This window comes from Zingiber officinale, chromosome 2A (assembly GCF_018446385.1).
Source record: "Zingiber officinale cultivar Zhangliang chromosome 2A, Zo_v1.1, whole genome shotgun sequence".
In the NCBI taxonomy this organism is placed as follows: Eukaryota; Viridiplantae; Streptophyta; class Magnoliopsida; order Zingiberales; family Zingiberaceae; genus Zingiber; species Zingiber officinale.
The window spans coordinates 87,368,459-87,512,637 of record NC_055988.1 but is presented as its reverse complement, the minus strand read 5'-3'; the positions used below and the strand labels follow the sequence as shown (position 1 = coordinate 87,512,637).

At 38.7% G+C, this 144,179-nt stretch overlaps 5 protein-coding genes across 16 annotated transcripts in view; 3 read left to right on the top strand and 2 right to left on the bottom strand.

The window, feature by feature from the left end:
- Positions 1 to 39,953: 39,953 nt before the first annotated feature.
- Positions 39,954 to 80,823, top strand: LOC122041450 (protein SHOOT GRAVITROPISM 6-like). 8 transcript variants are annotated; one of them, XM_042601134.1, is made up of 52 exons: positions 39,954 to 40,344; positions 40,423 to 40,691; positions 40,778 to 40,868; positions 40,956 to 41,010; positions 41,099 to 41,230; positions 42,239 to 42,310; positions 44,251 to 44,341; positions 44,451 to 44,546; positions 44,655 to 44,733; positions 44,808 to 44,871; positions 45,089 to 45,192; positions 45,291 to 45,396; positions 46,270 to 46,356; positions 47,534 to 47,611; positions 48,997 to 49,064; positions 49,325 to 49,424; positions 49,530 to 49,700; positions 49,794 to 49,883; positions 50,032 to 50,097; positions 50,274 to 50,372; positions 50,446 to 50,520; positions 51,420 to 51,479; positions 53,216 to 53,305; positions 53,567 to 53,688; positions 53,908 to 54,037; positions 54,114 to 54,193; positions 54,677 to 54,809; positions 55,049 to 55,130; positions 59,097 to 59,242; positions 59,347 to 59,427; positions 59,521 to 59,621; positions 62,508 to 62,746; positions 62,814 to 62,923; positions 63,041 to 63,169; positions 63,251 to 63,325; positions 63,407 to 63,540; positions 63,616 to 63,688; positions 63,776 to 63,907; positions 64,574 to 64,674; positions 64,773 to 64,895; positions 64,982 to 65,042; positions 65,120 to 65,215; positions 67,053 to 67,153; positions 68,427 to 68,532; positions 77,491 to 77,604; positions 77,699 to 77,773; positions 78,715 to 78,813; positions 79,725 to 79,796; positions 79,881 to 79,966; positions 80,043 to 80,136; positions 80,208 to 80,315; positions 80,391 to 80,823. In XM_042601134.1, exons 2-52 carry the CDS (start codon positions 40,658 to 40,660, stop codon positions 80,556 to 80,558), a joined length of 5,079 nt encoding a protein of 1,692 aa, XP_042457068.1. In that variant the 5' UTR covers positions 39,954 to 40,344; positions 40,423 to 40,657; the 3' UTR covers positions 80,559 to 80,823. The 8 variants fall into 8 exon arrangements, 6 of the variants coding, with proteins under 6 accessions (XP_042457068.1, XP_042457067.1, XP_042457069.1 ...); XM_042601133.1 differs by having other exon boundaries at positions 64,496 to 64,674; XM_042601135.1 differs by having other exon boundaries at positions 63,776 to 63,911; positions 64,584 to 64,674.
- Positions 80,824 to 81,297: 474 nt separating this feature from the next.
- Positions 81,298 to 83,641, bottom strand: LOC122041449 (ubiquitin-conjugating enzyme E2 4-like). Of its 2 annotated transcripts, none has more exons than XM_042601131.1 (6): positions 83,462 to 83,641; positions 83,269 to 83,348; positions 82,579 to 82,693; positions 82,391 to 82,443; positions 82,165 to 82,293; positions 81,298 to 81,557 (listed from the first exon to the last, which is right to left on the bottom strand). In XM_042601131.1, the coding sequence occupies exons 1-6, from the start codon at positions 83,503 to 83,505 to the stop codon at positions 81,421 to 81,423; spliced, it is 558 nt and encodes a 185-aa protein (XP_042457065.1). In that variant the 5' UTR covers positions 83,506 to 83,641; the 3' UTR covers positions 81,298 to 81,420. The 2 variants fall into 2 exon arrangements, with proteins under 2 accessions (XP_042457065.1, XP_042457066.1); XM_042601132.1 differs by having other exon boundaries at positions 83,451 to 83,604.
- A 1,547-nt stretch (positions 83,642 to 85,188) lies between these two features.
- LOC122041448 lies at positions 85,189 to 95,968 on the bottom strand. The gene is made up of 14 exons (XM_042601130.1): positions 95,563 to 95,968; positions 94,294 to 94,352; positions 93,022 to 93,130; positions 92,602 to 92,711; positions 90,957 to 91,025; positions 90,126 to 90,836; positions 88,925 to 89,439; positions 88,774 to 88,838; positions 87,996 to 88,075; positions 86,796 to 86,900; positions 86,146 to 86,285; positions 85,930 to 86,058; positions 85,707 to 85,859; positions 85,189 to 85,547 (listed from the first exon to the last, which is right to left on the bottom strand). The coding sequence occupies exons 1-14, from the start codon at positions 95,717 to 95,719 to the stop codon at positions 85,400 to 85,402; spliced, it is 2,550 nt and encodes an 849-aa protein (XP_042457064.1). The 5' UTR covers positions 95,720 to 95,968; the 3' UTR covers positions 85,189 to 85,399.
- Positions 95,969 to 108,357: 12,389 nt separating this feature from the next.
- Positions 108,358 to 112,713, top strand: LOC122041446 (tRNA N(3)-methylcytidine methyltransferase METTL6-like). Of its 2 annotated transcripts, none has more exons than XM_042601129.1 (8): positions 108,358 to 108,629; positions 108,925 to 109,034; positions 110,199 to 110,371; positions 110,457 to 110,548; positions 111,019 to 111,121; positions 111,227 to 111,369; positions 111,561 to 111,685; positions 112,298 to 112,713. In XM_042601129.1, exons 1-7 carry the CDS (start codon positions 108,432 to 108,434, stop codon positions 111,657 to 111,659), a joined length of 918 nt encoding a protein of 305 aa, XP_042457063.1. In that variant the 5' UTR covers positions 108,358 to 108,431; the 3' UTR covers positions 111,660 to 111,685; positions 112,298 to 112,713. The 2 variants fall into 2 exon arrangements, with proteins under 2 accessions (XP_042457063.1, XP_042457062.1); XM_042601128.1 differs by having other exon boundaries at positions 108,359 to 108,629; positions 110,160 to 110,371.
- Positions 112,714 to 142,302: 29,589 nt separating this feature from the next.
- LOC122041445 (SNF1-related protein kinase regulatory subunit beta-3-like) overlaps positions 142,303 to 144,179 on the top strand; it is a 2,578-nt gene continuing 701 nt past the window's right edge. Inside the window, exons 1-3 of one of the 3 annotated variants that reach the window (XM_042601125.1) lie at positions 142,303 to 142,480; positions 143,802 to 143,845; positions 143,920 to 144,179. The exon at positions 143,920 to 144,179 is cut by the window's right edge and continues 701 nt beyond it. In XM_042601125.1, coding sequence (XP_042457059.1) covers positions 143,819 to 143,845; positions 143,920 to 144,179 — 287 coding nt within the window. In that variant the 5' untranslated portion in view covers positions 142,303 to 142,480; positions 143,802 to 143,818. Of the gene's footprint in view, positions 142,481 to 143,765; positions 143,846 to 143,919 lie in introns of all 3 variants that reach the window. The other 2 variants (XM_042601126.1, XM_042601124.1) reach the window with 2 other exon arrangements.

The window sequence follows — 144,179 nt, the reverse complement described above, 5'->3', positions numbered from 1 at the left end:
GCGTCTGCTACCCTATTCGCTTTTCCTGGGTGGTAGAGGATATCTATGTCGTAGTCTTTGACCAGTTCTAGCCATCTGCGCTGTCGCATATTCAGATCCTTCTGAGTGAAGAAGTACTTCAGACTCTGATGATCTATATACACTCTGCACTGAGCTCCATACAAGTAATGTCTCCAAATCTTGAGAGCGAACACCACTGCTGCAAGCTCAAGGTCATGAGTAGGATAGTTCTTCTCATAATCCTTGTGTTGAGCCATAGGCAATCACCTTGCCATCTTGCATCAACACCGCTCCTAGTCCCAACTTCGAGGCATCACTATATATGTCAAAGCTATCTGCTCTCGTAGAGTTAGAATAGGTGCATCGGTCAATCTCCTTTTCAATAAACTGCCCTCCGTCCACCGAAATTTTCTTCTTTCCGTAAGAGCTGCTGGGGAGGCTATCCGGAGAAGTCCTCTACGAATTTCTGTAGTAACCTGCTAATCCCGAAAGCTTCTGATCTCACTGGCGTTCTTGGGTCTTTTCCAGTTGCTCACAGATTCTATCTTACTGGGGTCTACCATGATACCATCCTTTGAGATGATGTGACCCAGGAAGGACACCTGATCTAACCAAAATTCACATTTTGTGAACTTGGCGTACAACTGGTTCTGCTGAAGGGTCTGCAGTACTATTTTCAGGTGCTCTGCGTGTTCTTCCTGAGTTCCTGAGTAGATAAGAATGTCATCGATGAATACAATAATAAATTTATCTAGGTAATCCCTGAATACCCTGTTCATGAGGTCCATGAAAGTAGCTGGAGCATTTGTCACGCCAAAGGGCATGACTACGAACTCATAATGTCCGTATCTAGTCCTGAATGCTGTCTTGGGTATGTCCCCTTCTTTAACCTTCACCTGATGATAACCTGATCTGAGGTCTATTTTAGATAACACTGCTGCTCCCTTTAGCTGATTAAACAGGTCATCTATTCTGTGAAGAGGATACCTGTTCATGATTGTGACTTGGTTCAGTGCCCGGTAGTCTATACACAGGCGCATGCTCCCGTCTTTCTTCTTCACGAACAATACAGGTGCTCCCCATGGTGAGTGACTAGGACGTATGAAGCCCTGTAATTGCTCATGAAGTTCCTTCAGTTCTGCTGGAGCCATGCGGTAAGGTGCTTTGGAGATAGGATTTGTACCGGGAATGAGCTCTATCTCAAATTCGATCTCCCTGTCTGGTGCTAGGCCTGGTAACTCTTCAGGGAAGACTGCTGGGTAGTCACATACGACTCAGACCTCTGCTAGCTGTTGGTCCTTGTCCTGACTGGTACTGACTACGTGTGCTAAGAACCCCGTACATCCTGAATCCATCAACCTCTGTGCCTTCATAGCTGAGAGAAACTTCTTGGCCTTTCTCCTGGGTTTTCCGACGAATTCGAACTGTGCTTCTGCTTCGGGTTGGAATATGACTTTCTGTTTACGACACTAGATGGAAGCACCGTATCTGATCAAGAAGTCCATTTCAAAAATGACATCGTAGTCAGTCATATTTAGCACGATCAGATCACAGAAGAGTTCTCTGTTTGCTATAATGACTGGCACTGCTCTGAGCCAGTGCATGGATGCCATAATTTCTCCTGAAGGCAGTGACTGAGTACCTCTGGAGGTATTGCTAACTTCTCGGCAAATGCCCTGGATATATATGAATGGGTTGCCCCAGTATCGAATAAGACAGTTGCTATTTGCTGGAAAATATTAATCTGACCTGTAACAACTGTCGAGGCATTTGCTACGTCCTCTCTGGTGAGTGAGTAAATCCTCGCATTGGTCATAGCTGGAGGGGCTTCTAATCTACCCTGGCTGATGTGTGGACCATCTAAAGCGGCCTGCATCTGATGTAACTGAGCTGGCTAGCCTCCGTACTGAATCGACTGTAGCTAAGGAAGACTGGTCTTGTTTGGGCACTGCTTAGCCATGTGCCCTTCTTGTCCACATTCAAAGCATCCTCGTGTGCCCTTACGACAAACTCCAGGATGGAATTTCCCACAAGTATCACACTTTGGATAACTGGGCTGCTTGCTGGCTGGTCCTCCTTTTGGGTAACTCCCTGGTTTGCGCTTGTTGCTGGAGTTCCCTTTCCAGTTAAAGCCATGGGAGTTGTGGCCCTGCTGTTTCTGAGTGCCTGAGCCTCCTTGACCTTTAGCTTCTGAGAGGACTTGCTTCTGCTGCCTGATGCTATTCTGATAATGCTCAGTGATTAGAGCACTGCTCACTAACTCTTCGGTGGTTTGTGGCCTATGAACGCCACCAGCCACGTTCATCGCTATTTCCGGCCTCAGCATCTTGAGCATCAACCGGATTCGTTCCCTTTCTGTGCTGACTAATTCTGGGCATAGACGAGCCAACCTGTTGAATTTCTTCACGGCTTCCTCAACTGATAGGTTGCCTTGGCAAAACTCTGTGAACTCGTCGTAGTGGCGGTTCGTGACCCGCATGTGAAAGAATTCCTCAAAGAACTCCTTCTCGAAGTCAGCCCACAACATCTGGTTCACTGGGCGCTTCGCTCTGATTCTCTCCCACCACATGCGTGCATCCCCTGTCAGGCAGAAGGAGGCACACTTCACCTTCTCGTGTTCTGGCCAGTCCAGAAGCTCCATCGTGCTTTCCAGTGTTTTGAACCAGGCTTGTGCATCCCATGGTTCACTAGTGCCTGGGAAGTTCTCTGGCTTGACTCTCTACCACTGGATCAGATAGGCTTCTCTCTTTGCCCCTGCTGGTGCCGTAGGCTGGACTGGTGGAACCTCTAAGACTACTGGTGTTGCCAAGTTTGGCTCCGGGGTGACAGTGGGAGTATTCTGCTGACTAGCCTTTAAGGTGGCTATTTCCTGTTGTTGTTCAGCTAGCTGCTGCTGTAACTGAGCCACTAGTGCTGTAAGGTCTGGGGGAGGCACTGAACTGCCTGCCTCATGCTGGGGCTCAGTGGCTGCTGCCCTTCTAGCTGGGCGTCCTCGTGCCATTTCTAAAGACATGAAGGACATACATGACTAGCACAAGCATAATAGAGTAACTATTGTTATCATGTTAACTACTATCATAAACAAGCATGCTTCAGTTATATCTAAACATGAAAACAAGAAACCTAAAGAAAGTGAGAGATGTTCTTACTTGGAAGCTACATGTACAATGCTGATGTGTGTGTAGGAAGTATGGAAACTGCTCTGATACCACTCTGTAACGACCCGCCTTCTACTACTAAGCTGTAAGGTCGATCGCTACATTATGCTGTGCTAAATTACTATTGCGGAAATCTGGATTGATTAAAAGTTTACTAAACTGATTACTGTAAAATCTGAACTTAATACTCTAGGTGTACCTAGGAGTTGTACACATGCTAGGGAAGATAATCTATGCCTCTCGGATGTCCTGCTAGCTGTAATCAGGCATTTCAATCGATCCATGAATCGATTGGGCTGTCGGATCGATCCAGTGATTGATCCAGCTTAATACTGGCACGGAGAAAGCTCTGGATCAGTCGGCTGACCGATCCACAACCCATCTCGCTTCTGTATGCGGCTGGATCGGTCTACCGACCGATCCAGGAGTACACTGATCGGTCGGTAGACCGATCCAGTGGCTCACTGATCGGTCGGCTGACCGATCAGTGAGCTTCTGCACTCACTGTTCGCATCTGGATCGGTCGGCTGACCGATCCATAAACTTTCTGTTCGTGATCGGCTGACCGATCCAGAGGCACAACCCAACTCCGATCGATCGTAGATCGATCCGGGTTTCGATTTCGAATGAACCTCGATTTCAGCACTAGTTCGTGCCAAAATCTCATATGAGAGTTCTAAAAGTAATTGAAATAAGTTCTAACATCTATTAACTAGCATTCCAACATAATTACTAACAACTTAAACAAATCTTCCATGGTTTAAACATTCTAAGGTCTGAAAGTGCATAAAGGTACTTGAGAAAAGAAACTAAGTTCTCAATTTGCTAAACTCCCTAAGGATCTTCATTCCAGGTTCCTGCCACACACACCATCACTGCATTGACCTCCAACTTCTTCTGCTAGTCCATCTTTCCTTTACCCTTATCTGCAGTATAAGGAAAAATAGTATCTGTAAGCTTTAAGCTTAGTAAGAAACCATCTACCTCACTAAAACATGCAACGATGCAAACATGTTTTTAAAGAATGCTATTTGAAAACATGCACTGAATTTGTTAAAGCATGGCATACTGGAGTTACATGGCATAAACACTGAAACATGGCATGCAGAATAAAATCTAAGCATGGAGCTATCTCATGAGAGAAAATAAGCTGAAACTATAACTGAAACTGAGCTAAAACTGAGCTAGTGCTGATCTTAAATTATAATCACATAACTAGATTATGAGTTTGAAAGCTATTATCGTAATAAGTGAAAATACATAATCATGTTGCTAGTGGGTCCGGCAACTGTACTTTGCTGTGCGCACATCCCTAACTAGACCCGGGTTTGCAAGTCCCGAATTTAGTAGGGTTACTAGGTTGTCTGAACCTAGGGACGACTGTGGGAGCCCAACCCAATGGATATCTAATCCAGTACAGTGCCACTGAAAATAAAATACTGAATATAGTTACTAGTTGCTTATTTTGCTGTTTCTAGGTTATCTGAACCTAGAGCTAGGTTATCTGAACCTAGAGGCGACTGTGGGAGCCCACCCATTGGACCGTAATCCCATGTAAGCTGAAACTAGACTAATATACTGATTTAAATGCTACTAATGCATTTAACTGAGCTGTTAAAAATATCTGAGGTGGTATTTAGCTACACTAATCATTTTGTCGAACACTTGGTGTGCCCCAACTCTCCCCTCTAATAGGGAGACCACCTCTAGGCACCCGACAATGTCTAGAGCCTCCAACTGAAGGAGAATAACGTGTCTGGCCCATCTAGAGGTGCTCAACTAGATCCCTAGTCTGCGAGGAGGGTTTAAACACACCCTGGGCGCCGAAAAATCTGCATATAGCTAAACTAAAGGCATGCAATCAAACGAAAGCTACTTATACTTCAGGTGAGGGGTTTCTTACCTCCTGTTCGTAATTTCTTACGATTATAATCGCTAGGTTTCACGGAGGAGAGATCTCTTCAACGATCTTCTCGCGTCTATGCGTTCCTCTCGCGGAGGGGAGCGTCCTCGTGCCTTTGATGTTGCCGGGAGGTGCTCCTAGGGCCCTTGGCTTGGTGCGCCGAGAGAAGGAGGAGGAAAGGAGAGGGGCGACGTGAGGTTAGGGTAAGGAGAAGAAGTTCACGGTGGAAACCAAAAATATCACCCTCACTTAATTATTTTCTATTTATATTAAGTGATAATTCCGGCCTAACTCTAATATAAATTTAATTGCCTCCCTTTCCTTTCAGCACGGGCCTGCTGGGTTCAACTGGTTACTAGTATTATCCGTAAACCATAGGTCTCGGGTTCAATCCCCGCTTAGGCCGTTTTCGTTTTCTATTTATTTTTGCTACTTCTGCTGCCCTAAAAATTCCGGAGAAATATCTAAAAATTTCAGAATAATTATAGAATATTTCTAATATAGTTTTGAAAATTTTCGGGCGTTACAGGGGTGCCCCTTCACAACTACACCAGATGCAAACTGCTATAGAAGGGACTTCAATCAGCCAGGGGAGATTGGAAGCCCCACCAGCAATGACGAATGCCAGGGTTTTTGCGATCACTAGTGAAGATGCGACAAATGCCTCTATCGTCGTTACAGGTCAGCTGCCTATTTTTAATCAGCATGCTTTAGTATTATTTGATACTGGGGCGACACACTCGTTCGTCTCAACCCCATTTACAAAGAAATTGGACATACCACCTCAAACCCTAAATGGTACATTCTTAACAACCCTACCATCCGGGGAAGTTATGCCGTCGGAGCAAATGCTGCGGGTCGTACCTATCCGAATCGCAGACAGAGAACTCTACTGCAATCTGATAGTACTTGATATGCAGGATTTTAACATTATACTGGGCATGGACTTCTTGAGCAAGTACGGCGCCTCAATCGAGTGTCGTAATAAGAAGGTAGTATTCCGATCCGAAGCTGAACCGATGTTTGAATATATTGGGGAATCTGGGAAAGAAACTGAAAGATTCTTATCAGCGATAAAGGCACGAAGAATGGTAGACGAAGGTTGTAATGGATTTCTAGCGCAAGTGGTTGACACAAGACAAACTGGAAGTCAGAAACTAGAAGATGTCAGAGTGGTGTGCAACTATCCGGAAGTGTTTCCTGATGAACTACCGGGATTAGCACCCGACAGAGAAATAGAATTTACGATTGAGTTAGTCCTGGGTACTAAACCAATTTCCAAAGCACCTTACCGAATGGCGCCGACGGAGTTGAAAGAACTTCAAGAACAGCTACGAGAATTACTCGACAAAGGATTTATTCGTCCTAGTCACTCTCCATGGGGAGCTCCGGTACTATTTGTGAAAAAGAAGGATGGGTCTATACGAATGTGTATAGATTACCGAGCACTGAACAATGCGACAATCAAGAACAGATACCCCCTTCCGCGGATCGATGATCTATTTGACCAATTGAAGGGAGCAACTGTCTTCTCAAAGATTGATTTAAGGTCCGGCTATCATCAAGTGAAAGTGAAACAAGAGGATACACCAAAGACAGCCTTTCGAACAAGATATAGGCATTATGAGTTTGTAGTTATGCCCTTTGGAGTGACAAATGCTCCGGCTGTTTTCATGGATTTGATGAATCGGGTCTTTTCGGTGTATCTCGATAAATTTGTGATTGTCTTCATTGACGATATTCTCATCTATTCGAGAACCCAAGAAGAGCATGTCAAACACCTGAATACGGTATTACAGATCCTTCGAGAAAAGCGACTATATGCAAAATTCTCCAAATGTGAGTTCTGGCTTGATCGAATATCATTCTTGGGTCATATTATCTCCAAGGACGGAGTAATGGTGGATCCGAATAAGATTGAAGCAGTAAGCAACTGGAATAGGCCAAAGAACGCCAGTGAAGTCAGAAGTTTTCTTGGACTGGCAGGCTACTACAGGAAGTTTGTAGAGGACTTCTCCAAGATAGCAGCCCCGATGACCGTTCTCACCAAGAAGAATAAAAAGTATGAATGGACGGACGACTGCGAGAAAAGTTTTACGGAACTGAAACGGAGGCTGACCAGTGCTCCGATTCTTACTCTTCCGGAAAGCAACAAGGACTTTGATATGTATAGCGATGCTTCCTTCTTAGGACTCGGAGCTGTACTCATGCAAGATGGCAAAGTCATTGCCTATGCCTCTAGACAACTCAAAGAACATGAAAGGAACTACCCCGTTCATGATTTAGAGTTAGCAGCGGTGGTCTTCGCTCTAAAGACGTGGAGGCATTACCTATATGGGGCTCAGTGCAGGATTTATACAGACCACCAGAGTCTGAAATATTTCTTCACGCAGAAAGACCTAAATATGAGACAACGCAGATAGCTCGAGCTAGTCAAGGACTATGATTGCAAAATCTTTTATCACCCTGGTAAAGCAAACAAGGTAGCCGATGCACTCAGCAGGAAGTCCGGCACTACCTGACGAAGCTATTTTAAGTTCGAGGACGAACTTTCTATGAGGTATGGGGTACTGTAACACCCACAAAATTATGAGATAAGTATATGGGTGTTATTTGCTTTAGAGCCTAAAAATTTGAAGAATCAAAAAGAAAAAAAAATAAGAGAAATAAAAGACGAGGTGAAGGTTTGAACCTTGAACCTCTCACAAAGGATAGAAATAAAATTATGTATGATAACCACTAGGATAATGAATAATATGTGAATGGGAAATGATGGGAATTATAGTTAAAATTAAAGCTAAAATTTAGTGAAGGAACAAAGGGAAAATCAAGTGGCTTCTTTCTCTTGTTTACCTCTTGGTTAAGGAAAAAGAGTAGCAAAAGACAAGTTGTCCTTCTCCCTTTCCTTCTCTATTTTCGTGGGGTTTAAGAGGATAATAAAGAGAAGAATTTAGGGAAGGGAATGAGGGCATATTCTCATTAAGAAAATACATGCATGAGATAAGGAGGAAGGGAAGCAAAGTTCATTTTGGTAACTTCCACCTACTTAGCATAAAAAAGAAAGGAACTAAAGGTTTTCATTTTTTTTTCCTTCTCCCTCACCCTTGCCGAGACTCTAAGCCTCCTCCCTCATCTCCACAAGCCAAGTTTAGGTTTCTCCCTAAGAGAAAACTAAACTACAAGAAGGAGCCTTCAAGGTGTACCCTTCCAAGCAAGAGAAAATCAAAAGGAGTGCTAGAAGAAGAAGCCCCCTATTTCCTCTTCACCAAGGGTACCATTTCTTTAAAGATTAACAAGTGATTACTAGGTAAGCTTCCCCTCACCTGTGGTACAATAGTTTGTATGGTTTTTCATGGAGTTAGATCGCTTAAAAACCTAGGACTTTCCTTAAGAAAATTCGGCCAAAAGAAGAAGAAGAGTTTAAGAAAGTTGTAATTAGATATGCTTACTATCTTTCTTGTGATATGTATTTTATGTAAAAAGTTAATCTAAGGTTTCCATGCTAGAATAAATGATGAAAACTTAAATCCATAAGCTTTAAACTCTCGGCCAAGCATGAACAAGAAGACTAGGTAAGTTTAAGACGCAAACTAAGCATGTTTCCTTATTCTTGAGTTATGTACCCTATGATAATGATGTTGTTAACTTTTTCTCCTACTTGTATATTGTTGAAACTCCATTTTTCATGCCCATGAGTATTCGGCTATGTAAGAAGTAAAGGCTTAAGAGAGTTTTAAATCTAGGGCTAAGCATGCTAAGATTGTTCCTAAGACAAGGTATGAAGTTTTATGCCATGATTGTATGTTAGTTATAAATCTTATTTCATGCTTATAAAGGTTCGGTTATGATGAGATTTGAAGTCTAGGAAAGTTTAAACCAAGGCTAGGAAGCTCATGACTTTCTTGATAAAATAATATGGAACTAGTGGATGTTTTTATGGTTGCTTGTTACATAGAATTTTGAGTACATGTAACTTTCGGCCATTACAAGTTTAAAAGCCTAGAGAAAACTTAGAACCCAACTTATATATGCTTATGATGTCTTGTGATATATGCTATGAAATGTAGTTGTGGTTCCATGCTCTTATGCCACTAGAAATGTAGTTCATGCTTGTTAGGGTTCGGCCAATACTAGTGCAAAGGCCTAGAGAAATTCTGAAACCAACTTACATTTGTTCATGATGTTTTTGTGATAAGTACCATGAAATGTAGTTGTGATTCCTATGCTCTTATGTCACTAAAAATCTAGTTCCATGATTTATATGTTTCGGCCATTACAAGTTTAAAAGCCTAGAGAAAACTTAGAACCCAACTTATATATGTTGGTGCAATATCCTTTAGGTCAAGGTTGACTGAGTTGACCAAGCTTGGGTCTTGGTCATAGTTTCGATGTTTGACAATACATGTAGACACATGGACAATGCAGGTGCAGTTGTTCATGTGGGGAGATTCTGATCAGGGATTGATCAGTGTGATTGAAGGAGAGTCAAGTAGGTCAAGAGTGACCGGATACCTGACTAAGAAGTCCTAACTAGTATGTTAGGCAGCAGAAGTGAAAGTCCTGGTGAGTGAAGCCAGGCAGAAGGAAAGCCCTAGTGAGTGAAGCTAGGCAGGTGAAAGTCCTGGTGAGTAAAGCCAGGTGAAAGTCCTAGTGAGTGAAGCTAGGCAGATTGGAAATCCTGGTGAGTGAAGCCAGGTGAAAGTCCTAGTGAGTGAAGCTAGGAAGATTGGAAATCCTGGTGAAGCGTGAAAGTCCTAGTGAGTGAAGCTAGCGGAAGGAAATCAGTGGAGTGAAGGGTGAAAGTCCCGTGAGTGAAGCCGGGCAGGAAAATCCAGATGGATCAAGGATGATCGGACATCTGGAAGTCCAAGTAGGACAAGAGAGTGACCGGATACTTGGCACGACGAGTAAAGTCCAAGTGGGTCAAAGGATTGACCGACACTTGGTGGGAAGTCCTAGCAGTCAAAGGAGTGACCGATGCTAGGCATGATGTATCAACAGTCAAGGTTGACCGGATGTTGGTTTGAGAGGCTTGGGACTTGGTTTTGGGCAAAACCACCGGATCGATCGATGGATCGATCCAGCCTTCCAGCGAGAGCCTCCGGATCGATTCGTGGATCGATCCAGATGTCCAAATCGATCGATCGATTGGGACTACCTGGCGCGATAAGCGCCGGATCGATCCGTGGATCGATCTAGGTGTTTTCAGAGCAGAGCACTCCGGATCGATCCGTGGATCGATCCAAAGCCTCCCGATCGATTGGGAATATTCGAATCGATCGCGTTGAGGCGTATTTGAGCCGCAGGCGACGTTGGCTGCGGCATCTCTTCACCGATTCACTCCATATCTCTCGCCAACTTCTCCACAGCGCTCTTGAAGCTATCAGTTCTTGAAGGATCTTGGAAGGTTTCAAGTCAAGAGGCGGATCAAAGTCAAGAAGAGAAGCTAGGGTTAGGGTTTGTACTCATTGTAAGCTTGTAAGCTTGTATTTCTTGTATCCTTTCCTTCTCTTGTATCGAGTCTTGTAGGGCTTCTCCGCCCTTGGTAGTTACCATAAAGGAGAGTTTTATTAGTGGAGGGTACGTGCGTAGGTGTGGATCCTTGGACTAGTCACCTCTTGTGAGGTGGATACCAAGTAAACCAACCTTGTTAGCGTTGTGTGATTTGTTTCTTTGTATTTCCGCTGCACATCTTTGAAGGAACAAGCAACGCAGAGCACCGAGCGAACGCGACGAGATATTCACCCCCCCCCCCTCTAGCTACTTTTGGTCCTAACAAGTGGTATCAGAGCGAGGCCGCTTTTCACCGGAATCATCGCCGGAAGGGTCAAGCATAACAAGAAGAGCTAGAGGGTGAAGAAGTTGAAGCAAAATTCTTCAAGTTCAAGATTTTATCAAGCTCAACTTCAAGATGCAATTCCAAGATGGACTTGGATTTGACACAAGGGTGGCTCCACCATATTCATCTACAAGCTTCGATTCTTGGAAATCAAGAATCGAAAATTTTTTTATGATGGAGATAGAGCAATGGTTTGCTCTCATGGAAGGTTTTGAAGCTCCCATAAATTCCAAGGGCAAAGTACTCAAAAGGAGCAAGTGGAGCAAAGACCAAATCCAAAGATGTGAGGCCAATGACAAAGTGACCAAGCTTTTGGTCAATTTATTGCCAAGCAACATCTTGGAACAAATTGGAGAGTTTGATGATGCCAAGGAGCTTTGGAGCAAATTGGCAAGAATTCATGAGATCCCCTCCACTGTACCAAATCAAGGAGAATCCAAAGAGGGCGACTCATTGGATCAAGACCAAGAGGAGGACTCCGAGGTTGAGAGATGCTCAACCTCTGAAGAAGAAGAAATCCAAGAAGCTTCATCCTCAAGGGAATGCAACGAAGGGAACAAGGAGGGAGCATACTCCTTGTTTCATATTCAAGATGACGAAGCCTCCACCTCTAGGATTGAGGGGGAGCAATTCTTGGTGACACCGGATCAAGAAGAAGGAGAAGCTTCTACATCCGGGCCAAGAGAAGAAGGGGAGGAAGAAGCTTCTACCTCCACAAGTCAAGAAAAATCAAATGGAGGGGAATCAAGGTTCGATCAAGAGGAAGCTTCTACCTCCGGATCCAAAGGAAAAGATGCCACCCCTACAAGCAAAGGTATAAATATTTCAATTAAAAATAAAAATCATATTATATGCTTTGAGTGTAGGGAACATGGGCACTACAAGAGCAAGTGCCCTAAATTGGCCAAGAAGAAGGGCCAAGTGGCACAAAAGGGCAAGGCGAAGCCCAAGGAGATCATCCCCAACACAAAGAAGAGCAAGGAGCATATTATATGCTTCTCTTGCAATCAAAAAGGGCATTACCGAAGTCAATACCCCAAGGAGAAGAAGGTGGTCAAGGCTCAAGGAGGCACCAGTCAAGGGGGAGCCTCCAAGGTAAAGAAGAAGGTATCTTTTATTGAGCCTACCCCCTTACATTATGGTGAAAAGCATGATAGTTCTAACTTTTATCATTTTAATGCAATTTACCATAAGAATAGAAAGCATGAGGCCTTTAAGGAAAAACATGTGGCCCTACATGCCAAAACTACCCAACCTAAGGTTAGGAAGGTAGATAGACACTTGGGCGGGAACACTAAGGAAAATAGACACATGCCCAAGATCAAAAATGCTCATGGACCAAAACCTAAGGATTTAATGATAGAAAATCAAGTCTTGAGGTCAAGACTTGACAAACTAGAAAAGACCCTAAAAAGGATGGAGAATATCCTTAAAGGGCAAAATGAGCAATACCTAGGGCTAGGAGCACAAAGGTCATCCAATTGTTATAGAGGTTTGGGATACAAACCCAAAGCTAAAAAGGATGTGCCTAGTTATCATAGGGTTCCATATAGCTATGGAATAAACCCTAAGTCTAGAGGTCAAGTCAAAGATACAAGGGAAGATATCCCTAGAAGTATCTTTGCAACCAAAGTGACTAAGACTTCTAAGAAGTCTAAGAAAGTCACTAACAAGGTCACAAGGGAGGCTATCCCTAGAGTTGACCTAGAAAATGTGACCAAGGCTTCTAAGAAGCCCAACAAGGTCACTAGGAAGGTATCTAGGGAAGTTATCCCTAGTGAGTACCTAGAGCATCCAAGGAGCACCAATAGGTGTTGGGTTCCTAGGAGCATCTTCTCTACCCCATAGATGGGTTAGAGAGTGTCAACTCCGATTAGAAGGGTAGTTAACCCAACTTTGAGGAAATTGACACTCAAGGAGCATTTTTAAGGTTTTAGTTAACCTTTGAAAATGAAATGGACCTATTGATTACTCCTTGAAAGAGTAAAATGTGTCTAATGGTGAAAATTTGATTTTATCTTAAAATGGCACAAATTGGGAAAACCTTGAGAAATACCAAGTTGGGATTTTGGTATTCTCTTGGAAATTTAAGGCAATCCGGGCCTTGATTTATGTAATCACTCTTGAGGAAAAATGGAATATGCCAACATTTGAGGACATGTTTATTTTCAATTGGCATACATTAAATCAAGGAAATTAGAAATGCCAATTTAGGCTTTGGCATTCTCTTGAAGCACTTTAGGGCAATCTAGGTTAAGTTGTAAGTTTAGCTAAGACTTTAAGGATACTTAGATAGTTAATCTAGGTATATTTTATTTATGTTAAATCTTGCCATGATTGTTTGCCCATCATATGCCATGACATCATGTCTAGTTTTGCATTCATGTTTTATTATGAAAAATCCAAAAATACCATGTCATGACATTCATACATCATGTAGTTATAGAATATTTTTCTTTTGAAAATTATTTTATTTTGATGTATGCCATAACATAATCATGCGTTAAATTTAATTCCTTGTAATTAAGGACAAATGGCATTTAACAACACTTATTGACAAGTGACATCCTAGGTGGATGTCTAATATTTCTAAAATGCCTAGATAGATATGCATGATCCCTAGATTAGGGCAAAAATCAAAATCTACATCTCACAAAGACTATAAGATGACTTGTATGTGTTTTGTCCACAATAGATACAAGTGAGATGTTAGGATGATGAACAAAACTCAACATGTTGATTTAGTGCATTCTTTTGAGTTTTAGGTTCATCAAAACACATAGTTATGTGTTTTCCCATCATTGGGAAAGCTAATGTACAAGTCATGTGCATTAAGCCCAAGGAATGTGATGGGATATTGGTTTTGAAAATTATTTTAAAAAACTTTTGGAAAACCTTGGTGAAGGCTATCTGTTGATAGTAATCACCATTGAATAGTTAGACACAAACTTGAAGAAAAACGCTAAAGTTTTAGCAAGTTTTCAAGCTTGTGTCGATCTTTGAAGATATGATATATTTTCATAGAAAACTATTTTTCCATGATAAAGTATGCCCTAAATAATGTCTACACGAAATTTCATGATTTTTAGATTTTTGTAGAATTTTCTAGGGGTTTCTGAAGTTGGCTGAATTTGAAATTCAGCCAACTTCAGAGCTCCAATCGATCCATGGATCGATTGGAGTGCCTGAATCGATCCGTGGATCAATCCAGAAGGCAATTCTCGCAAGCAGAAGCTCACTGGATCGATCAGTCGATCGATCTACACATCCTGAATCAATCAGTGGATCGATTCAAATAGGTTGAATCGATTGGAACCCAACTCCAATCGATCCAGGACACTGATTTTGGCTGGAAAGGTCTGATTTCAGCACTCTAAACCTATTTTAGTCAATGTAACCATTCCTAACCCCTCAAAATACATTTGTATACATAAAAAGGGTGTTTTCATGTTGAAAACAAGGATGGATTGGTTAACGAAGACTAAGTAGAAGTTTAGGTTGAGGTTGTTTCAAATATTGAACATTTAAACCTCAAAACTTCTAAAATTTGGGTTTCCTAAAGGTTTAGGAATTCCAAGTCATTGTTGGTGCAATGATAGAAGTTACCACCATGTCTTTAGGGGGAGGGACTCTTTAAAGACATGAAAAATTATTTTTCATGAACTTTGGAAGGTGGTTAACCTTCTGTTAAGAACATGCTCAAGGTTGAGCGTTTGAACTTTAATGGGGAGTGGATATCCTCATTGTTCAAGTGGGTTCTAGTGGATAATGCTCAAGGATGGGCATTTGCCTACATTGGGGGAGAATGTAAGGTTAAGGATAATGAAGGGTATGGGACCTTCATTATCGTGTTGACCACAACGAGTGAAGTTGTGAACAACGATGAGCAACTCTTCAGGGGGAGAGTTTTCAACAATGGGGCATTTGTTGAAGTGTGCCTAAAATTGAGGCATGGGTTGATGTGTGCCAATAGGGGGAGAATGTGTGGTTTAAGCTAGGCTTTCATTACCTATGGGGGAGCTCATAGGGGGAGAATGAAGGGAACCAACATTTCATTACCTATGGGGGAGCTCATAGGGGGAGAATGAAGGGAACCAACATTCATACTTTTGGCATGAATGGAGTTAAGGCTATGGGACTAGCTTAACTCAGAATGGTCCTAACTTAAAGGTATTGTCAAACATCAAAAAGGGGGAGATTGTTGGTGCAATATCCTTTAGGTCAAGGTTGACTGAGTTGACCAAGCTTGGGTCTTGGTCATAGTTTCGATGTTTGACAATACATGTAGACACATGGACAATGCAGGTGCAGTTGTTCATGTGGGGAGATTCTGATCAGGGATTGATCAGTGTGATTGAAGGAGAGTCAAGTAGGTCAAGAGGACCTGACACTGACAGGAAGTCCTAATCGGTATGTTAGGCAGGTGAAAGTCCCGTGAGTGAAGCCGAGAAGGAAAGCCCTAGTGAGTGAAGCTAGGCGGTGAAAGTCCCGTGAGTGAAGCCGTGAAAGTCCTAGTGAGTGAAGCTAGGCGGATTGGAAATCCTGGTGAAGCCGGTGGAAAGTCCTAGTGAAGCTAGGCAGATGGCCCGGTGAGTGAAGCCGGTGAAAGTCCTAGTGAGTGAAGCTAGCAGAAGGAAATCAGTGAGCCAGGGGTGAAAGTCCCGTGAGTGAAGCTAGGCAGGGAAAATCCAGATGGATCAAGGATGATCGAACATCCGTGGAAGTCCAAGTAGGACAAGAGAGTGACCGGATACTTGGCACGACGAGTAAAGTCCAAGTGGGTCAAAGGATTGACCGACACTTGGTGAAGTCCTAGCAGGTCAAAGGAGTGACCGGATGCTGGGCATGATGTATCAACAGTCAAGGTTGACCGGATGTTGGTTTGAGAGGCTTGGGACTTGGTTTTGGGCAAAAAATCGTTGGATCGATCGATGGATCGATCCGGGCCTTTCCTAGCGAACAAAGAGCCTCCGGATCGATTCGTGGATCGATCCAGATGTCCAAATCGATCGGATGGATCGATTGGGACGCCACCGCTTGGCGCTGATAGCGCCGGATCGATCCGTGATCGATCCGGCATTTCCAGAGCGAGCGCCCGGATCGATCCGTGGATCGATCCAAAGCCTCCCGATCGATTGGGAATATTCGAATCGATCGGGATCCGACCGTCGTCGTTTATAGCTGCAGGCATGCGTTGGTCGAGCATCTCTTCACCGATTCACTCCAGATCTCTCGCCAGCTTCTCCACAGCACTTGCAAAGCTCAGATCGCCAGTTCTTGAAGGATCTTGGAAGGTTTCCAAGTCAAGAGGCGGATTAAAGTCAAGAAGAGAAGCTAGAGTTAGGGTTTGTACTCATTGTAAGCTTGTAAGCTTGTATTTCTTGTATCCTTTCCCTCTCTTCGTGTACTGAGTCTTGTAGGGCTTCTCCGCCTTTGGTAGTTACCATAAAGGAGAGTTTTATTAGTGGAGGGTCCGTGCGTAGGTGTGGATCCTTGGACTAGTCACCTCTTGTGAGGTGGATACCAAGTAAACCAACCTTTTTAGCGTTGTGTGATTTGTTTCTTTGTATTTCCGCTGCACATCTTTGAAGGAACAAGCAACGCCGAGCACCGAGCGAACGCGACGAGCTATTCACCCCCCCCCCCCTCTAGCTACTTTTGGTACTAACAATATATGCTTATGATGTCTTGTGATATATGCTATGAAATGTAGTTGTGGTTACCATGCTCTTATGCCACTAAAAACCTAATTCCATGAGTTATAGGTATCGGCCACCTTGAGTTAAGGGGTCTAGGAAGTTTGGAATTTAAAACAAATATGCTTATGTTGTTTTTCATGAAAATGTATAAGATATTGGCTTAAGGTTCAATACTTCCATGCTACTTGTAACCTAGAAGGAGACATGTTAGGGTTCGGCCATGATAAGTTTGGGAGCTTAAGGAACTTAGAACCCAAACTAAATATGCTTAAGTGGTTCCTTATGAAATATGATATGATATGAGCTTAGGGTTTACATGTTTGCATGTTATTTAGAACTTGTTTGCTCTACATGAAAGGTTTCGGCCATGAAGAATTTGAAACCTAGGAGGGCTTAAAAATTTAGGTTAACATGCTTATGACCTTTATTATGCTAGTATGTGAAGATATCATGAGATTTTTATATTTGTATGTTGTCTAAATATCATGCCTCTATTCATGACTTTTGGTCATATGGGTTTAGTGACATAGATGTACCTCACATGTTATGAATGAATCAAGAGATGTTATTTAATGATTCCATGAATGGTTATGTCTTTTAGGATAAGTGATATGCTCTCTTATGTATGCTTATGATCCATGTATGTGCTATGTGCTCAATCATGCATGATTTAGGATATGATAAAAATGATATGTTCATTATGCAAGCTTATGATTCATGCATGTGCTGTGTGCCCAAATATGCATGCTTATGATATGCTAAGTGATATGTTCATGATGTATGCTATGATTCATGCATGTGCTGTGTGCCCAAAAAAATGCATGTTTTATGATATGTCAAGAAACATGATATGCATGTAAGAATAAGAACTACGATATGTATGACATGCTACTTTACTTTATGTATGGCTTGTACCAAGGGTGGGCTCCATAAGAGCCCCGGGGTCGATGGACTAAGAAACGGGCCTCGTTAGGGATGGGCTCCTAAGTGCCCCTAGGTCAATGGACTAAGAAACGGGCCTAGTATGTATGCCTTGTAGGGTTCAAGACTTGCTACCTTGGACCTACATAGGACGCGCGCATTTATGTATGTGGTACGAGCCGGGGCCCCAATCATGTTGAGATTATGTTTAAGTATGTATTGTATAAGTTTTCAAAAGACATGTTGCATATGTTGCATGTGTTGGGATTGCAAGGTTGCAAACATAGTCTCATATTGAAAACACATGGAAAAGATCATGGGTTTATAAGAAAAAGATATCTCCATTGGCTTGAGGCCTTTTGGGGAGAGCTCAAGGGCAAAACCATGAGGGCTTAGGCCCAAAGTGGACAATATCATGTCATTGTGGAGATATCTAAATTCTTTTCGATCCTACAATTGGTATCAGAGCCCGGACTGCCAGAAGGTTTAACCGCCGACTGTGCACAAGAGCTATGGTCTGATTGAACCATGTGAGTACAATATTGACCTCGAACAAAGAAAGTGGGGGCTCCTATGTTCGGATCAAGAGGACCAGACACCAGGCAGGAAGTCCTAGTAGGTCGGGTGGACCGAGGGGCAGGAAGTCCTAGTTGCGGCTAGGCAAGGAAGTCCTAGTAGGTCGGGTAGACCGAGGGGCAGGAAGTCCTAGTAGGTCGAGTAGACCGAGGGGCAGGAAGACTTGGTGGGTCGAGGATCGGACGTGGGTAGAGCCCAAGAGCAAAACCATGAGGGCTTAGGCCCAAAGTGGACAATATCATGTCATTGTGGAGATATCTAAATTCTTTTCAATCCTACAGCATGATATATGTTTAGGAATTTACCATGCTTATACTTTATGATTATGCCATGATACTTTATGTTATGTTATGATATGCCATGATATGCTCTTGACATGATACATTTGTCTTTATGCCTTATGACTTGTGTTTTTAATATGCTTTACGGTTTTTGTGAGTAGGAAAGGAACTTACTGAGCCATGAGTGCTCACAGCTTACTTTCTTGTACCACAGATAAAGGCAAGAAATGGATGGACTAGGGGAGCAGCAAGAGGGGCTAGAAGGATGTGTGCGGTAGTGGACTGGCTAAAAGAAATGACCTGCTTTTATTTAATAAGAAATTTACCATGCTGATGTTTTTACCTTATGACTCCATGACCTTAAGTATGTGTTTGGGTATTTAAGACTCAAAAATATGATAGGTATGCTTTGTGGTTCTTTTATATCTATGGTGAATTTTTAAGTAAGAAAATATTTTTTTTAATTCTCTAAGTAAGACTTCCGCTGTGTTAAGTATGTATGTGTCGCAAGTAACCACCGTCGCCTTAGCAGGAGGGGCGGGGCGTTACAATCCGACTGTAATGTCTCAGCAAGAACCGCTACATCTCCATGAGACATTGGGTGTAGTGTTAAATATGCAAGAGTTCTCACACCATTGGTTGGATAAGAACAAATATGATAGAAAAACTAATAATCTAATATTTGGAACATGGAATATAGGAACTCTTACTAGTAAATCAATTGAGGTAGTAGATATGATGATTATGAGAATAATTAGTATTTTGTGTGTACAAGAGACAAAATAGACAGACGAGAAGGCAAAGATGATAGAGAACTCGGATTTTATGTTATGGTACACTTGAAAGAGTAAAATAGGAAATGAAGTGGGTATTATTGTATATAGTTTGTTAAAGAATGAAGTTCTATGAGTAGTTAGAAAAGGGGATAGAATTATATCTTTTAAGATAATAGTGGCGAAAGAAACTATGAACATAATTAGCGTATATGCGCCACAGGTAGGATTAGATGAAACTATCAAATCAAGGTTTTGGGAGTGTTGGGATCTTAGATGGCTAGAGGGGGGGTGAATAGCCTCTTAGAAACAAAATTTCTACACAGAGATTTGTTAGCACAGCGGAAATAATCAAAACTAACACTTATGCAAAGAAGAAAACACACCACCACTAACACAATGATGTACGAGGTTCGGGGATAACTTGCCCCTACTCCTCGGCGTGTCCGTAAGGTGGACGATCCCTTGATCTTTCGGTAGATCAACCCCCGGACAGATTCCGGCTAAGTATTTCTCCTTCTCGGTGGAGAAACCTCCCACAAAGTCTCAAGACAGATTTAGAATGAAGCACAAGACTTAGACTTACAGAATTTTGTGGCTACAATGAATGCACAATCAACTTACAGCCACAATGAATGCAGAGAGTGAAGACGAAGTAGATTCACAGCCAAGAGCTTCACAAAACACCCTTGCTTGAACGTCAACCGAGAGTTTGCTACCAAAGAAAGAATTCTCCTTAAACCTCTCTTCTACCTCCTTCTTATTTCTCTGCTCTCTTGCTGTCTTCAGCCAGAGCCAAACCACTGCATCGAATCACGTCAACCAGTAACGTATCACTGTCGCCGATCCAGGCGTCGCCAATCACGCTTCTTCCTCATCTGATTATCTGAGCTCACACCAATACCATCCTTGGTCTTCACTGGTGTCTCTGAGCTCGAACCAATAAGGAAGAGTCAAACTGATTGCAGCCAGTGAGCCAACTGAACAAGCCAGTGAACGTTGAAGCTTCTTTTGCACAATTTGCAGCGATAACCAGTGGAAAAACCATTTTGTTTTATTCCTTTGATAGTCATTGATTTGAATTCAAGCATCACCATGGTACCTGCAACCTGTTACTCAAAAAGCTCACAAGCAGATGTTAGATCAGACGCATCAGAAACGAATCAGAAATCAGCAGAAACTGACAGTGTGTGCAGACAGTGTGGTGGATCGGTCAGCAGACCGATCCACATCTTTGGATTTATGTCTGATCGGTCGTGAGGACCGATCAGGGTATGGCCTGATCGGTCTGTAGACCGATCAGGGCTTAATGGGTGTGGTTCCTCGCACTCCTGAGATCGTCACCTGATCGGTCTCAAGACCGATCAGGATATGACCTGATCGGTCCTACAGACCGATCAGGGTTTATATGGATCATTCCACGGACCGATCCACTGCCTTTTTCCTTCTCGCGACATCATCTCCTGATCGATCTACAGACCGATCAGATTACACTCAGTAGGCTACTGAGTGTTTCCTGATCGGTCCACAGACCGATCAGATTACACTCAGTGTGCTACTGAGTGTTTCCTGATCGGTCACCAGACCGATCAGCAAACATAGTTTCACCAGATCGGTCTGTGCACCGATCAGGCAATCAAAATCCCACTGGATCGGTCTGTTGACCGATCCAACGCCCATGTGATATTAGGATTGGTCTTGAGAACGAGCTACCGAGCCCTCTCTGACCTAGTCCGGAGAACGAGCTACCGAGCCCTCTCCGACTTCGTCCGGTCCAGAGAACGAGCTACCGAGCCCTCTCTGACCACTCCGTGCCAAGTCTCCATACTTGGACTTTTCACCAGATGTCTGGTCAACCTTGACCCATCTGGATTTCCCTTGCCTGGCTTCACTCACCAGGACTTTCCCTCCAACGGATCAACCTCGATCAGTAGTCAGTCTGAGTTTGATTAATATCTGATACAAACTTAAATCAGTGTCAACATCAAAACAACAGTCAGGTCAGACTGTATCAACAATCTCCCCCTTTTTGTTGTTTGACAACACGATTTAAGTTTAGATCAGAATTGTTCAAATTTTCATAATTTTAAGGGAATCAAATCAAGATCCTCCCCCTAAGACGGATACTACACTGTATGAGAGTCTTCAAATTTTCATTCATCTAAACTTAGTTATCTTCTCCCCCTTTGTCAAACACCGAAAAGGTGCGAATAAGGTAAGATAACTTAAAGAACTCCCCCTTAACCCTTACTGTCTGTTTCTTAAAGGACTTAGAATTCCCTCTAAGTGTATTATAAGACAGTAATAAGGAAATAAAGGACAAACAAGACATGCAAGTGAACAGCATATTAATAACCGATAGAAAATGAAGCATAATAAAGAGCAAGCAAATATAAAACTGAGTAGCATAAATACAGGAGTAGCATCAGAAGTGCAAACATCCAGGTCAGTCATAAAGACTAACAAATAACATCCAAAATACAGACAATCAACAAACAAACTGTATCAATCAACATCCTCACACTGAGGAATATCACCATCATCGGCAGGAGGGGTGAAATCCTGAGGCGGCACGCTGGAGGATGGATAGCCTGGGTAAGACTGCGGAGGCGGGTAGCGTGCCATCCATCCGAGTAGCAACTGCTGTGTCACCACCTGATGACTGCGCATATCATCGAAGCGCTGGTCAATGTGCCTACGCAGGTCATCGTAGCGCTGGTCTATACGAATACGTAGGCCATCCATCTCAGCAGATATCATCTCCTCGTGCTGATCAAAGCGGCTCTCCAGCTCGGCGATCTGCCAGCGCAGATCAGGATCGGCCTCTCCATCGTCAGCAGCAAGAGGAGCAGCCTGTCGTCGAGGTAACTCACCTAGTGCCCTCCCATCCTTCCACCTAACCGCCCCAGCCTGTCCTAAGATTCCAGACTTGGAAAATGCACATTTCCCAAGTCGACAATCCTGCCTAACCATCTTTACTATCCTCCCCTTAGAGACGTCAATACCCAGGGTCTCAAGCCAGTCAGTAATCACATGCCCAAAAGGCATATAGATGGTGTAACCGCTTGGCTCGCTATGGGATATGATAGAAGTATAGACACTCGACATGATATCAAAGTCAAGACGCCTACGCAACCCATAAAGCATCAGACAATGATACGGTCGAATCTCTGCCAATGGTTTAGAGGTAATAGGTAGAAGACAGTTTGTGACAATTTTGAAAAGAATGTAATCAGGAGCAGAAAGGCCAAGGGCTGCAAATGTAGGAAAATCGACATCTAACTCATCTAATCCATCCGGTCTCGGATGTCCAAAGAAGTACTCATAAATCGAGTCAGATGAGACATCAAGAGGATGAGGCACGGGTTCAGGCAAAGCAGGATAGAATGAGAACACCGTCCCCGAACACATACGACAGCCTAAATAACCAAAGAAAGCAATTAAGCTGAAATCAACGTTTTGCTTAGCCACTCTTGATCTATAACTACCATCAATAGTCTGATGAAGGTTGTTATAGAATTCAGAAACTAAGTCAAGGTTGATATCCCTCTCTAAATATACCAAGGAATCAAGTTTATAGTAGGCTATGGTCTCCATAATCGCTGGACAAAATTCATTCATGTAGTTTTTATCGACTGATCTACATGGGAGCAACTTGAAGGTTCTTTCCTTAAAGGATTTTTCAAACTGTTGGTTGGGGAATCTCCCCGAACTGGACGGTTGAGGTCGAGAGGGAGCAGGAGCTTTGGATTTATCTTTGGACTTGGAAGTACCCTCACCTACTGGTTTCTTTCTAATGGGACACAATGGGAAAAAGAAGAGCACAGGAGCCACCCGAAACACAAAGCCACAGATATGTGAGAAATGAAATCGAAATGCCAAAGTTCTAGAGAAATAGGAGTTACCTTGGTGCCATTGAACTCTTGGCTAGAGCTTCGGAGGGCTAGAACTGCGACTAGTCGGAGGGCTAGAGCTTCCGGCGTGCTAAGAGAAGAGAAAGGGTGAGCTGGTGGGAAGAGTCGGCTAGGGTTTCGCATGAATGAGGAAAAGAAGGGATCGGGAGATTTTAAGGGTTTAGGTGGGTGAACAGTGAAGAAATGATCGGACGGTTGTCCGATCCGAAGGTATCAGAAGCCTCCTGATCGGTCCCTGGACCGATCCAGGAACATCCTGATCGGTCCACGGACCGATCAGGAGACGATCGGTGGCTTTTGTGCCGAATTGATCTGATCGGTCTCCGGACCGATCAGGGAATGATCGGTCTCCGGACCGATCAGGGATCTCTCTGATCGGTCTGTAGACCGATCAGAAAGGGATCAGTAGCGGGCTCGAGCGTGCCAGGCTGACTTGATCGGTCCGTAGACCGATCAGTGTCTGATTTCTCCCGTAATTTCAGTAACTGAAAGTTGTAATTTCAGTAACTTGTGTTCGATAATTCGTGGAAGTTTCTCTAGGAAAACTTCCAAGTTCAGAACCTAGAACCTGGAGGATCTACGAGCATAACTCTTACCTGAAAGTTATGGTCTGAACATGTTTATAGCCCTAAAGTTTCAGATTCTTATCAAACAAAAACCTCACTCTAATTCCAACCATATGGAGTTCTGTCTTCTTGGTCCTTAAGAGTTCAAAACATATTTTTGCTAAACTCATCTCTACGATCAGGTTCAAGTTTGTCAAAATATAAACAACTTGTCCTAATTTTCAATCAAGGCATGAAAGCTGAAATTTTTTATCCTTGTTATATTTAGTTTCAAGTTTGTCAAAATATATCCAAGTTGTTATTATTTTCTTTAACAACCTATCGTTTTATCAATCAAAGTCATGACATAAACCAAACAACAATACCAATCAACACATCAACCATCAACCATGATTAGAAAATTTCTAGGCAAAAGTCCAACCAAGATTCCTTGGTTGGAATATATGAGTAAGATCAAGGAACCAATTACACATTAATTATGTAATGGTGTTCCCCATACTCAATTAATGTCTCTTCAACCTAATTATTCAAGGGATGCATGATACATTTTGAATAATTTGGTTGTTCCTATCATCTCACCCCATTTCTAGCAAACAAAAATATTTTGTTAAACCTTATAGTTTGTGTGAGATGTTCCCAAGTTGCCGAAAATCATTCCCAATTTCTCTTGTCATTTTAATTGTCCTTATTGATCATGATGAAGTCCTAAGGACCTAATGAGCCAAACACATCCCCAACTCCCTCCTTAAATGACTAAATTCATTTTCCGGAAGGGGTTTGGTGAAAATGTCGACTAGGTTTGACTTTGACTCCACATATGTGAGCACAATGTCACCCCTAGCTACGTGATCTCTAATGAAGTGATGACGCACTTCAATGTGCTTGGTCCTTGAATGATGGACTGGATTTTTAGTTAGGTTGATCGTGCTAATGTTGTCACATAGCACTTGTACACCCTTATAAGAAAGTTCATAATCCTCTAGGGTGTGTATCATCCACAACAATTGTGATACACTCTCTCCCATGGCAATGTATTCAGTCTCGGTCGTGGAGAGAGCAACACAATGTTGCTTCCGACTTGACCAACTAACTAAAGATGAACCTAAGAATTGACAACCCCCACTAGTGCTTTTCCGATCCAATTTGCACCCAGCATAATCGGAATCGGTATAGCCTACCAAGTCAAAAGACTCTGTACGAGGGTACCATAGACCTACTCGAATTGTGCCCTTAAGGTATATCAATATTCTCTTAACTGCAATTAAATGAGATTCCTTGGCACAGACTTGATATCTAGCGCACATGCCCACAGCAAAAAGTATATCAGGCCTACTAGCTGTGAGATATAGAAGACTACCAATCATGCTTCTATACTGCGTTAGATCAACTGGTTTTCCACTCTCATCATTGTCAAGGCGAGTGTTTGTCGCCATAGGAGTGGATACTTCCTTAGAGTCACTCATGTTGAATTTCTTGAGCATCTCTTGAGTGTATTTCATCTGATGGATATAAATGTCATCTCGAGTTTGTTTGATTTCAAGCCCAAGGAAGAATGTCAATTCTCCTACTAGACTCATCTCAAACTCACTCTCCATGTGAGAAATAAATTCATTCAAATAGCCCTTGTTATTTGAGCCACAAATTATGTCATCGACATAAACTTGGGCTACAAAAATATTTTCACCATCTCTACGCAGAAATAGTGTTGGGTCTATTTGGCCTCTCCCAAAACCCTTTTCCAGTAAATATGTTGACAACCTTTCGTACCAAACTCGTGGTGCTTGTTTAAGCCCATAAAGTGCTTTCTTGAGCTTGTACACTTTGTTTGGAACTTCGGTATTCACAAACCCCGGTGGTTGTTCAACATAGATTTCTTCTTTAATAAAATCATTTAAGAAGGCAGATTTAACATCCATTTGATAGAGTTTGAAACCTCTATGTGCAGCAAAAGCTAGCATCAAACGAATGGACTCTAATCGTGCCACGGGAGCATAAGTCTCATCATAATCGAGACCTTCGACTTGACTATAGCCCTTGGCTACAAGTCTTGCCTTGTTTCTTACAACTTCTCCCTTTTGATTTAACTTATTTTTGAAGACCCATTTAGTTCCAATAATGGTGGTCTTTTTCGGTCTAGGAACCAAGTCCCACACTTGGCTCCTTTCAAATTGACCTAATTCGTCTTGCATAGCTATGATCCAATCAGGATCGTGCAATGCTTCATCAACTAGTCTTGGTTCAATCTCTGAAATCAATGCGACTTCATTAGACTCATTTCTAAAGAATGACCTAGTCCTAACCCTTGTTGGATATCTCCCACAATTTGGTCTTGGGGATGACTAGTGGTTATCCTAGATTGTCTTGGTGTTGGTGGTGCCTCCTGAATGGTCTCAATAGGCACAGGCAAGGACTCAATATCGGGCACGGGATCAACTGGAGCCCTTTGTTGCCTTTGCTCATCGTCATCAGAGTCAACCTCGACTCTTTCTTCATTTTGATCATTCAAACTTAGATTTCTAAGTTCAAATTGAATTTCTCCTACATCCCTTGATTGATCAATTGAGTTGGGGATTTCTTCAAACGCTACATCTGAGGACTCTTCAATCAATTTAGTCCTATTGTTGTAGACTCGATAGGCTTTGCTGGTGAGAGAGTACCCGACCAGTATCCCTTCATCAGCCTTAGCCGTGAACTTCCCAAGATGATCCTTTGTGTTCAAGATAAACACCTTACAACCAAACACCCTAAGATGTTTAATTGTAGGGGGTCTCCCAAACCAAAGTTCATGGGGGGTCTTTCCTAAAAACCTATGTATCAATATTCGGTTTTGCACATAGCACGCTGTATTTACAGCTTCAGCCCACAAGTAACTCGGTAGTGAGTACTCATTAAGCATGCTTCGTGCAGTCTCTTGCAAGACTCGGTTCTTTCTCTCCACAACCCCATTTTGATGTGGGGTCCTTGGAGTTGAGAACTCATGTCTATACCCTTTTGCTTGGCAAAATTCTAAGAACCTATGGTTTTGAAATTCACCACCATGATCACTTCTAATGGTCTTAATTGTTGTTGATTTTTCATTTTCAGTTCTTCTACAAAAAGAAATAAAAATATCTATGGTTTGATCCTTAGTTTTCTAAAAGAAAGTCCATGTGTATCTAGTAAAATCATCAATAATTACTAAACAATATCTACTACCATTCAATGAAATAACATTGTTACAATCAAACAAGTCCATATGTAATAAGTCTAATGCAGTAGATGTACTCACAGTGCTTTTACCTTTATGAGGTGCTTTTGTTTGCTTACCCATTTGACATGCATCACATAGTTTGTTCTTTTGGTACTTGATGCTTGGTAAGCCTCGTACTAGTCCTTTGTTGGCCAACTTCCGAATGTTCTTCATGTTTACATGTGCCAACCTTCTATGCCAAAGCCAAGACTCTTCTTCTTTTGACATGAAACACTTAATCAAAGCATTAGTAGCACTTTTAAACGATACTTGATAAATATTATCAACCCTTGTGCCTACTAGTACCGTGTCAAGTGTGTCAATGTGTTTAACCAAACATTGACTTGAATGAAATTCAATTGTGTAACCCGTATCACACAATTGATTGACACTTAGGAGATTAAAAGTCATCCCCTTGACTAGAAGGACATTCTTGATATGGAGACATTCGGATATATGAATGTCTCCAACTCCTACAACCTTAAGGCTACCATTATTACCAAAAGACACATTACCTCTACTTTTGTTTTGAATGGTTGTAAACAGTGATTTGTTCCCGGTCATGTGCTTGGAGCATCCACTATCAACAAACCAAGTTGATAGATGCTCCCCCTCGACCAATGCCTACAAGACACGGAAGATAGAGGTTTTAGGTACCCAAATCTTGGGACCTAATGCTTCTACAACGAAAGACCTAGGAACTCATGCCTTGGTCATACCTTTCCTAGTTCCATGAGTCCTAGAAACATGTAATCTACTATCTTGAGTTCTAGACATTAGAGAAATGAAACTCGACTCCTTGGGTTGATACCCTAGCCCGGCCTTGTTGTAAACTGCCCTTTGGGCATTTAGAATCATGTCTAGAGTCTTAGAGTTAGTTGAGAACTTCTCAAGCATTTTCTTGAGTTTCTCAACCTCACCCTTTAAAGCCTTGTTCTCATCCTCAAGGACTTCTAGATGTAGGTCATCGACCTCATCTTCCCTAAGGGTCCTTAAGGTTTTTACTTCTTCTTTTAACAATTTATTTTCTGTTTTTGACTTTTTAAGCAATGTAGATAAATGAGTGATAGTCTTATAACACTTTTCTATATGAGGAGAGGTTACCTCTTCATCATCCGACGATGATGAAGCCGCGGTTGAGGCGTCGCTCGAATCTTCCTCACTTCCGGAGTCCGAAACCTCCCTTGCCATGAGTGCTAATTGTCGTGTGCTCTTTTCCATCTTCTCTTCTTCCTCCGATGAGCTTGATGAGGACTCATCCCAAGTGGCCTTGAGAGTCTTCTTCTTCTTGGCTCTTTCCTCCTTCTTTTTGGCTCGTTCCTCCTTCTTCTCAAGTTTTGGACACTCACTTCGATAGTGTCCCTTTTTGCTGCACTCATAACATGTAACATTAGTTTTGTCAATATTTTGTTCACTAGGTTTACCTTTTCCTTTGTATCTCCTGCTCCTTCTCATGATTCTTCTTACGAAATTTGCCATCTCACTTGATGATGATCCACTTTCATCATCGGATTCTGAGGAAGAGGTGGATGAGGAAATCTCCTTTTCTTTCTTCTTTTCCTTCTTCCTTCTTCCATCCTTGCTCTTTGGTCCTGCAAACAAAGCAATACCCTTCTCTTTTTGACCTTTGTTAGCAAACTCATGAAGTTCTATCTCACAAAAAAATTCATCTAATTTAACAATGGAAAGATCCTTGGATACCTTATAGGCATCTACCATAGATGACCACAAGGCATTCCTAGGAAAAGCTTTTAGAGCATACCTTACTAGATCGTGATTCTCCACTCGTTCGTCCACAGAGTGTAGACCGTTGATGATCTCCTTGAATCTCCCATGAAGTTCACTTACCGTTTCACTGTCCTTCATGGTTAGATTTTGAAGTTGATTCAAGAATAGGTCCCTCTTGGCAATCCGAGAATCTCGAGTTCCCTCTTGGAGCTCGATGAGTTTGTTCCATAGGTCTCTTGCACTCGAGAACGGACCTACCTTGACGAGTTGGTCCTTGGCGATTCCACATTGCAAGGTGACCATAGCCTTGGCATCGGCTTGTGCTTTGCGTAGTTGTTCGGTAGACCACCTAGACGAATCAAGTTCCTTACCTTCTTCATCTTTTGGTGGTGTAAAACCCTCCTTGACGGAAAACCACATGGAGATATCGGTCTTGAGGTAATACTCCATGCGGCTTTTCCAGTATTGGAAATCTGCTCCCTCGAAATAAGGTGGACGGTTGGTGCTGAATCCCTCCTTCATGGCCATTGTTTAGCTCTTTGGGTTGTTAAGCCGAAATGAAGAGCACCAGGCTCTGATACCACTTGTTGGGATCTTAGATGGCTAGAGGGGGGGTGAATAGCCTCTTAAAAATAAAATTTCTACACAGAGATTTGTTAGCACAGCGGAAATAATCAAAACTAACACTTATGCAAAGAAGAAAACACACCACCACTAACACAATGATGTACGAGGTTCGGGGATAACTTGCCCCTACTCCTCGGCGTGTCCGTAAGGTGGACGATCCCTTGATCTTTCGGTAGATCAACCCCCGGACAGATTCCGGCTAAGTATTTCTCCTTCTCGGTGGAGAAACCTCCCACAAAGTCTCAAGACAGATTTAGAATGAAGCACAAGACTTAGACTTACAGAATTTTGTGGCTACAATGAATGCACAATCAACTTACAGCCACAATGAATGCAGAGAGTGAAGACGAAGTAGATTCACAGCCAAGAGCTTCACAGAACACCCTTGCTTGAACGTCAACCGAGAGTTTGCTACCAAAGAAAGAATTCTCCTTAAACCTCTCTTCTACCTCCTTCTTATTTCTCTGCTCTCTTGCTGTCTTCAGCCAGAGCCAAACCACTGCATCGAATCACGTCAACCAGTAACGTATCACTGTCGCCGATCCAGGCGTCGCCAATCACGCTTCTTCCTCATCTGATTATCTGAGCTCACACCAATACCATCCTTGGTCTTCACTGGTGTCTCTGAGCTCGAACCAATAAGGAAGAGTCAAACTGATTGCAGCCAGTGAGCCAACTGAACAAGCCAGTGAACGTTGAAGCTTCTTTTGCACAATTTGCAGCGATAACCAGTGGAAAAACCATTTTGTTTTATTCCTTTGATAGTCATTGATTTGAATTCAAGCATCACCATGGTACCTGCAACCTGTTACTCAAAAAGCTCACAAGCAGATGTTAGATCAGACGCATCAGAAACGAATCAGAAATCAGCAGAAACTGACAGTGTGTGCAGACAGTGTGGTGGATCGGTCAGTGGACCGATCCACATCTTTGGATTTATGTCTGATCGGTCGTGAGGACCGATCAGGGTATGGCCTGATCGGTCTGCAGATACCCTGATCGGTCTGCAGACCGATCAGGGCTTAATGGGTGCGGTTCCTCGCACTCCTGAGATCGTCACCTGATCGGTCTCAAGACCGATCAGGATATGACCTGATCGGTCCTACAGACCAATCAGGGTTTATATGGATCGGTCCACGGACCGATCCACTGCCTTTTTCCTTCTCGTGACATCATCTCCTGATCGGTCTACAGACCGATCAGATTACACTCAGTAGGCTACTGAGTGTTTCCTGATCGGTCCACAGACCGATCAGATTACACTCAGTGTGCTATCGCCAGACCGATCAGCAAACATAGTTTCACCAGATCGGTCTGTGCACCGATCAGGCAATCAAAATCCCACTGGATCGGTCTGTTGACCGATCCAACGCCCATGTGATATTAGGATTGGTCTTGAGAACGAGCTACCGAGCCCTCTCTGACCTAGTCCGGAGAACGAGCTACCGAGTCCTCTCCGACTTCGTCCGGTCCAGAGAACGAGCTACCGAGCCCTCTCTGACCACTCCGTGCCAAGTCTCCATACTTGGACTTTTCCCATGCCAAGCTCCCTGCTTGGACTTTTCACCAGATGTCTGGTCAACCTTGACCCATCTGGATTTCCCTTGCCTGGCCTCACTCACCAGGACTTTCCCTCCAACGGATCAACCTCGATCAGTAGTCAGTCTGAGTTTGATTAATATCTGATACAAACTTAAATCAGTGTCAACATCAAAACAATAGCCAGGTCAGACTGTATCAACAGGGAGAACTTAGATGAAATATTACAAAATATTCTACCAAATGAAATTATTTTAATAGGAGGCTATCTAAATGGGCATGTCGGAGTGAAAAATGAGAAATATAAGAGAGTACATGGGAGTTATGGGTTTGGGAGGAATGGGGAAGGGAAAACTATATTAGATTTTGCGATAGCATATGACCTTATATTAGCTAATATGTTTTTTAAGAAAAGAGAAGAACACTTAGTCACATTCAAAAGTGGGAATAATAAATCGTAAATTGACTTTCTTATAGTTAGGAAAAAGGATAGAAAGATTTGTAAAGATTGCAAAGTCTTCCCTGGAGAAAGCTTAACTACCCAACATAGGGTAGTAGTGTTGGATATACGCTTCAAACATAATATCAATAGAAAGAAAATATATACGATTCCTAGAATTAAGTGGTGGAAGTTAAAAGATAGGAAGCAAAATATATTTAAGGATAAGGTAAAAATACAAGCATTAGATAAAATATACGATGACTCTAATACAACATGAGATAAGATGATATCAAAGTTGAAAATAGTAGCTAAGAGTGTACTCGGTGAGTCAAAGGGGCATGCACCACTGAGTAAAGAATCTTGGTGGTGGAATGAGAAAGTACAAAAGAAAGTGAAGGAAAAACGAATAACTTATAAGGAATTATATATTTGTAAGAACGAGGAAAATTTAAAAAAATATAGAATAGCCAAGAAAGAAGCTAAGAATGTAGTGAGTGAAGTAAAAAATAAAACTTTTGAATGATTATATAAAAAAATTATATACAAAAGAAGGGGAAAGAGACATTTATAGAATAGCTAAAGTGAGAGAAAGGAAAACAAGAGATTTTAGCCAAATAAAATGTATTAAAGATGAATGTAATAGGGTATTAGTAAACGATGGAGAAATAAAAGAGCTGTGGAAGAGGTATTTCCATCAACTTTTTAATGAAGATTTAGGCGACTAACTTAACTTAGGTAATTTAAGTAGGTCAAATGAGCATAGAAATTTTAATTTTTATCATAGAATTCAAACTTCAGAAGTAAAGCAAACTTTAAATGAGATGCACAATGAAAAAGTCGTTGGACCAAATGATATTCCAATAGAGGTATGGAAGTGTTTAGGGAAACAAGATATTGAATGACTTACAAAATTATTTAACATGATATTGAAAATGAAAAAAATGTCTGACCAATAGAGGATAAGTACTCTAGTTCCCTTATATAAGAACAAGGGAGACGTACAAAATTGTGCAAACTATAGAGATATTAAATTAATGAGTCATATTATGAAACTTTGGGAAAAAGTAATAGAAAAAAGATTAAGAAAGGAGAACATAGTGACCGAAAATCAATTTGGGTGCATGCATGGTGTAACACCCCTAGAAAGCCTAGAAGGGTAATGGGAGTACGAATGAAAAGAGGATGTAAATACTCTATGTTAAATATTAAGATGGATTTAGATGATTAAAACTTTATGAAAGAAAAATAAAGTTGAGAATATAATCATCTATACATGATTTAAAATGTATGGAATTAATGTGGACAAAAGAAAGAAATAAGAGATAATATGTACATGTATGAAATATTTATGCATAATGCATAATATATATGAATTATTATGTGTAAAAGAAAATAAAATGTTAGAAGAGAGATTGAACCTTGGATCTCTTGTAGGGAACATGTATAGGATACCAAAGGGGATAGGAGAATTATTAGTAAAGAGAGGAAGGATTAAGTAGTTAAGAATAAGAAAGAATTCTTTCTACTTAAAAAGAAAAAGAAGTAAAAATATGCATAACCAAGTTTTGAACCTTGGTTCTCTTGTGGATGCATGCATGTGTTAACCAATTGGGATAAGAGAGGATATTGTAAGAGGAGAGATAGAAAATTTTATTAAAGGAGAGAAAAGAGAGAGATTAAGAGAGAACTCACAAGGCATATCTCTAGAATATTCCTATCATAAAGAAGAGGAATAAATGGGGAGGATGAATCAAGTCAAATTTCCTCCCCTCATTTTAGTATAAATAGGCATGGAGGGGTGACTTCAAATTCATCCTCCACTCCTCTCCCTCTCCTCCTCCCTCTTGTGCCGAGACCCCCTCTCTTCTTCTTCTTGTTGCCAAGCAACACAAGAGGAAGGAAGCTCCTCTTCCTCCTCACTCCCTCCCTCTTCTTTCTTCCTTGTTGTTGCCGAGCAACACAAGAGGGAGAAGCTTCTTCTTCCTCCCCTCTCCACCAAAAGACCTAACCACTCTTTTCCCTCCATTGGTGCCGAACCTAGCAAGCAAGAAGAAAGGTCCAAGCAAGTTCTCAATTCTAGGAAACTTAAGCGAAGAAGGTAAGCTTCCCCTCACCTGTGGTACAAGGCTTTTTTTTATATGTTTTTATGTGAAATTTATGTAATGCCATGATATGTGATAGCATATGAAATGCTATACATAATGAGAAGAATGAAATATATGTAATTGCCATGTTATGTGATAGCATATGAAATGCTATACATAATGAGAAGAATGAAATTATGTGAATGCCATGATATGTAATAGCATATGAAATGCTATACATAATGAGAAGAATGAAAAATGAAATGCATGAAAGATTGTTAAGGATATGATATGATAGTTATGCATGATAAATTACTTTGTATGGTTTGTACCAAGGGTGGGCTCCGGGGTCGATGGAATAAGACTCGGGCCTCGTCAGTAATGGGCTTCTGATGCCCTAGGTCGATGGAGTAAGACTCGGGCCTAGTATGTATGTATGGTAGGGTTCAAGACTTGCTACCTTGGACCTACGTATGATGTATGTGGTACAAACCGGGATCCCCAATGATGATGATATTAATTTCAAGTACTTACAAGTATAAGTATTCAAATTCATGATGCATTGCCTGCATATGTGCTTGAATTAGCTAATGATTTGATATGATGCCATGATGATATGAATATGATACCTTTGTATGTTATATGCTTATGATATTACGCATGATATTAATATACGATGACTTTCGGTTTTAGTGAGTAGGAAAGGAACTTACTGAGCCATGAGTGCTCACAGCTTACTTTCCTTGTACCGCAGATCAAAGAACTGGATGAACTAGAGGAGCAACAGGAGGAGCGGATAAGGATGTGTGTGGTGGTGGCTCGGCAAAGAACGATTCGGACAGATTAATATGATTAGTTATAGAATCAATATATGCATATTTCATCTGTGATATCATGCTTAATAAATTAAATTCTTTAAAGTTTTTATTCTTCCGCTGTTATAGTAAAACATGTACGTAAGTAGTATAAGAACGTAGCGCCGCCTTTGGTTGGGTAAGAAGGGCGGGCGTTACAGTTGGTATCAGAGCGAAGTTTTGCTAGCTCACTACACACACATCAAGCTCCTTCCTGTCGCTCCAAGTAAGTACAGTTGCATAATTTATTTGTATGCAAAAATAGTATGATACTCTAGGATGCATGAATGGTAGCCTAGGAAGGATACCTTAAGCTATACCCTAGAGAATGGTGCATGATGATAAGTAGGATGCATGAATGGTAGCCTAGATACAAGAACCTTAGGCTATAACATAAGAGGAATAATGAATCTTTAAAATCTTGTAGAAATGGACTATATCCCGTTCGAATACGATTCCGAGGATGTGGAATATTCTGGCGAATACCTCGAGTTCGCGGATGAACCTGAGATGCTGGAATACTTCGCCGCGGGATCTCCGGAACACGGCGAGTTCGGAGAAGAAGATCTCGAGGAAATCGAGGAAGGAAATTTGAACGATTATGAAGATGAAAATGAAGAAATTATGGAATACTATGAAGAAGAGAACGAGCTTCCTGAGATAGTCGAGGATGAGGTTAACCTTGCTGAATACATGGAAATGGGTTTCAACCCCAACGATATAATAGACTTTGAGTGGGGACTGAACAACCTCGAGGAGGAACTAGACGAAGACCCGATGGAACTGGACGAACCTGTTGAAGAAGACGAGGGAATGGATGAAGAGACAATAATCGACCCGGAAGAGGCACCGGAGATTCAACCTCCGATAATGCCTGATCCACCCCAGGATGGTCCGGGCAAGTCGATACAGGTTGGGTTGATAATGACTACTGCTCTCATGTCCTTTATGGCAGGAGTAGTCGCAACCTACCTGGCTGTTTAAGAGAAGAAGTTATGTAATAAAAGCTTTTTGATGAATACAAAGAGTAGAAATGGTATCAATTTAAGTATAAGGATGATAATACCATCGGCTAGATCTTGACGTGTAAGAAAGATAAGGTAATCTAAAGGTGATATGACAACCTAAGAAAGAATACCTCAATGATGACCCAAAAATGGCATGAAACCTAGACATGATGTGTTAAGATATTCATGCATGAATGATAACTTAGGCTAATCTTGTCATCATTTAGGAAATCAGGTATGGCTAGAAGACGAAATGCCAGAACGGAGGAGACAGTACCTCCACCTGATTGGGCACAAGTAGTTACTGAGCTACAACGACAGCTTACGGAACAGCAACAAATGATTGCTGCCATGATAAATCAACAAGGGAATTTCGCTACCCCAAATCAGAATAATACGCCAAACATACCAGTAGTGGAACCGGAGCCGGTGGCAGCACCGGTACCACCAGTGAATCTGGCACCGGTAGTTCGTCCGGAAGCGTATATAATCCAGTGGCAAAGACTGAGGCCGGAGAAATTCTCTGGAAATTGTGAAGCATGGGACGCACAAGCTTGGTTTAAGACGATGGAGAGCATGGTAGAACTATTGGACTGGCCTGAGCATGAAAAGGTCAAATGCGTATCCTTCTGTCTCACAGGAGACGCCCGAATGTGGTGGGACAGAGTGAAAGTGAAAAGACCAGTGAACCAAATGAGTTGGGCAGATTTTGAGACGGAATTCTTCGAAGAATTCTTCCACACTCGGGTGACAAGTAGGCACTATGATGAATTCACCGAATTTCGGCAAGGTGACCTAACGGTGGAAGAAGCGATGAAAAGATTCAACCGCCTGGCACGATTATGCCCGGAATTAGTTAGGACGGAGGGAGAAAGGGTCAGGCTTATGCTAAAGATGCTCAGACCCGAGATAGCACTTAATGTGGCCGGCGGAGTTAACGGACCACGGACCACAGAAGAGTTAGTTAGCAGTGCCCTGAATACTGAACACTACCTGAAGGCACTAGACAAGGACAAGAAGCAAGCTCAGAAGGAAGAACTGGAAAATGTTAAAGCCAACTGGAAAGGGAACCACGGCGGAAAGGGAAAACGACGGAATGACACTGAGATTGGTCCGTCCAACAAGCAGCTCAAGTTTTCTCAGTGCAATACATGTGGGAAGAAACATCCAGGGACATGTCGTACGGGCACTAATAAGTGCTACAACTGTGGGATAGAGAGTCATAAAGCAAAAGACCGTCGTAAGGGCAAAATTAAATGCTACGACTGTGGACTAGAAGGACATCTATCTAGAGACTGCCCTACTAAAGCACCACAGTATGTTTCGAATCAAGGCGGTCCCGCAAGGTTACACCAACTGCAGACTTCCATTGAGGGACCCTCAATAAGTCAAGGGAGATTAGAAGCTCCACCAACATCTAAGGGAATCTGAGCAGAAATTGTCATTCTAAGTTCGGGGACGAACTTTCAATAAGTAGGGGAGATTGTAACACCCCTAGAAAGCCTAGAAGGGTAATGGGAGTATGAATGAAAAGAGGATGTAAATACTCTATGTTAAATATTAAGATGGATTTAGATGATTAAAACTTTATGAAAGAAAAATAAAGTTGAGAATATAATCATCTATACATGATTTAAAATGTATGGAATTAATGTGGACAAAAGAAAGAAATAAGAGATAATATGTACATGTATGAAATATTTATGCATAATGCATAATATATATGAATTATTATGTGTAAAAGAAAATAAAATGTTAGAAGAGAGATTGAACCTTGGATCTCTTGTAGGGAACATGTATAGGATACCAAAGGGGATAGGAGAATTATTAGTAAAGAGAGGAAGGATTAAGTAGTTAAGAATAAGAAAGAATTCTTTCTACTTAAAAAGAAAAAGAAGTAAAAATATGCATAACCAAGTTTTGAACCTTGGTTCTCTTGTGGATGCATGCATGTGTTAACCAAGTGGGATAAGAGAGGATATTGTAAGAGGAGAGATAGAAAATTTTATTAAAGGAGAGAAAAGAGAGAGATTAAGAGAGAACTCACAAGGCATATCTCTAGAATATTCCTATCATAAAGAAGAGGAATAAATGGGGAGGATGAATCAAGTCAAATTTCCTCCCCTCATTTTAGTATAAATAGGCATGGAGGGGTGACTTCAAATTCATCCTCCACTCCTCTCCCTCTCCTCCTCCCTCTTGTGCCGAGACCCCCTCTCTTCTTCTTCTTGTTGCCAAGCAACACAAGAGGAAGGAAGCTCCTCTTCCTCCTCACTCCCTCCCTCTTCTTTCTTCCTTGTTGTTGCCGAGCAACACAAGAGGGAGAAGCTTCTTCTTCCTCCCCTCTCCACCAAAAGACCCAACCACTCTTTTCCCTCCATTGGTGCCGAACCTAGCAAGCAAGAAGAAAGGTCCAAGCAAGTTCTCAATTCTAGGAAACTTAAGCGAAGAAGGTAAGCTTCCCCTCACCTGTGGTACAAGGCTTTTTTTTATATGTTTTTATGTGAAATTTATGTAATGCCATGATATGTGATAGCATATGAAATGCTATACATAATGAGAAGAATGAAATATATGTAATTGCCATGATATGTGATAGCATATGAAATGCTATACATAATGAGAAGAATGAAATTATGTGAATGCCATGATATGTAATAGCATATGAAATGCTATACATAATGAGAAGAATGAAAAATGAAATGCATGAAAGATTGTTAAGGATATGATATGATAGTTATGCATGATAAATTACTTTGTATGGTTTGTACCAAGGGTGGGCTCCGTAAACGCCCCGGGGTCGATGGAATAAGACTCGGGCCTCGTCAGTAATGGGCTTTTGATGCCCTAGGTTTATGGAGTAAGACTCGGGCCTAGTATGTATGTATGGTAGGGTTCAAGACTTGCTATCTTGGACCTACGTATGATGTATGTGGTACAAACCGGGATCCCCAATGATGATGATATTAATTTCAAGTACTTACAAGTATAAGTATTCAAATTCATGATGCATTGCCTGCATATGTGCTTGAATTAGCTAATGATTTGATATGATGCCATGATGATATGAATATGATACCTTTGTATGTTATATGCTTATGATATTACGCATGATATTAATATACGATGACTTTCGGTTTTAGTGAGTAGGAAAGGAACTTACTGAGCCATGAGTGCTCACAGCTTACTTTCCTTGTACCGCAGATCAAAGAACTGGATGAACTAGAGGAGCAACAGGAGGAGCGGATAAGGATGTGTGTGGTGGTGGCTCGGCAAAGAACGATTCGGACAGATTAATATGATTAGTTATAGAATCAATATATGCATATTTCATCTGTGATATCATGCTTAATAAATTAAATTCTTTAAAGTTTTTATTCTTCCGCTGTTATAGTAAAACATGTACGTAAGTAGTATAAGAACGTAGCGCCGCCTTTGGTTGGGTAAGAAGGGCGGGCGTTACACATGGAAGGTCGACAATAGAAGCTATACATCTTCTTAGATAATTAATTGAAAAATATCGGCAACAAAAATAAAATCTACACATGGTATTCATTGACTTAGAAAAAGCTTATATAGAGTCTCAAGATAAATTATATGGAGAATTTTAGAAAAGAGAGGTGTTAGCGTAACATATATTTAACTAATTAAGGATATGTATGAGGATGTAATGACCAACGTAAAGACTTCAGGCGGAGCAACTGAAGTATTTCCAATAAAGATAGGGTTACATCAAGGATCAGCTCTAAGTCCATATTTTTTTACACTAATTATGGACGAACTCACTGCGTACATTCAAAACATAGTACCGTGGTGCATGTTATTTGCAGATGATATTATTTTGGTAGATAAAATACGTGAAGGAGTAAATGCTAAATTAGAATTTTGGAGGAAAACACTAGAAGGAAAATGTTTTAAGCTTAGTAGATTAAAGACAGAATATATGGAATTTAAGTTTAGCAATATTAGAAGTAATGAAACAATTGTTAAGATAGGAGATGATGAGTTGTCCGAAACTGAGAGATTTAAATATTTAGGATCATTTTTGCAAAACGATGGAGGGATTAAGAGAGATGTCTTACATAGAATATAAGCAGGATGAGTGAAATGGAGGGGAGCGTCGAGTGTTTTATGTGACCATAAAATGCCTCTTAAACTTAAAGGTAAGTTATATAAAATCACAGTTTGACCTGCTATGTTATATGAGACTGAATGTTGTGCTATGACTCGAGCACATAAGCAGAAGATGAGAGTTGCGGAGATGAGGAAATTAAGGTGGATGTGTGGATATACGAGGATGGACAAAATAAGAAATGAGAGCATTATAGAGAAAGTCAGAGTTGCATCTATTGAGGAAAAACTCCGAGAGACACGTTTAAGATGATATGGGCATGTACTTAGACGACCAATAAATGCTCCAGTTAGGTAATGTGAAACTATGATAAATATGCATATCAAACAAGGAAGAGAAAGACTAAAAAAGACTTGGTTAGCAACAATAAAATAAAAATATCGATGATGATATAATAAGAGATAGAACTCAATGGTGTAAAAGGATTTATACAGCCGATTCCACCTTATGGGAAAATGCTTGGTTGTTATTTTTATTATAATATTTATTAATAATATTCATAAATAAAATTTATAATTTATATTTATCAACAATTTTTTCATCAAGTTTATAAATAAAACAACAGAAGGCATGCAAATTTACCCTTAAATTAAACAAATAACTTTACAATATCAAATTAACCAATTAAATAAAAAATATAAAAGTTTAAATAATTAAATAAATTCAAAATACGAGCTCGATTATACTTGAGCAAAAAATCAGGGAAGAATGCAGGACGAAAAGGGAAACAAGGGAGAGGAACTCGCGTCCGGCATTGCCACGAGCTCGCAGCAGCTTGCTGTAACTCAAGCGGCCTGGCCGCAGCCGCGGGCTCACGGTGGCCTAAGCCTCGGTCGTGAGCTCGAGACGGCCTGGCAACGATCGCCACTCACGGCTGCCCCGCCGCGACCGCAAGCTTGCCTAATGAGCTCGCCGATCGCGCGGGCTATTGACCGGCTAACACGGAAGGAAGTTGGTTCGTCGGATTTGCCACCGGAGGAAACACTGGACGAAAGAAGAAGGTAATTGTTGTTGGCTGCCCGGATCTGACATCGGAGGAAGGAAATTGGCCTTTCCTTTCCATTTAGACAAAGTAAGAAGAACACAATTCCAAATTTCGTACAATCTTATCCTTTTTCTTCATCTGACTGTCGGAATAAACTGGGCATAGAGGCGAAATCAAACAAAATGATCGGCTGAGCTTGATCCCATGGCGGAAGGCGACGGTCAGGATCAGTTAGATGTTTTTTATTTGTCTATTTTAAGAAATGGGTTATACAATGAGCCGCCTTCAATTTATTGATTATTCTTGGTATTAGTTTTTAATTTATTAAATTCATATTTATTTCCTGTGCTCGTCGTCCTTCTCCGACTCCGATCGCTTCGCCAACTCCTCCGCCACGGCCATGGCGTCCTCCTCTGCCTCTCTACCTGGGCTTGGTAAGATGATCCTCGTCATTAATCCACTAGTTTCCCCCTCGCACGTTCGACTGATCTGTGGACCTCCTTCGTACGTTTCATGACAGAGGCAGTGCAGGTGCTGGTTTCGTCCTTGGCCGACGAATCGCCGGTCGTAAGAGAATCATCTCTGGCATCCCTAAAAGAAATCGCCCCTTTGTAACAACTCGACCTCCCTCGTTTGTTTTGCTATAGATCCTTCTTCGCGTGTGTTGCTTTTCGAATCTGATAAGGTTTGCTCTCCAGGAATCCTATTTTAGTGATCGATTGCTGTGTCGCAATCTCAAAAGGAGGGCGCCGGGTACGTGACTCTCGTTTTTAACAATGATATACCATTTTTTGTTATCACGTGCATGGAATTGGTTTGAAATTTGTCGTTTGATGGTTAGCGTTTTGGTAATATGGCTGGAGTGTTCCTGGTAATGGCACGCGCTGTCCGGGCAATGGAACAGAAGGATGTCGATTCTACATATATGGTTAAACTTGCAAAGATAGCTACCTCAGAGATGATCACCTCTAAGGTATGGATGTCTCAAAGCTAATGGGTTTATTTTGTTTGATTGTTCTCTCTTGCCACATTAGTTTTTGAATGTTGTAACTCTTAAGTTATTATCAGGTGCCACCTGGGTTTAACTGACTGGTAGATATAGCACATACACATGTAATCAAATGAATAAATACGAAACTATTGTTAGAGCAAATCATGATATTTTTCTTGTCATATTATCACAACAATCCTTAAAAATGTGGGTGAGCAACATCACATTCATCGAAATTGGAGTAAGGAGTTGGAAAAATAATACAAAGGTGGAATGTTAGAAGCTGTGAGCATCAGTAGAAGTGCATTAAAAACTATATCAACATGAATATAACAACTAAACTACCACAGGTGCTATGACAACAAAACTAATGTTACCTCACAATTAACAACAAGTGCATTGACAACATTAATCACAATTACACATGAAAAGGTTGCTAAATTTTGACAAAAAAACAAGTGGGAAACCACAACTCTAAATCAATAGATGCAAATAACACATGCAAATGAGTGCCCAAATTTACACCCAAAACTAAAATGTAAATTCAGATAAAACTCCACAAAACTAAACTCTGAACAACATCAAATGTCATCCCTAACATAATCAAAGATCAATTGTCATACCCTACAAATTTGTACATAACACACATCAAACCCATACACTTCGCTTAAGTTAAAACCCTAAACTACCAATTGCTTCTCATCTTTCCTCAAAACTTGGTGGCACTATCTCTCATATAATTCACCATTCAATCTCCTCGCTCCTCCATTACAATCACAATACTATAGTATAACAGATTGGAAGCTTCCTCAATGCTTGAAATTTGAATGGATCAGGATAATTTTCCCCTTTCCATGCAAGATTTCAACAGTGTGAAAAAACCGTTCTCTAGTAGAAAAGATGATAATTAAAGAAGCAAATTGAAGTTGTACCATTTTTTTTTGTACTTCTGGTTAATTTATTCTTTTGTTTTCTTTTGCTTAATTATAGGATTTTAATGCTGATTGGCAAAGGGCGGCAGCTGCTGTACTTGTCTCAATTGGATCCCATGCGCCTGAATTGGTAACTTTTTAGTGAGACTGAGTATTTAATAGACTGGCTTACTCTGTTTTTTCTATTCACAGTGTCTATTGAAAATTTACTGTAGTTATGTTTTATGGCACGCCAGTTTAGTACCAGATGGAGAGTTGTGGCTAATAAAATGCTTTATAAATTTAAATGGTTTAACTATCATTAACTAACATTCAGCAACATATAAGTGGTTCAGCTTACCATGTTAAATGGTCTGTATGTATGTTTCATTGCTTTTCCGATGCTTCAAATTAGTCAACTTTGGTCATTTCTATTCTATGGTGGTTTGCTCATCTACTGTTTAAAGGTTTCTTAATCTGTTAGGTTTTGGATATCTAAAGGAATTGTTTGTGGCTCCATACTTTGTTGAGTATAGGGTTTTTGTTATTTTTTGTTAGGTATTTTATGATTGCTAACCCTGAACTATACAATTCTAAAAGAAACATTAAAGGTACACTTAAAATACAATGTTTTTTAAAAAATGGTTGAGGTGTCTGCATATACATTAGGTGAATGGGAAAACAATTCATATAACATATTTTATCAGCCATATGCAACTGGCTTTATCAGGTGGGCTCAAACAGTCTATGGGACTCACATATGCGCCATATGTGGTTTTCATGTGCAGAGATCTATAAAATTGAAATTCTGGTGCATTAAAATAGTTTGAGACAAAGCAAATTGAATTAATAACCTATATTACAATATCATGTGTTTTACAATGCATGTATGATTAACAACCACACACACATAATTTTATGTGGAATTATAGCTGATTAGTTTACTTTGCTATAAATATTAAGCATTACACACACACACATGTATGTCCTTTCATACCATATATGACTATGCAGCGGGTTGACTGCATCATTTTTACAACCTTGTTTGAACAAGATGGGTGAGAGATCCTAGGAATCTATCTATTATTCGATAATAAGGTGAGTTTGTTTATCTCTCTCTATATATATATACATATATTGGAATTTAGATAAAGTCAAGTGATTAGAATAGAAAATGAAATCCTGTGTCTTTAAGCTCTTTTGCGGAGAATGAAGAGTTATACAATACCACACTATAGCCACAGTTAAAGATAGCAAAAGCTTAATATAGCAACCATGAGAATATTGAAAAGAAATGGAAGTAAAAAAGTGTTATTAACTTATAATACACTGTAGCCACAATATATAATTAAATGCGAGTGAATAACTTGGGATAATATAGATATATTCGAAGATAATTGATGGATTCTAGACCAGTCAAATGAATTAGAGGTAAAGGTGTGAAATTTAAGGGACATAAAAGAAAAAAAACTGAAATATCTGGACGACCTGCATATTATTGATATGCCTTGTATGGTGCTACTGAGTGATCAAATTTACATACGGCTCAGTATCATTAGAAAAGGTGGACCAAGCAATAAGGTATCTGTTGGGCTGACAAACAATCAATTGCACCTTTCCCTTTGCTCCAAGGCTTGTAAGAGAGCAAATGATATTTAATAGTCTTAACTAGAAGGGGTGATATTTTGGAGATAGGAAGTCTTAATTAAGTGGCTAGACATAGTTTGGTGAGTTGCTTGCCTTGACTAGTGGTGACGGGGCAGGCCCTTTGCTTTTTCTTCATTGAGCTTGTAGAGATGGCCAGACTTTTTGGGTTGAGTAGCATTTGAAGCATGACAAATTGATACACAAAAATCTTACCAGTACTTGATGACATGGTTAGTCTTATAGTTATACATGTGGGTTTTGGTTGTTAATTGTAGTTGGATTGAACTAAGTTTATCTCTGGGTTTGTAGAATGAGACTGATATGTTTTGTTATTCAAATTTAGTAGTTTGAGTTTTATATTATTAATAGAAGGTTACTGACATTTGTTCATTTATTTAATTGTTTGTGCTTGCTTATTATTCAAGTTGTAATCTTGTATTTCAGATGATGGAGGAAGTTTTTCTCCATTTATCTGGACCTAACTTAGCTTTGCAATCCATGGTTCAGATACTTGCGGACTTTGCTACGACTGAAGGTGTCGAATCTATCTTCTTTGCGCATCATTTTTTTTTTCTTTTATATTTATCAGGTGTCTATATATTTTCAACTTATTTTTCTTTCTATTTTTTTTGTCACGTGGGAAGCTCTGAAATTCGCTCCACATTTGAAAGATGTTTTTCTGCGTGTATTACCTATTCTTGGAAGTGTGCGGGATGCCCAACGACCAGTTTTTGCAAATGGTATCTATTCTTTTTGCTATCGTGCACACTAAAATGTGTTTCTTGACATACCTGATCAATCTCGATGGCTTTATGGTTGGCTGATGGTTCTTTCTTTTTTTATTTTAGCATTCAAATGTTGGTGTCAGGCTGCTTGGCAATATGTTGGAGATTTCCCTTCTAATCCGCTTTTTGATACTGATGTCATGTATGTTCTCATTTCTCTATCTTTTTGTCAGTCATCAGATGCATTTTTCAGCCCGACATTTTAATGTATCTCAGGTCATTTATGAACTCTGTTTTTGAATTACTGTTGAGAGTTTGGGCTAATTCACGAGACCTAAAGGTATCTATTGAATATAATATCTAAATTCTAAGTGTTCAAATTTGTACATTGATATTCAAAAGGCATACACTTCAAACAAACACAGGAAGTTCAGTGCACATACTGTATTTTTTATTTTTTGGGAGTTTGTAATCTTATTGCCCAATTCTATGACTCAACATTTCAAGAGGGCAAAAGTCATCTTTCTTTCAGTTAACCTGCGAATCTGTTGGCACAGGTACGACTTTCTGCAGTAGATGCTTTAGGGCAGATGGTTGGTCTTATTACCCGTTCACAGTTGAAGGCAGGGTTACCTAGGCTTATCCCTACAATCTTGGACTTGTGTGTAAAGTGTATTTATGTGATTGTTCTCTTTTTATTGTTTTGCAGTGTCGAGCCAACAACATCAAATATGATTATTATATGTTTGTTTTGCACAGATACAGAAAAGATCAAGAGATTGCTTTTCTTGCCACACAGAGTTTGCACAATCTTCTCACCGCTTGTCTCCTATCTGAAAATGGCCCTCCCCTACTTGATTTTGAGGTACTACTTATCTAAGGATTCATGATGATTTTGCATGACCTTATACCACTAGTATGAAGGGGAGTCTTGGCGCAACGGTAAAGTTGCTGCCATGTGGCCTAGAGATGGTTCAAGTCTCGGAAGTAGCTTTTTGCAAAGTAGTGTAAGACTACGTACAATAGACTTTTCCCCGGGACCCACATTAACAGAAGCTTCGTGCACAAACTACTCTTTTTTTATACCACTGTCTATAGAGTAAAACTTAGCTTGATTTTCCTCTTTACATTTGTCTTACTGTGGACATCCAGTTTTAACTAAGTTATTTATAATTACTAGAAAACTGGCCCTTCTAACAGGGATTCTCCTCTTTGAAGAAGTCAAAATTAAAATGCTCCATGCCCATAGTCTCATATGTGTCAGTCCATGATGTGCATGTATCAAGACAACCCTCTCTGAATTGGCTAGTCATTCTGGCATGACATCGGCAGAACCAATTATGCATACAGCTCTCATCCCTCTTGATTCTACACTTCTTCCTCTCCTATAATCCATCATCCACAACCTGCTCCTCTGTTACACTTGGGCAAATCCTCTCACTTATCTGTTTCTTCCCACTTCCCCTTCCTCCCACCAGCCACCTCGTCCTCCGTCTCATTCCTAAGGGCTCCCATTTTCTCACTTTTTCCCCACCTTGTGCTCAATATAGTTAGCAGTGACTTAATACAACTCCAAATAGTTGAGATTTCACAGTTCTTTTTGGTTCTGTTATAGAGTAAGATATTTTATGACATGCATATTTGGATTTATTGCAATACTAAAATTTTTGAATCTACGTTCCTTGCCCTAGTTTTCATAATTGAACGTGAGTTTAGTTTCTTTTGGCTTTTCCTGCAGGAACTCACTGTGATCTTATGCAGTCTTCTTCCAATTTCTTGCATCAACAACCAAACTCATAGTTCAAATTTTTCATTGGGACTAAAGGTATGTCCTTTGATGTCTGATTAGTGATGAATAATCATGTCTGGGAGTGAAATTTCCAATCTTAATATTGTATTATTTAACTTCAATTTGTTTTTCCTGTGGGATTGATTTTTAGCAAGTTAGTACATAAGCTCGTTAGACAGGGTCTATCCTGTTCAACTTCAAGAGATTCTCATTGCAGTATGGTAGCAGGAGTCATTGTGGTTGTCTTTGACACTTTACAATTCTCATATAACCAAGCATATTGTAGTTTGGATCTTAGTGGTTTTTCTGAAATCTCACAAATATTTTTCAATGTTTTTCCTCATGCTATGAAACATGTGATCTGAAATCTCAGCAAGCTATGTGAGTCCGTCACAGAGATGACTACAGTTATCTTTTGGTTTTTGGATTTATAACTTGTTTTAGGTACTTGTTCTATGTCGTTTAAAATATTTAAATCATAAAAGAATGACTTATTAAGTTACTCACTATTATGTTTTCCTTTAAAAGCACACTTGGAACATATTTGACGACCTCAATGTTCGTAACAGCTAATATGGAACTTCACCACTCCCATGACCCTATCTAGCAGTAGGATCTGGTTGTGGTTGGACAACAGGTGCATATCAATCTAGCACTAGTTGAAACATGTGATAACACTAGAGGGAGGGGTAGCGATAGTTGAAGCATGTGACATTCTCATATAAGGCAACGAACTAGGAAGTAGTAGAACTAAAACTTTTGCATGATTTGAGATTGTAGACCTTGATAACATGAAGATGTTTAAAGATAACCAATTCTAGTTGTAAGAGTTGAATTTACAAGTGGAATGTTTGTTTAACAGGCAGAAGGAGAGCAAAAAGAATATTTGTTAATGTAAAAAATATTTAATTAGTTTGAATATTACTAGTGATATTGTGTTTGATAAAGCTCAATGGAGGAATAAGATTCAATGTAGCCAACGTGGAATTTCTGCTACATTCCATTTCTTGATTAATTACATGCCTGCATGATTAAACTCTCAGAAATTCTATGAAAATGCAATTTTTCTTGCTTCTCATGATTGCTAATAATTTGTTAAGCTCTCTTGATGGAGTACAACTTTTCTTATTCAATTCTTTTTTTGTCTTATTTATTTAACATGGAACCTTTTATTTTTGAACTTGGAAGTTAATCAGTATATTTTCATTTTCAGACATATAATGAAATTCAACATTGTTTTCTTGTGATTGGCTTGGTATACCCTGATGATCTCTGTGCCTTCCTTCTGAATGTGAGTCCAATTTTAAATTAGAATTCTCTTTTATTGTTGGCTAACAATAAAAATAAATAGTTTCCGTATCATTTTTTTTGCCTTTAGATCTAAATAGCTGTACTTTTTTTGGATAATTGACATATCACAAAACACCTCCGAAACTTAACTCATGGATGACACTGGTTTGTACAATGAAACTTGTAAGCTTTGGTCTTCATACATTATTCAACCCCATTAAAGATCGAGGGAAGGACCTTATGGAATCATTTAACATGTAACATAATCTAAATCAGAACACAATTTTTTTTCAATGTCATAAAATTAAAGGCAATAAAGTAGAATTATAATCATTAGGGCTTCAATTAATCTGGTAAGTGACAACATTTTGTGAAAGTTGATAGTGTTGAACAAAAATTTAGTCACCGTGCCTTCTTTCAATGCAATAGTGCTCCTTTTTAGTTTCACCGTGAACCGAAAAGAAAATAACAGAAATATTCTGGTTTCTGGGTTCCTCACCTCAAGTGGTGACATGCATATTCTTCCTCGAGGTTGTTAGTGCATAAAGGAACCTGCTTTTGCAAATTGCAAATGTATTTTCTGAGGCAATGCTTCCAAACATGGTTGTAGAAGATATTATTACGAAAATTAGAGTTATGAGATATGAAACTTACCTGGCAATAAAAATAATTATTCTCATGATTCACTGATTTAATTCTTGTACTATTTGATATCCGAAAATCATAGTCTTTGAATTCCAACCCTTCTTATACTTGTAAAATAGGTTTAATATTGCAATTTTATGAAGATAAAACTTCTGAACTACTTAGATTTCTGAAACATACTTGATGTAATTGTCAATAGGAAAGCTTAATTACAAGATTGTACAACTTGGAAATGATCCATCTCAAGGTTACTTCAATTATTTTTTGACTATCTTCTACTCAAAAATATATTTGATCTGGATTATAAAGAATAACTTTCAGATATTGAAGGGATTTTATACCGGATTTAAAAATATTAGTTCTTTTCCTAACAACTTTGTATTTGCCAAAAACAGTGTATCAAAGCAAGAAGTCTAGGGTACAAAGCTACTGGTGTCAAAATACGTTTTCTCATCTATGCATGTGTAGGGGTTGACCCAATCAAGGAATTATATCTACTCACACATGAAAGGGAGAATTTTTAATGTAAATACTTCTTTCCTAATAGCTCAAGCTTTTGGGACAAATAGTTAAATAATAAAATTCAACATACTCAATCCTAAGCCCAACCTTTCTTGAAGCTACTGGAAATTAAATTAGTAATGCGTATCATGCAAAAAAATCCCTCATCATTACCCTGAGCCACTGGAAGCAATATAGTTTCTTAGTCTCTAATCAGCTTTCCTTTTCCTTATATTTCAGAAATGTCAATCAAATGAGGAACTACCAATGATTGGAGCACTCTGTGCAATAAAGCATTTACTTCCCAGGTCTAGTTTAATCAAGTTAATTTTTTGTGCAATGGTATTTTTTTGCAATTCACCAATCCAAACTATTTCCCTGTGAAAATAGCATTCTCTATCCATGTTCTCTGAAGTTTTTATGATCCCTAATCTGGATGCTATTTTACAGTAAATCGGCATTTTGAAATTTTTTGTGTTGGAAAGACATTGGATTGGAATGACTCAGCTTTTTGGTTTCAAGACTGGAATTCCATAACACATCTTTTCCACAATTTTAAACCATCTAGGTTGTTGGAAGCTTGGCATGGAAAAAGATCATCACTTATTGAAGTCGTCAAATTGTTGGTAGATGAGCAAAGTTTAGGTGTTAGAAAAGCACTTGCAGAGGTGCTCCCTACTCCGGCCTCCTCTGTTTATATTTAATTCAATTATTTACTTAGATTTTATTTCTACTCAGTCAAATATTCATCATGCAAATTGTTGTTCTGTCAGTTAATTGTTGTCATGGCTTCGCACTGTTACTTGATTGGACCTCCGGCGCAACTTTTTGTGGAGTACCTTGTACGCCATTGTGCTATATCAGATCATGAAATAAGAATGCACAAGGCTTCTGAGGAAACCTCTTCTAAAAGCATCCCGTTCCAGGCATTTCAGAATAAGAAGGTTTAATTTGAGCTAAGCTTGTATTGTAATTTAATACTACTTGCTTCTTTTTTTAATTGTCATCTGGTATTTTAACATCTTCCAAATTTTCAGGCAATGATTGATCCAGTTAGTCTATCTGAATTAAGGGCAATCTGTGGAAAAGGTCTCCTTTTACTAGCTATCACCATTCCTGAGATGGAGGTATAAGAGGATTAGTATTACTTCAACACTTTTCACTTGGATGTGAACCATATAAATTTCATTTTTTTATTATGGTTTTACTTCTTTGAGGTTCCTACATTTCTTCCACTTTTATTTGTGATGATCCATTGTCTACAATGTTCTACAGCATGTACTTTGGCCTTTCATCTTGAGGATGCTTTTGCCTAAAAAGTATACTGGCGCAGTTGCAACAGTATGTGATCCATTTTTTTCCTTGTAGAATTTCTGATGCTTCAGAACTTGTCCTTTTTTTCATTCAGTTCCTTGGAGTTTTCAGTCATGATGTCAGATTACACCTACTTATTTGCTAGTTACTTACAGATTTGGTAATACAGTGCTATCTGTTATCTTAAATTTATGACCTTGCAGGTTTGCAAGTGCATAACTGAGTTGGGTAGGCACAGATCATTCCAGACAAGTCCATTGTCTTGTGAATTCAACACTTCAAATGATATTCCTAGCTCTGTGGTAAAGCTAGTTGCTAAACATATCCAAATTACTTTGTAATCCTTATTAGCTGTTGCACTATTGTTCTGTGCAGGATCTATTTGCTCGTTTAATGGTGCTCATGCATGATCCTTTTGCAAGGGAGCAACTGGCGACTCAAATTCTGACGGTTAGTTTCTACTACTACTTTGCGCATCTGGCAACTGATTTACTTCTTATGAATTATAACAAACAGTTTGAACAAGCTTCCTATATCAAAGTAGCTATTATCCAGCATTTTTGCATGCTCAATCAACTGAAACTATTAATAAATACATGCTTACTTGAAAGTAATGATTCTTTGATTTATTAACATATCAAATATCCATTCCGTTTGTAAATTTCATGTCTTATTCAGTAATTCTTTAACACTTGCAACCTAACACATGCACCATCAACCTGTTTAAGTCGGCTGACACTTTTTGAATAAGATTCAACCTATCGCTCTTTTTTTTTCTGGTTGATGGGGCTGGCTGTCAAGGTAAGATTTGGCATAAAAGAAAAGACAAAAGCCAAGTTTCGTGATAAAATGGTGGACCAGAATGAAACCATCATGTTGTGTATGAGCTTTGTAAAGGTAGCAGCAGTTATGCTAGCAGTGATTGAAACAGGGGTTAGAAGATGCATATAAGGCTTATGAAGATTATTAAGTAAATACATCATGTTTTCAAATTATAATTATGCAAAAACCATTGATTTTTGTTGTTTACCCCCATCATTGTCCTTAGCTGATCAAGGTCGCAGATGTAAGAATAATCTTATAAGGCTGTATATATATATATATATATTTAAATGAAAAATTTCTAGCCTACATACCCTTTTTATGTCATTTGTCAAGTTTGGTATGCAAGATCAATAACATATTGTATCTGGTGAATTGTTGCTGAGATCTTATTATTAACAAAGACATGGGTCATGGGATTGCTTGATCGTGTATGACAAAAAATGTAATATCTGTGGAGCAGCTATATTGTCTAATGTCTATATACCATGGTCACTAAGCTTATCTACGGTTGCTATTGTTTGCAGGTCATATGCTATTTAGTACCTTTGTTCCCCAAGAACCTCAGTTTTCTTTGGCATGATGAGGTATAGAACTTGTAAGGTATTCTTTAAATGGGTTTTACAGTCATCATCATTTTCTGACTGTCATTCAAGAAGATAGCCATTTTTGCCTGTTCTATTGATTTTTTGATTTAACATTTTGTGTGATGAATGCAATATACCACTTATCATTGTTATTATTTGGATGCCATAGAAATGATCATACAAAAATAATATACGTGGGAAATTGTACCAAGTTTGGTTATGTGAAGATTTTTTTTTATTGTAATTTGATGTTCCATATACCCAATAGATTTACAAACAGCATGAGAAAGCTTTTCATAAGGTTCATTGCTGGAAATCGTTGTCTTAGAATGGTAACACCTACTTTTGTTGGCAATCTCATGTCAATAGTAACTGCATGCTCTTAGTGCAGAATTTGCCTATATATAAGGAATCTAGTAATTGTTGGAAATGTCGTTCATGCCCTTTTGGGCAATCTTAATCTACTAATTTCATGGAGGTTTGAATGTTTGACTGTGGATTAGAACAAAAGAAAGAACAAAGAGGAAAACTACAAATTTGCAGCAAAAGCAATAGACATGAAAATAGAGAACAAGCATCTTGTACTGAAAGATGAGATCATATATAAAAACAAAAGAGATACAATGTTAGCTAGCAGAAACATGTGTAACATTCAGATAATGTTGAATTAGCTAATAAATATAACCTATATTAATAACTCGTTTTGTTATTAAATCAGCTAATAGATATCAGGCTAAAAAGTTATTATATCTTTCATTTTCATAATATATGATATTTTTAATATAATGATAAAAATTGATATTTATGATATTATATTATCTGCTATTAATCTAATCTATGAATGTTATTATCTAATGTATTATTAATAATTAGCCTTTTAATGATTCATAAAATATATTCTTCTAAGGATTTTTGAAAAATCTTTTATAATGCCATGTGTAATAATTTTATTTCATTTTTCATTTTAAAACAAGGAAGAGGAAAACCAAAGAAGACTTGGTTAGCAACAATAAAACAATATAAAATTTATTTAAATATAAATGATGATATAGTAGGGGATAGAGCTCAATGACATAGAAGAATCCATATAACCGACCATCTAGTGGGATAAGACTTGGTTGTTGTTGTTGTTGTTGTTTTCATTTTAAAATTTTCATATAAGATTTCAGCAATTCGGCTTGCTACCATCAATACTTAGATATTCTTAGCTAGCCTATCCAGATTTCGGAAACATGTGTTTAAATATATATTCTTATGTTCTGTGCAAAAGCTTAAGTTTCCTTGTGGACTCCAAGTGCTTATACTTTTATCTTCTTTAAGATTTCACGTTCGAAATGTGCATATTGGCAAATTTTTAGTTTGGTGTTTTTTTTTCACAATTTTAACATCTCGAGGCTTTGTTTCCTTTTTCTATTTTCCTTTTCAGTCTTTATTTTCTAAGGAAAAAAATTGAATCTGGAAATTAAAGATAAGTTAAAAGAGCAAGTTTTATTATCACTTACACAAAGGGCAAAAGTCATTCCCTAGAAATGGGAACAAATTTCATTCATTTTGAACATTTTGAGCACATCTATTTTTCTTCACTTACCACACATTTTCAGAACCAGTTTGTTTGTTTTTTAGAAGAAATTTAGAAAAAATTTCCTCACAAACTTTTTAGAGTATTCTTATTATCACCTTGTTGGATATTGGTTCTGGGAAGCATCTTATGAAGTATTTCTTTTGGCAAGTACTAGGTTCCAAAAATGAAGGCATATATAAGTGATCTTGATGATCTGAGGCAGGATTTGTCTTATCAAGAGACTTGGGATGACATGATAGTCAATGTAAGTGTCAATTTGGAAGCTTTTCTGCTTGTAGATCATTGTTTTTGGTGATATATCGTATTTCCAGCCTTTTCTTTTGTTTACGGGCTTGGAATTTAACGTAAATTGGTTTTTGTATCAACATATTTCTTTTCTTAATCAAGCACCTTATGCAATCGCAAGCAATTTAAGTGGTAGTCTCATATAATTTGTTACAATTTTTTTTTTAATTTTCTTTTTCATATTAATTCTACAACTTTGGCTGAGTTTGAGTTTTTGCAGTTTTTAGCTGCATCTTTGGATGTTGTCCAAGACAATGAATGGATCATTTCTTTGGGCAATGCTTTTGCAAGACAGTATGCCCTTTATGATGATGATGATGAGCATTTGGCTCTCCTTCATAGGTACAAATCTAGAGGATCCCATCATTCCACAGTTCAGTTTTATCTACAATAAACTGTGAGGACTATATGCTATCATCATTGATGGGATGGATGCCCTTCAAAGTTGAGAATGTTCATGAAGACATTTGGGACTTCCAAACTGTTTAGATCTCCAGTTCAAGTTATCTAGTAAAAGTTTGTTATGATACTCAAGAATTTAGTGATCCTTTTATTTGACAGATGTCTTGGAATGCTTCTTCAAAAAGTTGATGATAGGATATATGTTCATGGAAAGATAGAGTGGATGTATGATCGTGCAAACATCTCTGTCCCTGTAAATAGGCTTGGACTTGCTAAAGGGATGGGACTGGTATGTTGATTAAGCAAAATTGTATTATTTTATTGTTGTGAATTATTCTATAATCGCAAGATTTTGCTTCTTGCAGATTGCTGCTTCTCATCTCGATACTGTTTTGGAAAAGTTAAAGCTTATTTTAGACAATGTTGGACATAGCAGATTCCAAAGGTACACTGTATTGTGTTTTTGATGTGTTTCGTCCGTTGGCACAGGGTGTTATTCAAAACAAGGTTATCAAGTTGTGGTTCATATTCTAAATTATTTAGGCAATCTTATAAATTCTTAATTATATGCGTCAGTTACTGCCTGATAGATATGATCTCATTAAGGACTAGTACTTCTTGCACTGGTCATATGGTTATACCCTGCAATATGGCTTAGAATTAATTCTACCTGTTATATTAGTACTGTCTTGGTCCTGCCCAACCAATGTTTGTGTCAGAAATAGTGGAGACCATGGTTCTAATTATTGTTTTTTTTTTGCAAGTCTAAATATTTATTCTTATTTTATTCAACCTTGACCTCAACAAACCTAAATTAGCCTCAACTGTTTGAGGTTCTCACTGTGTTATTTGCAATTTTTGTTAAGTTTTCTAATAATTATTCTGTGAGAATCCTAGCAATAATCTCATTTCTCTAAAATTTTTGTAGGATTTTGTCCTACTTTTTTGGTAAAGTTTTGGAGGATGCAGATGATACATATGCAGCTTTAGCACTAATGTATGGTTATGCTGCTAGATATGCTCCTTCAACAGTCATTGAGGCTAGAATAAATGCACTAGTGGTATGATCTCTGATTGTTACTTGTTTGAAAACTGATTTTGATGTTATGATGAACCATACATAGGGATGGGGTCTGGGTTTCTCACTTGATTGAAACATGATTTGACTTCTTTTACTGCACATTATAAACCATTAATGAAACATGATATACCATTAATGAAACAGTTTTATCAGTTATTTGGCAATGCACTTCTTTTATTGTTTCAACTAATAGATATCTATTTTCTTGTTTTATTACAGGGAACCAATATGCTTTCACGTCTCCTTCATGTTCAGCATCCTACTGCAAAGCAAGCTGTTATAACTGCAATTGATCTATTAGGTGATCTTGGGTTTGACATATAATTTCTACCTGTTCTCCATTTTTTTAAAGTGATTTTGTTACAGAAGTTCCAAAAATTTAGGTATTGACCATATTAGATTGGTAGTGTCCATGAGATTCGAAGGTAAGAAAGTAAAGAAAATTAGAAGAACAAAACAAGTTGATGATATCTTAAAATAGAAGATTATATTGAATAATCAATCTTACAACAGATTACATAATTGAACAATAATTTTCTTATTTCTAGCAGTAATCAAATAGAACTTGATTGATGTAAATATTGTCTATATGAATAATAATGAAATATCAATTGTTAAAGAATATATAGTTTATGATATTATTATTTGTGTATCTTCCAAGTAATATTAATTATCTTATTATTGTATATAATTATTTAAATATTAATGATGATATTACAATTTAGAACATTAATAAAAAGTATTGATAATCATTATCAAATGTCCATCACTTATTTCAAATCATCAAATTTCGTATCTTTTACTATTAATAATGATCGCATATTTATTGCATATTTCTTAATGATATTTCTTAATGACTAATATGGTATCATTGGAAGGGGAGCCTTGGCGCAACGTTAAAGTTGTTGCTTTGTGACCAAAAGGTCACGGGTTCGAATCCTGGAAACAGCCTCTTGCAAAAAGCAGGTAAGGTTACGTACAATGGATCCTTCCCCGGGACCCCACATAGCGGGAGGTTCGTGCACCGAGCTGTCCTAATATGGTATCATTCCATTAAACCCTAGCACATTATTTATTAACAATTATGTTTACCATTAAACTCTACCTTATTATTTAGTAACAATTATGCTTACCATGAAAACATATCTTATTATTATTAACAATTGTACTTATTACATGTTCAATTTAAATTACAGCCTTGTACACTTTATGTTTCAAAAAACTAATAAATTAATCCTTTTTACATCAATGAGGGGAAATATATTTTTATTATCCTTTGGACTGGAGAAGACAAAACTTGTGGATCTACTCCTTCCCTACACAAAGAAGATCTCTTCATCGTCCTAGACATACAAATGCATTGAGGAAATTGCCAGCATCTCACGTAGTTGGGTTTCTGCAAGCAATCCCAACAAAGCGGAATGCAACTATTATGTGCTTTGTATAGTTCTTCTCTTTCTCATATATCTCTTTGATTTTTTCTCCTCAACTACTGCTATCGACTGGGATCATTGTGTCAAAACAAGATTTGAATGTGAAATCGTCTAATTTCAAATTAAACCCATTGATTCATTTTATTTCTCACTCGATTTGAGCAATTACCACCATAAACCAGAGTGATTCTAATTGTTTTTTTTTGTTTTTAATGAGATTTCAGCACATGGTCGAGATATTACCCAAAATTGGATGGGGGCTTTGGTCACAATTAGAACACATTTGGTCTTGGAAGAATGGTGGTTGATACTTGATAGCATGGTTGGGCAGCAAAAATACTATGGAACAAAGGGCTTGTAGTGGTGGAACTTGGAAGTGTATTTCGTGACAAGCAACATAGGAGACATTGAATAAAGGGAGTTGTGCAAAGACAATTAAAACCCATGCATATAGAGCCTATATGTCTAACTAATTGATCAAAACAATTGCTGTGGATCTGAGTGTCCTATTCCTATCATTTCTAATAACATGATCCATATTTGCCCTCTGAACCAAGAAACAAGTGATTGGGGCATTCATATTTTTTTGTTCACATTGATAATCTAACTTAATTAATGGAGAACACATCAACTCACTGTTAACTTTCACTTGACAATATTCAAATCAATCAGAGACTTGGATTTCTAAGAAATAGCAAGAATCTCCTTTGCTCACAGGATTTTGGATAACTTTGGCCAGGAAAATACAAAACAATGGCATGATTCTTTCAACTATACTTGTTTGAAGTTGAGTTCAGTTTTAACCTCAAGTTTGACAAGGGCTTCCCTATCAAGTGTCTGTTTAACCATTATTCATTTATTCCTATGCCAAATTTAAAATTTCCACTGCTAGGCGTGACAATCATATAAGCAGCTAGACTGCTAGGTGTATGATTGATTTTTGATGGATATTCAGATTTTGGAGCAGGTCAAACATCTATTAAGTATAGTACGAAGATAAGCCTAATGAACTTCTTTAGTCTTTAACTAGCTAAAATGGATTCCATGAATGTAAATGCTAGAATTTGGTGGTGTGAGATCTTGAATGTTCATTGTTTTGATATTCAAAGTATTGGCCATTTAGTAAAAGCTAGACTTTCTATGCCTAGCACTTTAAGAAAGATGCATTAAAAAACGGCCAATAGGTTCATCTGGAAGAAGAATAGCAATATGTGATGACAAATGAGCTAAGAGAGCCTAATAATTCATGGACTTGCTACTTATGTTGTCTCCTGAAAACCAGGTTTGTCAACACTAGAGCAATTTTACTAAAGTAGATTCTAGATTTCTTTGGGTTAGGTTATGCCGGAGCCAGTTTGAAGATTAGGTCTCAAATACGAGAATCCCTCCAGGGACCACTATTTATGCTTGCCTTTTTATTTCTATGCTTATAAGTCTGATTAATACCAGAATCCCAATGATGTGTTGGTCAGTAGAAAACATTTGCAACACATGTTCCTAGGTCAATAACCACAAAAGTTCATCTGAACTTATCCTAGATCAATTAATGTGAAAATTTGCTGTACTTGTTTTTTTTCCTGCAGCCACACCGTTGTCAAATATTTCCTTCTTTTTCCTGTGCAAATTTTATTTTTTGTTTACTCTTTCATATGCTCAGTTTGGACATTTTCAACTTTTTCGTTCTGGTTATCAGTAAAACTTGTTTGTACCAAGGTTTAAAATTTCGACCCGTGTCGACCTTTCAGTCTCAGACTGGAACGATACGGTTTCAGTATCGTATTGTGCCGTGCCGATATAGTTTCGGTATTTTTTTTTATTTATATATAGTAATTATAAGATAAATATGTTTATGGTGTATATAAAAATAAGTTATATATTGATTTATTATAAGTTCTCCATTTTGAATAATTTAATATTGTTAGAAAAAATAATTAAAAATAGTTTTATTTAAATAGAATTAATATATCAATAATTCAAATTAAAATGGAACTATCTATAATAATAATAATAATAATAATTATTATTATTATTATTATTATTATATAACTTAACTATTTATTCATTTAATTAATTATTGATTAAATAATATATATTTTAAATAGCAAAAAAATATTAAGTAAAAACTTTAAAATAATAAAAAAAATCAGAATATAAATATAATTTATTAATTTTTTTTAGAATTTTTAAAAAAATTTAAATGAAATTTAAAATAATAAAAAATATATTAAAATATAAATAAGAATTATTATATTTTTTAAAATTTTAAAATGAAATTTAAAACATTATTTTTTTTTCAAAATATTAATTAATAAAATTTATTTTAATTTTAAATATATTTTTTATATATTTTATTAGGATAATTTTATTAGGGTTTATCAAAGCTTCTTCGAAATATCACATATCCTCCTTAGGAATTATTTAAATTAATTAAATAAAATAATTAATTATTAAAAAAGAAAAAACCTCACGGATGCGAGATTGCTTGACGCCCACGAACATCGCCCACGATCCTCTCGGGGAGCTTCCGGCGGCGCTGGAAGGGTCGCCAGAAGCATCCGGTGACGCTAGTAGGGTCGCCGGACGCTTTCACGCGACGCCTTTGGCGCCGTAGAAGGCGTCGGGCACAACGCCTTCGGTGTTGAAGGCATCGTGGGACGCCGTTGGAGGCGTCTCGCGTCTCCTCTGGCGCCGCTGAGACAGGGACGCCTCCTGTGCCGGTTTCGGCCGCTCGACGGAACGGTAAAAACTGTCCGTGCCGAGTGGCACGGAATGACATTTCAACCCATGGTTTGTACATTGTATAATATTATTTGACTTTATCACTTCCTGTGCAGGTCGTGCTGTCATCAATGCCGCTGAAATGGGCATTTCATTCCCTTTGAAACGGAGAGATCAAATGCTTGATTATGTCCTGACATTGATGGGAAGAGATGAGAATGAGGGGTTGGTTGATTCAAGTACTGAGCATCTTCATACTCAGGTGGATGTTTTTTTTTCTCATCGGACAGGAGTTTCCATTATAGGGTTAATAAAGATGTCTTTGCCCTCCTTTATGTGGAGAATTTTGAGTCAATTCTTTTGCAGAGTCTTGCTTTGAGTGCATGTAAGACTTTGGTTTTAGTGGAGCCAAGATTGCCAGTTGAAGCCAGAAACCGTGTTCTGAAGGTAGCTTGCTTAAGAGGTGTTTTATTTTCACCAGTCCTTTGACCTTGTCCTTATCTAAGTTTGTTGTTCTGAATTTATGATAACATCTTACAGGCAACTTTAGGTTTTTTTGCTTTATCAAGTGATCCTTCAGATATTATCAGTCCACTTGTGGACAATCTAATTTCTTTGTTGTGTGCTATTCTTTCGACCAGGTGAAACCCTATCACTTGAAAGTGCTGCTTTCTTCTTCATTTTGATACTTTGTTTAATTCTTCTTTAAGTTTCTGTTTTTTTTTTGTCTATATTACAATTTCCCATATGCATGAATAAGCTGTAATTTCTGTCCTGATTTTAAATCCAAAAGTCTAACCTTGACTCTAAGTGGATTTGTTAGTAGTGGATTACTACAGTTGATCAAACTTTCCCATAAGACATAAGTAGATTATCTATTTCTAGTGTACTTACAACTAACCAGGTGCTCCTTAGAGTAGGAAACTAATATGACTTGAGCTTCTTGTAGAGAATAAAGAAGCAATACGAAATCACATGCTTGAATTTTGTAGGTAGTGTTAATGTTCATCAGTAAACAAAGGAGAGTACCAAAACCAAAAAGTGCTTACACAAACAAAGCTAGTTTTGTCTTTGCAAATACAATTTACTAGCTTAACATATCAAATATGACTGGATGACATTAGTCAAGCAAGATTCCAAGAAAAAAAAGCTGATATGCAGTGTGAACTTTGATACATCTAAAGAGATCACTGAAAATTTCAATTTTGATAAAACTGTTTACTCCCTATAATTGTGTCCAGAAAAACAATTTCTACAGTTTGAAGTGAGTGCCTAGAGATATTTGCAGTCTAAGGTGGTTATAGGGGTTGAATATGGGAAATGGGAGAGAGAGGAACAGAGAGAAACGTGGTGTCTATCCACTCCCGTTGTGGTTGTATGAACTTTTTCTTTTTATGGAAATAGTAACACGTTCCCTCCCTGTCCATATTCTTCATCAGCCCTGAGTGAGCGACAACATTTTGTAGAAGGAAGCCTTATTCTCCAATCTTTAGTGGTCTATTTGACATTAATTTCAGTAATCACAGCATATAGGAGGTGAGTTCTCTTCTCTTTTTCATGGACTTGGGAAGATTCATGAGGATGGGGTAATTGTGTCTCAGAGTACCTAACCTTTTGAAATCCTTATATTAACTTATCACTCTTTTGTTTGTATTGCTTAAATTTACATGTTCTACTTGTTTTGTTGGGTGCCCATCACACTAGAGGATTTCATATATAACGAGTAGGTCATTTACAAATTATAATGTACTTGCATGCTAATTAGGTGTTACTAATTTATGCCATTATTATCATACCCTAATATATAGCCTGGGTTGATCATGCAGTTTTTTTTTGTCGTCTACTTGAGGTATTCTATGCTATATTTGTGGGACAATACAATAGGTTTGAACATGGACATAGGGCATAACTTGCATTGATTGACTTTCTTGTGGATGTTGATGTTTATACAGGATGTTGATTATATTTGTGGTCTTGGGCCTATTGGATGATTTCTAGATCATTGTAGCAGTTATATTGGTCTTATTACCACTCACCTGTCATATAATAGTCACATTGGTGAGTGTGACGTGTTGCTAATGTTGGCAGGCATGCATGCGTTGAAGCATACATGAGGACACTTTGTAGACTTCTTGAGTATTTCAAGCTTCTACGACCTATTTTCTATCTAGTAGTTTGGGGTTTTATATATCACGTTTCTTCGTGTTTCTTTTACTTCACTTGCTTGTTAGTGCTTCTTTTAATATGTTGCTAGTGATGTAAACTTTGTGATTGACTATGAAACTTGGATTTTTCTCTGGTTTATTTTTACAGCTTGCTTAATTTTTGAAAATGGAAGTTATGAAAATAATCAGTTTGAAATTCTTCGGTTCTTTTTTGTGGCATAGTTGATTTTGACCTAGCAGGTGTCAAAGAAATTGTCGTTTGGTGATCAAATATGTCATTCCATGCTTATGACCATGAAGACCCACGTGGAGCATGACAATTTATTGATATCTGAGCAGGTCTATTTTGCTCGGATTTGTATAATTTTCCTTGGATTTTAGTTTATTGACTTGTTCTGGTCCAATCTTAGATGATGGATCTGAAATTTTCTTGCTTGGTCTTTTACTTGTGAAATTGTAGTGTTTTTCAATGTATTATCGGGTGATTTGTAATTGTGAAATGGTTTTAACATGTCAATTTTTTCAATTTCCTTTTTGCTTAGGTAGTGTTGGGATTGAGATTGAATTGAAGTTTTCTTTTGCTGGATATTTTATCATGTCAATTGATATTAACTCTTTGCTTCAAAAGTTGGTGTTGAAACCCTAATCTATCTATTTGACTTGACAACGTCTTGCAAATTATGTAGTTTAAGGTGTTTGTTAAATAGATTATTATCAAGTCCTTTGAAGATTGTCACAACATACCTTTCAAATACCTGAGTTGTCAACTCTTAAAAGATCAAGATAGAACCTCACATATACCTGTTGTTGTGGTATTATCGTGTTTTTTGTTTTCGTTGTCTTAGTTTTATCCCCTTTTTTTGTGAGGCATTTTCTAGTTTACTACCTTAAGATAGATAATTTATGTGTTTCAGCTTAAGGGGAGTGTTAAAAATTATTAGATTGAATCTAGTCTAAGGCATACTTAGTCTTATGCCTTAATTTTATATAGAGTGAGGTATGCTTAAGTGATATAAGTACATGTGTTGTATCTCTACAATAATAATTACTATATTTCATCTCTCTCAATTTTTGATTTCCAAGTTCTCTTATTGCTTTAATCCTTTATTTATTCGAAATTGAGGAACAGAGTTCTATAAACATTTTTTTGTTAATATTTATGTCATGTTGTGTTGTGCATATTATGGTCCAGCATTTTTTGGGGGGAATTCCTGCCAAGCAACTATCTATCTACATCTATCTATCTATATGTGTGTGTATTTATAGTTAGCTTCCAAGACCCTTCTTACGAATTGAAACTTGTTGATTTCAACTTGTTCTTTTATAACTGTTTGAGATGTCATTAAACTCATGCTTGACCAGTGGTGAAGATGGGCGGAGTCGAGCCGATCAGTTGCTGCATATTCTTAGACAGGTAGATTCATTTGTTTCATCTTCTGTGGAGCACCAAAGAAGAAGAGGTTGTACTGCTGTGTATGAACTGCTTCTAAAATTCCGAAACCTTTTTTCTGGAGGAGTTTGTGGTCTAGGCTGCCATTCAAGTTGTACTCACAATAAACAGATTGACATAGTGACACAAAGAAAATTTTCCAATTTACCATGTAAGGACAATTAACTTTATAGATTTTATATACCTTTCTCTAATTCAGTCTCTTTGCATATTTTCAGCTGCATTTGTATTGCCGAGTCGGAACTATCTAAGCCTGGGTGAAAGAGTAATGACTTATCTTCCACGATGTGCAGATACAAGCTCTGAAGTTCGAAAATTAGCAGCTCAGGTACAAATGTACATTTGACTTCTAGAAATTCTATAGACCACTGAGTCAATTTTGTTGGTTTTGTAGATTATTGACCTATTCTTCAGCAAAACTAAGTCAATTTTGTTGCATTTGTAGATTCTTGGTCTATTATTCAGCATGGCATTATCACTTCCAAAACTGGCAGCATCTGTCGATTATAGCGATATTGAAGTTTCATACAGTGCCTTGTCCTCTCTTGAAGATGTTATTTCCATTTTAAGAAGGGTAGGAATTATATACTGTCTAATATATTAGTTTGTTCAGGTAATAATCAATTCGCAATCATTTTCTCTTTTGTTTTTTCAGGATGCATCTATAGATCAGTCTGAAACTTTCAATAGGGTTATTTCATCTGTTTGTGTTCTGCTAATGAGAGATGAGGTGACATAATATACTTTCTTGTTGATCATTCATTCTAGTCTCTTGTTGCTCTATTTCATTCTGCACTGATATTTTGAGCAGCTAGTTATCTCATTGAACACATGCACCTCGGCTATTTGTGACAAGATTAAGCAATCAGCAGACGGTGCTATTCAGGCTGTCACTGATTTCATCACTAAGCGAGGCAATGAATTGCATGAATTGGATATTTCAAGGTTTGGATTTGCATTATCTATCAGTTTGCATTTCAAATGTTGCACTTCCTAATCTAATTGTATTTATCATTTTAGGACAACACAATCTTTGCTTTCAGCAACTGTCACCACAACTGATAAACATACACGCCAGGAAGTACTGAATGCTGTATCCTTATTAGTTGATGTACGATTACTAGACTAGAAGAAGTGCTTACTCTATTTTCAGGCATTCTTTTTTCCATGACTCCACAAGATATCATGCTTGGCGGAGAGTACTAACTCAAGCACTGTCTTCAATGAAATCTTGGCTGCTGCTGGAAGGGACATAGCTAGTAAGGATGTTTCGAGGATTCGAGGTGGATGGCCAATGCAAGATGCATTTGTTGTGGGTATCTTTTCATTTGATTTCTGTTTACTTAGTAATGCAATATGACAGATTCAGACCCATATTACTCACCTCTCTCTCTCTTCCACTGTAGATGAGCCATATAGCATCTATCTCAATAACAAAGAAAGCTGATTTGGAGATACATAATTGCTTTTGTCTGGAGAAAACTATTTAAATCATTTTTGTCTCAAAATATTTCCAGCTGTATGTTTAATAGAAGTTAGTTCGAGGGATATGACTACATTTTATGATGGTTGATATACCAAACTGAGGAAATTCATTCAATAGTTACAATACGATTAGATAAAATGTTAAATAATCCCTTGAAGGAAAAAAAATAAATTAGAATTTATAAACATGATGATAGATGACTGAAATGTGGGATCTAATTGGATAAACATTCTGGCACAAATCAAATTGCAATTCAATTTCTGTTGCAATACTGCACCTTGGTTCTTACTAGAGTTGTTTGTAGCTAAAGCTCGAGAGCCTCCACAATTAACTTTTGTTTTCTCACTGAACTCTATCTCTAGATCTTGGTCTTTTAGCTTTTTTCTGGTTTCTATGTTGTCTTTCTCTTGATAGGCATTCTCCCAGCATCCTGTCCTTTCATATTCATTTCTGGAGTATGTTGTTTCTGTTCTTGATACACCTCTTCCTAAGACTGATATAGATAAAGGACAGCATTCTAATCACTCTATTGAAGCTCAAAATGATTGCCAGTTTCAGCAAGCAGCCATTCTTGCTATCACTGCATTTTTCAGGTGTGTTCTTTAGGATGTAAATTCTTTTGGTGAACCTCTATTCTTGCAATATCATTTCTATTGGTTCCAAACTTATTTTGGAATTAACTGTATGGCAGAGGTGGTGGCAAAACTGGAAAAAGGGCAGTTGAGCAAAGTTATTCAACTGCCTTCTCTGTGCTTACACTGCAGCTTGGAAGTTGCCATGGGCTTGCTGGTCTTGGCCAAGTTGAACCATTGCGGTAAAAACTTTTCCTCCAGAAACTCATTTTACTTGATGCATGTGATCAAGGCACTGACCCTTGATATTGTTTATATTACTTTGGAGACGGTTGCTATTAGCATTTCAGTCATTCTGTGATTGTGCTGGAGACATTGAGATGGGAAAGGTAGAATTCCTGTTATATACAATCTATAACTTCAATTCTATATAAAGAATTGAAGAAAAAATCTTTTTAATCTGTAGATATTGGCTAGAGATGGAGAAAACAAGGACAAAGAGAAGTTGATTGATTTGATTCAGGAGGTTGCTTCATGTACCTCCATGAAAAGGCCTAAAGAGGTAGTCTGTTATAAATATTTTGAAAATTTTTATGTATGTGTTCTTAAACATCATTACAGAGTGTTTCCAACATATGCTTGTCTTCATATCTAATATTATACTTGCCCTACATATTGACTATAAAAAATCTGGGTGAACCATAGAAGTGACTGTTAAATAATTTCTAAGAGTGAATATATCACCCACAAGTGTCTTTGATCTGTACTTGTTATGTTGTCCAGCACATTATGCCTGGATGAGCCATGAAGGAAAACTAATGTAAAAGAAGGAAACAAAGGTTGCCGCCATATTGGATCCTATACTTAAAAACTCTGACCCTTGACTTTCACAATCATCCTTTTTTTATTCAACAGTTCCAAATCGACTAGCATTCAAATAGACCACGACACAAAACCACCTGAATTGCTACTATATTTGCGTGTGATAAGTGCATGAGGATGTGCACCCAAGAAAAAGCTAAAGGTGAGCATTGCACTCATATGTGATGCACATGGAAGCTATGTGCAGGCTACTGCTGCAAGTGGTGTGGGCCGCAGAGGTTGATAATGGATGCAGCTCAATGACAGGGAATGTTGGCGATGCTTCAACTGTGAGGAGCAGGAAGGAGATGTGATGACAATTCATAAGAGTGGGGAAGAGGTTAGGGGTGCCTAATCAGTAGAAATTGAACCCATTTGAATCAAACCAAATTACATTAATTCAACTTTTTGCATATTGATTTTTTATGTAAATTGAACTGAATTATCATGTAAACCAAATTGAAAACCAACTTAATTTATTTGTAATATTATGGACCTTTTCCTTAACATGAATTCTTGGGTGATTCAAAATGAATCTCATTGTCATTTTTTTATTATTCAAAAAAATAAAATTGGTTTTCCGATGTGGTTTTGTTGACAATGAACTAACCAAAATTTTAACAATCGAGATTGAACTGATTTGATAAAAACACAAACTTGACAGATAGTCAAATACTACCCCTGCCCCCTTATTTCTTTTCCCGCAATATTAATAAATATAATAGTCGATCTTGTTTAATCTGTAGCTGTACTGAATGAGATTTGGATTCATCATCTTTCCAATCTGAAAGAGTTGTGATGCAGGAGGATCCCGCCCGGCGTCAAGTTGCAAGCTTCTTTTTTCTTGGATAAGGATAATGCTAACTCTTTTGCTCTTTTTATGTATCAAACTGTGTTGTCATCTCTTTTCTTCTCTCCAGTCAATGTGAATGGATGGACTGCACGCATCTCCTGTCTAGAAAAGAATAATGTTAGTGGCATAATGCCATGTTTATCTTTTATAAAATGCCCTTGCACTTGACTCAGCTAATATTGATAACATTGTCTAAGAATAGAATGCCCTCACGTAACCTCCACTCGTGGAGTTATTTTTTATTTAACCTTTCTCAGCCTTCTAACTTATCTGTGTCTATATTTGTACTACTTTGACAAAGTACACCTGTTAAGTTTTGCTAGGGCCTAAACCTGTGTATTTTATGTGTGATGCTTTGCTTTCTTGCAGAAATATATGAACACCCTTCACTTGTTCCTTATTTCTCAGTTATGCAAAGATTAGTAAATAGGTTGCATGCTATCTACATTTTAGATCCATTTTGTATCTTTCTTCTAAAGGGGGGCCTTGGCACAATGGTAAAGTTGTTGCTTTGTGACGAAAAGGTCACGGGTTCGAATTTTGGAAACAGCCTCTTGCAAAACAGCAGGGTAAGGTTGTGTACAATGGATCCTTCCCCAGGACCCCGTATAGCGGGAGCTTCGTGCACTGGGCTGTCCTTTTTTTGCATCTTTCTTTTGAATTCTCCGATATTTGTGTTTGATAGGTTTCACCAATAAGCATGATCTTGAGTAAAGCATTAAATAGGCATCAAAGGTTTCAAAGGGAAGCTGCTGCTGCTGCTTTATCAGAATTTATCCGTCATAGGTACTTTGTTAATTAACTTATCTCTTTTCTAAATTTTATATGTTGAGAATGAAGTTCTCGGAAAATTGTGATAGCATTTGTGATGTTCCACCTAGGGTCAATCTATGGATGGGTAGATAACACCTAGATGCATGTAATCTTGATGAAATAATCATGCTTTGAATTGTGACATGCCAAATAAGACGGTTGAAATTACTCTTCTGATAAATTAATAAAACTTGATAGTCATTGATGTAATCTCTCACATGCTACTTGTTCTAGTGACATTGATGACTATTGTATTGTGCTAACACTGGTCATGCTTTGATCTATTTTGACCTGTGAAATGAATGCAAAAAATGTTTTTTTTTTTTATTTCTTGTTATCTAATGGCTATATTTTTCTTTAGAAGTAAATAAGCTAGCAGAAGAATGATATTGGAATAAAATTTATATTAATTTATCTTGACACACATTGAAATAAAAATGAGTGAAAATCATTTTTAGTCCAACTATCTAATTGATATATTCTTATTAATACTAGAAATTTAAGTAAAGAATGATTAAATTAGTAAAATCTGAGAACTTCAACTCTAGCACAAAACGTATCTTAAACCTGCTTGCACTCAGTGCATGACACTTGATTTATAATTGAGATGCTTGTAACATTTTATAACTTAATTTTCTAAAAATTTAATTTAAATGATTTTTAATTTTTGTAAACTTGCATTTTAAAGTAAACAAGTTATCTGTATGAGGATTATATGATTAATACTTATTTGAATTGATCATGACACACTCTCAAGCATGCCAATGCATGTCAAATTTCAGCATGATACTACACCGAAATTGTACCATTCTGAAGAGGACTACAACTAAGAGTGTTAGCGTGGAACTTAGAGGCAACAAGAACATCCATGAAAACTAGCACAGATAACCAACCCAACATAAAACAAGGAATGGTGACATATGCTAAATAGGACAACTAGAATATGAGCATAGGTATACTAAGAACTGGCAATGAGATGTAGCATTGACATTATCAGCAACTCACCTTACATATCATGAATGCAACAACCAAACCAAATATCTGTGCTACTCAGGTCAGGTCTTCTTCATATTATTTTGTTCTGCTGGAAGATTCGGATGCACATACATAAGTACTAAGAATATTTTTTAAAATACTTCATATTTCACTAAAATTATGTTGTTTCATACTTATGTTCTTTTGAGCAAAATCATTATTGTTCAGTGTTGCCACAATTTGATTAACAATTAAAAATTGATCCTTGCAGTGACGGATTGTCTTCTGTGTTGGAACACATTGTAGAAGTAATGTGCTTGCATGTTTCCGATGAATCACCGATTGTGAGAAGCCTTTGTTTGTGTGGACTTGTTCAGGTTATTTTTCAGATACTTAATATTTTTATTCAATTGTATAAAAGTAGCATCTCATGTAATCCTGTCATTTTCCTTATTATAATTTATTCTGATGGTTTAAGATATTAGCCAGAAGTTGATACTGTCCTTTTGTTTGATAAGTATGCTACCATGTCAGCTCTCTACCAAGTGATGGAAAACCTTAGTTTATGTATTACTCTGGAACCACTAAGTACCAATCTCACAAGAGCACTGCCATTAAAGGATTGTCCTTCACTTGTGGATTGTTTGTGAGCTGAACTCAGTGTGCTACCATATCAGCTCTCTACCAAGTGATGGAAAACCTTAGTTTATGTATTGCTCAGGAACCACTAAGTACCAATCTCACAAGAGCACTGCCATTAAAGGATTGTCCTTCACTTGTGGATTGTTTGTGAGCAGAACTCACTCTGCCATGAGGTCAGAGGTCGTAGGTAGGTAATATAGCATGCACAAGCACTTGACCAAAAGACTCTACGAGGTGCCATTTGCTGCAAAAAGCAAGGTTGCTTCCAAAGGAAGGCTTCATCTTTGGCGACTTGTAAATGGAGGGTGCATGGCCTTTTACAACAGGGGCAAGCAATTTAGTAGGAGGTTCCTATGGTATGCAGAACAAGAGCATGGAGAAATATCAGATTTTGAGTAGCATTCATGGAAGGTGGATCCAGCACAACTAAGTAACAAAAGAACTCTCTGGATATCCTTTTTCTGAGCTTTCACTTTAACTCCACCCGACCAAACTGACTAAGCAAACCTTTTATGAGTTCTTCATACCCCTTAAAACTGAGGATCTGATTCTAGTATATCCATACTTTTCTTCTACAATTTAAGCCATTTGAAATCTTTTAGGGAAAATTTTAGAATAAGTCTCATACTTTTGAGCCTTTTCCAAACCCATCAGACTTTTGGAAATGACAGAATACCTGCTCCCTTTGTTGCTACTATTAACTTCTATCACCTCCATTCCAGACATTAGATATCTATACTATATATATAATATAAAAAAGGGTAGCCGGGTGCACGAAGCTCCCGCTATGCGGGTCCCTGGGAAGGATCTATTGTACGCAACCTTATCTGCTTTTTTGCAAAAGGATGTTTCCAGAATTCAAACCCGTGACCTTTTGGTCACAAAGCAATAACTTTACCATTGCGCCAAGGCTCCCCTTCACTATATATATAATATAACCTCCCAAATCTTTTTTTCCTCGTATTCTTTGGAATATGTAACTTTTTTCTACAACTCTAGATTATATAATCATAGGCTAATCTTCATCAATTGGATCATCTTGATTCATGCGTGAACTGGGATAAGCTTGCTTATAAAATACTTTGCAAAGCTAGTTAATAAGTGCCTAACATGGATTCACCTATATAAACTGCAGCTGAAGATGCAAGAATAAGAATTTAAATGCAAGAAAAATAATTCATGAAACAACACACCGTGCACTCTACATACCCCTTCTTTAGTGATGGAAGGCGAACTGTGCTCCCACTTAGAGCAGGAGCCCCACCAGAAGTTGCCAAAAAAAATAACTAGCAAATTCTCAAAGTAAGCTAAGCAAGGAAAGCAAACAAAGACTCTGCAGTTAATCTGTGAATCTGGCTATGAATTTGGCTGGGTCAAATCAAGTATTGGTTCTTTCTTCATTTGCTATGCTTTCCAAGAATTCCCCATCACTTTCTCTTAAACATATTCTTTCTTTTCCTTAGTCAAGTATCTCTATAAACTAATTCAATCATGGATTAAGAAGTTGTATAATACCATGCAATATGCCTAATGCATAACTTACATGGGAAACAATGGCCATACCAGGATTGTATGGTTTTTCATGAATACCAGGTTTACCATTTAAATGGGCCAAATTCCAGGTGTATTGCCTGTATTTGGAGTGCATTTGATAAGTGGCTGATCAATCTTTAACTCATATAGGAGTGAGCTCATGACTTATCACGACCCACCCTCTCTATCATTCAATCATACATTAATCTATTCACATAAAGCTCATGTCTCTGATTTCCACTCTCATTCAATTATGTCCATAGCTCAAGTGTAGTTTGGCTTTGAAGGTGAAGGATGAGTAAGAACATAGATTATAAATTTGTACCTTTTCTAACTGCTTGGGCTTTTAGGATGATTTCTTATGTTAAATTTTTAAGTTGTCATTTTGATTGAGTTTTTTTTTGTTGATTCTCCTTTTATGACTATACCTATTGAAATCGGAAAATTATTGATGTAGCTATTTTCTATAACTTGGTGAAAGGCATTTTTAATAGCCATTTGACATAGCGAATAACTATTGGTTCGCGCACGAATACTAGGAAGTGATCTTCTAAACCTGTAGATTCAAAAGAATACCCAGAAATAAACATCCAAAAACTACACAAAGCTTTGCGGAAAAGAACAACGTGGCCAAATTATTATTAATCATAGACTCCCCTTAACATCAACTAAACATACCCTTATATAGACCCAAAACCCTATTTTGTAAAAAATAGAAAGTATCAACAATACCCTAAATACTAAAAAAAACCCATAAATTACCAAAAATGAAAATTATCAAAATTAGTAATAAAATTCTTCCGTTCCCGCATCATTCTCTCCAAGGTGGAGAAAATTCGTTCTCGAATTTAGAACAGTATCAGGTGGTATCTTAGGAGGAAGTTCATCTGATAATAAATCGGTAAAATCTAATAGTAGCCGTTGGACTTTGGGAATCCTCGTTGTTCAGCTAATGAGCATGACATCGTAAACACTGTTCTTGTCCATCTTCGTGTCCCTTAGGTATTTCTTGTTAGAATATTGTAACATAACTAGGGGTATTATTGTAATTATGTTATATATCCTCCTCTATATGTCAATAACTCTGTGGTGTCTAGATCACACGGATTTCTTTCATAATATGGTATCAGAGCCAAGTTTTTAAGAAATCCTAATTTCTTTCCGCCGTCGGTCCTCTCTCTCTTGCACACGCACAAGGCTTGTTTTTCTTTTCTCCTTCACTGTGCGCATTCTTCCTCCCGACGCCCCTCTCCTTTGCGATTTCTCCAGCGGCGACGAAAGGCGGGTTACAAGGGCTAGGGTTTCCACAGTGAGTGGCAGTAGCGCCGAGCTTCGATCTTCATCTCATCGGAGTTGGTTCTCTGGTGAGTTCTTCACCTTAAGGGCATCTCCGACGTATCGTTCTCAACGGGCGACCGCTATCTCTGCTCTGCCTCCGCATCTGCCTCTTTGCCGCACCCTCGCCTCGCCTCCCTCCATTAGGCAGGACGCCACTATCTGGACCCGCCTCTAAGCCTCGTCGCCCCGACGCTCTCAATCTCTCTCCCGAGGTGGCTTGAAGACATGACCTCCTAGCTATTTTGGTGTATCCCCAGAACCTGGCGACAACAGTGATAACGACCTCTTCTTAAGGTTCTCTACCGGAGGGGTGAGTTTGCACATCTCTCAGTTCAAGGAACAGGCGGCTCAATCTAGGGTTTCCTTGTCTGAGTGATTTTGCTCCGGCAAGGTGTCCCTTCTGCATCTCTTCCTCAGAGAATCCCTTGTGATGTGGTTGCAAGGGTAGAGGGTTCTTTCTCCGACAGTTCGGAGCCTAATCAGTGGCTACATCTGGCACCCTAAAACTAGATACCTCAATCTTTACCAACCATATCACCGCACCCCTCTCTTCTGAGCAGTTGGATGGTAAAAGTTATATCTCTTGGGCATCTCATATTGAGCTTTGGCTTGTTGGATAGGGTTACGAGACACATCTCACTCAAATTGAAGAAGATGTTCAAGTCGTCGATCGTCCTTTATGGAATAAGGTTGACGCTCAGTTGTATTGTATTATCCGAGCCACCATCCATCCATCTCTTAGGAATGTATTCGGTACTCAAAAAACCTGCAAAGTTGTTTGGACACAGGCTCAACAACTCTTTACAAACACCTCTCGGCGACTCTATCAAGTGTGTGAAGATCTTATGACCATTCTCAGTGCCCATCAGATCAAGGATTCAATGTCAACTTATCTGGGTTTTGTCTCTAGTCTTTTTTGTGACTTCAATGAACTGTTACCACTTGTCGTCAGTCCTATTGAAGAGCTTGAAAATCGGAAGAAAATTTTTATGTCTCTGGCTTTATATGACCTGCCCACAGATTATTCTCATGTTCGTGATCAGATCCTGGACAGTCCCACAGAAGCTATGGACAATACCTGGGCGACTCTCCTTCGTGTCCCGGCTAAAGTCTTGACGATGCCTCCTTCCGTTCCTGTTGACGCGTCAGCTTTGGTCTCTCAACACAACAACAGACCTCCGCCTCGCAAGGGTTGCAAAGGTCATCCTTGGTGTGATCATTGTCACCGCTCGGGCCACACGATTGATAAGTGTTGGGGTCTGCATGGTCGACCTTCTCGCGCTGCTCAGATCGTTCAGAGTTCTGCTGCTTCTTCAGCTTCCACTTCACAGTTAACACCAGATTGAGACCCACAACCTTCCTATAATGATTTTTTGAAATGGTTTGAAGATAGTCAGGCTTCTAATTCCACTGCTACTGTAACACTTGTAATTCCTTTGCTAGCATATCTTGCTCTTCAGATCCTTGGGTTCTTGATTCTAGAGCTACTGATCATATCACTGGTAATAAATCTCTATTTTCTTCTCTCACTACTTCTGGTTATTTACCAATTGTCACAATGGCCAATGGTTCCCAAACTGAATCCAAGGGTATTGGTATTGTCCATCCTTCTCCGTCTCTTTCCATTCATAATATTCTTTATGTTCCCGGAGCTCCCTTTAATTTATTGTCAATTAGTCAACTTACTCGGTCTCTTGATTGTATCATTTCTTTTACTAAAATGTCTGTTTCCTTACGAGACCGGAGTACGGGGAGGATGATTGGCTTCGGATGTGAGTCTCATGGCTTTTATTGGCTTCAACAACCCTCTCTTATTGGTTCGGCGACAGCATTTCCACTTCTTATTCATGCTCAGTTGGGTCATCCAAGTCTTGATAAGTTAAAAAAATTACATCCTAGTCTTTCTCACTTAGAGTCTTTGTCTTATGAGTCGTGTCAGTTAGGTAAGCATGTTCGTATTTCTTTTTCTCCTCGCACTGTAAGTCAGGCTACACCCCCCTTTGCTTTGGTTCACTATGATGTTTGGGGTCTGAGTCATGTTTCTTCTACATTGGGATCACGATATTTTGTTACTTTTATAGACGATTTTTCCCGTTGTACATGGTTATATCTGATGAAGGAACGTTCAGAATTATTTTCTATTTTTCAATCTTTTTTTCATGAAATCAAAACTCAGTTTGGTATTTTTCTTCGAACTTTGCAAAGTGATAATGCACATGAATATCTTTCTAGTCAGTTTTGTTCCTTCTTGGCATCTCATGGTGTGCTGCATCGCACGTCTTGCCCTCATACTCCTCAACAGAATGGGGATGCAAAACGCAAGAATCGTCATCTCTTTGAGACCACTCGGACTCTTCTTCTCCATTCTCATGTTCCTAATCAGTTTTGGGGTGATGTCGTACTTACTGCATATTATCTCATCAATCGCATGTCTTCCTCCACTCTCCAGGGTAAAATACCTCATCATATCCTCTACCCTCATCATCCTCTTCATCCTTTACCACCTCGGGTTTTTGGTTCTATATGTTTTGCTCATAATCTTGATCCTAGCATTGATAAACTCTCTCCCCGGTCTCATAAGTGTGTTTTCCTTGGGTACCCATGGTCTCAGAAAGGGTACAAGTGTTATTCCCCTACTCTTCGTTGGTACTTCATCTCTGCTGATGTCACATTCTTTGATTCGGTTTCATTTTTTTGGGTCTCCCGCTTCCCAGTCCGAGGTTTCTCCCTCTCTACATGCACCAGTGACTATCTTTTGTCCTCCGGAGGCGCCTCTATCATCCCCGGCCTCGTTTCCTCCTTTGCAGGTTTATCAGCGTCGTCCTCGTCCTGCTTTGCCGCCGACTAGCACTGATACTGTTGTGGATACATCTTTGGAGCAAAGTCCTTCACCATTTCCTCCGGTCCTGTCTCTAGACTCGGATATTTCTATTGCACTTCGAAAGGGTATGCGTTCCACTCGTAATCCTTCTCCTCACTATGTTTCTTTGAGTTATCATCGTCTTTCTCCTTCCTATTATTCTTGTCTTTCTTCCTTGTCTTCTGTTTCTCTTCCTAAGACTGCAGGTGATGCCTTTGCCCATCCAGGATGGAAACAGGCTATGCTCAATGAAATGTGTGCTTTACAGAGTAGTGGGACTTGGGACATCGTTCCTCTACCACCTGGGAAGTCAGTGGTTGGTTGTCGATGGATGTATACAGTAAAGTTAGTCCAGACAGTATGGCTGACAGACTTAAGGCGCGTCTCATCGCTAAAGGCTATACTCAGATCTTCGGATTGGATTATGGGAATACTTTTTCTCCTATTGCCAAGATGTCTTCTGTACGCTTATTCCTGTCAATTGTTGCGATTCACCATTGGCCTCTTTATCAATTGGACATCAAAAATGCATTCTTACATAGTGATCTGCTCGAGAAAGTCTACATGGAGCAACCTCCGTGTTTTGTTGCTCAAGGGAGTCTTCTGGTCTTGTATGTCGCCTACGAAAATCTTTATATGGCCTCAAGCAATTACTCAGAGCATGGTTTAGTAGATTTAATACTGTTATTCAACATTTTGGCATGACTCGGAGCAAGACTGACCATTCTGTCTTTTATCACCACTTATCTACTGGTTGTATCTACGTAGTGGTTTTTGTTGATGATATTATCATCACAAGTAGTGATCATCTTGGGATTTCACAGGTGAAACAATATCTTTTCAAATATTTCCAGACAAAGGATCTCGGCAAACTCAAATATTTCTTGGAGATAGAAGTAGCACAGTCTAAGCAGGGGATCGTCATATCCCAAAGTAAGTATGCAATGGATATTTTGGAAGAAATAGGAATGTTAAACTCAAAGACAGTCGACAACCCTATGGATCTTAATGTCAAGCTCATGCCAAATCAGGGGAGCCTCTTCCTGACCCTGAACGGTATAGGCGATTAGTAGGGAAACTAAGATACCTTACTGTTACTCGTCTAGATATCTCATTTGCGGTAAGTGTAGTAAGTCAGTTTCTCAATTCTCCATGCAAAGAACATTGAGATGCTGTGACTCGCATTATTCGATATATCAGAGGCGCACAAGGAAAGGGTCTTTTGTATGCGGACGAAGGACATACTCGAGTCGTAGGATACTCTGATGCAAATTAGGCAAGATCTCCCACTAATAGAAGATCCACTTCTGGATTTTGTATATTTGTCGGAGGTAACCTTGTTTCTTGGAAAAGCAAAAAGCAGAATGTTGTGGCAAGATCTAGTGCAGAGGCAGAGTATCGAGCTATGACCATAACTAGTCAAGAGCTTATATGACTAAAACGGTTGCTTCAGGAACTCAAGTTTGGGGAGGTTATACAAATGTCACTTATATGTAACAACCAGACCGCCATGCATATTGCCTCAAACCCAGTTTTTCATGAGAGGACAAAGCATATTGAAGTTGACTGTCACTTTGTTAGAGAGAAAGTCATATCGGGAGAAATATCTACTAGTTTTGTCAACTCACATGATCAACTAGTAGAGATATTCACTAAGTCACTGAGAGGTCCCTGAATTGACTATATGTGTAACAAGCTTGGTGCATATGATCTATATTCTCCAGCTTGAGGGGGAGTGTTAAAATATTGTAACATACCCCTGTATATCCTCCTCTATATAAGTTAATAACTCCATAGTGTCTAGATCACACGGATTTCTTTCATAACACTTCTCATTAATGGAATCCATTCTTACCATTTTGTGGCTATCAAATTCACCATAATCTTGCTCAGGAGGAACCATGGGATCACCTTCAAGTTTGCTTTCTTTTTTCTTTGATGGAAGATCTTTCTCTCCTGCGAACATGTCTTCATCAGCTTTTCTTGATTTGGCTCCAGCATTTAGTAAGAAATTTTGATATGCTTGCCAATTTTCAGAAGCTGCCTCCTCCCTTAATGAACCTTTATCATTGCCATATGCATCTAAATATTCAACAGTTTTTGTTGGATGATCTTCTACTTTATCATCGTCATCAATTTCTTCCTTGTCATAAATTAGATCACCGAATATTTCAATTTTGTCGTCCGTATCTTCCTCATACATAAAAACTCCTTCCTCCTCATCAAGAACATCATCTTCCTCCTCATCAAAAACATCCTCGTCCTCTGTGTTTGTCCGGCGATTGTTATTGTGTTGAATAGGACTTACTATATTCAAAGTTTCCAACATCGCTGTCATCCTTTCTGTTTGCTGATCCACAAACAAGAGAAACTAATCAACCATCTCGAGACATCGTTGCTCCATATCACAATCAAAAGCATTGTCGACATGTTGCAGTGGCATGATTTCACAAGATCAACTTAGCTCTGATACCAACTGATGCAATAGATAACTATCAGTTCCGTTGATTCGTGCACAAATACCGAGAAGCGATCTTCTAAATTGTTGATTCAAAAGAATACTAGGAAATAAGCATTCAAAAACTACATAAAGCTTTGGGGAAAAGAACAGCGTGGCCCAATTATTATTAATCAAAGACTCCCCTTAACATCAACTAAACATACCCTTATATAGATCAAAAATCCTAATCTACAAAAAAATACCCTAAATACAAAAAAATCCCAAAATACCAAAAAATGGAAATTATCAAAATAGTAATAAAATTCTTCTGTTCCCACGTCACCATTGGAGTATTATGATTGTTATGATGTGACTTTTATTGCATGTGTTTTTGAAATAAATAATTTTTGCATTTGATTTGAATCATACTTCTCTTCTTTCTTCTAATGGAAATTCTTTTTTCACTATTCTAGACCACTAGACTAAGTACCACTTGATTTCAATTGCTTTTCCTTGTTGCAGATACCAGAGAGTCACATGCATAACTATATTGCACAAGTTCTTGGAGTTATTGTAGCTTTACTTGAAGACCCTGATGAATCTGTTCAATTGACAGCAGTGCAATGCCTGCTTAGTGTAGGATATTACATATTTGGGGACTTCTACTTTTCTATCATTTTTTAAGCCTATGTTTTCATTTATATGGATTATTAATTAACTGGGACTGTAGGTTCTCAACACAGCACCTGAAGAGGCTGTGAATCACATTTTAATAAATCTGTCTGTCCGACTGCGCAATCTGCAGGTGCCTCCTTGATTATTTTTTATTATTATTTTCAGATGCACCAAATTAGTTGTAAATATGAGCAACCAAATTTATGCAAAGGATTCATGCTTCCATCAACATTGACACAAAAAATGTTTTTTCTTTTTTAGATCTTTTATCTTATACATCCCAAAGAATTAAGATTATTAGTATTAATAGGTTATCAGTGTGGTGGGCTTACCCATATGTTGCTTTTTTAGGAGTAGAGTTGTGAAATTAATCCTATTAATATACTTTATTTCATGGGGAGGCGTACACAACTTCCTTATTGATGGTTTGCAGTGGAGTTGGATGGGAATGGTGTATTTAAGGGAGGGAAAGCATTAAGAAACAAATTTCTGATACCAACTAATATAGCAGGAGGAACAACTCAACTTATTGAAAGAGGAAAAGTATTATTAACAAATACGAGGGATCCTAACTTCTTATATAGATATAAATCAGTATAAGACCTATTCTTTGTAAAAAAAAAAAATTGTACTACTTAGTTACCCAAAAACTTTAATAAATTCTCGAATAAATTTAAATGACATTTTAAATATCTAAACAAATTTTAAAATATCTAAATAATTTGTTGAAATTTTTTAACAAACTTTCAACTAAATCTAAACAACCTTCTAAATAAAGCTAACTATGCCATTAGAGTTATGGTGTTCTCAAAAGCTATTTCCCTTGAGGGTGGCTATTTTTGGCACCTTCATCACCAGCAGCCAAGCTGCTATAGCATGATGATACTGGCAGCAAACAAAATGGCATTCCCATTTCGCTATCATATGCTAATCACAGTGCAAATGTTGAATTTCTGGCATGTACGTATGACTATATCAATATATTTATGCATATACATGGGCTAAAATTTTGTTTCTGGCATGGCTGATAAAGTTTGTTCTCATAGTAGATCATATTGCTTTCATGATTAGATCTGCATGAATGAAAAAATGCGTTCCAAAGCTTTTGCTGCCTATGGAGCACTGAGCAAGTATGCAAAGGGTTCGCAGCACCAGGCTTTTGTGGAGCAGGTACGATATGCTATCATGAAATAATCACAATTCAATGTTCACATCCTTTTTGGGTTATATGCTTGGTCAAATTTGCTTTTGATTGACTACTGTTTGTTCCAAGATAGAAATCTCAATAATAAATTTTACAGTTTCTAAACAGATCAAATTGACAAACATAAAACAAAATTACTTGGATTGTTGGTTCAGTGCTTTACTGGCATACCGTTTTTTTTTTTTTGGTGCTTTCTTCTATAGGACTTTTTACCTAGTTGCTTTTCACCCTTAGATTTGCAGAGTTGAAAATATCCCTCACGGCAGTGGATAAGTTGCAAATGTTTTCTTTTATTGATGATATGGATGAAGTATCTCTAGATAAATGTTTGTGATTGGAATTATTGATAATCAATTAGAGGCAGTGACTTGGTTCCTTGCAAGTTACATTTATTAATGCTAGCAAGTGCCATATTCTTCAAAAATGACTCACCTAAAAAGTTCTTGAATACTGTGTGATTGAAATAAAAAAAATTATATAGTTTGTCTCATGTATTTTGAATTTTGGAAAACAAACGCTTAACTTAGTATCTATCTACATTCTACATAACGGGGAAAGCTTATGTCAGATTCAGTTTGTATGTGTTTCTTTATGCTCATTAGATATGGATTAATGCACAAAAACGAACCAAGTTTTAAAATTTCAAGCCATGCCAAAATTTCTGGAACAAATATTGTTACAGTACCATGCTAATGCTTCGACATATGATGCCGTTGGAGAGTTAAGAGGGGTAGGAGGAAGGAGATGAAAAAGAAGACAACTATAAGTTAGAATATATAATCACATGATATTATTTGTTCCTAGTAGTATTTTGTTTTGATTATTTATTGAAGTGATATGTTTTGACCATGGTGTCCGGCACCATACGAGATTTCAGGTTCATGCCACCATCCCTCGCCTCATTCTCCATCTTCATGATGATGATCTCAATGTTCGTCAGGCATGCAGGGTATAAATTCTGCAATGGTTTTTATTTCCTGATTATTTTTTTATTTTAGTAAAGCTGACTGCATCCTTTTCTTAACCTGCTTAGGTTACCCTTCGACAACTTGCACCCTTGATCGAAGTCGATGGCTTCTCCAACCTTTTTAACAAACAAGTTTTCAGTTCCGAAAGGAGGTAACATATTACACTTTTGATTTTTGAGCACATGGATGAAGTAACATTAGGCAAGCCTATTCCTTTGATGCCACAGAAGCGATTATGAGGATTTCATAAGAGATTTTTCGAGGCATGCCTATCAACTCCTGTCTCCCAGAGTTAATAGTTATTTGGCATCATTGATCCAGGTATTAATGCAAGGAAACTTCTCACATTCACTTTAATTGAACATTCCTAATTCCATAATTTTGTCGTGCAGGCATTTGATTCGCCTTGGCCAGTGATACAAGCAAATGCAGTGTACTTCTCTAGTTGCTTGCTGTCACTCGCCGAAGATCAACGTTCGTTGGCTCCATACTGTTCACAGGTTTAGTGAAGGGATCCCAACTGTGTCATCATAGTTGTTTGTACTAAAGAGACTGAATGACATCTTTTTTCCCAGGCATTGGGGGCATTAGTGAACAAGATGAGTAAATCGACAGATGCGACTGTCCGAGCATCATGCTCTTTTGCACTGGGTATTTTGATAAAGGCTTTCAACCCACTCGCTTATGCAACACAACAACCATTCGATCGTGCTGACTCCAGTAGAAGTAATGTTTTCGAATAAGTTGCTAGATTTCACATCCCATTGAAGTGACAAAGGTAAAGAAAGTAAAAAAACTCCATGGCAGTTCTTCAGTTTACTCGAGTTCAATAACTAGTCCAAAGTTTTTTTTTGTTGTATAATATCCCTTCTGTTCATGTGATGTATAGATATAGTTGCTTGGTAGTGTGTTATACCATTTAATTTGTTCATTCTGTAAATTAATGGTGTATATTCATTAATTTTCACTGGAAGGTTTGTTTTGATATAATGTTTAATTTTGGCTCTAGTTCGGTTTGAAATAAAAATTGAGCTCGAGTTTAATTGAGTTGTTGGAATTTTGATTCGGATAAAATCAAATTATAAATCAAAATGATTTGAATTTGAATTCAGTTATTCGCATCTTGAGCTATTTAAATTGGAATCATATAAAAAAAAAAGTTCAATTCAAATTCAACTTATGATCTGCTCATAAGCAATCGAACAAAATTCTGAGTTCGAATTTGATTAAAAAAATTAATAATAATGAACATGTTCAAATTCAAGTTAAATTTGATAATTTCAAATATGAATTAAATATTCTTTGAGATGACTCGAAAAGCACAAGAGGAGGCTTGATTTGTTTGTACTCCTAATTCAATCGATGACCAAAAACCTCAGCTCAAAATGAGATTTCAAATCTTAATAAGAACTCATCTCAATTCAATCATCAGAATTATGGGACTGCATTCACTTGTTTTTATAATCAAACACTGCAATCCCATAAAATAAACATCTTGATTGAGCAATACTTATTTACAATGACAAATGAAAGAAAAAAGTTTTAATTTTTTTTTTAATTTCTTTTTTGCAAGTAGTTGAAACAAAGATTTACATGAAACCCTAATCAAGGATCAGGTTTTCCCACCACTTGTTCATCACTAGAATCATACTCATTATTATCTTCACTCAGTTCTTCATCACTAGATTTGTCATCTGAATCATTCCCCACATCTTCAGGCTTTGCATATCTCTGACAGTATTCTGGAAACGAACGAAAACACACAGAATGAGAACCTAAATGAGTCGAATATTAATGACAGTGAAGAAACAAACTCAATTGATATAAAAGGATAAAGAGTTAGAAATAGTGTGTTGGGTACTTGTATGATGATATATCTGAATACGAGTAACATAGTACAGAAATAAAAAATCAAACTTAATAAATCCCGAGAGATTCACATAGTAAACTTTCTGGATTCGTTTTCGAATATAAGAAAAATGAAATTGTCTGTGTTCCAACTATTTAAGGTTAACTACATGAATCTAATTTCTCTATCGAGTTCTACGCAAGGCTAAATCACTAGAGGAATGGTTTTATAGTTTGCTCCTATCCCTTTCACCTTCCACTAAAAAAGATTCAACTCTTGCACTATAACATTTATTTGGGCTCTTTGAGCAATTTTTTAAGGCTTTTCTCATTTTTCTTATGCAACGTATGCTTGTTTCAATCAATAAACAACATCAGGTGGACGAAAGTCTTCACAGAGAATAATGAACTTGACTAAAGCTGAGGAATAAGGTAGACGAGAAACAATCCGAGCATGTGACTTTTGAAACATAATTAAACATAGGATAGGCAATCTATCACCTTTCACTTTTTGTTCGTAAGCAGGTTTATCCCGCATCATAAGCGCTGCAGCCTCCCCATTCAGTGGGTCTGAAGGGTTTGGATATAGAAGAAGTTGCGGGAGAAAAACTTCAAACACATTGACAAGATCTGCAACACGAAATGCAAAAGAATACTCGAACTGAATAGGCCAAGCTTATGCCACCACCAAGTTCATCAATAAAAGTATTCAAGGAAAGTTCAATACCGAACATAGGACTCCAAGTTTGGTTGATAACATCCAAACAAACTGAACCAGACCTGAGTCATTCGAAGAAAAAAATAAAGTGATTTGATTTTTTAGATTGAAGAAAATAATGGACACCTAGAAAGGCCAAGTGAGAAATCGACGTCCATGATTATGGACTAACAATGTGAAGAAGTAAACAGACTTACATTTCATCGACATTAGGATGATATATCTTATTAACAAAGCCAATTGAGGGAGATTTGTAAGGATAAGCATCTGGCAGTTCCACTCTTATTCTCCACACTCCTCCTTGATACAAACCTTCCATGAACAACAATGAAAGAGAAAATACTATCAACTTATGACAAGTGAACCAATATGAGATATACAAATCAACAGGGACTAAGCTCTGCAAAGCCAAAGCAACCTTTTTTTTTAAGCATAACATCAACAGCCAAGCCTTTATCCCGCTAAGTGAGGTCGATTATATGGATTCTCCTATGCCAATAGGCTCAATCCCCTACTATATCGTCATCTATATCTAAATGAATCACTCTTCCTATATTAATGTGTGTTTGTCATGTTCTCACGTCGCCTAAGTAGGATATTTATTGATCACCTAAGTACATCAATTCTGAATGTTCATCTAAGGTGGAACAAACTAAAGGAAATTAGTAGTTGGGGTTTTATTAGAGGTCAGCTAAACGGGACTGATCCCTTCACAAATTTGGAAGTCTGTATCGAAGATCAAGCATGTCGAAAACCTCTCTCTACTAAACGAAGAAGAAAAGAAGAGAAATGGAAACTAAATCTGATAAGCAAGAACACATGAACAAATTAGAGAAACAGACAAAAGGAAAACAAGAACAAAGCCTTATTATTGGCAGATGATGTACTGTCATTTGGGCCATGGAAGTCCACGAAGAACTCTTGCATCCCATCGTTCAGCATCTCCACCTTGTAGTCACTCATCATCCTGTAAGAAACAAGAAAAAGGAGAAAACAAATTTGTTTCTTTTCAGTAAGAAGGTAAACAAAGCAAGATTTTGGGAACAAAGTAGGGATTTTTTTTTTCTGCCAGCGATCTACAGTTTCATGAGGTCCATCTCGCGGCGCTTGCTCGGAGAAGACATCTCGATCGCGCTTCCTCGGCCGGCTCCGGCGGAGATGGAGGGGGATGAGGCGGAGTAAGGCAGGCGGCGCCTCTAAAAATTTCTGCCTTTCTCCTCCGCCGCAAGGTCGATTATGGGAAAGGCATTGGAGAAATAAAAAAAAAAGTAAAAACAGTTGATTGGATTCCATCACATAATTTTTTTTTTGATATATGTTTATTGGAATTGTTAAAAAGACATTTTTCTTATTTATTATCACCTACGTATATTTTATTTTTTTTTAAATTATTATATTTTTATATTATTATAATTGTAACTGTTATTTAATTATATCAATGAGTTGTTACACAATTATATTTACTGACGTAATTGTTATAGTATAATATTAATTAAGATTAATCAGGAATAAAATCTACGTTGTAACAAAATTTATAGGGTTTTTTTTTAAATAATACATGTATCCATAGTGACAAAAGGTGAATATGTTCGTCCCAGCATTTCCGTCAATCCATTTCAGGGCCAACACAGAAAAGATAAATCACGGACGACTACTGATCTTTGGAATAATGACTAACACATAAGGAAGACATGTATTCAACTCTTTAAATTGGAAGTAATTGGTTTGGTCATATAAAATATTTTTATCGATCATCAGATAAATCTGAAAGTATTCATGAAGATCTATCCAAATGACTAGTATTTTTAGACTTCTCATTAGAGAGAAAAATCCTCTATTATAACATGATTTTTACTTGACTAATATTGATCATGTTAATGAAAGATCAAGCATCCATATTGAAATTGTTACAATACATGGTTATTCCTAGCATGTGTAAAAGATCACCTAACTCTATACAAATGGTCATTGTGTTGAGCAATGTCCTTCATAATTTACCTCTCTTTTGTATTATAATAGCCCTAGAGAGATTTCAAGATGAGAGTTATCATCTTATTGCTATAATATAATATTCACAAGAAATGAAGTGCTGCTATAATACAATTTATAAGTGTCGATTAGAATTGAAGGAGCAACTATTAACTATATTTGTTACAATACAATTTTTTTAAAATAGCTAAATTGTAGTTGCTATGATATCACTATATATATATATATATATATATATATATATATATATATATATATATATATATATATATATATATATATATATATGATTTCAATAAAGGTTTTTTTTATTTTTGCATTTTTCAAAAAAAAAATTACTTGCAACTTTATTTTCAATTCCTTTGCTTTCCTATTTCATTGGTACTCTTTAACTAAACAACACAATACTCCCTTAAATTTTCCATATCGTTTTTTCTTGTCTTTGCTCTTTGTAATTTACCATTATAATCTTTGGATTCTTATCACATCATTAAATTTTGAACAAAAAAATTTCCCTTTTTTTTTGTACATATCCAAATAATATTTCAATCTTCCTCGTCTTCTTTTACAATTATCAACCCAATTGTTTTCCCATCGAAATTATCTTTGTAAAGATGAGTCGAAACTCGACCTAGTAAAAGCGTTAACAAGTTGCATTATTTGTCATTGATCGTGTGTTACATGTGAAAGGGAACTCGAAGATTCATAGAAGACTCGCGAAAGGATCACAAAGGGTTTACACAAGGCTTTTCGATCGAGTAGAGGAAGAACGAAAACTCGATCGGGAAGGTTGTCTCGTCTTATTACAAACATTACAATAAAAAATGAAATTACAACATCATCTTCCATGGCATTGATCATATTTTTTTGATGCTATGTTACATTTGATAACTATCAATTTACAGTTGCTACAAATTTCTCTATATTTTAAATAAATGGGGAAAAATAAAAACAAAAAAATTGCTACCACAACTTGAAGAAGAAAGAGTAACTTGGCAAAAGCATCCTCGGGCTATTTTACCGACTAGGCTAATCGCACTGGGCCTCGGACTCGGCCCTCGGCAACGAGTTCTGTCGAGTCAGCTCGTAGACGGCTTCCTGATGCTCGTTGCTTTCCATAGTGCAGGTTGAGTAGATGAAGAAGAAGGACGACGTATATATCGTAATGTGCCATAGGCTGCAAAATGAAACACTCTTGTTGGTTTAACCACAAGCTTGATGATCAAATGAAGGACGATAGAATCTTCTTCATTTGAACGAGCGAAAGTACTCGTATGACAGAAGAAATAACTTTCAGATCCTGATTGAATCAACTACATCGAAGACATGTGCATACCTATGCCAAATCCAGTAGTCCTTGTTGGATTCGAGTGTCCAGCAAGTAGCGGCCATGGCTAACGTAACGAAGCCTAAGATTAGAAATCGCCAATAGAATCTTTTCCGCAATGTTCCTATAAGATTCTGGAACCAGCTTTTGATACTTTGCCATCTGCAGCAATGCTGAGTTAAGGACAAAAGAGAACTCTGATATGCGTTGGCAACAGAATAGGACTAAATACCTTTCAGGCATATTCAAGTCGAACCGAGGTGGGCAGTGAATGGCTCTGCGCACTGTGGAGAACTCCAAAAACCACCCCAAGAGGAGACCAGCAGCTCCTATCGCTAAGACTATAGCGATATTCTCTGATCTGAAATTGTGACATTATCCATGATGACATTACTCTTGTAGAGTTGATATGGAAAATACAAATCATTTGCACAAATGACACACACACCTTGTCGCACCAGTCTCAGCCAACAGGGCAGTGAAAATTGATACACTTGTGTGGATTGCTCGTTTTGAAGAATCATCGATAGTTGTCATGTATACGAAAGTGCTCACCACAGCCATAAAAGAAAGCCAGAAGTCCAGAAACTATACAAAATAAGATTTCGTAATTGGAAGTCAGAATGAACCTTTTGTCAGTAACTAAATTGTTAAATTGATCTCACGAGCCATTTCTATGCATTTCACTTAACTTTCTGTGCTTGAAACTCCAAGATGGATTTCGAATTATACGACCAAGAATTAGACATCATTTCGAGTATAATTTCCCTCGGTTGGGTTGCCTAAACCTTACGACTATTCCTTACCTTTCTCTTATTTTTCTTCTGGAGCTAATCAACGACTCACTATACTTTCTTGAAAGAAAAATATGCACTTCCACTTCATTCTTCAAAATGAAACATCCCATGGCTCGACAAGGTATGCTATGAGCCTTATTTGACACGACTCGTAAGCAAATGGTACAAGACAGGCGGTATCCAGTCCAAGCACATGGGTCACAATTTGAAACTAGAGTGCTCGGCCCAACATGAGATAAAATATTAATTATTAATATTAGATGCTTTTAATATTTAGTAAAATGGTAAGAAAAGGTCTAACCTGTAATGCATGAAATGATAGTACACACCAAGTGCCTCTGTCGCATGCATGATACAAACCGCTCGAAATTCCACTAGCAGTATAGATCACCCATTCAGCAAATGCCTGATTAAAGAAACTAGGCAGTTAACATGGAGCTATTGTTTTTCAAAGAAAAAAATATGCAAATTGCCACAAAGAAGCGAAGCACTTCTCAAATTTCCATAGTTACATCATAACAAATTGAGCGAGTAATCCCGTACCATTAACTGGAACAACAATAGAAAACACCAAAGGAACAATTTCAGATAATAATGACCACAAACACCTATTCATTCAGCACATAGAAATGCAAATTTATACTTAATGACATCTCAGTTGTTTATGTGTGTGTTTGTGTTTGCGTATGTTTGGAGGGGGGCGTTAGCTCTTTATCGAACAGAAGCTATCATTCATGAACATCGATATTTGTTCCAACTATTTCAAGTCAAATACATGAATCCTATCCCTTCATCAGCCTCTGGAAAGGGGGAAATTGTCATAATCAATTTTGCTTACATCAACTAGAGTTTTCTTTGGTCTCTCGTTGGGGCAGGGATCCTCTGGTCCAGGGATCCTGGATCAATCCTAGACCCCTGCCCATTCATTGGTAGGGTGGACTGTACCCCACCTATTAAACAAGTGGGGTCCAGCTCACCCCACCAATGAGCTTGCAGGGCCTCCTCTCGTTGTGCTTCACATTTCCTCTGATCGATTCATCTTGTCTAATTATAAAAACTATCATCTGCCTTTGTACAAGTCAATGCCATCTCAACCTACTTTTCTTGTCTAATTATAAAAACTATCATCTGCCTTTGTACAAGTCAATGCCATCTCAACCTACTTTTCACATCGTACATTAGAGTTGATGATTCTCACACACATATCTTAGCATTCTGATCTCTTTGGCTGCTTTTGTGTGTGTGTGTGTGTGTGTGTGTGGAGCTAAGCATCTTTATTGAAAAACAGAATCGAGATAACACGCACGCGTGGACACACACACACATATCGTGTTAGCATTTTTTTTGTGATGTGCTAATTAGCCGACTGTATGGTGATACAAATTTTGGGTAAGCACAAGTACCAAATTAAATTACAAGGCCAAATTTGAGTAGTTAATGAGTTAAAGATAACTTTACAAATGTTATAAAGAAGTTGTGGTCTTTCAGGATTTCAGCATACTTTTTGTCTCAGTGCCCAATATGCAGGTAAGATAGCTGCTCCATTAGAAGCAACAAGAAATATTGTTTGCCAAATATGCCCTTCAAAATAGAAAGTTGTTTGTCAGATAGATTACATGGTAAGCATCAAAAGGAATGTCATATAGTATCACTATGATGCATACGAGAGATACTGAAACAATGGCTGAGAATATTGAACTATTGAAGTATATACTCTAATTCAGATTGATAGCAATAACAGTTTTGACAGGTCAGACTAGCTGTCTGCATTTATAGTAAAGAAGTTTTAAAAGGAGAAAATAGCATAAACACAGAAATGGTGAATCTTATATGAGATTACGAACAATGACGAATTCAGGTTCATTTTGGCACCACAGTGTTCCATTCAATACCTGTATAACATGATTAGACAAACAAACCAACTATCAGTTACACATTCAACCAACCCTCCACTCCTACAACCTGGGATGCTATACAAAAGTTAGTCAGCCAAACAGTTCAAACCACTTGTTTGTAATTCCCAAGCTCAAAGAAAGGAAGGTGAATGTTTATCACAATTATGTCACTGTTTCGTCGAGGTGCAAAGGATCCTATATTTCTTCCACCGAACCTCTCTACTCCTACAGTCTGGATCTAGAGCTGTCTACCATTTCAAATTCGTCATGACATTATGTTTTTAATAATGTCGGTTCATTTTAGTAGCTAATGCGTGTTTGAGCTGTAGCCTATTCACCATCCAAAGGGCACAGTATATCAAAACATCGATATAAAGCAGTTACCTTGATGCGAAACAAGTTCATGGCTGCAATCAAAACCTCCATGATCACGATCACACTCACAGTAGCTGCATTAAAAAAAATAATGCTACTTCCATCAGAGATTCATCTACAGTCAACTAAGACAATCACGCCAGACAACAAATGAGATAACCTGTAAAATGTCAACCCGGTCTCATCAATAGAATTTCGACATGCTCCATGATGGTTGCAGTGACTAGGGCATCCCTCAAGCCAAATAGACATAGTGGTTCGATCACTGTTGTCGTTTCTTGGAGGATGCATTATTCCAATGCACCAAGTTCCTTCACTTGCTGACAAAACATAAAACTCTATAGTTTTCCCACTTGAATCATTTGATGTCAAAAACATGGAACCATTTGTACTGCTTGTACTATCTGCATAATAGTCCCAGATATGAATAGAAGGTAAGCTACCAAACTGTGTGTATACCCCATAATTCAATCTTGAATCTGATGATAATCGAACGTGAATATTCGCTCCTGCTGCACCAGTAGGAATATCCAAAAGGAAGTAAGTCCATGCACTCTGCTCGACTGAAGAGTTGCTTAAGAGTTGACCAATTGAAAAATCAGTATCTGTGGACCCAAGTTCACCATCTGGGTGATAATAAGATGTGAATGGAACAGCTGAATTCTTCAAAGCTCTCTGCAGAAAACCATTTATTATAGTAATTGTTCAACAAATAAACTTGCCACCATCTATATCTAATGCTAATGATTTTCCTCCCCTGAGATTACAATATGTTAGTAGATTATAGGCGATGAGATTCAGACACATATATTGTCTATGGCCGAGCCATATGTACCTCACCTAAAGATATAGCATTAACACAAGAAAATAACTCTTATTACAAAATATGAATTAGTTTTCTTGCTTACTCAGAAAGCAGTTGAAAAAGATACTGAAATAGCAGATGATGAACTCCATCTTAATAGATTATTCAAATTAAAGATATATTAGCTAAAAAGTAGAAAAGAAAAAAACATTTTAACCTAAGTGTCAAACTTTTTTTTTTACCATCATCACAGGCCGTTTTAGTTGTCTGTCCTGAGGGACCCAAAAAACTGCTTCAAATATAACATCAATAAGTACAGATATTGTATCAGTTTTTCTTTCGAGAAATTTATAATGCATTATGACTTTACCAGAAGTATAATTATTTCCTTGGTAACCTTATCAAATTCCAAGATCCTAAATTTGCAGTCTGGCAATTTTACTGAAGGCACTGAATGAAAGAAACTTGTGCCGTGAATCAGAGAGGAAATTTCCATTAAAACTTTAAAACTGTTCAAATTCCAGATGGAAGAAAAAACTATGTTTATAGTAGTTACCTGAAGTGTGTGCGCTTCCCATGAGCAGTTCAACCCAGCCTTCCCAGACTTGCACTCGGGCACTTGTAACAAAAAGGAGAAGCACAGAGTTCCACCAAAAAATGTTTCATGCATTACTCCATTTGATTCTGTCTGGTTAACAGCTTGAAAAGCAATGAACCACCGTCCAATTTTTGGTGACTTGACGATTAAAGGGGCCACACTTAAGTCAGAAGAATAATCATGCAAAGACTTCAGTGGCATAGCATTGTAACGAACATAACACATTGGCATAATTCCACTAGAATTTCCCATCGAAGGAGTTTGGTTGAAACTTAAGTCAGTAAGAGAAATGACAAACTGGGATGTTACCGACACTAAGTCCATAGAATAGATACTCCAATCTCCGTTTGCAAGACATGAAGACTCAATTGAGTTGTTGCATGTCATAAAATCGTTTGCTGTAATGAAGACACTTGCATTCGTATCTATATTTTTATATTCAAAAGTCATTGTTTCAGATGATGAACTATTATTGGTTTCCTTATTTTCACCAGCTTGAGCCGTAATGTTTTTTGAGTCCAGTAGATTCCTAGAATACTTGTTTATGGAAGATTGAGTACAAGAAATCATGTTAACTGACTGGTTACAATAAGGACCAAGTATACCCATGGTGGAGCAGCCTTCAACAATGATGCTGATGCTGAACAAGTATGCTTTACCCCGGTTAATCTGCAATAAGATGAGCCGATTTATAGGTGTATTTTAATAGAGAAGTATTAATCTAATTCTAAACTTTACTTTCCAATGTTGTACAAAGCGCACAATCTTCACAAGTTTTGTTGAGCCTACCATTTTTGATTGTGTACGAGCAGGTCCAAGTCCATTGAAAAATCCAAAGTACCATATTCCTGGAGATATCTGGACAAAGTACTTCGGAGTATGTTATTCATACATTTTTTTTTAACAACAGAAATAAGGACTGAGAGTCAAGTATTTTCAAGAGATATTGATAGTTAAAGAAAATGCTATTAGCATGCCAAAAAGAGCTCCAATATTCAACATAAAGATCAGTACTCCGATAAACATAACTTAGAAAGTGAAAGTAGAATTCAAACCTCTGACAAATTGGTATAATAATTTTACATAAAGCATACAGAAGAGAACCCGGTGGGAATTTAACATACTTTGTCAGTCACTCTGCTTAGAGTCTAAATAATAATACATTATTGAAATTAAATGATTAAGGACCCATTCCGCTAGGCAACAAAATGTTCTGCAATCAACCAGGAAGATCATTAGACTATTTAAAAGTGTTGTTTTGAGCTATAAGCAAAATGGGCAGCCCAGTCAGCTACCTGGTTCCCTTCCCTATAGACATGAGTTATCCTTCTATCATAAAAAATACAAAATATATCTGAATGTCTCAGATTAAGATGGGCAAAGTTTCTTGTTTATCACCAACCCAAAGTCATATCCATGGTTTGAAATTTTGTGTTGCATTGCCCAAAAGCAAAAATGTATCATTCCAATAAATATCAAACCAAGTATTGGTTAGCATAGGGGATCTATCTTGCCCATGCCAATGAGCACCAAACATGTCAACACTCAGGATGCATTGAAATCTGACAACATGAATTCAAAATAATTCAACTAAGGATATCTCGACCAATATTTGTTAGTTGAGACGCTTGTTTTATTTTTGCAACTTTTTCCTTCTAAATTTTAATTTTCAATTATCTCAATGCTATAGTTTATGTTGCAGAAGAAAACAATTTAAGTGAAAAAAAAAGAGATTAAAATCACATTTGAATTCATTTTGGCACATTTTGAAGCATATTGAGTGTAACATAGCATGGTATCACAAATGTTTAACTCAATTGACTATCTAATTATTCCACTTAGGAATAAAAAAGGTAAGTTAAAGCAGATTTAAAGACTAAAATTCATTTGAATTCACCAATGAACTCACTGACCGCCTGCCACCGCCTATCTCCATTTACAAAACTGCTATTGTTTTATTTATAAAATTAAATAAATTAAGTGTAAAGGAGAAAGGAGTAAAACACATCTTGATTTTTCTCATTATGCTTCAAGCAAAGCGTACTGATTGTGCAGTTCCAGATGGAGACTGAAATCCATCACAGAACGATACTTTAATCCTACATGAACATTGAGCGCTCAAGTAGAAATTATGGCACAATTTTCTGTCAAGTTAATGTTCCGTTATTAAATATATAATGCTATTATGTATAAGATAGTCATAAAAAGGGAAAATCTATAGAAATGGATGCAAAGGACACAGATTCACGGAGTTCAGATTTCAGAAGAAGCTCTCAGATCAGTGAATTAAGAAAGTTCTAAACGAGATAGTTGACATTTACGGTAGATGGCAGGTTATTTTCCAAAGGAGATGCTCTTAGACAAAGTTCAGAACAAACAAAGAACAGTAGCAATTACAAGAGCACAAAACTAAGCTATTGCTTCCATTTCATACCTGATCATTTGTCAAAGTTACTGACAGGTTTCTCTGAAATGGAATGCATTGGTCTGCATCAGAAACAAGCCATGATCCTCCGAAAGATTCATTTGATGTAGCCATTGACACTGCAAGGCAAATATGTCTATTGAACATAATATTTGATAATGCAAGCATTACTAAGGGGAACTAAGCCATTGAAATATCTTATTTCTAACAAATGATTTGCATAAAGGATAGCAAGCTTAAGAGCTTGTTAAGAAAAAAAAAAATCATGCACTTCAAATTAATGACTCTGTAAAAGAGGCAAGCATATCATCTAAACATTTTAAGATGTTTTATTGCAATGACTCTAGGCATTCAGGTGGACTCTGATAATAATAAATAAAAGAACTCATCAGTCATAGTCCAAATGGTAGCAAAAATAAGTGCCCATACATGAGTTATCCAAGTACATGTCCGATACATCTGGAATAGGAGGACTGCCACCTCTAAAGCATACCAAAGGAAGATTACTCTTTGGTAGGTGTTTTGCTTGTGCTTTATCCTGCATGATCCGAAATCAGATCTTGGAGTTATACAATATTCAATGACAAAGATAAAATCTTATAGCTTAGAGTGTTTATTGCCCTTGGCATGATTGTAAAAACTCAGAGTCTCAGACATCAAAAAGACATCAAAAATAGCTCAGATATGAGGTCATCATGCCGTATGAAGTGTTGAAAATTCATGAATAATCTATGGAGAACAAAAATAAACAGACTTGTCTATTTTGTATGGCCATAGTCAGTGTACTCTTTCTAGTAACAAATTCTTCAGTTGTATGATATCGATGAAGGCATAGACTGTAATCTTAGTTTGTGAAATTTGGAATATTACAAATAAAAGGAAACAAGAAATTAAGGAAAGAAATAGACCAGAAGGAGAATGACATTTAAATTTTTTAAAACAAAATGATGAACCAGGTAACACCGAACCTAGGAGGAGAATGGCATTTTAATTTAGACTTTAGAGTATACTTAAGAATTGTTTTTCCTTTGCAATCTTCATTGCAAAGTTCCCCTATATGAATGACTGCCTAGTTCTTTTATGAAGTCATAATCAAGTAAGGTGAATTCTAGAGCCTCGAGTTTGTTCATTCAACTTTTCTCTTTACTGCATGCCCAAACTAGTATTATCTTTAAATGTAAATAGACTGAAAGATCCTATAGAACTCAAACATAGAGATAACAAAGAGCCATAATGTTTAGGAATTCACACAAGTGAGCAATCAAGTGGCTTTCCTTTTTCATCAATTATGTAGTTGTCATCCCTATGCATAAAATGACTTTTAGAGGGTTCTGAAATCTTTAAATTATTGCCATCCTAGTCTATCACATAATAAAGCCCCACCCATAAAAGAATTTGATTGTTATGTTCATTTCCTGAGTGCATTTCTTTTTATCATTTACACTAGCATGATTAGTTAAAAATGATCTTTTATTGTGAAACAATCATAAATTTGATATGGCAATCAGATATCCCAAAAGTTTAAGCTATTAGTAAATAGTTTAATCCACACCAATACATTCTTGATGTAAAGAATTTGTGAGATGTTACTTTGAAGTTCTTCATTGATGTTATGGAGGCATAGCAAAATGCAAGAATTTGAACAAAAAATTTAAAAGATGAAAAAATAAGCAAACAAAACAATGAAAGAAACAAACTCACAATGTCAACATCAGACACAAAATTGATGGCGACTGATGAGAACCAAGGTGGTAGTTCAACTGCAATGAGGAATGTGTGTAAGACACATATACAATTGATATACAAGGATGAAATATCTCTCTTAGAAGAAATTCAAAGTTGGTCTACATTATCCCTATCCTTAAGTATGATTTGGAGCATAGATAATGACAACAAGTATATCTGGACAAACTCACAATAATCAACTGATTCATTTCTACATCTACCCCTTTGTACTTCTGACACTAGCATCAAGTTGGATGATTATGAAGCTGACATTCCGGTTGATCGCATGTAATAATCATTAGGTTTGTACTTGTATTGGACACTTGAATCGGTGTCCATGGGAATACAATAGATAAATAACTTGGTTCATTTGTCAGTAAATTCATGTACCTTCCAACCTATTTGTGTTGCATATAAGCATAAAATATGATTATAGATTCCTCCATGCATTTGCCATTCAACTACACAAGTTTAAGTAATAAAAATCATAGAAAATGCACAAAGTCTAAGCTAATAAAGGATGCTAAGTGACCGTCTAAACCATCTGTCTTCCTTGTTCATCAAAATAGCAGTGAAATTCAGCAAACAAAAGAAGATTGACTGAAGAAAGATGAGTAAATGAAATAAATGAAAATTTTACTTTCACAACCTACTAAAATGGTTCGAGCAAGTAACGTCCGTCACTAGACCTGTAGTATAATCATTTCAGAAGCTTCAAAATGTTTAAAAAAAAAAATCGCCAGGATTCAACTTTATTTTGGGAGAGACGATCATGATTGGTATCATAAGGCATAACTTAATTCTCACTAAGTTTAAGCCTTCATGGTTGGGGCTTGCGATTCAGAGAAGAAAGGTTTCTGAGAGGAACAAATGAATTGCCAACTGAATAGCAGCTAAAATATCCTCTCAAATTTCGATTTTTATGAGAAAAACAAAACAAAAGTGTGATCAACAGAAGACGAAACTCCCACAAGCAAAACGATACGCCTTCCTAAAAAAGGAAATCCTTCATAAAACTCCGCCCAAATACCTCCAAAACGCACGTTTTTATCACAAGTATGACTACCATTTTTTCATTCTATGCATCAGTCCCAAGCTTTCCCGATCATCGATTCCAATAAAACTACCACCGGAAAAGCAAACAAAATCGCAACTTCCGCGACAAACAATTGAAACCCAACAGAAAGGTTGACGCAAACAACATATTACATATCCTCCTCATTGACGCAAGAGGAACAATCGTACCTCTCAAGTACGTCCAGTCGTAGGGACCGAGCCAGATCCTGGGACGTCTGAAGCTGGAGATAACTGAAGGCTGCTGGGACGAAGACAAGCCAGCCATTGTCAAAACCCACAAGCAAAGGAGCCACAGAAGGAGGAGACCATGACCCAAAGTAGCCATCCCAGGAATGGAACGGAAAAGGAAGAGAAGAAAGGAGAGAAAAATGGATTTATTTTTTCTCCTTTTCTTCTACTTTTGGTCTCGGATGCGGATGATTCACACGGATTCGAAAGAGAAGAATGAGAACCTTTCTGCCATGGATTCCCGACAGGTGCGGGGAAAGGGAGGAATGAGGTATCTGAAACTGCGAGGAGGAGGGATCCGCCTCTCGATGCAGTCCATGGAGGCGGCCGCGACGACATCACACGGCAAATTCACGTCGCCGCTTAAGACACGATGAAGCTCTCGTACGCGAGAGGCGAAGCGAACTGTGAGCATTTTCCATTTAGCCCCTGCATTTAGATAGATGTAATTTGTTTATTTTCGTAAAATACCCCTAGAAGATTTATTTTAATCGTCTAATTAATTTTTTTACTAAACAAATTACGTTCTACTAAAACTTTTAAGACATTAACAAATCACCAACCTCCTTTTATATAGAAAATCAATAATAATTTAAGTATTTGATTTGTTGGACAACCGAATAGATTAAAGTCAAATAAATTTACATACTAATATGAACTACTTCTATTAAATTTTATATATCTTAAACAACCAATAATTCATTAATATAATAATAAATACATTAAACTTTGAATAATCTTTGTTTATTATTATTATTATTATTATTATTATTATATAGAAAAAAAGGCTGTATAATTAGTTTGTAGGTGAGATTTCCCTTTCTCCTCCTTTATTTCTTTGTTTATATCTAGAGAAGCTTTGTGATAATTTTTATTTTGCCTCTGCCATTTATATCATTTATAAAAAGGGCCATTTTATGGTCTCATAGAATATACTTCATTTTGCAAAATTGTTCTTAAAACTTTCTTGCTTTGCTATATTATTTATTGGTTGTAAATTGTAAATAAAGATAAATTGGTGGAAATGAGAGTAAAACTACTTTTACTTTTAAAATGATAAGATTTAGAAAAAAAAATGTATATTTCATTGACTCACACGGTTTGTTGTAGACAACGTGACGTGAGTTTTGAATGCATTTTTTTTTCTTTTGATATAAAGAATCAATTTTATTTTTATTTTTATTTCCTTCGAATTAAAACAATATAAAATAAGTCGTCGAGACGTCGATGATTGATAAAAATGGAAAGCACGACTAAGTCATCCCTTTATTTTTATTTTATGTTAAAATAAATTAATCTCAACCAACTGTACAATGTATAAAAAATATTTTATAATTGTTATAATATGTAAAATCTAATATAATATTATTGTAATTGATCATGTCGGGAAGTTGAGAAAACGAACCTGCCGGCGTGACGTGTCTGGAAGGTTGACCGTATCCCCATAACTCAGTGGTGAGCTGTCTTCTGCGTTGACCAGGCTGTCAGAAGTCTTCTGGTTAACAACATCTGCAGCCAGCGACCGGGGTTGCCCCGATCCCTGGTACCTCGATGCTCGAGGTGGGTCCCGCGAACATATGAGCAACCAGATAATAATAGAAAGATAAATGCATGAATAAGGAGTGCGAGAACGTACCCTGGCCCCGGGGGCGCCCTCGGATGGATGGGTGAGCTGGACGGGATACTGACCGAGTCGTCGCGACCCTGAATAGTAGATAAATGACCACCAGGTGAGTAGCTAGCTCCGGTAACTCGGAGCCGGACGTTATATGAATCCGTAGGATGACGCACTATTCGACTACAACCTTGGCTCGCAAGCCGGAATGCAACAGCGGCACGAAGGTCGAACACTCCATTGGCTCGCGGGCCAGGATACAATAGCGGCACGAAGGTCGAACACACTCTCGGCTCGCAGGCCGGAATATAGGCATAGTACGATACCTGAGCCCTCGGACGACGACTGCTCGGAGGGCGACGACGGTTGCTCGGATGGTAACAACGGCTTCTCGGATGGTGACGACGACTGCACCCGCAGCTGTTGGAGGCAGGTAGTAGCAGCGGGAAGTGGCGACAGTCGCTGTAGGCGGCGGCGGGCGCTGGAAAGAGTGACGGCAGCCACTGTAGACCGGAGGAGGTAGTGCCGAGAGCGGCGACGCCGGATGCAGGAGGCGGCTGCGGCAGTGGTGGTAGCGAGGGGTGCCGGCGGACACTGTAGACATCGGCAGCAGCGGGAGATGGCGTTGGCCGCCTGGGTGTTGACTGCCGGAGGTGGCGGCGATAATGACAGCCAGGGATGGCGGTGCTACACGACGGCTGGAGGCGAGATGCCATCGGCGACCGCTAGAGATGTAGACGGGCGGTGACCAGCAGAAGCTCGCTCGCGGCACAGGCTCACTGGTGACTGGGCTTGCTGGTAACGGAGGCTAGCGAGCGACGGAGGTCCGCTGTCGACGAAGGACCGCTGTCGACGAAGGAGGTGTTGGCGGCTGTCCGCGACTACTAGAGGCGGAGACCCGCCGACGGCAGCGCCTGCTAATGGCGAAGGCAGAGGTGCTCGCTAAAGGCGGTAGTGCTGGAAGTTGGTGGCGATCATCGGAGCAAGGGAAGGAGGGTCCCCGCCGATCAAAACCTCTCCCATCCGCCCCCCCCCCCGGTGGCTCCCTTAAAACGCGAATCGCATCCCTCTCCAAACCCTAACCTTCACATGCCAAAAGACCAAAATACCCTCTCTCCCCTCCCTAATTTCGTTTGAGCCATCCCCATATATCCGCATCACAAGCTCCTCCTTCAAGTCTAGTCGAAGGAGGCGCAAGTCCGACTGACTATACCAAGCCCAAAACAGAATCGCTACCGAACGTGAAATCAAATCACTGAGCCCGCCTTGTCACGTCGAACGAGTAGATGTGTCGAGATCGAGCAAGCGACTCAAGTAATATCGAAAAGGTGTCGATCAGGTAACTGAAAAAATACGAACCGAGTAATTCGAGAGCGCGTTGCGCAGGGAATGGTAGCGACACCGAGCGAACTGCGAGAAATGATGCCAAGTCGGCCACTGGACCGATATCGAGCGTCAAGCAAGCGAGGAGCAAAATGATAGTAGATCGAGCGACAAGCGAGATGCCGAGCAGACTGAGCGATCGAGCGATGCCAAGCGCGCGACCACGAAGAGGCCAATCAAGCGGTCGGAAGGATGTCGATCGGGTGAATAGATACTAGGCGGATGATGTCGGGCGTGCGACCACGAAGATATCGACCAGACGATCGGAAGAATGTCAATCGGGTGAATAGATGTCGGGCGAATGATGCCGAGCGGACGCATCACCTGTGAACTGAATGGAAGCGTAGCCCAGGAAATGCAGGCGCATGGACGCGAAAGTCTTTAGCCGAGCGTGCATAGAGCTCGTGAGAAATCCTGGTCCGAAACCAACGGAGATACTCTCGTTCGCGACCATTGGAGATAGTTCGACCCCGAACGGGGGAGATAAGCTGCTCTGATACACCGTGACTAATGAATACATCTCTACCCGGACGGGTGAGATATAAGATCCGATATGCTGGCCCGAGACCCGCGAAGACTGCTCAACCCCGAACGGAGGAGATAAATGCTCGCGAAGACTACTCGACCCCGAACGGGGGAGATCGATGTTCGCCAAGAATGCTCGACCCCCAACGGGAGAGATAAATGCTCTGATAAGCTTGATCTCGAACGGGGGAGAAAGGACATCCGAGGAATTGATACATGAAGTGGTCTTCAAGCCGGGGATTTTATAGTCGCCAGTTCGACTGTGGGATTTAACGTCGCCGCTCGACGGTCTTCAAGCCGGGGTTTTTATAGTCGCCGGTTCGACTCTAGGATTTAACGTCGCCGCTCGACGATCTTCAAGCCGGGGTTTTTATAGTCGCCGGTTCGACTCTGGGATTTAACGTCGCCGCTCGACGGTCTTCAAGCCGGGGTTTTATATTCGCCGGTTCAACTCTGGGATTTAACGTCGCCGCTCGACGGTCTTCAAATATAACTCAAAATCCGACCGATCGGCGCGAGAGTCTCTGACAGAACTCATGGCTCAGATAATATACACCCGGCCGATCGGCGCGGGGTCTTCGTCAATGAGCTCGTGGCTCAGATAATATACGTCCGACCGATCGGCACGGGGTCTTTGACATCGAGCCGATGACTCGAATAATATATGCCCGGTCGATCGGCACGGGGTCTTTGCCAATGAGCTCATGGCTCGGATAATATACGCCCGGTCGATCGGCTCGGGGTCTTCAACATCGAGCCGATGACTCGGATAATATATGTCTGACCGATCGACACGGGGTCTTCGTCAATGAGCTCATGACTCGGATAATATACGTCCGGCCGATCAGCGCGGGGTCTGTTAGGACCAAAAGTAGCTAGAGGGGGGGTGAATAGCTCGTCGCGTTCTCTCGGTGCTCGGCGTTGCTTGTTTCTTCAAGAATATGCAGCGGAAAATACAGAAACAAATGCAACAACGCTAACACGGTTGGTTTACTTGGTATCCACCTCACAAGAGGTGACTAGTCCAAGGATCCACACCACGCACGCACCCTCCACTATGAAAACACTCCTTTTCGGTAACTACCGAGGGCGGAGAAGCCCTACAAGACTCTCAGTACAAGAAGAAAGGAAAGGGAAACAAAATACAAGCGCAAAGCTTACAATGAGTACAGAAAACCCTAACCCTAGCTTCTCTTCTTGCCTTTGATCCGCCTCTTGACTTGGAGAGCTTCCAAGATCCTTCAAGAACTGGCGATCCGAGCTTTGTTAGTGCTGGGGAGGAGCTGTGTTGAATCTGGAATGAATCGGTGAAGTTCTTTTTCAGCCATCGAACGCCTGCGGCTATAAACGACGCCAACGATCGGATCCCGATCGATTCGAATGTTCCCAATCGATCGGGGAGGCTTTGGATCGATCCACGGATCGATCCAGAGCGCCTCTGTGCTCTGATCGATCCAGCGCGTATCGCGCGAAGCAGCCGCGTCCCAATCGATCCACTGATCGATTGGGACCTCTGGATCGATCCACGGATCGATCCAGAAGCTCTCTGTTCGCTGGGACAGGTCTGGATCGATCCACTGATCGATCCAGAGCCTGGATCGATCCACTGATCGATCCAGCACTTGGTTTTTGTCCAAAACCAAGTCCCAAACATCCCTAACCAACATTCGGTCAACCTTGACTTGTTGGTATGTCATGCCTAGCATCTAGTCACTCCCTTGACCTGCTAGGACTCCCTTACCAAGTGTCCGGTCAATCCCTTTGACCCACTTGGACTTTTCTCTGTGCCAAGTATCCGGTCAATCCCTTTGACCTACTTGGACTTTTCTTTCATGCCAAGTATCCAGTCAATCCTTTGACCTACTTGGACTTCCCAGCACCAGATGTCCGATCATCCTTGATCCATCTGGATTTTCCCTTGCCTGGCTTCACTCACCAGGGCTTTCATCTGCCTAGCTTCACTCACTAGGACTTTCACCTAGCTTCACTCACTAGTATTTCCATCTGCCTAGCTTCACTCACTAGGACTTTCACCTGGCTTCACTCACCAGGATTTCCATCTGCCTAGCTTCACTCACTAGGACTTCCTTCTGCCTGGCTTCACTCACCAGGACTTTTCTTCTGCCTGGCTTCACTCACCAGGACTTTCATTTTGCCTAACATCCCAGTTAGGACTTCCCAGTCAAGTATCCAGTCAACCTTGACCTACTTGACTCTTCTTCAATCAATATCTTATTGTCAAACATCTAAACCCAAACCAAGACTCAGCTTGGTTACCCAGGTCAACCTTGACCTGAGGGATATTGCACCAACAATCTCCCCCTTTTTGATGTTTGACAATACCACAATAACACTTACAATCCCATATGTAAGTTAGGCTAATCCCATAGCCTCCTTCTTCATGCCACTAGGTAATGAGAGCATAAATTAAGCTCTTCATTCTCCCCTAAGAGGGCAAACTCCCTCTAGGTAATGAAAGCCTAACTTACTCCCTTTCATGAGTCCTTTCATTCTCCCCATAAGACCTTCCCATAGGTAATGAAAGCCTAAACTTAACCATACATTCTCCCCCTATTGGCACACATCAACCCATCGTTGGACACACATCAACCTATGCTCCAATTCTGGGCACACTTCAACAAATCCATTTGTTGAAGACTCTCCCCCTGAAGAGTTGCTCATCGTTGTTCACAACATCACTCATTGTGATCAACACGATAATGAAGGTCCCATACCCTTCATTTATCCTTAACTTCTTCCTCAATGTAGACAACTACCCAACCTTGAGCATTATCTACCACTTGAGTGTCCACTTGAAATAATGAGGATATCCACTCCCATTTCTCCCATTTCAAGTTTAAATGCTCAACCTTGAGCAAGTTCACAATGAAGGTTAACCACCTTCCAAGGTTCATGAAAATAACTTTCATGTCTTTAAAGAGTCCCTCCCTAAAGACATGGTGGTAACTTCGTCATTGCACCAACAATGACTTGGAATCCCTAAAACATTAGGAAACCCAAATTTGAAGTTTTGAGGTTCAAATATTCAAAATTTGAAACAACCTCAACCTAAACTTCTACTTAGTCTTCGTTAACCAATCCATCCTTGGTTTCATCACGAAAACACCCCTTTTTATGTATACAAATGTATTTTAAGGGTTTGGAATGGTTACCTAGACTAAAATAGGTTCAAAGTGCTGAAATCAGGCTTTCCCAGCCAAAATCAGCAACTTGGATCGATTGGAGTTGGGTTCCAATCGATTGATCCTTTCTGAATCGATCCACTGATCGATTCAGACTACCTGGATCGATCGGCTGATCGATCCAGCGAGCTTCTGCTCGCGGGAAATGCCTTCTGAATCGATCCATGGATCGATTCAGGCACTCCAATCGATCCATGGATCGATCGGAGCTCTGATAGTTGCTGAAATTCCATTTCAGTCAACTTCAGAAACCCCTAGAAAATTCTACAAAAATCCAAAAATTATGAAATTTCGTGTAGACATTATTTAGGGCATACTTAATCATGGAAAAATAGTTTTCTATGAAAATACATCATATTTTCAAAGATTGACACAAACTTGAAAACTTGCAAAAACTTTAGTGTTTTTCTTTAAGTTTGTGTCTAACTATTCAATGGTGATTACTATCAAAAGATAGCCTTCACCAAGGTTTTCCAAAAACATTTTAAAAACATTTTCAAAACCAATATCCCATCATGTTCCTTGGGCATAATGCACATGACTTGTACATTAGCTTTCCCAATGATGGGAAAACACATACAAGTCACCTTAGAGGTCTTTGTGAGATGTAAAATTTTGGTTTTGCCCTATTCTAGGGATCATGCATATCTATCTAGACATTTTAGAAATGTTAGACATCCACCTAGGATGTCACTTGTCAATAAGTGTCGTTAAATGCCATTCGTCCTTAATTACAAGGAATTAAACTTAATGCATGATTATGTTATGGCATACATCAAAATAAAATAGCTTTCAAAAGAAAGATTTCTATAACTACATGATGTATGTATGGCATGACATGGTATTTTTGTATTTTTCATGATAAGTCATGAATGCAAAATCCAAATAAGATAAAATATGATGTCATGGCATATTATGAGCAAACAATCATGGCATGGTTTAGCATAAATAAAATATACCTAGATTACCTATCTAAGTATCATTAATCTTAGCTAATCCTAAAACTTAAACCCTAGATTGCCCTAAAGTGCTTCAAGAAAATGCCAAAGCCTAAGTTTGCATTTCTTATTCCCTTGATTAATTTATGCCAATTAAAATAAACATGTCCTCAAATGTTGGCATATTCCATTTTTCTCAAAAGTAGCACTTTTAAATTTAAGGCCCGGATTGCCTTAAATTGCCTAAGAACATACCACAAACCCAACTTGATAGTTCTTATTAATTTTTCAATATGTGCCATTTAAGATAAAATCAATACTTCTCCAATTTGGCACATTTACTCTTTCAAGGAGTAATCAATAATTCCATTTCATTTTCAAAGGTTAACAAAAACCTTGAAAATGCTCCTTGAGTGTCAATTTCCTCAAAGTTGGGTTAACTACCCTTCTAATCGGAGTTGACACTCTCTAACTCATCTATGGGGTAGAGAAGATGCTCCTAGGAACCCAACACCTATTGGTGCTCCTTGGATGCTCTAGGTACTCACTAGGGATAACTTCCCTAGATACCTTTCTAGTGACCTTGTTGGGCTTCTTAGAAGCTTTGGTCACATTTTCTAGGTCAACTCTAGGGATGACCTCCCTTGTGACCTTGTTTGTGACTTTCTTAGACTTCTTAGAAGTCTTAGTCACATTTATTGCAAAAATACTCTTAGGGATGACTTCCCTAGTATTTTTGGCTTGACCACTAGACCTAGGGTTTGTTCCATAACTATATGGAACTCTATGGTAAGAGGGCACATCCTTCTTAGCCTTTGGTTTGTATCCCAAACCTCTATGGCCATTGGATGGCGTTTGTACCCCTAAACCTAGGTTATGCTCATTTTGCCCTAATAGGATATTTTCCATCCTTTTTAGGGTCTTTTCAATTTTATCAAGTCTTGACCTCAAGACTTGATTTTCCATCACTAAGTCCTTAGTTTTTGGTTTTCCATTAAGTTCATGAGCATTTTTGTTTCTAGGCTTGTATCTTACATCCTTAGAGTTATCGCCTAGGTTTTTACCTACATTCCTAGCCTTTGGGATAGTAGTTTTGGCATGTAGGGCCACATGCTTTTCCTTAAAGCCCTCATGCTTCCTATTCTTATGGTAAATCGCTTTAAGATGATAAAAATTTGACCTAGCATGCTTTTTACCATTTTGCAAGGGAATAGGCTCAATGAATGTTACCTTCTTCTTTACCTTGGAGGCTCCCCCTTGACTAGTGCCTCCTTGAGCCTTGACCATCTTCTTCCCCTTGGGGCATTGACTTCGGTAATGCCCTTTTTGTTGACACAAGAAGCACACAATGTGCTCCTTGCTCTTCTTTGTCCCGGGGGTGGTCTCCTTGAGCTTCTCCTTGCCCTTTTGTGCCATTTGGCCCTTCTTCTTGGCCAATTTGGGACACTTGCTCTTATAGTGCCCATGTTCCCTACACTCAAAACATATTATATGATTTTTATTTTTAATTGAAACATTTATACCTTTGCTTGTAGGGGTGGCATCTTTTTCTTTGGATCCGGAGGTAGAAGCTTCCTCTTGATCGGACCTTGATTCTCCTCCATTTGATTTTTCTTGACTTGTGGAGGTAGAATCTACTTCCTCCTCTTCGTCTCTTGACCCGGATGTAGAAGCTTCTCCTTCCTCTTGATCCGGCGTCACCAAGGATTGCTCCCCCTCAATCCTAGAGGTGGAGGCTTCATCATCTTGAATATGAAACAAGGAGTATGCTCCCTCCTTGTTCCCTTCGTTGCATTCCCTTGAGGATGAAGCTTCTTGGATTTCCTCTTCTTGGGAGGTTGAGCATCTATCAACCTCGGAATCCTCCTTTTGGTCTTGCTCCAAAGAGTCACCCTCTTTGGATTCTTCATGATCTTGTACAGTGGAGGGGATCTCTTCATGAAGCTTGGCCAATTTGCTCCAAAGCTCCTTGGCATCTTCGAATTCTCCAACTCGAGCCAAGATGTGGCTAGGCAATAAGTTGACCAGAAGCTTGGTCACTTTGTCATTTGCCTCGCCCCTTTGAATTTGCTCTGAGCTCCATCTGCTTTTCTTTAGAAGCTTGCCCTTGGAGTTTGTTGGAGCTTTGAAGCCTTCCATTAGAGCAAACCATTTGCTCTATCTCCATCATAAGAAAATTTTCGATTCTTGATTTCCAAGAATCGAAACTCGTAGAAGTGTATGGTGGAGCCACCCTTGTATCAAATCCAAGTCCATCTTGGAATTGCATCTTGAAGTTGAGCTTCTTAAAATCTTGAACTTGAAGAATTTGCTCCAACTTCTTCACCCTCTAGCTTTTCTTGTTATGCTTGACCCTTCCGGCGATGATTCCGGTGAAGAGCGGCCTCGCTCTGATACCACTTGTTAGGACCAAAAGTAGCTAGAGGGGGGGGGGGGGGGGGAATAGCTCGTCGCGTTCTCTCGGTGCTCGGCGTTGCTTGGCGTTGCTTGTTTCTTCAAGAATATGCAGCGGAAAATACAGAAACAAATGCAACAACGCTAACACGGTTGGTTTACTTGGTATCCACCTCACAAGAGGTGACTAGTCCAAGGATCCACACCACGCACACACCCTCCACTATGAAAACACTCCTTTTCGGTAACTACCGAGGGCGGAGAAGCCCTACAAGACTCTCAGTACAAGAAGAAAGGAAAGAGAAACAAAATACAAGCGCAAAGCTTACAATGAGTACAGAAAACCCTAACCCTAGCTTCTCTTCTTGCCTTTGATCCGCCTCTTGACTTGGAGAGCTTCCAAGATCCTTCAAGAACTGGCGATCTGAGCTTTGTGAGCGCTGTGGAGGAGTAGGCGAGAGCTCTGGAGTGAATCGGTGAAGTTCTTTTTGCAGCCATCGAACGCCTGCAGCTATAAACGACGCCAACGGTCGGATCCCGATCGATTCGAATGTTCCCAATCGATCGGGGAGGCTTTGGATCGATCCACGGATCGATCCAGAGCGCCTCTGTGCTCTGGAAACGGGCCTGGATCGATCCACGGATCGATCCAGCGCTTATCGCGCGAAGCAGCCGCGTCCCAATCGATCCACTGATCGGATCGATCCACGGATCGATCCAGAGCCTCGTCATTGGGACAGGTCTGGATCGATCCACTGATCGATCCAGAGCCTGGATCGATCCACTGATCGATCCAGCACTTGGTTTTTGTCTAAAACTAAGTCCCAAACATCCCTAACCAACATTCGGTCAACCTTGACTTGTTGGTATGTCATGCCTAGCATCTAGTCACTCCCTTGACCTGCTAGGACTCCCTTACCAAGTGTCCGGTCAATCCCTTTGACCCACTTGGACTTTTCTCTGTGCCAAGTATCCGGTCAATCCCTTTGACCTACTTGGACTTTTCTTTCATGCCAAGTATCCAGTCAATCCTTTGACCTACTTGGACTTCCCAGCACCAGATGTCCGATCATCCTTGATCCATCTGGATTTTCCCTTGCCTGGCTTCACTCACCAGGGCTTTCATCTGCCTAGCTTCACTCACTAGGACTTTCACCTAGCTTCACTCACTAGGATTTCCATCTGCCTAGCTTCACTCACTAGGACTTTCACCTGGCTTCACTCACCAGGATTTCCATCTGCCTAGCTTCACTCACTAGGACTTCCTTCTGCCTGGCTTCACTCACCAGGACTTTTCTTCTGCCTGGCTTCACTCACCAGGACTTTCATTTTGCCTAACATCCCAGTTAGGACTTCCCAGTCAAGTATCCAGTCAACCTTGACCTACTTGACTCTTCTTCAATCAATATCTTATTGTCAAACATCTAAACCTAAACCAAGACTCAGCTTGGTTACCCAGGTCAACCTTGACCTGAGGGATATTGCACCAACAGGGTCTTCGTCAATGAGCTCGTGGCTCAGATAATATACGCCCCGCCGATCGCCTCAGGGTCTTCGGCATCGAGCCGGTGGCTCGGATAATATACGCCCGGCAAAGCGGCACGGGGTCTTCGACATCGAGCCGGTGACTCGGATAATATACGTCCTGCCGAGCGGTACGGGGTCTTCGACATCGAGCCGGTGGCTCGGATAATATATGCCCGCCCGATCGGCACGGGGTCTTCGACATCGAGCCGGTGGTTCGGATAATATACGCCCGACCGATCGGCACGGGGTCTTTGACATCGAGCCCGTGACTCGGATATAATACCCACCCGGCCGATCGGCTCGGGGGCCTTTGGCATCGAGCCGGTGGCTTGGATATGATGGAACCCGACCGATTGGCACGGAAGTCCTCGCTTGAGAAACTATGATAAATTTTATGACCGAAAGAGAATATAACGAAAAAACTGACCTGCCGACCAGCAGGGGATCTGACTGAATTTCTCGACTCCCGAATACCCGTGGAGTGAGGAGGATACGATATACTCGTCGAAACTCATCAAGGCCATGAGGATGACGGAACTTTTCGGGGCGTCCATCTTCACGTTCCAGACCAAGTGCGTTCCCACAGACGACGCCAGTAATATTATAGCAGTTACTTATTATTTAATACTTTCTAATATTGGTAAAATAGTTTAAATTAATTTAAAGTGATTTTAATAAATTTAAATAATTTTGATCAATTTAGTAAAAAATATTTTAATATAATTAATATTTAAAATTTATGTTTCAAAATTTTAAGATTTTATTATAAATATATGACAACTATCGAGTAGTTATTGTTTACTTTAGTTAAATTAAAACATAAATTTTAAATCCTAAATTGACAACTATAGAGTAGCTTCTATATATTATAGACGATACAAAATAATTTTTATAGGTTCTAGCAATGTCAAAATAAAGAGTATTCTGGAGTAAAAAAAAAAAAAAAAAAAAATCTGATAGAGCCCTCTTTTGTTTTTTTTTAAAGAGCGCGCTTTTGACAATATGTATAATTTGGAAGCCCTTTGATTATTTTTTTTTCCCCCTCATTTTTGTTAAAAAAATAATCAAACAAATTATTTTCCGTGCAATTTTAAATTCTATTGGGCGTAATATGAGCCAGAAAGAATGGGCTCTTTATAAAATGAAGGTCCGCTAACTTTGTTGCTCTTCAAGCGTGGAGTGGCCACCCCGCGGCGGCGGCGGCGACAGTAAAGACTAGGGCGGATGGCTGAAGAGGCTGAGGCGGAGTACCATTCGAAGGACTTCGAATGGGAGGATCTACGTCGCGTGGTGGAGAACGATTCCTCGCTACGCTACCATCTCACCCCTTTCGTGTCTTCTTCGTCTTGTGCTGCTCCCGCCATGGAGGCAGACGCCTGGCGTAGCTTCCATCGTCGCCATTCCGCCGGGAAGTTCTTCAAGGTCTTGATTATTAATTCTACGCTAGGGCATAAAAAAATTGAAGTTTTTTTGTTCGACGACGGTTTCACCACTGAAATGACCAAGGGTTTTATGGTGCCGTATCCTTGGTTCCTCTCAATGGAAATGTCCGTCCATTGGGTTGATTAAGACACGTTAATGTTCTTTAGCTCGGGATATTGCTGAATTGTATCTGTTGATGATGATGAAATTCATGTGCTGCCGGAAAAAAATGGTACCGAACAAGACTGACATTTTGTGTTTGGATTATTTGTATGTTCTTTGCTTGCGATTTAAGGAAAGAAGGTATTTGCTGAAAGAATTTCCGGAGCTTATTCGCATTAGCGATTCCGTCAAGGTCCTTGAGGTGGGATGTGGAAATGGGAGCACTGTCCTTCCTATCTTACGGTGATGATTCTTTGTCTTTATCATCTTTTTCTTTGCAAATTAGGTTTCTTTTATGCCTTTTAGAGAAATAGAAATAAATCCAAAATGAGAATAAGGATTGAGATGTTTGACTCCTGAACTCAGGTTGGACTAGAGTTTGGTCTTGAACTTAGATGGGAACCATGGCGAGCTAAACTGCTTTGATTCAGGAAAATGGTGCAAACTATATTAAATCAGAATGGAGCCTTTTGGTTTAGGAAAAATGATTCTCTTTGTTCACATCACCTAAAACATTCTCCTTCTTCCCTTTTATTTTTTGATTAATAAAATAGTAGATGTAACTTGTAAGCATTCTTTGCGGATTTGGACCTCAAATCCCAAATAGGGAAAGCCATTACTAGCCTGAGGAATGGTCTGGTAACTGAATGACATGATCTCAGCCTTATTTTACATGATGCACAGTCTGTATGCTAATTCATAGTTCAAATGACTTCATCTTGACTCTTTTTAGTAATTTGTAGACAATCTTAGCAACTCAGCTAAATATTTATGAGTCTAAAATTTCACTCAATTGCAAGAAGTGGGTGTATTGTTTGGGAAGAGTTCAACATTTTTAGGCATCCATTTACTTTCACACACTGTCATTAAATTCACCACAGTTCCATGTGTGTTCATTTTTTTGTTATAAACATGTCAACCTTCTTTTTTATGATGACAAAACACAAGTTATGGCATATTATAAATTACTCGACCAGCTTATTCTATTTTTGGCATGTTTCTGGAATGAGTTAGTTGTATTATGTCATTTCATGTTATGCTAATGGGTCCTCAAACTTTAAATACCATCTATTCTTGATTATGAGAATGTAAATTATGTGCTTAGCAGTTAGCACTACATATTTAATAAATAATTCATGTTCACTTTTTAATATTTAATTATTTGCAAATTTTTGTCAGGTGTTTTTTGTTCTGTATTAATAGATAGCATTATCCCAGTTAAGACCCATTAGTGAAAGTCCATAATCTAATTTGCACGCATACTTTGAATCATTGGAATAGTAATCATTATCTATAGCATTTGACTTTAGTCTCCTTTCTGTTTGTTTAAGTTTATTCACTTATACCAATAATAATATTGTTGTTCAGTGCAAAGCAGAATATTACAGTCTATGCTTGCGATTGTAGTGAAGAGATCCTTAGAAAAGCAGAAGAGATTATAGCCACTGGAAGTGCTATTTCTCTAGTGCCTCGGTTCTTCACTTTCTTGCTTGATGTCTCTGTAAATGATTTCCCTGATTGGTTATTCTGCACTTCTTGTCGAAGGAATTCATCTCCAGAGCCAGCTAATTTCTCATCAGGTTGGTCTTAGATTTCAACTTGTAGCATGGAACCTTAATCTCATCCTCATCTTGTTATGTAGAATTTTATTTTCCTTCATTTTAGATTCTAGAGGAGAAAACTTGGAAATGTCGCACATGTCAGCCTTCTTAAGAGAAGATCAGTGTTGCATTGGTGGAGTTGATTTCGTAACAATGGTAAGTTGGTCTTAGATTTCCAGTTGCAATGATAAAACAGTCAATTATTTATACACGTTTGTTGGGCTTTTTAATCTCTGTACATGTCCCTTTCTATAATAAGTGACCAATGCTTACTTCCTACTCATATTCTCGTATCATTTTTTGATCCTTAGCAGAAACATATCGGCTACCCACAATTTCTGAGATTGATAGATTGCCTCCATCACTGTAAACGTAATAATACTGATTTAGAGCATTGGGGGCCTTTTCTGCATTCGCTTCTAGCTGAATAATGATTAGAGCTTTGATCACATTAGTTCATCTACTGTTTCGGTTCATTTGTATATTATTAGGAATCCATATATCTGTTTTGTTTTTCTTAATTTTTAAAAGCCAGTAAAAAGAAATAGTGGTATCTGTTAATTCTTTTCGACTGAGCATTTTGTATTCTCTATACAAATTAGGTATTATATGGTGTTGTTTTACAGATATTTACACTCTCAGCAATTCCTTTCAAAAGAATGCCCTCGGTTATTGAGAAATGTCTTTCTGTTTTGAGACCTGGAGGCTTGCTTTTATTCAGAGACTACGGTACTCTCGTCTAATTGATCAAAATTATTACCCATATCCTCCAACTGTTTAGCTTGAAATTTTGTGATGTTTTACTAAAGTTTTTTTTTTTTTTGCCGGTTGCAGGTCTTTATGATATGACCATGCTTCGATTTTTGTCGGAGCAAAGAGTGGGATTCTGTGAATACATGCGATCTGATGGCACTTTTTCATACTTCTTCTCACTGGATACTGCAAGAAATCTCTTCCTTGCTGCTGGATTCACTGAGGTAACAGATATCCTATTGCAATTTAGGTTCTTGTTTCTTTTCCTGCTATTACTGCATGTAATATTTAGTGATTAGAATCCTTCTATTTTTGAATTTTGACCATGATAATTCATTATGCATATATATATATATATATATATATATATATATATATTCATTAATATGAAGTTTTTTTCCTGTGGTAATTGTAGGTGGAGCTCACATATTGTTGTATAACATCCGTGAATCGGCAGAAAGGAAAGTCGATGCAGAGGGTTTGGGTTCATGGAAAGTTCCAAAAGCCTGTTTGATGCTTCATATACCAACTTCCATGGAGGTTAGTTTGCCAGAAATCTACAAGTTTTGTGCTCTTTATGATAGTGAATCACTCTTAAATTGATCATTGGCTTGGTAGAGGAGAATCTATAATTTCATCATATAGAATAAGTATACACCTTCAGATCGTAAATCTTTTGTTCTGGAAGTTGTGTTAATAATGCTATATATAGAAGTTATTAATAATTTAAAATTGATTTAGAATTTTAAATAAGCTAATTAGTATCAATATTTAGGTTCTTTGGCATATCATTTATAAATTTTGCCTCTCAAGTCTTCAGAGCAACTTCTTACATCACCATTCACCAAGAACAGTAAATCGAGTAGGTAGAATAGTCTTTGACTTCATTCCAACAAATCTCATGAATCAACCTTTCACTCAATTAAAATAAATCAACATGCATTATTTGAGGAAATATGAGCCCATCCACTTCACCTTGTCGGCACAATTCCACTGTGATTCTCACTATAAAATGCTACCACTTCTCTTAATCAATTCCCCAGTAATCTCCCAACTCTTCTTCCTATACAGAGGTAAGTTGTTTTCTTTTCCCTTCTTGCTTTAAACAATAATCACAGACAGTAAGTACTTGTTATCTCCATTTTTTTGCAGAGCATGCAGCAGATTGATCAGTAATTAATTCAGATGAAGTATTCAATCCCTCATCACCTTCTTCTTCTTCTTCCCCTTCTTTGCACCATGGTGATGATGACACACAGCTTGGCAAGGGAGATGATGAATCCTTTGAATGAAGTTAAGGGTGCCCTTAATGCCTACGCTGCAAGCAGTGAGATCAGCAACCATCACAACATACCTAGAGATCAGTATAATAATCACAACATAGCTAAGGGAGTGGAGATGATGGTGTTGATTAAGTAAATCAATATTATTTAGTGTTGGATTTGACCACCTAAATATTTTCAGGGTTTAGGGTTTGTATCTTGTAGCTATATTTTTGCATCAACTATATTCACTGATATACTTGTTCATGATTCTTCCTTGTAATATATATATATATATATGCTCAACCTAGATGAAGTTATGAAATATTCAAATTATTAATCCAAGTTTTAAAATTATCAAATCACATATCTAATATCTATTTGCTGAAATCCCTCGACATTTATCCTAATTGGAATAGTATTCATCAAGAGTAAATCCTAAACTGATTGTTACATTTAAAAAATTTAATTTGAGTTTAAAAAATTATTATTTTTAATATATTATGATGTCATTAATATAATCAAAATATATAGGATATAATTTTATGTCACGTCAAGTTCTTTATATCCATTAGTCGATTTTGATCAATTTTGATCAAAATTAATTGATAGATTTAGAGAGCTCAGAAAGATATGAAATCAGGTGATAGGACTTTTGTGTTCAACTAGAGGGAGTGAATAGCTTTTCTTCAATTTTTACCAACAACTTATTAGTAGAAGCAAATAGAATAGAATAGAAATAGTGAAATACTAAGAAAACAATGCTAATTCCTCTATTTACTTGGTCTGCATCTCCTTGAGGTTACTAATCCAAGGCACACACCCACACGATCAAGCTTCACTAAGAGTTTCTCTTTTTTAAACCAAGAACGACGGTGGAGAAACCTTTAGACGATTATTTCTTCATCTTACAAGATGAGAGCTAAGCTTAGGAGGAGGAGACTGAGATTCTGTCAGCTTAGGAATCACTTGGAGAGCACTTCCGATTAGAACAGTAACTTACTTCTCCAAGCTCCAAGAATTGCTTTTATAGTTTTTTCCGACATCAGTCGACTGATGTACCAATCAGTCGATTGATGGGTTGCAACGGTACTTAAGATTTGATGAAATTTTCTGTCGTCATTTCATAACGGTCAATTACCAGTCGACTGGTATTGATACCAGTCGACTGGTACTGGGCTGTAATCCGTCTGACTACTTCCTGTTCGTTTTGTTACCTGGTACCAGTCAACTGGTATAGGTACCAGTCGACTGGTACCTTATAGCTTGAGATTTACAACATTTTACAACATGAGATTTACAACACTTTACATATTTTTTTTTTACACTTAAACCATTCCTTTAGCTTAAACTTTATGCCTCCAAGCATCTTCCATCAGCCTTGCACCCTTATGATGCTTTTGTTTTCACGGCTCCTCATCCTTATGCTTGCCTTCAAGTGCTACCTTTAGCTTTGTCATGCTAAGTCTCCTTTTGCCAGGAGGCTGCACCTCCGGGACTTCATCTGCCAAGACTATCTTCTTGGACTTTCCTTACCAAGTCTTTATACTTTTCTTCGTACCTGCTTATTCAACATTTATGTTAGATCACAAATAATGCCTAACTTAAACTTATTTAACCAAACATCAATAGTGAGTAATCTCTAGAGCAAGATTGCTCCAATAATCTTCTCATTTTTTATGTTTGACAAATTATTTATGTTAGGTCTTTAAATATACAACAACCATAAAGCATAGTAATATGGTGATATTCATGAAGCATAATAATATGGTAATATTCATAAAGCATAGGCATAATGAAGTATCTAACTTAAACTACAAAAAGATAGAGAAAACATACGACAGCATGAATCTAAATTCCCCCTGAATCCAAAATTTCTTCCAAGATTAAGAGTCAGAAAATGCAAACAATTAAAAAACAACCAAATAAGTTATATCCTGAAATAAACGTACTTATCAATAAGCAAGAAGGAAAGATATAGATAACCATAGCCAAAATGATAAGAACTATTGCAATGCATAGCTATCATACAATGTCATAGGAGGCATACAACTAACATACAAAGAAAAATAGCAAACTAGAATAGTGACAATAGTGTTCGAGATAAATAAGAGAGAACTATGTCTATGCCAAAAAAAATCTCGACACCAACTGGAACCTAGGCAACATGCCTAAAAATCATCACTAGAAGGAGGCGGAGGGGCCTGGTAAGTCAAATCCCAGCGCTGCATCATCTCGTACATCTCTGTCTGACGTTGCTGAGAGGCGGTCCAATCCTGTTGGAAACCATGAAACTCCTGAAATCCTTGACGCACTGTCTCCTCTAACCGAGTCAATCGATCCTCGACGGTCATAGGAGCAGGAACTGGATCTAGTGCTGGAGCAGGAACATCTGCCTCCTCCTCCTCGTCGTCCTCTGCAGCCTGACCACGCCAAACCATCACTTCGTGTCATCTCAATCTCTGCTAGAGATAGCTGTCAGGACCTGATCTGATCATAATCCTTAGATAACTGATGTTGTTGACCCCTAGTGATATCTATACCTCTAGCTGCAAAAAATGAAGTCAAGATGTGGCAAAATGACATGTATAACTTCCCTTGGATAGGGCTAGAGAAATGCAATATGGACTCAAAGACCTGTAGAGCAATGTCGATATCGATCCTTTGCTCTAAGACATACATCAGGACCAGATGGGACAACCTAATCTTTGCTTGCCCTCTAGTGACAATAGGTAAGATACATGCATTGACAATTTTGTAGAGAATGTTACTGTGGACGGACATCTGCGTGACATCAAAGATGCACCTTAGTGGAGCCCTAGGAACATTGAAGTAATACTGATGGATCACCTCGACCGACAAATGAGAAAATGAATCAGTAAAAGGCTCAACAACAGTAGGAAAGCATGTGAATGTGCTATCTGAACCCCTACACCCTAAGAATGACTGAAGCATACTGGGAGTTAACTCAATGTCTACTTCTCCAACACGAGACACCCATGCCCGACCTGTACTGGTGCTAAGATGTAGGTTATTGTAGAATTCCTTGCACAGGTCCAAATTCATTGTATGAGTGCAATGAACCAACCTATCTAACCCAAAGTACATAATGGTCTCCATGGTATCAAAAACTATCTCAATAAAATACGGTTGGTTGAGATACTGACAATTAATCATAGAAAAGTTGGTATTTGTGAACCGTTGTCGTTTAGCCTCGGAACGCCAATCTGCCGAAGGAACTGAGGCGGATTGCCGGGAGGTTCCCTCGCCATCCCTGCGCTTTTGCCTAACCCTAGTCATGTGAATACAATGCAAATATGTGCAATATGAACCCAATCAGAGGAGGGAAATGGGATAGACACACAAAGAGGAAGGATTAGTCTTAAATCACAACTAAACTTGAAAGATATTTGTGAGAAAATGTTACCTTCGTCCCATTTCCACCGAATGTGAAGGATGAGTGAAGAAGAGACGAGTTAGCTACAAAAAAATCATAGCCATAATGTCTCAATGCTTACGGTGCCGAGAAGCAAAACGGGAAGCCAACCTCGGCAAAGAAGGAAATGGGAGGTAGATCGAGGAAGTAGAGGGGTTTTAGGTGGCTAGAGGTGACTGGAGGCGGTGAGGAGATGCTCTGGGTAGCTGGTGGAATTAGGGCCGGGTTTCCGTCGAGCTGCCTGATGCGCGGAAGGTTATAAAACCTCGATTACCAGTCAACTGATGTAGCTATCAGTCAACTGATACCCGAAACAAAAATACACAGAGCCCTTTGTTTGCAAAAATCACTGTTATCAATCGGCTGGTACCCTATTTCAGCCTAACTCTACAAAATGGAAACGATTTCAGAAATCTACAAAGAATTCTACGGACCTCCAAAAATCGCTAAACTTTGTGGAGAGGTGTGTTTTAGCAGTGTCTACTTGGAAAAAATATATGTAAAAATATATATTGCAGATCCCAAGCTTGACACAATGTTTCAAAACTAGCAAAGTGATGGAGCATATTCTTGAGCAAAAGTCCTAATTCAGACTTCCTTATAATGTCTCCATTTATACTGAAGCAAAATGCATTCCTTGCATTTGTTTGTATGGTATTTATGCATCTCATCCTAATTCACATGCATGAAACTTGTGCCATTGAGGTAAATTTCCAATCTTATTCAAGGAGCTATGTACACATTAATTTTGCACAAGTCTTCCCAATGATTGGTCTAATTAAGGATTAATGTTGCTAGATGTCATATTGGCTCAAAGTAATGTATCATAACGAACATGATGAGCCAAATGCATCATCCTAACATCTCACATAATGTCTAAGTGAAGAAATACACAAGCAAGGCTTCCTAGGTCATTTGTGAGATACATTGAGGTATATATTCTTGATGTTATATGGGATCATGCAATATTATACCCATTATTCTACAAAGCACATACCGAGTTCTCTCCTAAGAGAGGTGAACTCCACTTCGGGTAGTGGTTTGGAAAATATGTCGGTAAGATTTGACTTAGAGTCAACATAATTTAGTACAATGTCTCCTCTTATCACATGATTTCTAATGAAGTGATGTTTTACTTTAATGTGCTTTGTCCTAGAATGATGCACCAGATTTTTGGTTAAGTTGATGGTGCTTACATTATCACATAATACTTTAACTTTGGAGTAGTGAAGCTCATAATCTTCTAAGGTATGCATCATCCAAAGTAATTGGGCTACACAACTACCCATAGCTACATATTCGGTCTCGGTGGTAGACAAGGCAACACAAGGTTGTTTTCTATTACTCCAACTTACTAGGGAGGATCTGAGAAATTGATATCCGCCACTAGTACTTTTTCTATCTAATTTGCAACCCGCATAATCGGAATCGGTGTACCCAATCAAGTCAAAATTCCAAGCCCTAGGGTACCAAATACCTACATGAAGAGTGTTCTTGATGTATCTCAAGATTCTTTTTACCGCTACTAAGTGAGATTCTTTGGCACAAGATTGGTATCTTGCACACATACCTACCGTAAATAGTATATCCGGTCTACTAGCGGTTAGGTATAACAAACAAGCAATCATACTCCTATATTGCTTTGGGTCTACTAATTTTTCTTTTTGATCACTATTTATCTAGGTATTAGTTCCCATAGGAGTAGATGTTCCTTTAGCATTTTCCAATCCAAATTTCTTGATAAGTTCCTTAGCGAATTTGGTTTGGTAGACATGGGTTCCTTCACTAGTTTGTTTGACTTGTAATCCCAAAAAGAAACTCAATTCTCCAACTAGATTCATTTCAAATTCACTTTCCATGTGTTTAATGAAATCATGAAGAAGTTCATTATTTGTTGAACCAAAATGATGCCATCAACATAAACTTGTGCAACAAAAATGTCTTTATCCTTATATTTTAAAAATAAAGTTGGGTCAATTGTTCCTCTTCTAAAGTCCTTGCAAATTAAGAAAGATGAGAGTCTTTCATACCAAGTCCGGGGAGCTTGTTTTAACCCATATAAGGCTTTTTTAAGTTTATAAATATGATTTGGGTAAGCTATGGTTTCAAACCCGGGTGATTGTTCTACATAGACTTTCTTCTTAATAAACCCATTAAGGAATGCCGATTTCACATCCATTTGATAAAGTTTGAAACTCATATGAGTGGCATATGCTAATAGGATCCGGATGGACTCTAATCGAGTAATCAGAGCATAGTTTCGTCATAGTCAAGTCATTCAATTTGATTAAAATGCCTAGCTACTAACCTAATCTTGTTTCTAGTGACTTTTTCTTGATCATCCAATTTATTTCTAAAAACTCATTTTGTTGTAATAATTGTACTATCATTGGGTCTTGGAACTAATTCTCATACGTTACTTCTTTCAAATTGATTCAACTCTTCTTGCATTGCTAGAATCCAATCTGTATCAAATAAGGTTTCATCAATTATTTTTTATTCAAATTTCTGATATTAGAGCTACTAACCCATATGAGTGGCATATGCTAATCGGATCCGGATGGACTCTAATCGAGTAATCGGAGCATAGGTTTCGTCATAGTCAAGTCATTCAATTTGATTAAAACCCCTAGCTACTAACCTAGTCTTGTTTCTAGTGACTTTTCCTTGATCATTCAATTTGTTTCTAAAAATCCATTTTGTTGTAACAATTGTACTATCATTGAGTCTTAGAACTAATTCTCATACGTTATTTCTTTCAAATTGATTTAACTCTTCTTGCATTCCTAGAATCCAATCCGTATCAAATAAGGCTTCATCAATTTTTTTTTGGTTCAAATTTATGATATTAGAGTAATTTGACTAGTATGATCCCTAAAGTAGGATCTAGTCTTTACCCCTTGAGCAACATCTCCAACTACTTGATCAATAGGATGATCTTGATGATGCCTTAAGGTCCTAGAAATTATGGGATCATTACCTTCATGATGTTTATCGGTTCCATTGCTTCTTTCATCATCCGAAACATCTCTTTCTCCCCCTTGATCAATACCCCTAAATGTAGGTCTTGTATTCCTTGAGTAATGTTTTGATTTTGTTCAATTATATCTTTATCAATAGATGATTTCCTAGGATAAGTGCTAGTAGACTCATCAAATTCAACATTGGATGATTCCTTAACCGTTTGAGTCTTTTTGTTGTATACTCTATATCCTCTACTAGTAAATGAGTACCCAACTAGGATTCCCTCATTTGACTTGACATCAAATTTTCCTAAATCATCTTTAGTATTAAGAATATAGATCTTACAACCAAAGACTTTGAAATAATAAATTGTAGGAATTGTTCCATTTCATAATTCAAAGGGTGTTTTTCCTAAAAAAATTATGAATCAAGACACGATTTTGGATATAACAAGCGGTATTAACCGCTTCGACCCACAAATAACTAGGTAAGGAGTATGCATTAAGCATGATCCTAGCCACCTCTTGTAAAGTCCTATTTTCCCTTTCCATTACCCCATTTTGTTGAGGTATTCTTGGACAAGAGAATTCATGCTTATAGTCATTTTCTAGACAAAACTTAGAGAAGTTCAAATTCTCAAACTCTCCACCATGATCACTCTGAATTCTATCAATTTTTAGGTTCTTTTCGTTTTCTACCCTCTTGGTAAATCTTATGATTGTTTCTAAAGTTTCTCCCTTATGTTTCAAGAAATAAATCTAAGCATATCTAGAGTAATTATCAACTATCACCAAACAATATTTGTTACCTATCAAGGAAGGTGTTCTATGACAATAAAAAATATCCAAGTGCAATAATTCTAATGGTAATGAAGTATTAGTTAAAGTTTTACTTTTATGTGTGATCTTGATTACTTACCCTCTTGGCATGCATCATACAATTTGTTCTTGATGTACTTGATTTTTGATAGTCCCTTTACTAGCTCCATCTTGACTACCTTGGCTATGTTCTTTATGTTGATATATCCAAGTCTTCTATGTCATAGTCATTCTTCCTCTTCTTTTGATATCAAACACTTAATAGAAGAGCTAGAAACATATGAAATGTCAACATAATAGAGATTTATTTTTCTATATCCTTTAACACAATATTTTCAAGACTCTTGTGCTTAACTAAGCACTTATCGGGGTAAAACTCTACATTGTATTCGACATCACATAATTGACTAATACTAAGCAAATTAAACTTCATATTTTTAACCAATAGGACTTTATGAATGGTAATTGTAGATGATACCTCAATTGTACCTTTACCTATAATCTTGAGTTTTCCACTATTCTCAAATGATACCGTTCCTTTCTTTATATAATTTATTATGGAGAACTTACTCACATCACCAGTCATATGTCTTGAGCAACCGCTATCCACAATCCACATACTTGCATCCTTCTTTTCTTCTACCTAAGCAACATAAAACACACAACTCTTTGTTATCCATGCACTTGATTCGGAAATATCATTCAAATATTTCTTAGGCACCCAACCTTGTTTTACCTTGCCTTTAAGATTCTTCTTGACTTTGTTTCTAAGTGCATCATTTCTAGCACCATTGATAAAAGACATGTATGCAACTTTCTTTTTCTTAGGTCTATATCCTATTCCGGCTTTGTTGTAAACAGCTCTTTGGTCTCTAATGATCATATCTAGATATTTGGATCTAGTTGTGAATTTCTTTAAACATGCTCTTAGTTCAATCACATCATTCTTCAATTTTTCATTTTCTTCCTTGAGCACACTTGACTTACTAGATATACATGCATTATTTCTAATAGACTTAAGTTTTCCCTTCAAGGTCTTCATCTTAGATTGTGATTTAATAAAAGCATTCTTGAGATGAGCAAATAGTTTTATAAAGAAATTCTACTTTGGAAGATATTTACCTCATCATCATTTGATGATGATTCGTCACTTGATGATGATTCATCACTTGACTCCTCTTCATTTGACGAATCCTCTTCACTTGACACTTCCTCTTGGCTTGATCATTCTTTGTCATCTTCAAACGCCATAAATGCCATATGTCTGGTAACATGACATAGCTCATCTTCATTCGATGAGTCAATGCTTGGTGTATCCCATGTAGCTTGGGCCACCATGGCTTCCTTCTTCTTTTTCTCCTTCTTCTTCTTTTCCTTTTCTTCTTTCTTCTTCAATTCAGGTAATTTGGCTTGATGTTGTTAGAGTGTATACTAAAAGCCTAGCTTTTGGTATAAACATTTATCTAGAAATAAGAATCACATTGGTCAAATGTCTACATTTATGATAAATGTAGTTGTTCAATTAATTTATATTGTAGATAACATGGTGTGTGGTGTCACACACAGAGGATCATGTTATCAGTATCTTATAAATTATAAACAGTAGCTCACGACCATAATGGAAAGGAACAAACCATTGGAAGGTCGTAGTGTAATTAGGTATCAGTTTATCTTGACTGTATAATTACACTAGTACACTCAGAGTGTATTGAGTAGGACCATTTGAGGTCGTTTCTTTTATACTGACTTTATAAAGAAACAAAGACCTCGGTTATTATGGAAGTGTGTGCTCTTAATCCTAATATAATAACAAGCACATATATTTGATATTTATTTTTTTAATTTATCAATGGGTGAGATTAAGTTTGATAAATCAATAAGCCCGATAAGTTGGGAAATGGTATCACTTATAGTGTGTGTTGTTGATTATAGAAGGAAACTGTGTCCTAGAGATACTAGGTTGATAATGTCCTCAAGAGGAGCTCATAATGATTGTCATGTTAAACCCTGCAGGTGGACTTAGTCCGACATGATAATAAGGTTGAGTGGTACTACTCTTGGACTAAGATATTAATTAAATGAGTTGTCAGTAACTCACTTAATTAGTGGACATTCGACATCTTAAACACAGGGAGACTAACATGCTCATAATAAGAAGGAGCCCAAAAATATAATTTGGGATTGGTGCGGTAGTTCAATAATAGTTCTCTAGTGGAATGAATTATTATTGATAAAATTAAGTTGTGTGTTCGGGGCGAACACGGGATGCTTAATTTTATTGGGAGACCAAAACCAATTCCTCCTCTCGGTCCCTATCGTAGCCTCTTATTTATAGAGTTCTATACCCACCTATACCCACCTTTTATACCCACCAATAAGGGGCCGACCAAGCTAGCTTGGGAACCAAGCTAGGGCTGGCCTAGGTATAAAATTGGGTGGCCGGCCCTAAGCTAGTGGGGGCCGGCCAAATTAAATTAAAAAGGGATTTTAATTTTAATTTTTATTATGTGGAAGAAATAATTTATTAAAGAGAATTAAAATTAAAATATCTCTCTTGTAAAAGATCTACAAAAGATTAAAGAAAAAGATTAGATCTCTTTCCTTATTTGTAGATTGGTGAGATATTTTATTTTCTCTTTAAAATTATCCACATGTTGATAAAATTAAAATTATAGAAATTTCCTTTTATCAACCATGAAGAGATTTTTAAAGAAAAATTTTATTTTTAAAATTTCCGGAAACAAATTAGGAAGTTTTAATTTGTTGATTAAAACTTGTCTAATTTATTTCCTCTTGATGTGGCCGGCCATTAGAGATTAATTGGGGAAATATTATTTTATTTTTCTCAATTAAATCATGTCAAGAGAATTAAGGAATTTTATTGTAATTAAATTTCCTAATTTGCCTAGGCCAAGGAATATAAAAGAAGGGGTGAGGGTGCCTTCACAAGACACAACTTCTATTATTTTCTCTCCCTCTTTTCCTTGGTGTTGTGGCCGGCCATCATCTCTTCTCCTCTTCCTCTTTGTGGTGGCCGAAACTCTCTATTGGTTGGAGTTCTTGTGGAGGCCGGATACTACTTGGAGAAGAAGAAGAAGAAGGAGAGGAAGCGAGCATCTCTTGGAGCTTGGTTAGTGTTTTGATTTTCTTCCTTGGTGAAGCTTTTCTTTTTGTGGCCGAACCTAGCTAGGAGGAGAAGAAGGTGGTTGGTGGTTTCTCATCTCGGAAGATCGTTGCCCACACAACGTCCGAGGTTAGAAGAGGAATACGATAGAAGATCAAGAGGTCTTTCTAGAAGGTATAACTAGTTATTTTCCCTTTCCGCATCATGCTAGTTATTTATGGAAATAATACCAAATACAAGAGGCTTACGATTCTAGAATTTCGAATATGTTTTTCGATGTTGTGTTCTTTTATTTTTTCTTTTCCTTGTGATTTGATTGTTCTTTTCGGTTAACCTAAAGTTATTTTAGGAAATTAAATATTAGCTTTCCATAAAAGGTTTTGTCTAGTCGGTGGTGGTTGCTCCCATATCCAAGAAGGCCATGTGCCTCGCCACGTCAGTACTGGGAACCGATTGTGGAAATTAATATTTAATGGAGTTAATAACTTAAGGTGACTTGGGTCGAACGTGTTAAGTTCCGCAGGAGATCCAAGTCAAAACCTAAAAGAACAAATAGATTAAGTTTTGGATCAAACGTGTTAAGTTCCGCAGGCGATCCAAAATTTAATTTAAAAGAACACATGGTAGCTAGGAAAAGGTTCAGACCTTTGTACAAAATTTTTGTACAGTGGAACCTCTAGGCTTTCCGAGTAGCAACCAACAGATGTGTCCTTTCTTATTACATATATAACAAATGACATTAGTGTTAAAACTTGAACTTTGACTAGTTTTACCTTTTGAGGGTTGAAACATCTTCTTCACATCCTTTCTTGTAAATCTTCTTGTTCTTCCCATCATTTTCTTAACATAATGAGTCACTTCACTTGCTGACATTTCATCATTACTATCTAATGACTCTTGCTCGGATTCGGATGATGAGGATTCCACCTTTTTTCTTTCTTCTTTTTCTTTTCCTTCTTTTCTACAATGAGAGTTATACCCTTCTCTTTCAAAGACATATTAACTTGTTCATGAAGTTCAAATTCGTAAAATAATTCATCAAGCTTAACTAAAGAAAGATCTCTAGAAACCTTATACACATCAACCATTGATGCCGATAAGATGGTTCTAGGAAAAGATTGAAGAACATACCTTACTAAGTCCCGATTGTTAATTTTCTCACTTATTATGTAAAATACCGAAAATAGGCGAATATTAATAAAGAAATTTTCCAGAATTTTTGGATATTTTTCGGGAATTTTTCGGAGCTCGTACGGACGAGTTGTCGGGGATAAAAATGGGGTCCGGAAAAGCCTGTTTAGGCTACCCCATTTAAATGAGGAAAAGTTTATATATTTAATTCTTTTTTTTTCTTTTTCCTTATTTATTTTCTTTTCCTCGTTACTGTGCCGTTCCCTTCTTCCTTCCCCCCTTGCGCCCGATCCTTGCCCTAACCGGCGCCGCAAACCCCACTGCCTCCCTCTCCTCAGCCCGACGCCACCGCCGGCCACCCCGTGCCCTCGCCGTGGAGGTCCCAGTGGTGCCGCCAGCCCCTTTTCTGTGCGCTGTGCCCTAGCGTCGACGCCCCATTTCCGACGCCACAGCGTCGTGGCCGGTCGCTAGCCACCCGAGCTCTCGTCGCCGGCTAACTCCCTGTGCCCTAACCGCCAGCCACCGAGAGCCCTCAGACTACCGCCGACCCTTGTGCCCTAGCACTATCGCCGGCACAGTGTGTGCATCCCAGCCGCCGCCGCACCTCTGCATTCCGGCCACCAGGTTCTGCCGAGCCTTCTTCCCCATCGGTTGATTGTTGACGCTGTGCCCTGGTTCGTTTCTTCACTGCCGGCTTCTTCTTCCATCAGCCACCGACAGAGAGGGAATGAGGAAGCAACAGGCAGTCACCTTCTAGTGGCGGACAGCCCAATTCGGCCACAAGTCTTGATCCAGCAGCAACAAGGTAAGGATTTGGTGATTCTAGGTTGCTGTCAGTGGAAGTTTTTATAAGGTTGTAAGCTTTGCGTAACAATTGTGAGGTTTGCTTGTTTTTGTTTACAGCAGCAAAACAACCCTTCTCCGGTAGGAACTATCTGGCTGTGAGTTTGAGGTAAGATTTAGGGTTTTGGACTTTGTTGTAGATGTTTGCTAGTTGTGTTGGCATTATATGTTAATTTGGAATCGTGTGTAGGTTTCAATTGAAACCGAATAGTAGAATGGTTAAGGTTAAGGAAACTAACTCTAGTTAACTTGAGTTATATTCGATTAGGGTTTTACTCTAATTTTAGGATTAGAGATTGTATTTAGCTATTTACGAGAAGTGTAGCTAAATAAAAAGATTTATTGTTTGACACAGGACTGTGACGCGAGACGAGTGTCTCGGAGTCGGACTGGACCTTTCTATTTTATCGGAGGCGGGTACTTTTGACTTTTTGTCTTTGATATGCTTAGTAATGAAATTAACATATTGCATCAATTGTGTTTCTTATCTGTTTCGGTTAATCACTACCCAAATCTTGGTACGTGCTTGATTGATTGATTGATTTGCATCTCATGTATATTTTACCTGTTTATACATGCTTATAGGGGGTAGTGATATACCATGCTTCACCATGTTCAGGACCTAGGTTTTTATACCTTCTGTGTACCTTTGATTCGGTATGATTCGTTGACCTAGGGTGCACTTTTCTATATATATGGATTAGGTCAGGATGTTTATATGGTTATTGCCATGCATCATTTGCATGATTGCATGCTGTGCGATAGTCCGCTCCATTATTGTTGAGCACATCGCCAGTTACATGGATCTGCACACACCACCACTCATGGGTTAGTGGTCGATTCAGGTAGAGTGGGACTCTGTTAGGCACCGTTGGTCCGCTCATGGGTAGTGTGACACAACGTGTTATCCGGCAGGGATTCCTCCCCGTCATCATGTACCGAGAGTTGAGAGCATTGCGCTCCCCCATCTATGATTTGGGGTAGGAGGATAGGTGTACTCCGACAGCATCCCGTCCACTCGGTCACTCATCAGGAGTAGTGACGACAGAGTGTACGGTTGTCACAGCCCTACCCACTCGGCCTCACTATTGTGTGTGAGATGATCGACTGGCGTCAAGGGTGACCAGGATGCATCATTGGCATCATATGCATGATGCATTTATTGCTTGAGTTTGTGTTTGCTGCATTTATATGCTGCATATTGTTTGGATACCTATGTTTGACATGCATACAGGATTTCCTTATCCCTCGGACTGTTTGACCTTATACTCAGGACCTGGTTAGTACAATATTCTCCTGTTTACTTCAGATGCATTTTTATCTTTCTTATCAGGAGACTGTACGCATGATTAGTGCTAGGTGTTGTTTCTTTACTTTGCATATCAATTGTACCTACTGAGTGTTGGACTCACCCCGCCTCCATTGTTGATATTTTCAGGTTGATGCTGTCCGGAGGGAGTTCCAGTCGCTAGTCCTCACTGCACGTAGTGCTGGTCCCTGCAGACCTCGAGGATATGTTTGGTTTTCTTTGGTTTCTTTTCTGTTCTAGACTGTTTTGAACATGTTATGTTTTGGATTATTCTGCTTATGGATGTTGTATGGATTTTATTATTGCGATGGATTTGGATTTGGATTTTATTCTACTATATGCCTGCTTGGATGGCAGAAGAGGTGAGTTCGTCGGATTTGAGGTTTACGAGTGTAGTGGAGTAGGGTGGATTTCGAGTCAGAGTATTATTTTACTGTTTAATTATCTTAACTGCGTGGTTGTGACAGCCAGAGGCTGAATAGATTATATATAACTGCGTGGTGATGTTTTATTTTGTTGTTATTATTCCAGCCGCCTGTGGCTGAGGTATTTGTGAGATATAGAAAAGTTTCAGATTGTCCACCGTACAGGGGAGATGCTGCCGAAATTTTCTCGGACAGGGACTCCTCTGGGGCGTGATAATTTAGTGGTATCAGAGCACAGTTTTACGATCTTTGTTTTCGTATTTTGGATATTTGGGATAACCTGATACCAAGGTTTGATGATACTTGGTTGGTTTCCGTGTATTGGATTTTGAGATTTATCTGATACCAATTTATTGGTATCAGAGCAGGGTTATGATACCTGTTTTTGATGTTCTAGATATTTGGGTTAGCCAGGTTTGCGAGGCAAACTGGGAATTTTCGGATTTTTGATTAGGTTATGTTTCGGATTTCCGTTTCGGATTTATTTGGATTTCCGACGATTTTCTCGTTCGGAATTTTGAGGTCAAATTGGGGACTGGACAGCGACGGAACATCTTCAGACGGCAAATAGGTATGTTGTTATTTTATGTTTGTTATATTGGTATTGATATCTGTAATTTAATTTAACAGATATGAGACGATCTACTCGTATTGCTGCGAGACGTGGTGCTGGACGACCACGTGTGAGGACCACGGGATCTCTGGATATGCCAGAGATGCCCACTGTTAGTGAGCCTGTCAGTCAGGGACAGATTCAGGATGCAGCGGGAGCATCGGGCTCTCAAATCCCGATAGCTCCTATAGAGATACCTACTTTGGCCACACCGACGGTATCCACTCCTACCGTATTTACGGTATCATCAGGTGTACCATTGGCGTACCCGACATTTGCTCCAAAGCAGCCTACGACGTACTCGGCACCACCGCCACTTGGACCTACAGTGTACCCGACACCAGTGGCGCCTGTGCCCCCAGTGCCTACAGTAGCAGCAGCTGCACCATATCCGGTACCATTACCTACCGTACCTCCAGCTGCCACCACTTTTGTTCCCCAGTCAGTACCACCGACGGCTTATGCTCCGGTATATACAGCAGCACCGGGAGTTCCTCCTCCGGTTTATTCCGAGAGCCCCGACACAGCTCACTGATATTGTCGCTGCACGAGCTAGGATTCCAGCACTGGCCGAGTCGATGAAGACTCGTTTCACTCTTTTCCGCGGAGATCTCGATCCGAGTATGGCTCTGTCATGGATAGAGACTATGGAGCAGACTTTCTTCTATATGGCTTGCTCCGAGTGGGAGAAAGCAGAGCTGGCTGCTTACCATTTACGGGATGAAGCTAATGCCTGGTGGGTTACTCAGCGTTCTATTATTGGTGAGCGCAACGTCACATGGACCAGGTTCAGAGAGGCTTTTGAGAGCCGTTTCTTTCCACTGTCCTATCAGATGTCTCGCCGACAGGATTTTATGAGTCTGAGGCAGAATAATCGCTCAGTGACCGAGTATAATACTGAATTCCTCCGGTTGGCTCAGTTTTGTCCAGAGTTAGTTGCGGAGGACAGAACTCGCATGATGCAGTTTATACAGGGATTGGATGGTTATCTGCATGTACAGCTTGCCGGATTAGGGATTACATCTTACTCTGATGCATTGAATCGAGCTTTGATGATAGAGTTAGCTCGGCAGACAGCATATCCGGACAGGAAAAGAAAGCATACGGGTCAGACATCAGGGCAGGTCCAGCAGACTCAGGCGACAGGACAGCCTCAGAGTAGTCGCAGACAGTCAGGTCAGGGTACTTCTGGGGCGTCTCGTAGGCCTCAGAAATCAGGGCGGTCTTCTTCAGGACGTTCCCGGTTTTCTCAGCAGAACCGGCAACCACCTTCCGGTGATACTCATTGTTTCCGATGTGGATCCAGAGATCACCTTACCCCAGCTTGCTCTCTGGGACAGCCAGTTTGCTTTTATTGCAAACTGCCTGGGCACCAGAGCCGAGATTGTCAGCTGAAGGCTCAGCACACGGCTTCCGGAGGGTCAGGTCAGAGGGGACAGTCTAGTCAGTCAGGGGCATATCGAGGAGGGCAGAAAGCCCAATCTTCACGTCAGCAGGGGATAGCTTCACCTATAGCAGCAGCATTTGGCATGCTTGGACAGGAGTACTCCAGTGCTTCCATAGCACCTCAGAGTTTTGCTCCAGGACCTTATTATCCGACCAGGGGTAGTATCAGATGCAGCCTCATCTGCCTCAGTGGCAGACTTCTGCCCAGCCGCAGCAGCCGCTGGCAGTGTTACCACCTCCTCCTCCGCCAGAGACTGGTCGTGTTCATGCGATTACCAGAGAGGATGCTCAGCGATCGGTTTTCCGCGGTACGATTTCCATTTATGCATTTACTGCTGATATTTTGATTGATACTGGTAGTTCGCACTCTTTTATATCCCGTACCTTTATGCGGGAGATTGGTAGATTACCTACTGTTAGGTTGCGGCGATTGACTGTCTCCCTACCGTCCGGTGATACTTTAGACGTCACCCAGGAGATCAGAGGTTGCCCGTTAGACTTTGGCAACATGATACTTACGGTAGATCTTCTAGTATTGGAGATGGTCGAGTTTGATATCATTCTTGGCATGGATTGGCTGTCAGTATATCATGCTACCATTGATTGCCAGACGAGGGTGGTCACCTTCCGGCCTCCGAACCAACCCTCGTGGAGTTTCACTGGCATCAGAGACGACAACATCTCGATTATTTCGGTGATTCAGGCGCAGAAGCTGCTGTCTCACGGCTGTCATGGTTTTCTGTTGTCGTTGATCAGTACTGAGGACAGTAGTAGTTCGCAGCTCTCCGACGTTCTTGTTGTCCGGGAGTACCCAGATGTATTTCCAGAGGAGCTGCCAGGTTTGCCTCCCAGAAGGCCAGTGGAGTTCGCTATTGAGCTGATTCCGGGAACCGCGCCGACATCGAAAGCTCCGTATCGTATGGCACCAAAAGAGTTGAACGAGCTGAAGGTTCAACTCCAGGAGCTTTTAGACAGAGGATTCATTCGCCCTAGTGTTTCACCCTGGGGTTCTCCAGTTCTATTTGTCAAGAAGAAAGACGGCACCATGAGGTTATGTATTGACTACAAACAGTTGAAGACCGTCGAAATAAATATCCATTACCACGGATTGAGGATTTGTTTGATCAGCTCGGAGGTACATCGGTGTATTCTAAGATTGATCCGCGATCCGGATATCATCGGTGAGAGGAGACTCGTATATTCGAAGACGCTTTCCGTACCGTATACGGTCATTATGAGTTTTGGTAATGCCATTTGGGCTTACCAATGCTCCAATGTTTATGGACTTGATGAACCGCATCTTTCCGGAGTATTTGGATCAGTTTGTTATCGTTTTCATTGATGACATATTGGTCTACTCTCGCTCCGAGGAGGAGCATGCACGACATCTTCATAGTCTTGGAGATTCTTCGACGACATCACCAGACGCGAAGTTCAAGTGTGCATTCGGTTATCCTCGATCGGTTTTCGGGACACGTGGTTTCTAGCGAGGTATTTCATTGATCCTCGGAAGATCGAGACGGTTGGGAGCAATAAGTCGATTCGGAGATCCGCAGATTTCGGATTGGCGGATATTACCGACGCGTTTTGTCGAGGGCTTCTCGCGTATTGCTATGCCGACGACACGTCTTACCGGAAAGGCGTGAAGTTCATATGGTCCGAGGATTGCGAGACCGGCTTGAAGCGGAGATTAGTGTCGGCTCCAGTTTTGGTTTTACCTTCGGAGAGGATGGATTTGTACTTTACACCGACGCATCTCTTCAGGGTTTGTACTGATGCAGCACGGCAGAGTAGTCTCTTATGCTTCTCGTCGGTGAAGGAGCATGAGAAAACTACCCATTCATGACTTGGAGTTAGCCATCATCTTTGCTCAAGCTTTGGCCATCATTTATCGGTATCACATTTGAGATTCTCACTGATCATAAGAGTCTCAAATACATTTTCACTCAGAAGGAGCTTAATCTCCGACAGAGGAGATGGATGGAGTTCCTGAAGGACTACGATTGTACCATTAGCTACCACCCGGGAAAAGCTAATGTGGTTGCCGATGCGCTCAGCAGGAAGTCCAGAGGGACTTTAGCTTGCCACCGGATTTCGGTTACGGATTTGATTCAGAGTTTTTCTGAGTTAGACCTGGAGGAGCAGGGACCGACAGAGCAGGGTATTCTTGTTACCATGGTTGCTCAGTCGTCGATCAGGACGAGGATCCGAGAGGCCCAGGCTGGTGATCAGCATTTGCAGTTCATTAGCAGTCAGATAGCTTCCGGGCAGCAGACCGAGTTTACACGAGACGAGGAGGGTGTTATATACTTCCAAGGCAGATTATGCGTACCTCAGTCTCATCCGGTCTTACAGGAGCTACTTCAGGAGGCACACCGTTCTCGATTTACGATCCATCCAGGCGGGACCCGTATGTATCGAGACTTGAGGCGTTCCTATTGGTGGAACGACATGAAGAAGGACATCGCGGATTTTATAGCTAGATGTCTTGTCTGTCAGCAGGTGAAGGCTGAACACCAGAGACCTGCAGGATTACTTCAGCGGATTCCTATTCCTGAGTGGAAGTGGGATCACATTACCATGGACTTTGTGGTAGGATTGCCAAGGACACAACGAGGCCATGACGCGATTTGGGTAATCGTAGATCGATTAACCAAATCCGCGCACTTCTTAACGATTCGGAGGACTGATTCCCTAGATCGATTGGCAGATCTGTATTGCCGAGAGATTATCAGACTACATGGTGTTCCATTGAGTATCATTTCGGATAGAGATCCACGGTTCACGCCTCGCTTCTGGGTCTGCAGCAGGCCTTGGGCACATAGCTCCGTTTCAATGACTTTCCATCCGTGGATGTTGGAATGGACCATTCAGACTTTAGAGGACCCGCTGAGGTCATGTGTTATGGATTTTGAGGCAGCTGGGAGGACCATCTGCCGTTGATAGAGTTTGCCTACAACAACAGCTTCCATTCGGCTATCCGATGGCACCGTTTGAGGCGTTGTATGGTAGACCTTGCCGGACACCCTCCCCTCGGATGAGGTTGGAGAGGCCCAGTTGTTGGGACCTCATAGAGTTCAGCAGGATGCAGAGTTGGTCCGTACTATCAGACGGAGGATGTCAGAGGCGCAGGATCGCCAGAAGAGTTATGCTGATCGGAGACGCAGACCATTAGAGTTCTCTGTTGGCGACCATGTATTTCTACGAGTTTCACCCACGAAAGGGGTGAAGAGATTTGGCCTCAGAGGTAAGCTAGCTCCGCGGTACATTGGTCCTTTCGAGATCTTGGAGAGGATCGGAGCAGTAGCTTACCGACTGGCACTACCACCGTCCCTGTCAGGTATTCATGATGTATTCCACGTATCGATGCTGAGGAGATACGTACCTGATCCGACACATGTGCTGGTAGATATTCCGGTTCCAGTTCAGCCTGACATTACATATGAGGAGGTTCCGGTACGGATTCTCGACCGGAAAGAGCGTCAGTTGCGGAACAAGACTATCCGGCTGGTTAAAGTCGGATGGCAGCATCATTCAGACGAGGAGGCTACTTGGGAGCTCGAGGATACGATCCGAGCTCGATATCCCCATCTTTTCACTTGAGGTATGTGATTCAGTTTACCGTTCAACATTTATACTTCCTGTCTATTGTTAGTACTTGCTGATGGTAGATAACGAAATTTGGGGACTAAATTTTTATAAGTGGGGGAGAATGTAAAATACCGAAAATAGGCGAATATTAATAAAGGAATTTTCCGAAATTTTTGGACATTTTTCGGGAATTTTTCGGAGCTCGTACGGACGAGTTGTCGGGGATAAAAACGGGGTCCGGAAAAGCCTGTTTATGATACCCCATTTAAATGAGGAAAAGTTTATATATTTAATTCTTTTTTTTCTTTTTCCTTATTTATTTTCTTTTCCTTGTTACTGTGCCGTTCCCTTCTTCCTTCCCCCCCTTGCGCCCGATCCTTGCCCTAACCGGCGCCGCAAACCCCACTGCCTCCCTCTCCCCTTTTCTGTGCGCTGTGCCCTAGCGTCGACGCCCCATTTCCGACGCCACAGCGTTGCGGCCGGTCGCTAGCCACCCGAGCTCTCGTCGCCGGCTAACTCCCTGTGCCCTAACCGCCAGCCACCGAGAGCCCTCAGACTACCGCCGACCCTTGTGCCCTAGCACTATCGCCAGCACAGTGTGTGCATCCCAGCCGCCGCCGCACCTCTGCATTCCGGCCACCAGGTTCTGCCGAGCCTTCTTCCCCATCGGTTGATTGTTGACGCTGTGCCCTGGTTCGTTTCTTCACTGCCGACTTCTTCTTCCATCAGCCACCGACAGAGAGGGAATGAGGAAGCAACAGGCAGTCACCTTCTAGTGGCGGACAGCCCAATTCGGCCACAAGTCTTGATCCAGCAGCAACAAGGTAAGGATTTGGTGATTCTAGGTTGCTGTCAGTGGAAGTTTTTATGAGGTTGTAAGCTTTGCGTAACAATTGTGAGGTTTGCTTGTTTTTGTTTACAGCAGCAAAACAACCCTTCTCCGGTAGGAACTATCTGGCTGTGAGTTTGAGGTAAGATTTAGGGTTTTGGACTTTGTTGTAGATGTTTGCTAGTTGTGTTGGCATTATATGTTAATTTGGAATCGTGTGTAGGTTTCAATTGAAACCGAATAGTAGAATGGTTAAGATTAAGGAAACTAACTCTAGTTAACTTGAGTTATATTCGATTAGGGTTTTACTCTAATTTTAGGATTAGAGATTGTATTTAGCTATTTACGAGAAGTGTAGCTAAATAAAAAGATTTATTGTTTGACACAGGACTGTGACGCGAGACGAGTGTCTCGGAGTCGGACTGGACCTTTCTATTTTATCGGAGGCGGGTACTTTTGACTTTTTGTCTTTGATATGCTTAGTAATGAAATTAACATATTGCATCAATTGTGTTTCTTATCTGTTTCGGTTAATCACTACCCAAATCTTGGTACGTGCTTGATTGATTGATTGATTTGCATCTCATGTATATTTTACCTGTTTATACATGCTTATAGGGGGTAGTGATATACCATGCTTCACCATGTTCAGGACCTAGGTTTTTATACCTTTTGTGTACCTTTGATTCTGTATGATTCGTTGACCTAGGGTGCACTTTTCTATATATATGGATTAGGTCAGGATGTTTATATGGTTATTGCCATGCATCATTTGCATGATTGCATGCTGTGCGATAGTCCGCTCCATTATTGTTGAGCACATCGCCAGTTACATGGATCTGCACACACCACCACTCATAGGTTAGTGGTCGATTCAGGTAGAGTGTGTTGCAGCAGGGACTCTGTTAGGCACCATTGGTCCGCTCATGGGTAGTGTGACACAACGTGTTATCCGACAGGGATTCCTCCCCGTCATCGTGTACCGGGAGTTGAGAGCATTGCGCTCCCCCATCTATGATTTGGGGTAGGAGGATAGGTGTACTCCGACAGCATCCCGTCCACTCGGTCACTCATAAGGAGTAGTGACGACAGAGTGCACGGTTGTCACAGCCCTACCCACTCGGCCTCACTATGTGTGTGAGATGATCGACTGGCGTCAGGGGTGACCAAGATGCATCATTGGCATCATATGCATGATGCATTTATTGCTTGTGTTTGTGGTTGCTACATTTATATGCTGCATATTGTTGGATACCTATGTTTGACATGCATACAGGATTTCCTTATCCCTCGGACTGTTTGACCTTATACTCAGGACCTGGTTAGTACAGTATTCTCCTGTTTACTTCAGATGCATTTTTATCTTTCTTATCAGGAGACTGTACGCATGATTAGTGCTAGGTGTTGTTTCTTTACTTTGTATATCAATTGTGCCTGCTGAGTGTTGGACTCACCCCACCTCCATTGTTGATATTTTCAGGTTGATGCTGTCCGGAGGGAGTTCCAGTCGCTAGTCCTCACTGCACGTAGTGCTGGTCCCTGCAGACCTCGAGGATATGTTTGGTTTTCTTTGGTTTCTTTTCTGTTCTAGACTGTTTTGAACATGTTATGTTTTGGATTATTCTGCTTATGGATGTTGTATGGATTTTATTATTGCGATGGATTTGGATTTGGATTTTATTCTACTACATGCCTGCTTGGATGGCAGTAGAGGTGAGTTCGTCGGATTTGAGGTTTACGAGTGTAGTGGAGTAGGGTAGGTTTCGAGTCAGAGTATTATTTTACTATTTAATTATCTTAACTGCGTGGTTGTGACAGCCAGAGGCTGAATAGATTATATATAACTGCGTGGTGATGTTTTATTTTGTTGTTATTATTCCAGCCGCCTGTGGCTGAGGTATTTGTGAGATGTAGAAAAGTTTCAGATTGTCCACCGTACAGGGGAGATGCTGCCGAAATTTTCTCGGACAGGGACTCCTCTGGGGCGTGACATATTACATGAAGCTCGTTTACTATCTCCTTAAATCTACCATGCATTTGACTCACGGTCTCATTGGTCTTCATGGTGAAGGTTTGAAGTTGCCCTAACAAGAGATCTCTCTTGACCCTCCTTGATTCGCTTGATCCTTCATTTAACTCAATGAGTTTTTCCCAAAACTCTTTGGCGGAGTTGAATTGTTCTACTTTGCTTAATTGCTCCTTTGTGTTGGAGTGTATACTGAAAGCCTAAGCTTTTGTAAACATTTGTCTTGAATAAAGAATCACATTTGGTCAAATTATCTACATTTGTTTGTAGTTGTTCAATTAATTTATATTGTAGATAACATAGCATGTGGTGTCATATGCAGAAGATAATGTTATCAGTACCTTATAAATTATAAACAGAAGCTCACGACCAAAATGGAAAGGAACAAACCATTAGAAGGTCGTAGTGTAATTAAGTATCAGTTTATCTTGATTGTATAATTACACTAGTACACTTAGAGTGTATTGAGTAGGACCATTTGAGGTCGTTTCTTTTATACTGATTTTATAAAGAAACAAAGACCTCGGTTATTATGGAAGTGTGTGCTCTTAATCCTAATATAATAACAATCACATATTTTTGATATTTATTTCTTTAATTTATCAAAGGGTGAGATTTAGTTCGATGAATCAATAAGCCTGATAAGTTGGGAAATGATATCACTTATAGTGTGTGTTGTTGATTATAGAAGGAAACTGTGTCCTAGAGATACTAGGTTGATAATGTCCCCAAGAGGAGCTCATAAGGATTGTCATGTTAAACCCTGCAGGTGGACTTAGTCCGACATGACGATAAGGTTGAGTGGTACTACTCTTGGACTTAGATATTAATTAAATGAGTTGTCAGTAACTCACTTAATTAGTGGACATTCGATATCTTAAACACAGGGAGACTAACACACTCATAATAAGAAGGAGCCCAAAAATGTAATTTGGGATTGGTGCGGTAGTTCAATGATAGTTCTCTAGTGGAATGAATTATCATTGATAAAATTAAGTTGTGTGTTCGGGGCGAACACGGGATGCTTAATTTTATCGAGAGACCAAAACCAATTCCTCCTCTCGGTCCCTATCGTAGCCTCTTATTTATAGAGTTCTATACCCACCTATACCCACCTTCTATACCCACCCAATAGGGGCCGGCCAAGCTAGCTTAGGAACAAGCTAGGGCCGGCCTAGGTATAAGATTGGGTGGCCGGCCCTAGCTTGAACCCAAGCTAGTAGGGCCGGCCAAAATAAATTAAAAAGAATTTTAATTTTAATTTTTATTATGTGGAAGAAATAATTTATTAAAGAGAATTTAAATTAAATTATCTCACTTGTAAAATTTACAAAAGATTAAAGAAAGAGATTAGATCTCTTTCCTTATTTGTAGATTGGTGAGATATTTTATTTTATCTTTAAAAATTATTCACATATTGTAAAATTAAAATTATGGAAATTTCTTTTTATTAACCATGAAGAGATTTTTTGAAGAGAATTTTTTTTTTTTTAATTTCCGGAAACAAATAAGGAAAGTTTTAATTGTTGATTGAAACTTGTCCAATTTGCTTCCCATTGATGTGGCCGGCCACTTGATTTTAATTTGGGAAATTTTATTTTATTTTTCTCAATTAAATCATGTTAAGGAAATTTTATTGTAATTAAATTTCTTAATTTGCCTAGGCCAAGGAATATAAAAGAAGGGGTGAGGGTGCCTTTATGAGACACAACATCTATTATTTCTCTCCCTCTTTTGTTCCTTGGTGTGGCCGGCCATCCTCTCCCTCTCTTCCTCTTGTGGTGGCCGAACCTCTCTCTCTCCCTTGGAGTTCTTGTGGTGGCCGGATACTACTTGGAGAAGAAGAAGAAGAAGGAGAGAAAGCTAACATCTCTTGGAGCTTGGTTAGTATTTTGGTTTTTCTCCTTGGTGAAGTTTTCCTTTGTGGCCGAACCTTGCTTGGAGGAGAAGAAGGTGGTTGGTGGTTTCTCATCTCGGTAGATCGTTGCCCACACAACGTCCGAGGTTAGAAGAGGAATACGGTAGAAGATCAAGAGGTTTTTCTACAAGGTATAACTAGTAATTTTTATTTCCGCATCATGCTAGTTATTTATGGAAATAATACCAAATACAAGAGGCTTACGTTCTAGAATTTCGAATATATTTTTCGATCTTGTGTTCTTTTGTTTTTCTTTTCCTTGTGATTTGATTGTTCTCTTTGGTTAACCTAAAGTTATTTTAGGAAATTAAATATTAGCTTTCTATAAAAGGTTTTGTCTAGTCGGTGGTGGTTGCTCCCATATCCAAGAAGGTCATGTGCCTCGCCACGTCAGTACTGGGAACCAATTATGGAAATTAATATTTAATGGAATTAATAACTTAAGGATACTTGGGTCGAACGTGTAAAGTTCCGCAGGAGATCCAAGTCAAAACCTAAAAGAACAAATAGATTAAGTTTTGGATCAAACGTGTTAAGTTCCGCAGGCGATCCAAAATTTAATTTAAAAGAACACATGGTAGCTAGGAAAAGGTTCAGACCTTTGTACAAAATTTTTTGTACAGTGGAACCTATCGGTTTTCCGAGTAGCAACCAACACTTTGAGAGTCCACATTGTGGGGTTGTTATGGCCTTTGCATTTGCTTGAGCCTTCTTTGCCATCTCTTTTGTCCAATCCTTGGTTGGAAGAGGTGCTCCCGACCCATCTTTTGGGTTCCCAAATCTATCTACAACACTAAACCAATTTTCAATTTCATTCATTAAGTAATACTCTATCCTACCTTTCCAATATGCGAAGTCGTTGCCATAAAAAAAAAGGTGGTTGAGCGGTGCTATATCCCTCTTGAAATGCCATCTTGATGCTTCGGTTGACAATGAGTTCTTCCGATGCGATCTGGGCTCTAATACCAATTGATAGGACCTTTGCGTCCGGCTAGAGGGGGTGAATAGTTTTTTTTTCGATTTTCACCTACAACTTGTTAGCGGAAGCAAATAGAATAGAATAGAAATAGTGAAATACTAAAAAAATAATGCTAACTCCTCGATTTACTTGGTCTCCACCTCCTTGAGGTCACTAATACAAGGCACACACCCACATGATCAAGCTTCACTAAGACTTTCTCCTTTTCAAACCAAGAACAGAGGTGGAGAAACTTTTACACGATTATCTCTTCCTCTTACAAGATGAGAGCTAAGCTTAGGAGGAGACTGAGATTCTGTCAGTTTAGGAATCACTTGGAGAGCACTTTCGATTAGAATACTAACTTACTTCTCCAAGCTCCAAAAATTATTTTTATAGTTTTTCTCGACATCAATCGACTGATGTACCAATCAATCGACTGATGAGCTTCAACGGTACTTAAGATTTGGTGAGATTTTCTACCGTCATTCCATAACGATCATTTACCAGTCAACTGGTACCAGTATCAGTCGACTGGTACTGGACTGCAATCCATCTGGCTATTCTCTGTTCATTGTTACCTGGTACCAGTCGACTGGTATAAGTACCAATCGACTTGTATCTTATAGCTTGAGATTTACAACATTTTACAACCTGAGATTTACAACACTTTACATATTTCTTTTTTACACTTAAAACATTCCCTTAGCTTAGACTTTATGCCTCTAAGCATCTTCCGTCAGCCTTGTGCTCTTAGGATGCTTCCGCTTCCATGGCTCCTCATCCTTGCGCTTGCATTCAAGTGCTACTTTCGGCTTTGTCATGCTAAGTCTCCTTTTGCTAGGAGACCGCACCTCCGGGACTTCATCCGCTAAGACTATCTTCTTGGACTTTCCTTGCCAAGTCTTTATACTTTTCTTCGTACCTGCTTACTCAACATTTATGTTAGATCACAAATAATGTCAAACTTAAACTTATTTAACCAAACATCAATAGTGAGCAATGTCTAGAGCAAGATTGCTCCAACACTAGGTTCATACTCTCAAACATCAATTTGACTCATTATATTGAGAACAATAATTTTTTTAATACGAAATACATTTTTCAGACACATTTATGTTCAAAAAATCACTTTTCTTAATATAATGTGTCAATTTGATGTTTAAGTGTATGAATATATAATAAGGAGAATTAGACGAACACACAAGATTTGATTTCATATCATTTCGACTTCTCTAGATTCATTAGCCGATTTTGATCATGTATGTTCGTTTAATTCTTCTGATTATATTTTATCTTCAAATATTAATTTGATCCATTATATTGAGAATAGTAATTTTTTAAACACGAATCATATTTTAGAGTTTAGATTTAGGGTCAGAAAACCATTTTGAGTTTAGATTTAGGATCAGAAAACCATTTTCAATCGATTGATATGCACTCGATTGGTAAAACTACCAATTAATTAGGAAGAGTAAAAGGGGGAAAATGAGTACCAGGTATGCGACTTAGTAATTTTAAAATTTATATAATGATTATATATATATACACGAAATTGTTATCCTGCGCGACGCCACAGTGCGAGACTGTGCGCGTCGCGCAGGATATCAACTATTTTTTCTTTTTTATTTTTTTAATTTATGAATTAAAAAATAATTAAAATATTTTTTAAAAATTTTATTTTTAGGGTTCAGGCTTTGGGTTATAGTGTTAAAGCTATTTTCTTTTTTAGATTTTACCTCTAGGGTTCAGACTTCCCAATTAGGTTATAGTGTTTGGTTTTTAAAAAAAATTAAAATAAAATTAATTTAAGTAGTTATTGAGTATTGTAATATGTTGAGGGGATATATTAATGTATTAGAAATTTATATAAGGAAATGTTAATTTTTTTAATTGATTTTTTTAATTTAAAATATTTTAAAAAAAAACCGAGCGATCTCCTGCGCGCGCGCACAGTCGCGCACTATGCGAGCGCGCAGGAGATCATACCTCTCTCTCTCTCTATATATATATACTAGTGATCGTGCACACGCGTCGCGTGTGTAATATAATATATTGAAATCATATTGACCCTTTATAATGAAATTATATTAATTAAAGTATTTTATACTAAAATACTAAAGTAGAGTCATTAGTAAAGTCATTAGGGTAAAGTACCTTACTTTTGAAAATCTAAATTGGATTTTCAAATATTATCCTTACGGCTTCCCTATGAAAAAAATTTAATTTAATTTAATATTATACTTATCTTGGTAAAAAAAAACTAAGAAAAGTATATTTTTTAACATTGTCGGCCTAAAATATTTATAGAAACTTTTTTGATAATAGTGTTGTCAATTTTAAGATATGGGACTAAAGAGAACTATATTTTTTTATATAAAACAATCAGAGAAAATTAATGATGAGAAAAATTCATAATAATATGTCGCAACTAAGTCTCGAACTCTAGATCACTGATTGTTTCGCTTGTGGAATTACTAATAAACCTTGGAATACTTTTTAGTGTGAATAGAAAAAATGATATTAACGTAAATTCATTTTAGGCTTCACCAAAGTTAGTTAGTAAAAGGGGGAGATTTTTAATAAAATAGTAAGTTATGCTAAAATACTAAAGTAGAGTCATTAGAAAGTCATTAGGGTAAAGTACCTTACTTTTGAAAATCTAAATTATTTGGGTCTTTGAAAATTCGAATTGTTTGGATTTTCAAATATTATCCTTACGGCTTCCCTATGAAAAAAATTTAATTTAATTTAATATTATACTTATCTTGGTAAAAAAACTAAGAAAAGTATTTTTTTAACATTGTCGGCCTAAAATATTTATAGAAACTTCTTTGATAATAGTGTTGTCAATTTTAAGATATGGGACTAAAGAGAACTATATTTTTTTATATAAAACAATCAGAGAAAATTAATGATGAGAAAAATTCATAATAATATGCCGCAACTAAGTCTCGAACTCTAGATCACTGATTGTTTCGCTTGTGAAATTACTAATAAACTTTGGAATATTTTTTAGTGTGAATAGAAAAAAAGATATTAACGTAAATTCATTTTAGGCTTCAGTTAGTTAGTAAAAGGGGGAGATTTTTAATAAAATAGTAAGATATATATAACTGATTAAAAGTTAGCTACGATTGTATTTCTTTAAAATTAAATCAATTATAATTGTATTCATGGAGAATAATCAAATGTCTTAATTAAAGTAGATTAAAAGATTGCTTGGTTATTTCGTTTGAGTTTGATCATTTATTAATATTTTAATTATTATTAAATTATAATGTATATTTTGACAAAAAACAATTCGGTATACAAAGTTTCCATCCATATTATGTCTCGTAGAGTTACTATAAAACGAAAGAGATTATTTCTCTAACTTGGATTCATGATTTTAAAGTATAGTTTCTATCAATAGGAGGTCTCAGATAGAGCCGGATGATATTTCTATTACTTGGCATTACGGAGATAATTTATTTATTTATTTAAGATAAAATATGAACGGAGACAAATATAAAAATCCAAACTGATAAATATCCGAGTGAAAGTCCAGCGGATGATGTAATCTCCAGTGATCTCTCAACCTTACACATGCACCTAAGAACCGATCCGTTAATATCATGTATTATATTATTGTAAGAGTTCCTAAAACAAAAGTCAAGCTCCCCTTCTTCGTAGAAGATTAATATTAATTTTCTTATCTAAATCTATAATTTAGAATAAAAAAATTATTTTATTAAATTTAGATATCTAATTTTTAAAATATCATATATCAATTTTTTTTATTTATTTTCTGAATATTTAATGAATAAAATTTATTCTTTAAATTTAAAAATAAATATTATTTATAAATATATAATTTAAAAAATAATAATTTTTTTTAATTATTCAACCTAAAATTTAGAATAAAATTTTCAGTTAATATTGTAATGTATATTTGAATGGCTATATGATGACAATAAAAGTGAATACGTTCGCCCCTAATATCTCCATTAATTCGTCCTAAGGTCAATACGGAAGAGATAAATCATAGACGGTTACTAGCCTTTGGAATAGTGACTAGCACATAAGAGAGGTATTTACCTCGATTTTGCCGATATTCGAATCTCAGATCTCATGATGACAATACCTCATGCGCTAGCCACTACACCCATCCGAACGGACAATATATTTGAGTAACTATATGGTGATAAAAAAAAACGAATACGCTCGTCCCCAACGCCCCCTCGTCAACTCGTCCCAGGGCCAATATGGAGGAGGTAAATCATGGGTGACTACTAGCCTTTGAAACAGTGACTAGCACATAAGGAAGACATTTACCTTGATTTTATCACGATTTAAATTCCAGATCTTATGATGATAATATATCATGCGTTAGTCATTAGACCCCTCCAAGAACACTATTTGAGTGGCTATATGCACTTGGCTAACGGGGGGCAAATTGATAAAAATAAGATCACACGGAGCAGAGTGAACATTTTACTTGTCGTAATAATTTCTTCGTCCCCCATCTTTGGCCCTAACCCGACGAAGGAAACGAAAGGCGAAGAACGGGTGTTCTTACTCAGCCATCGCCGGCCAACGGAGACGTTAATAGCGGTGAGACGACAAGGGATTTCGTTCCATATTTGACCGAAGTTATCTGGTATTCCTCTCCTTCTTGTTCTCTTTCTTCTTTTTCCAGATCAAGGGGTAGATTCCCATTAACTTTTCCTTGCTGAAACAGTAGACCGTCGGCGCGATAAGCGATCTTGTATTTAGTTATTGACACTGTGATTCTATATACTTATCCTTGTTTTGATTTCTTGCGGTATCTTCTAGCAGTAGATCGTTAGTCTACATTTTTAATTCTGGTTTAAAAATTCCAACTTTATTTCAAAGAGTGATTGAACTATCAGTGTTCTGTTCACAATGAGTTGTGCATCACCGCTTAATTTGGACTTGGAAAATCCTTGACAATACTCAGTGTCTCGCCATTGTCTTCAATGAATTCCTTTAGTTTGGAATGATAGAGTTTAGGAATGTGAATTCCAACTCTTCGGTAACTTTGGATTTCTGTATTGAAATTTGCAATTCCTGTTCATTTTGTTGTTATTACTTATTATGCCCACAATTTACTAATTTGTTAACTTGCGCTATATATATGACCTCAACGTTAATGTGAAGCACAACTGTAAGTCTTAGTTTCTTAGAGTTCATTTCTATCTAGGAACTGAAATTCTTTTCTTTCTTTCTAGTGTTTGTTCCAAACAAGCTGTATGAGTTAGAGTAGCATGTATCTTATCTTTTGAGAGTTTGCAAATTTGAAAGAGTGCTTAATGTTATGACTTTTGAGTAGAGTTCAGGAATATGTTGGTTCCATGGGGTTTTATGGAAATTGAATTATAATTTCTGGTAATCTTTATTTTATCAAACATGTCAATGTAAGATTTCTTGTAATTTTGCAATGATATAATTACATTTAGTAAACATTATAATACAAGGTTATGAATGATTTTATAATTGGCAATTTACCTGTACAATAATCCACATTATTATATAATAAATACTTTCCACCAAATGACTCTTAATGTCACTCTTACCACTAGAAAGAGGACATCAAGATTGACTCAGGGTTCACATGAGTTTGTAAGGCTGATCTTAGTTAAAGCTTTGGTAACGAGTTCATGAAACATAGTAGGGAGGATTAGGTGCCAAAAAGATCTGTGTTGATTTCTGAAAATGTATTTGACTAGGATTGATGATCATAATATCTTGGTCATTTGGAGTTCAAAGGAAATGGAGCATAATTTTGAGCTGATGTTTTCATGCTTTAGTTGTGGCCAAAAAATCATTTTTGTTTCAATAAAATATTTGTTTTAATTTTGATATATTTATGTCTATATATAAGAAATTGGATGCTTTCTTTGTTCTCATGTAAGGTTTTCTAGTAATTGTTTTCCTAACAGGCTTATTACTGAAACCAGATCAGTTTAACTAAACCATGGATCGAACAAATGGAGATGACCATGTAAGTGATAACTTTTTGTTTGGTATTACATCGATCAGCCCTTTTGTAACCTGAAGAGGAAATTCATGCCGTAGGAAGGAGTCAGTGTCATGGGTTTTGAAGTTCCCACATCGCCCGATTCAAGCTACAACAATCCCATACCAAGAATTGAGGATGAAGCTCGAGACCCCCTGCTTGTCCCTCCTCATCTGCAGCAAACCTTGCTGAACTATCTACCCAGCCAAGATGATCCAAGTAGTCTTTCTGTGCCTCAAAATGTGATTCTTAACCACCTCTACATTGAAAATCGAGATGTCTCCAGATCTGCTGCTGCTCTTGGGATAACCCATCGTTT

Bases quoted from the DNA above. Each gene is read 5' to 3' on its own strand.
- LOC122041449 (XM_042601131.1), bottom strand. From the start codon at position 83,505: ATGTCTTCTCCGAGCAAGCGCCGCGAGATGGACCTCATGAAACT. The intron at 83,349-83,461 runs GTAGATCGCTGG...TGTTTCTTACAG, and splicing joins GAGATGGACCTCATGAAACT to GATGATGAGTGACTACAAGG. The intron at 82,694-83,268 runs GTACATCATCTG...TGTTCATGGAAG, and splicing joins CTTCCATGGCCCAAATGACA to GTTTGTATCAAGGAGGAGTG.
- LOC122041448 (XM_042601130.1), bottom strand. From the start codon at position 95,719: ATGGCTACTTTGGGTCATGGTCTCCTCCTTCTGTGGCTCCTTTGCTTG. The intron at 92,712-93,021 runs GTATGGGCACTT...TTTGCCTTGCAG, and splicing joins CATGTACTTGGATAACTCAT to TGTCAATGGCTACATCAAAT. The intron at 85,548-85,706 runs GTATGCACATGT...TTCATTTTGCAG, and splicing joins GACTACTGGATTTGGCATAG to CCTATGGCACATTACGATAT.
- LOC122041446 (XM_042601128.1), top strand. From the start codon at position 108,432: ATGGCTGAAGAGGCTGAGGCGGAGTACCATTCGAAGGACTTCGAATGG. The intron at 111,122-111,226 runs GTACTCTCGTCT...TGCCGGTTGCAG, and splicing joins GCTTTTATTCAGAGACTACG to GTCTTTATGATATGACCATG. The intron at 111,370-111,560 runs GTAACAGATATC...TGGTAATTGTAG, and splicing joins TTGCTGCTGGATTCACTGAG to GTGGAGCTCACATATTGTTG.
- LOC122041450 (XM_042601133.1), top strand. From the start codon at position 40,658: ATGGCGTCCTCCTCTGCCTCTCTACCTGGGCTTG. The intron at 54,810-55,048 runs GTATGATCTCTG...GTTTTATTACAG, and splicing joins CTAGAATAAATGCACTAGTG to GGAACCAATATGCTTTCACG. The intron at 64,896-64,981 runs GTAAAAACTTTT...ATTACTTTGGAG, and splicing joins GGCCAAGTTGAACCATTGCG to ACGGTTGCTATTAGCATTTC.